The 144,179-nt window shown below is 36.1% G+C and overlaps 1 protein-coding gene across 1 annotated transcript; it reads right to left on the bottom strand.

Annotated features, from left to right (window-relative positions):
- Nucleotides 1-61,073: 61,073 nt before the first annotated feature.
- On the bottom strand, nt 61,074-133,215 carry TBC1D32 (TBC1 domain family member 32). The gene is made up of 34 exons (XM_030447684.1): nt 133,135-133,215; nt 130,545-130,699; nt 126,760-126,921; nt 124,814-124,991; nt 124,091-124,162; nt 122,778-122,903; nt 121,858-121,936; nt 121,627-121,727; nt 121,483-121,544; nt 120,847-120,991; nt 120,062-120,121; nt 118,560-118,659; nt 118,165-118,302; nt 116,199-116,291; nt 115,795-115,937; nt 111,598-111,725; nt 110,339-110,540; nt 107,469-107,551; nt 105,598-105,748; nt 104,839-104,917; nt 103,581-103,699; nt 102,861-102,977; nt 100,584-100,672; nt 93,404-93,526; nt 92,156-92,264; nt 91,244-91,337; nt 84,290-84,415; nt 74,671-74,754; nt 68,077-68,146; nt 67,286-67,401; nt 66,194-66,348; nt 64,273-64,413; nt 62,315-62,503; nt 61,074-61,280 (listed from the first exon to the last, which is right to left on the bottom strand). The coding sequence occupies exons 2-34, from the start codon at nt 130,697-130,699 to the stop codon at nt 61,161-61,163; spliced, it is 3,909 nt and encodes a 1,302-aa protein (XP_030303544.1). The 5' UTR covers nt 133,135-133,215; the 3' UTR covers nt 61,074-61,160.
- Between the last annotated feature and the right edge of the window lie 10,964 nt (nt 133,216-144,179).

The raw sequence follows: 144,179 nt of genomic DNA, 5'->3' as shown, positions 1-144,179 counted from the left end.
AACCTGTAGCAGGGATTCATATTTGATGCTTGCAAATCTGGACAACTAAAAAAAGGATGCAAACAAATACTCCAAATGTATGGAATAAATTATCCAATACAAAGATATATTGCTTCTTTCTAGGCCTTAGACAGCCATAGTAGTTTGGATTCACAACCCTGCAGGTTTAAGTCCTTCTGCCACTGAAGTAGGCTACATCTTTTTAGATTCAGGTCCCTAGGCTGAAATGTCTTTCTTATTCCTCTCCTTGTCTGCAGGGACAAAAAATATTCAGGCACAGTGGATTTGTTTAAATAGGTAGGACTGAGTTCATCATACTATAGAAAACCTTATTCCTTGCCTTTAGTACACCTTATAGGAGAGGCAGAAATTGACAATAACCTATGATCGTAGGATCCTCTGTGTTCTTGATGATTGTTTTTATCTCTAAGCTCTGGGAAACCAGAGGAGCAGAGCTGGTGCTTGAGCAGGCACAGCAGCAACCTCTGGGTGGGCATGGAGAACTGGTGGAACTGAACATCTGTTTGGGATACGTCTTACTATTGAAGCACTTTCTGCTTATGCACTACGTACCAAATTGCTTTGCCTCTGTCAAAGATGCAAATATAAGTATTAAGTCTTGCAAGTGTTTATTACAAGTCCTTCAAAAGCAGCTATTTCACCTGAGAGGTCTCTGAATGCAAAAGCAAACTGTGAGCTTCCTGGGATAAATTGTACTGGTTCCTGTGGAATATCTGTGGCCTGTCAGAATTGCTAGGTTTCAAGATTTCTAATTGCAAAGCAGGTAAAGCAAAGTGCTTCTGCCAAGTCATCTGGACAACCTACATAATGTAGCAGATGTAAAAATGTATGGTAAAGAAGATCCTTTCCCTTTTTCTGTGGCTGCCTATTGGGGAATTTGTTTAGTTGCTGTTGACAGTGTGGTTGCTCGTTCTGGCACCCTATATGACAAGGAGGGTGGGAGTACAGGGACAGAACACTGAGGAAGCTCAGGTTCCATTACTGATATGAGTAATGACACCACAGCAACTTCTGTTTTCTGTTTCAGTGCCTCATATACAGAATAAATACAAGGAATGCATATTCAGAGTGTGGGGATTTAATGTTTCTAATGATACAAAAATGTATAGATGACATTCACTTCAGCTTTACAGTATGGTCTTTTTTCTTCTTCCCTTACCAAAAAACAAGCCAAATGAAGGCCCTATTTTCTTTGCCTCCGTTTTTTGCCAGTAAAAATAATTATTTTTATAATATTTTGTTTTCTTCTTTTTTGTCTAATCAGAATTGGTTCTGAAACAAAGAATACAATCTTATTCGGACTTTTTGTTGCTGGCCCAGTAGCAAATGCTGAACATCTTTTTGCTAAATTGGGGAAGAAGGTGAGATCACTCTGGCACTGAAATAAATATTACAGCCCTTGACCAACAAAGCTCTTTTCCCCTACCCACTCTTGGATGCATTCCATGCCTTCATCCAGCAAACGTGTCAGAACACTGGTATTCAGACCCCATGGAGTCACCATGTTCAGACACCACTGTTCTTCAGGAACCTCCTGGGATCAGAGCAACGGAGCTCAATAGTTGACTCCATATAGAAATATCCCTGGCTTTTGCCCTTGCAGTCAGTGTGTGAACATGTGAGAATGTCAATTAAGATGTCATGGGCGTTTTGACTGAGGGGATTTCGGAGGAGAATTGGGTCAAATATAGCTTTGAAGTTATATAATCACATTTCTTATTAACTTCTGAAATTCAGAGATATGGTACCACTCTTTCCTCACCTTCCTCCCACCAAGGTATTTTTATTCATACTTGAAAGATGTGTTCTTTTTTGCAAAAGCAGATCAGCAGCAGCTGCTTTCAAATCCATCAGTGGAATTCTTAATCTCCTGGAAGATTTGCCTCTGTAACTAAAAAAAAAAAATAATAATAAAAAAAAAAGTGGAAATGAGGGTGTTTCTGCCTTCTTCTGCCTTCCTTTGTCCCCTCCTCTCAGGTAGGGAAGAAAAATGGGAAGATGTTTAAGAGTGAAATCAACACCTGCTCACAGTTCTGTTTAATTCAGATGCTTCTTTAATGTGAGCGTACCTTCTGAATTGCAGCTGTTCAATTTTGTAAATTAAGTGGGAAAATCACAGCTGTATCAATCAGGAAAGCACAGCAACAGGTGCTGAACTGGGTGAGAAAATGGCCAAGGAAATGAGAGAGGAGAGCTCCCCATCTATAAACCACACCACCTGCACAAGCCTGTGCTCTATAGAGTAACTCCTCTATAAGGACAATGGATTTTCACAGAGTGCCTGCTGTCATCCACAAAGGCCAGCAGCAAAACAGCTGTAGTGTTTTCAATTTCATTTGCTGAAGCTTAGTCAGCTTTGCCCTAGGAGTCTGAGGACTCATCCATTTCCATTCCTCATTATTTTGTGATGCATTGCTTCCAGTTTTAAATTATACAGGAGTAAAATCACGTTGCTTTCTTGTGTTGCTGATGTGATGGGGGTTTTCCTGGTAAAATGGAAAGTAAAGTAGTTACTGAAGAAATGAATGTGACCTCTGGCTTTCACTCTCTTGTGTTATGAATATGATGTGCAGAGAGGGGAAGAGAAGGCAAAAATTTCATTAGTAATTATAGGAGACGAAGGGTACGGTAAACAACAAATTAATGAAAATGGAATAGTTGAACTAATTCATCAAAAAGTAACTCAGACAAAAAAGTCTGCTGAAATATTCATGAGGAGAAGTCTCCAAAAAGAGCATGCTGTGAGGAATTAAGGGAGCAGAGAGATGTGTGAGAAGAATTCAGAGGATATGCACCAGCTGGTACAGAACACAGACAAGACTTCATTAGAAGGAAACAAGTAAGAAAATGGAAATGAAAGGTGAGAGAAGAGAGCCTTTTTATGAAAAGGTGATATGAATCCTTACCAGCTAGAGGGAGCTGATTTTATGTGAACCCTTTACAGTAGCTGCAGAAACTCACGCATGCCCATTGTTGGAGACTAGGGTAAAGGTGAGGGAGGCCAGGGAGAAGTCTACTTTTCTACTTTTGAGATGAGAAAAGCTTACTAATGGTGAATGAAATTAAGGCATCCCACAGAGATGTGATTCTTTGAACTGGGCTGAAGATACGTGTTGGCATCTGTTAGGGCTTTTGGTGATAACTCAGCCTTGGTTATAGGCTGCTTGTGCTTCACAGTTCAGAAAGAGGGTATTTCCATTGCATGGTTTCCACCATATACTACTCTGTGAAAACTTGCATTATGAAGGATTTTTCAAATGAATAAGGAATTGACTTTGATAATGTATCATTTTGCTCATGCTATGAGAGAAGCTTCTGAAAGAACGCAGTAATGCTTAGCTTGCCAGGAAAAGCTATTTTGTTAATTGAGAAATCTCATTTGAGAGGTAACTTCATGCCAGGCCACTGCTGCAGAATTATACACAGAGCACGCATGGAAGTGATTATATTTTAATCTTTGGCCTTGACGGGGGTCTGCTTCCTACAGCCTTTCAATTTAAATTCTAGCTTGGAAAACATACAGGCTCCCTATAGTGTGACATCTATGTTCTTGTTTAACTTCTTGTCCTTGAGGCTGGCAGCTTGGGTAACACTGCTTCTGGAAACCTGACATCACACAGAGAAAAATCTGACTCTTGCCCTGGGAGCAGAGAAGAAACGTGATGCTCTGTACACAACAGTGTTCTGACTGCTGGTGCAGTTACAAATGAGAGGGGCAGCAAACCCTGCATTATCTATGCTTCAGTGATTTGTTTAATTTTTCTTTCCCATATGGGGTCCTGTTAGTTATACCTGCTTTTATAATTTATAAGCATTATGGCCACTACGTAGCCATATAATTTTTAGGCTGTGCCTTTGGGAAATGGACCCAGTGATTTAAGGGGAGGTTTGGCAAACAAGGACTGAAGCACAGCTCTCATTTATTTTGCTTACAGCACTTTCTCCTCTGTATGGATGCTGAGGTACAGAATGCTTAAATGACTTATCCAAGATAATCCTTGTATTTTCAAGCATACAGCCAGAACTGACTTCTAAAAAATAGCATTTTAAAAGTTATATTGACCTCCGCACTGATAATAGCAAGTGCCTAGACATGACTTTTTGAATTTTCTTAGGAGAGCTCACAGGATGTAACTGATACCTCCTTATGAGAAACCAGAGTAAAACACAAGGATGCAAGTGTGTCAGGTTTAGGGCTTGTACTGGTATTCAATACTACAATTTTTGTTTTTCACCTGATATGGAATAGACAGTGTTTGATGAAAAAAAAACACCAAACAGCCTATGCATTAGCATCTACAGAAGCAACATAAGTGACAGCAGCAGGAAAAGAGTGAATACTTCAGCTCTTGGTTTACAAGGAATTAATTAATGGTGGAAACAAGAACAGTGTCCTTTTCTGTTCATCATATTTTCTTTGCTTTTTAGTAGGAAATACAGTTGTACTCTTCCTTTTGGATTAGATGATGTTTGGACCACACAGACTTTATAATTATGTAGGACTAGATGATCACTGTAGATCCCTTTCCACTGAGCTATCCTACCCTACAGATAGAACATCTCACTGTTCATTGCCACACAAGTGTGTATGCTCAGCAACTCCTCATGTTTATCCTGTCACTGGTTATCATATCTCTTTGTTTGAAATCTGAAGAGCAACGTATTAGCCTTGATTCTTCACAGGTATTTTTTTGATCTTTTCCTGTCCACTGCTTGTGAATATCTGTAAATAATAAAATGGTTCTGAGATATTCACCAAGCCAATCTAGGAATTAGGACTGAAAACCTAGATTCTATCCCATCTCCAGGTGGATAGACAAGTTAAGCCAGTAACGTGTGGGTTTGAGTTGAAATGATCTTACTTCCTTTGTGGGAAACAGTGTGCATAATCCTAAAATGTGGAAAAGAACAGGTAGTTCCTGCCATCTTGGGAACCAAGTGGTGAATAGTTAATGACAGCTTGGAAGGGTAGAGTTGGTTTGAAGTTTCAGGCAGCTTACCTTCTTCTTAACTGGTTTTCTTATGAAAAAGAAGGTCAAAAAAAAAGGAGAAAAGGAATACCTGTCAGAGAACAAGAAGAAAAAAAGAAGTGCAGTAATAAGTAGGTAGGTAGCTTTGTGACACAGAAATGCTCCAAATGGTAATCTGAGGACAAACATAAAACAATACTCTTACATTTGTTTGTAGACTTTGATGTTCTAATGCAATTTTTTTCTTTCTTCCTTTCTTTTTTTTTTTGTTTTGTTTTGTTTTTTGTTTTGTTTTTGTTTTTTTTTCCCCAAAGGAGTATTCTGTCTGTTATTCAAAAATCTAGCAAACAATTTATGAGAAGAATTTTAAGAGGCAAAAATTCATACCTGAATTAAATCAGTGCTTGACCAGGAACAATATTTGGTTTTCCTTCTTTTCCATTTGGTCTATTTTCAGAAAATCATTAACAGAAATATTTCTGGTACTGAAGAAAGACAGGTTGACTGAGGTCTCTTTGTCTTTTATCTAATTCTGTTTGATCAGCGTAGTATAATTGAATACATGTATTAAAGAGCCATCCAGCTCCATAATCAAGCTTTTCCAATGCCTCTTGATGATAAGAAGCAGTTCCTTGCATTGCTGACTGTGATTCCCTGCAGTGAGATAGGACAGGATGTTGAGTAAAAGCAACGCATGTGAATGCTGATGCTGGTGATGCTGAGAGCAATGGAATCACACCCCAGCTGGGCCATTCAATAAGGCTGTGACACAGGGGCCCTCTCTCTTCTTGGGAAAGTTGTAGGGAGATCTACTGCTGCTGTGAGTGCACACCAGAAAGTCTTCCTTTTTTTTTTTTTTTTTTTTATTTTTCTCATTCCTCCAGCCTCTTTTGCAGTGGTGGTTTGAAAAGAAGGTGCTTAATGTGCCTGCCAATCTGTTTGAAATAAAAGGAAGCATTGCTTCTGAGCACTATTCGGTCATTCAGTAGTTGATTGAAGACTAATTATGGTGAACCATAGTAATGCCAAAGTCATTGGATTTCACTTCTTGCACCACTGCTGTGAAACTGAGGGCTGTGTGCAGAAGGCTTCCTCGGAGAGAGAGGATTTAATTTAATTTATTCCATGAATGAAAAGAAAACTTGGTGGCAAATCTGTTGTTAAACATTACTTCAATAGCAATATAATTTAGTATCTTTCACCATAGTTCTCCAGGTACTTTATGAAGCCATTAAGCATTTGATTATTCATTAAGAAATTGTACTGTAGAACTAGGAAGGGGCAAGTTCAGTAACTGAATTAAGAGGTGAGTTCTTTTAGGGACTTTTTTTCTTCAGATTTTATTTTAGCCAGAATTTATCTAAGAACAACAGTGGCAGTTTATCTAAAAAAAAAATTAAATTTTAATTTAAAAAAAAATAAAAAAATAAAACCCCCAGTTTTCCTTTCAGCAAACACTGGAAGAAAAGTTCACACACATATTCATACAGAATGGATTTATGTTTCCTGAGGAGACTCAGTTTTCCTGTCACTCTTAAAGAAATTACTTACAGAATCTCACCTTACATGTCATAACCTTCATGAACATTTCATACACAACAGACATACTAAGTTGTCCTTCACTGAAGTGTTAATTTTATTTAAAGATTCCATCCAGAGGCAAAATTCCTTGTTTTGTAGAGGTAAACAATTGCTGACATTGTTTGTGGTGTTGATAATTATAGCAGTGACCCATAAAGTATATGTTGCAGTATAATTATAGGTCTCGTGGAAAGGTAGGTAGCAGGGAGATTATAAGGGAGTTTGAGGGAGGGGATTTGCCCTGTCTGCTCTACTCAGGTGAGACACTCTGCAGTTCTGGTCTCCAACACAAGCAGGACATGGAGCTCTTGGAGTGAGTCCAGAGATGCCTACAAAGATGATCCCAGGGCTGGAGCAGCTCTGCTCTGGAGACAGGCTGAGAGAGTTGCAGTTTTTCAGCCTGGAGAAGAGAAGGCTCTGGGGAGACCTTGTAGAGGTCTTCCAGTACCTGGAGGGGCTGGGAAAGCTGGGGAAAGACTTTTTAAAAGGGCATGGAGTGATAGGACAAGCTTCTTTTCAAGCTGAAAGAAGAAAGATTTAGATTAGCTATTAAGAATAACTTCTTCACTATGATGGTGGTGAGACACTGGACCAGGTTACTCAGGGAAGTTGTGGCTGCCCCCTCCCTGGAAGTGTTCAAGGCCAGGCTGGATGGGGCTTGGAGCAACCTGGCCTCATGGCAGTTATCCCTCCCCATGCAGCAGGAGTGGAACTAGGTGATATTTAAGGTCCCTTCTGACCCAGAACATTCTATGATTCTAAGAAAATTTAAAATGAAGCCACAATATACCTTTTAGATAAGTGCAAGTTTCCTTTGAGAAAAAGTCAGTTGCCTTGGAGTTAGGATTTGTAACTACTAGGTGATTATTATCTTTTATATGACTATTAAATAGGAGATTACAGGTTCCTATTGTTCAGACTTGTTCTTATTTAAAAGACAGGGTTAAAATAAATTGGAGTTTTTAATGTAGTGTTAAATGTAAGGACATTTATGTTATGTTTATGAAAGGACAAGAGAGAAAGTAAATGCACAAATAGGTTAGTGTGTATAACATATGCACTTAAAGGCATATTGGAGTTGATATCTTAAAAATGTAGTAAGTTCTCTTCTTGTTTGTATATGCTGAGAGCAACAATGGAAATAATATATCTTGTTTCTTTCCTGTGCTTTGGTTTTGACATAAACACCTTTTCTGTGTTTAAATAGTGCTCAGTTTATTTGAATTCCTTATGACTGAGGAAAACAAGGCTGCCTTACAAAACATAGGGGTTATTCTGCTCAAAGTTATTAGCTATATCATTACTGCTTATTTCAAATCTCAGTGTTTGTCCTCCTGTTAGACTGACAGGAAGAAAAACTTTCATCTTAAAAGACAGAAAAGAATACCTGGAAGTGCTAGTTTTTGAGAAGCCCCTGTCCGTCTCTCACAGACATTAAACTAAGATAAACTCTACTTGTAGCTGAGCAAATGCATGTGTGGAAATAATTGACATGGGTTTTTTGCTTTAACATCCCATTGACTATGAATTTTCCAAGAAGACACTTTCGCCAGCTGAAGAGCTAGAGCAGGGCTGTGTCAGCACATGGATGAGTAGGCATCTGACTAGATTTCTGTCTATATTCATGTTGTCTCTGCTACATATTTCATTACATGTAGTGGGCTGTGATTTCCAGCGGCAGCAGTTGACCCTGAGTGAAAGGAGATCAGAATCTCTCTTAAATCCCTGGTTCAGTGGGAACCCAAGGAAGATTCCATCTTTTCTTCAGTAACTCATTCAAACCTTGCTGACTGGTAGGTGCTAATTTAGCTATTTCCATGCAGCTGAAATTTGAATAGATAAACAAAAGTGAACAAAGTAAACGTAGCTAGGGGAAGAAAGCAAAACAAGGACTTTATTTCATAGGACTAATATCTGGAAGCTCACATACCAGTCCTCTACATTAGCTTTTCCCTATTTTACTGGTTTGCTGTTATTCACAAATGAGTGCATTCGGTTGTCATTACACATACAGATACAACTTTGACTTAGAGTGAAATCAAGAGAACAACCTGGTGGGAAATGCTTGTACAAACTATGCCAGAGAAAGTTGATAATGTGGGTCTAAAATAGCCTCAAACTACCACAGTTTAAATTAAGTGCCCTAGAAACTTTCTGACTTCACTTGAGTGACCAGCCTGAAGGAAGGTCACATCATGCTGGGAGGTGATCTCGCCTGACACACTGGAGCCCTTTTCAGACTGAAAAATAAAGTGATGCTAAGCAACTAAACACAGAATGTAGTCTATTTTAATTTTATTTGGTTTGTTCTCAGTGGTAGGCTTGCTTTCCTAGAACAATCTGTCCTCGATCTGAAACCTGAAAATTCCTTGCCTTTGCCAAGGATCTGCAGTTCTTAGCCTCATGGTATTCTTCCTCATCAATTACCCTTATTTTCTACAGAGGTACAGATATGTGTATATGTGCATATATATATGAGTGTGTGTGCATTTATGTACAAAAAAATTAAAAGTGGTGTGCTGATACAGACTGCTTTGTAGGGAGGCTTAATTTCCATTTTTAGGAAATTTGAGTGCTAGACTTCATTAATTTTAAATTTTTTTACCTCTTAGATCAGTAAGTGCAGCATGTGAATAGAGGACCACAGATTAGAAAACAACATTAAGAATAGAAAAAAGGAAGCTAATTGTGTAATAGCAACACAGTAAAAGAGTCCAGTTTATTTTCTACCTGGCCAAAAATAACTGGAATATTTCTCTCAACAAATCTTAGGGCATGTGCTGAATATCCTTCAGCACTGGTTTATGTTTTGGCCTTGTAGGGATAGCTGTATCCAGCAGTCTGAAAGAACCAAGGCTGTCCCACCTTCATGTACCAGGTCTAGTTAGTAGCGAGGCACACACACAACATAATATATACACACATACACATAGTCAGCTGCACAGATGGACACAGGCAGACACACTTAGCATTCACACAAACCCAAGCAGTGTTGATGGCTTCACCCTTTTCCTCTCTCTGGCTGACCAGGATAAAGGTTCATTAGTGGGAAATACAGGCATAAATTAATTTATACATGGTATGGATTGCTTCAGTATCTGACACCCTTAACACCCATCAGCTCACACACACACATGCTAACATATCTACACATATACAGTCACTGAATCCCTCCAGTCCATCCAGGAGATGTCTTTGCTCCTTGCATGCCCAGGTACCTCCCTTCCCTGTGTAATCCTGCCCCTAAACATCCCGTATTAAATTTTGCTCTTCCCCCCGTAAGGAGCCAGCATCCCCCAGCACTGACCCCTCAGTCCGTAGGTAATCTCAAGACAGAGTTTCCTGGTGACTGTCAGCCTGTGGGGCTGACTCCCTCCTGGCATTGCCCTAAGGGAGCCAGGGCAGGGATTCCTATCCTTTACTGGGTGATTGGGGTTCCCTCCAAACTCTGGGCTGCTCTACTTGATGCCTGGGGAAACCATCTTATCACACATCCCAGCCGTGCTACTGCTGAGGTGTTGATTCGCTGCCTGCAGGACTCCTAAGGTTACTCTTCATAGTTTCCTATTTTATTATTTTAATTCAACTCTTTCATGGCCTAGGCAAATATATTGAGATGCAACGTACTATTAACTAATTGATTTACTGCCTCCAAGATGCAGCTGTATATTTGTGGTAGTGTAATAATTTGGATGTCTCTATAAAATATTTTGGTACTCTAGAAGTGCTGCACCATTCTCCCCTACACTTTCTCTTCCTCAGGTGTTCAGAACTGACTACCTGAACATACCAAAAAAATTATCAGCTACTATTTTGTGCTCAAATTCAGTAAGAAACATGAGGAATTTCATGGTCACGTGCTTCAAGTCGAATTCTTGAAGATGTCAAGAACAGCATTATGGAAATGAAATGAGACTGCAGTAATTAGCACTGAGGGAAACCTTTCCCTAACTCCTAGCTTTCAGTTTTTTCACAGACATTCTTGTTCCAGTATAACAATCTTTCTTAAATAACTCCAAGAATTTTCCTTTTTCTAGATTGTGTTCTGATAAGCATTTAATTGCACTAAAAAAAATTTTAAAAAAGCAGCAAAACACTGTGATTTCCACTTTAAATTTGTGCTTATTTCATAATCAGTGCAGTGTAGCTTAAGCACAGGTGTAGAGCACAGAGTTTCTTTTAACTAAAAGTATTTCCTTTCTTTTGACTATATAAAACAGGTGCATTTCAGGGCTCCTGAGTTTAAGAAGATCATACTTTATGACTTGAGAGTGAGTGTGCATATTTATAATTGCTATGGGCAATGTTTTGATGCCATTTTTCTTCAAAAATGTCTTGGTTAAATGTTTCTTTGCTGGAAATGCCCATCTTGCTCTGCTGATTTTGCAGCTCATTTAAAGAATCCTGGAATTCAAAGTTCTGGTTATAATCAAGTTTGCTCTTTAAAATTAAGGCAGCACATAAATAATCTTGCAGCATTAATTCAAAGTAGTTGTCATACTTGTCAAATGTCTGTAGTCTGCACAATTAAAAGCCCTTTGAGGGAAGCGGTCTGGGGGGAGTACTGTTTGAAAGAGAATTTACAATGAAAAAGAATCTCTTAAACAATTGACAGGATGCTAATGAGGTCAAGAGAAGCAGAACAGAGTGGGTATTTTTGCTTGGTGGTTAGTGCAGGAAAGCTTGAACTTTATCATGAAGAAAAGGAGAACTTTAAAAATCTATTTGTTTAATACACAGAGAGAGAAGTCTCTGTGGTACTCTGTCACACTTTCCCCAGGGTAGCTGTTAGAAAGCAGCCTGTCCCTAGAGTTCATCATTAGTCCTCATAACCTTAATCTGAAATGTAAATTTAGATTCCTTATAACTTTTGAGGGGAAGGAATGGGAAGGGGAAGGGATTGCATTTTTGTTCTTCGATGACTTCATTTTTTAGAAAGTTTAACTCTGTAGCTGATTTTCAGTAATCATCACAAATAAAGATGTATTTGATTTTATTGATGAAAAGCAGGAGAAATTAAAGCATGGTTTTACTTGAAAAGTCATGTCTCTACTGGAAAAAAAGAGGGTTTTCTTAGCATGGAAATCCATTTTTCAGTATATAGAAGGAGCAATGAATATTTGCTATTCTCATTTTTCTTGCCTCAAGGATGCTGGATGATAATATATTGAGAAGCTGTTTTATGATCTTCTAATGTGTTCAGGGACAAGTACACATTTAATCATGCAGTTTTCTGAGTAGACATGGCAGAATAAAATGCATTCATAGAAGATATGCCTTCAAATATTTACTGAGTGTTAGGATATTCTGAAGAGGAGATGGCCACTTTATTCTTAAATAACATCTTAAGCAGATCACCTCCCTTTCATAGGATTTATTTTTATTATGTTCACTATGCATTCTATGCTCTTTCACCCCCTCCCTCAGGGTTCTGACACTATTTGAAATGGCAAAATTGGAAAACCGTATCTTCCATTCAGATTTCATTCTGCTGCTAGGCTGTTTCTTTAAAAGTTCTTTTCTTCTTGAGATTTTATGAGGCAGGAATTTCAAAGTACTTCATGAATGAGAAAGATGAAGAGAAACACAGTATTTGTGGAAGAAAATGGATCATGTTAAAACAGAATAGAAGTTTGTATGCATGGGTCTCAATGTGAGCTTTTAGGATTTTCAAAGCACACTGCATGAGGTTGTTGTCACACAGGCTCTGTGAGTAACACTCCATATGATTGATAAAAAATGCTGAGCTGCTACTGAATGATGTATCACCTTTCATGTTTTTGCCTTGTTTCCTCAAGAGATCATGCTTCATCTAAACATCCAGAAGATGCATAAAAGAGGAACATCCTGTCTGAAGTTTCTTACTTGTCTTGCTGAACTAAAACTAGGTTTCTTAAAAATGGTCCATGCATTTTAAATTCCCTAGTGGCTTACTAGAACCATAAATATTAACACTTCTTTCCTGAAGAAATTACACTGCAGTAGACCAGACAGTAATGTTGCCTGAAGCATAGCCTTGTTCAGCATTCTTTGACCCAAACACTTCTCAGAAGTTTGCTTACTGATGGAGCAAGTGGGATTACTCTTACCAGCTAAGCCTAGTCCTCTGTGTGGTAAGGCAATTCAGATTACAAACTTAAGTGATCTGGTCAAGCATAACATAGAAAACTCATTATTTTTCCTATCTGATCAGTAATGAAAAAAACGTGTTGAAATCCATGGGGCTCTTTGAGAATCTACACCATATATTTAAAGAAGCACGAGGGCCTGTAATGCTGCCAAATCATTACAGCAATAAATTGCTCCAGCTACCAAAAGATTTTTCAGAGGCACGTTCTACCCCTGCCTATAAAAGCAAGTGTTACTGCTACTTCATTTGGTATGGAAGACTTTGATTTAATTGATCTTATTCTGAGTGAACATGAAAAGAGAAATTAGATTATCAAGCACTCTGAAAAGAAGACATGCTAGAAGTATTACTTCACAGGCTTCATTTATTTTACTGTTATTTTACAATTCTTCCAAGCAACTTTATTAAGAAAGTTGAAACACAGAGCATGCAGACCTCTCTGGGACTCCTGTTTGTAAGATAAACATTTGTTCAAACCCTCCTCAGCAGTCCATTGAGAAAAGGGAGTAAGACTGTCTGTGAGTTAATTTCAGGACAATTTCTGCTTTAAAACGATTGTGTATTCTGTTGCCATGTTGGATAAAACAGTTGGTGGTATAGTTTCTTTGACCTAACATTAGTCTTTCATCTAAAAAATCTTGAAGCAGTTTAGTTTGGCAACATGTTCCTCATTAACTGATCATTTCTTGTAATTGTCATCCAAAATTTCTTAGCTTCAGAACAATACAGTTGTTTGCAGAAGAGCACCCTGGGCAGTAACACATTGAAAATGCAAACAAATGTGTTTTCAGCCAGAAAAAAGAATAACAAAGCCTATATTGAGAAACAGCTGGTTATGTTTAAGGCTAAATTTAGTAAGTTATTTGCTAATGTATTTAACACACCAGACTGGGGAGACCACAATGTACTACTGCTCTTTGTGGGATTCATAAACTTTCAGGACACTGGTTAACTGCAGAGTCAAGTCCAAGCAAATATGTCCAGTTGTACTTATTTACTTGTTCAAACTCTAAAAGATTATTCTGGTTCAGTAGCACATCTTTCTTGATTACTGTCTCCCTAGCAGTATATTGAACAGCTTTTGTGTGCACTGATAATAATTTTTTGGTTTTTTGTTTAAATGTTATGTGGCTTCTTCAAAGAGTAACACACAGTTCAGAGCAGTTTGGTCACTTGGTTACACCTGAATGGTGGAGAACTCTCTCTTGCAAATCTGTTCTTGACTAGAGTAGAATCAAGGCTAATTCTTATAAACTGTTGCTGTGCCAATTTATGAAATAATGTATTTTTGTTGTTATTTGCTTGTTTTCATACACATAAGATTTTGGTGAGTTTACAGTAAGAGGGGGATGCAGTGCTAGAGGTGTGAATGCTGCAGTGGGAAATGATCTTCAGAGAATGCAATGTAAATAAAGTGGTGTGTTTTGGTTCAGAGATGAAGAGTGGAACTCATTGCCATAGCTGCTAATTACAAAACCACCTGAAAACTGACTTTAGGTTACATGCTAAAGGCAAAGTTCTGAGAGGTATGCCATCTTGCTTTTTTTCCTTTTCTACTCTGAAGTCTCCTGTTTATTTTATCATTTGCCATGTATTTATATTTGGTCCCTAGGAGATTGTCTTTACTAGAAGAGAAGTGCCAGATTGGTGTGGTGTCGCCAAAATGGAAAAGGTATTGTTGTTTAAGAAACTCACTTGTAAGCACAGAGAAGAAGCATACATATTTTTATCTTAAAACAAATTAAAACAGATCACAATATCTAAAACCTTCTAAAACCTGACTTTTTTCCTGTTAGCAGTGTTTTCACATAGGAAAACAATTTTTTCCTGATAATGCTTTTTCCTGAGTTATATAACCTCATAAAGAGCCTTTGGTCATCCAGAAACCTTGGAAAAAAAGTTGATTTTTTTTTTTCTAATAGTGATTCAAATAAACTTGGTCAATCAAATTTTTATATTATGTGTTCTAAAAATACATTTATCACACACAGATATTTAGAATTGTAGAAACTATGCCATTTTATTAATAGGATGAATGTTATCATTGTTCTGAGGACTTTTTGAGCTTTCTGAACTGAATTGTGATGCATTTAAAGCTGTTGCAATTATAGTGTACATGCATTTTACGTACAATTTAATGTTGCCTACTTTTAAATGTTTGTATTTATATATGTATATGTACAACACATAAAACATCTACCTATTTATACACACACACATATATATGTGAAGAAAGAAACTTACCCTTTCCATTGTGATTCTACAAGCAAATCTGTTATTGTAAGTACACATGCCAGCAAATTGCCAAATTAGTAGGAAGAAAATAAGGAAGAAATTAGTAGGAAGAAATTAGGAAGGCTATACCATTTATCACAGCTTAGGTACTCTACATTTTGAGAATATACCAATTTCTATGGGGTTTTTTGGCATTAAAATATGTCCTGCAGCTTAGTGATTCGAATATTTAGAGTACTTACAAATGCATTTCAAGAACTGTTTTTATCTGATTATTAGCCAGTTAGCTCTTTGAATGGCACTGAAATATGAAAAATCAGAAGACATAACTAGTTGCTTAAGAATAGCTAAGCATGTTTTAAAAAAATAAACAAAACACAAAAGCTTGTTGTATCAGATGAAATCTTTATTGAATAACTGAAACTAGATGAAGAGAGGGAGGATGCAAATGTGGTAGGGGAGAGAGACAATAGTGGCAACATTGACATTTTTGTTTTGAGAATATATGAACATTGCTTATAGTCTTAATAAAATAACATATTCCAGAAGGGAACACGAACTGTGGGGGTTTTTATGATGTTTGATGCACAAATAAGTATGGTTTTGCTTTTCTGATTTCTAATTTGGGCTAACCAGTCATCTTCTGTCAAAACTGATTGTAATGAAAAATAGGGCTTTGACCAAATGAAGAATTTCATGCCTGTTGTCTTCTGTCTATGAGAATGTCCAGAATTCTTAATATAATAACTAAAGTGATGAAAATTGGCTTCATCTCCCAATGATGTATTCCACTGCATTGCATCTTGTTACCAAGGAATGCATCTGGGGAGACCTGATTGAGCTGAGAGGGGGGAATGGAAGCATATGAATCACAGCATCCATTCTGCATCAGCGTTTTAATTTTGATTAGTTTCCTTTTTAAAATACATCTTTTCCAAAGAAAATGTCCTTCCCTATGGTCACAATACAAACGGACTTCTTAGGAAAAAGGTCAGGTATTTTGGAAACTTCCATATTTCAAACATATGAAATGATTTCTGGTTATCTGTCTAAAATACCACAAGGCAAAAGGGCTTAAAAAGCTAAATTTGTGAATTATCAGCATTTTGAATTCATGGGTCTTCTTTCTCAGTCATTTGCAAGGCCTCTGATCATTTTATATCAGCTTCTCCTTCAACACTCTCTAATGCCCTTGGCTCTCTGTTTTTATTTGTTTATTTATTCCTTCCACAAGCGATCATCTTCTTACGTATTTACAAGGTCTGAAAAAGGGGCACAACTTTTCTCTGAGGCTTTTATAGGTTGAAAATACTGTCTTAGGAGAAATTCCAGAGGCTGCTATTTTCATTGTATATATGATTTCAGCTAGGTTTGTCAGTGTGTTTGAGTATGATTCTGAACACTCAAATTGGTGATCGATGGGCTTGTTATATGGATAGCTGGCACAGAGAAGCATAATCTTGTCTTAGACAAATTGAGCAATCATGTTCTTAATTAATGCCATTTTTTAGAAGGTGGACAAGCCCATTGAGGATATTCAACAGTATGAGATCTGTACTCTTAAATCCTGGTCTCAGCTGCATTTGTCCCTCTTCTATGACAGATGGACAAGAGAACAGGTGCAAAGAAGCAAAAAATAGATTACATGCTCTGTGCTCATAAATGAGTAGATGTGTTTCATCCTTGTTTTGATTGATGGAAGCTTTGTTCCAGGAAAGGTTATTCTCAATTTGTTATTCACACCTTGTGGATGATCAGAGTAGCCTAGAAAATGCCTTTCCAAATGAGCTTACTCTACTAGCAGAGCCTAGCAGTAGGAATGAACTTGCAGGCTTTAAAAGAAGAAGAGGGAGGTAAGTGTCCAACACAAAAGATGTTCTCATCAGTGTGTATTTAACCAGGGGCCATTTAAGGAGGAGCCAGCTAAAAAACCTGAGAAATACATCTAGATGTCTGCTTCTGAGTGGGAAAGGATGTTGTGTTTATGGTCCCTTCTTCAAAGATTTTGAGGGTAATATTTTCGTAAATTATGATGCTGTTCTCCAGGGAGTTTAAATAGTTTTTTATTATTCACAGCAAGGAGGCTCTTGTCCTTTAAACAGGATTTGTAGGATATGAAGTGGTTTTTGTCACACCTCCTGCTCAGCATATCTCAAAGCTAGAAGCTGAGTTAGCCATGGCCAAGCTTGCGGACTGGAGTTTAGCCCGAGTGGTCTGACCCAGGACTGTCATTCCTGTGCTTTAATTGCCCTTAGAGAATATTCCCTAAGACTTTTCAGCACCTGATTTGGGCTGGCTGTGGAGGGAAATGGGGTTGTGAACATCACAGAAAACATTTTGAGAATGATGGGGTTGAGCCACACAGTCTAATGGAAGCTGTCCCTGCCCAGGGCAGCAGGGTTGGAACTAGAGGATCTCTAGGAAGCTCCCCTCCAATCCAAACCATCTGAGATTATGTTACATGGAAAAGCAGAGGGAAGTGGTTGAAGGGATAACTAATACAGAAGCCATAGAAACTACCACTTAGAGGGTTTGGAGTTCAAAGGTAACTTTGAAAAACATGAAACCTAAAATGTCTTCTCATGGTATAGTCTTCTATGAGAGCTCTTGAAGGATTTCTCTGTGTTCCTCTTTTGCCCCTATCTAGAGTATCAGCTGTTCAGTTGCTCAGTTTCAAGCCAGGTTCTTGAGCTGGCATTTTCCCTCTTCCTGTTTGTCAGTGTGAATGGCTGAAGTTTGTGTTTTGAATGTGATGTTCCCAGCAGAAACAATCTCACAGCCTGGAATTCTGGTTTATGCCTGGCTGGCTGCTGTACCAGCTGTAGTCGGATAGTTACTGCAATTAATTTACACATAAAATAGAGGCCTCACTGCACACTGCTGGGATATTTTACACCTATCTGGCAGAACAAGCCCCTTTCTAATAACAGTGCTATTCTTCTACTGCTGTGTCTGACCCTGCTGACCCTGCTGATAAATCTGAGCCAGACAAGAGTACAGGAACCCGTAATTCAGAAATTGTCACCATTCCCAAAACACTGAAATGATAATCAAAACCTTCACTGATTTGAAAGAGGATTTCTTCTTAATGACTGAAATATAGCCATTTGTCAGAAAGAAAAGAATACCACGGGGAAAAATCAGCATTTAAAGACACAGTTTAATGTTCTAACTATTGGTATTGGTTTAGCTAATGATACATTTATAAATAATGGCTTGATTTGAATTCAGACACATATCCTTATAAACTACCATCGACAAACTCATATTTAAAGCAACTTGCTATTCTGTGATGCTAACTTGCTGTCCTGTGATGTAAATATTCTGTATTTGGAAAGAAAAAAGTGTTACATATCATCATCTTGGTGTCCTATAAGAAATACATTTAGCCTGGTTTCAAGGAGAAACTTTTGTGTGATTATATGAAATTGTAGGTACTTGGTTAAGATAAAAGGTCAGCAGAAGTATTATAATCAGGTTGCCAAAACATTTGGATAAGATATAGAACTGTATTTGCCATCACTTGACCACTATAGTGCAAAAAAAGTGCAGATTCTGGTAGTAAAGAAGCAGCAACAGCTGGATGGATGAATCTTGTCTGCTTGATAGGACACTTGCTTAACTGTGCTTACTTAACTTGCTTTTTGAAGAAAAAAGTATTGAGAATATCCTATACTTATTCCTCAGGGTAAGCCTATTGGGTGTCCCTCATAGATCAGGATGCTGAGTTTCTGAATCTCAAATGGCTTGGTTATGGCATGAGGGCTGTTCCAATACCTTGGCTGAGCAGAGGATATGTAATATTGAAACTCAGGGTGTGTGCCTCTGAACTTTTTGGGCATTTAACTGAGACTGTTAAGTCAAGATCATTAATTACATCTGGCCGTCTGCTTCAAGATGAAAATTATAGTAATCTTGGGAGGGTGATTTGGCACACGTGATCCGCATTGCTGTCTAGATCCAACTTCTTACTGATGTGAAAGACACTGATCTTCTCCTTTTCTTAAATCTTTAACATCTATGAAATCCCTCTGTGTTCACTTTTAACCTTTCATTCGGCTTTCTACATGATAGCCTGACAGAAACCTTGGCAGCCTAAGCTGTTCAAGCATCAAACTGACATTACTGAAAGACAAGTTAAGTCTGAACAGCTAGAACTAGATTTTCCTAGATTTTAAATTCTTTCAGGAAATAACTCTTCGTGTAGCTACTTGAATGTTACCTAGCAGAAGGCTTGGCCTTTGCAGGGGTTTCTAGGTCACTTATAGGACACCAAATATTACTAAAACTAAAAAATACATCACTAAATGGAGATTCATAATTCTGTTCTCACAATAAAAATCCTGGAAAAGAACTTGTCTGGCTTTCACATATTGTGAGTCACATAGCTTTGCTATGTTGAATCTTTAATAGCTGACTTCAAAACAAAAGATATGTATTGATGTAAATTGTGAATAGTTGCCAAAAATGAAAAAAAAAACCCACAAAAAAGTTGCATTACTGCATGCATACTAATTTAAAACAACATTAAGTTTTCAACATGTTTCTGATGGGAAATTGTCCCAGTTTATCCCAATAAACTTCTGAAATAAATTTTATTTTTAAAATCATAATATGAGGAGGAGAGCTATTCTTGGTATTGCTAATATTTTAGAAATGTTACAGACTTCTGAATCCTCTATAGAATATACAGAGAGATTATTTTCTGTTAACTTCTACTGGGTATGGTTTTTCTCTCTCATGCACAGCTTCCTTGACTCATGGTTTTTATTAATAATTGTAGAGCTTACTTCAGTATTTGCTAAAGGAAAGCTTTTACTTTTGCTCTTACATCTTATCAGTGCATTGACTGCCATATAAATTTCCCATGCTATATAGTAAGGATGCAAATTATATTTCCTGGGCTCAGACTGCCCATTCAAATTAAGTTGTACTCCTCAGCCACCAAGTATTTATTTATCTTTTCATAGATCCCATAAGATCCCATCACCTCCTCCAATTTGTTTTACAAAGCTATGGATGAACAATCAGATACAGAAATGTGGTTTTTTGCTGCCTCCATTGTTTTGACTTCAACTAGTAATGAGATTGGTGTACTTGAAAGCACAACATCTCTTCTACCAGAGTATTTAAAAGAGCTCCAAGTGCAGCAAAGAACTCTCAGACTTCAGTAATGTAGCTATCAAGTATCTATTGGGTGGTATAAACGGTAATTTAACCAATCTGATCTCCAAGTTCCCATTGGGTGGTATAAATGTGTTTAACCAACCTGATCTCTTTCTATGAGCATGTGACCTTCTGAATGAGGGGAAGACTGTGGATGTTGTCTACCTGGACTTTGGTAAGGGTTTTGACACTGTCTGCCACAGCATTCTCCTGGAGAAGCTGGTGAATCGTGGCATAGAGTGGTGTACTCTTCACTGGGTAAAAAACTGGCTGGATGGCTGTGCCCAGAGAGTTGTGATTAATAGGGTCAGATCTACTTGGCAGCTGGTCACTAGTGGTGTCCCACACGGCTCAGTTTTGGAGCCAGTCTTGTTTAATATCTTTCTCAATGATCTGGACGAGGGGATTGAGAGCACCCTTATTAAATTTGCAGATGACACCAAATTGAGTGGGAGTGTTGATCTGTTTGAGGGTAGAAGGGTTCTACAGAGGGACCTGGACAGGCTGTATCAATGGTCCGAGACTAAACGTGTGATGTTCAATAAGGCCAACTGCCAGGTCCTGCATTTTGGTCACAGCATACTCAGGGAATGCTACAGACATGAGGAAGGGTGGCTGAAAAAGGACCCAGGGGTGCTTGCTTAATATGAGGCACCACTGTGCCCAGGTGGCCAAGAAGGCCAACAGCATCCTGGCTTGTATCTGGAAGAGCGTGGCCAGCAGGAGTAGGGAAGTGATTGTGTCTTTAGCTCTGGGCCCATCACTACAAGAGGGACATTGGGGTGGTGGAACATGTCCAGAGGAGAACTACCAAGCTGGTGAGGGGCTAGAGAGCAAGTCATATGAGGAGCAGCTGAGGGAACTAGGAATGTTTAGTTTGGAGAATAGGAGGCTCTAGTGAAAGGAGGTTGTAGGGAGGTGGGTGTTGGCCTTTTGTCCCAAGTGAATTATGACAGGACCAGAAGAAATGGTCAGAAGTTGCAGTAGAGGAGGTTTAGAATAGATATTAGGAAGAATTTCTTTACAGAAAGAGTGGTCAGGCATTGAAACAGGCTGCTCAGGGAGGTGTTTAAGTCACCATCCCTGAAGGTAGTTAAGATATGTGTAGATGTGGCACACAAACTCTAGTGGCTGAGGGTCTAAGGGTTTTGTTTTGGTTATTTGGGTTTTTTGCTTGGTTGGTTGGGGGAATTTTTGTGTGTATGGTTGGACTCTGCGATCTCAGAGGTCCTTTCCAACCATGATTATTCTGTGATTTACTAGGGAAAAGAAGTTTCTTTCCTAGTTTTATTTCCTTGTTGTATTTCTTTTCAGTGCTTTTGGCCTAAATAAAGTCAGTAGGTGATGGCTTTCTGATCAACTTTTGCCACTCTTCCCAAGGCAGGAACATCTATTGAAACCTGATAAACTGCTCCTCACTGCTTTCTAATATGATGAGAAAGGAATATACATTTCTTTATAAAAATGGTGAGGGAACCATTCTGACCCACTTTGTGTTCCCAGTGAGTTGTGTATACTCTCAGTGTGATGGTGCTTAGACACACAGTTGTGACATTCAAGATAGATATATAGATTAATATTGCTTGGTTCTGCACCTAGATTGAGGCAACTCCTAGTATCGATACAGGCTCAGGACTGAAGGTATTGAGAGCATCCCTGAGAGAAGGACTTGTGGATACTGGTGGATGAAAAGCTGGGCATAAGCCAGCAATGTGCACTTCCAGCCCAGAAGACCAACTGTATCCTGGGCTATAATAAAAAAAAATGTGGCCAGAAGGTCAAAGTAAGTGATTCTTCCCCTCTAACCCACTCTCATGAGACCTCACGTGGAGTAGTGCATCCAGCTCTGGATTCACAGAAAAGTCGTGGATGTGTGGCTTAAGCATAAGTCCAGAGGAGGGCCCCAAAAGTGATCAGAAGGATGGAACATCTCTTCTATGAGGACAGCCTGAGAGAGCTGTGACCCTTGAGCCTTGAGAAGAGAATCCTTTCAATGCTCAAAGCAGGCCTAAAACTTTTTAGTAGGGGCTCCTATCTTGACATAAAATCAGGTAGGACGGGGCTCTGAGCAACCTGGTCTGGTTGAAGACACCTGTGCTCATTGCAGGGGAGGTTTGACTAGATGACCTTTCTATCCAAATTATTCTATGGTTCTGGCATAGTTGCCAAATACTTTCACAGAACTCTTCTTTGTTATGTTGACTTTATTAGCTTTTTGTCACTTCTGGAAATAAGGCAACTTCCAGTAAGAACTTAAACATAAAATTTCTACTTGTAAAGCCAGAACTTAATGTTAAATCTAAGTGTTAATTATATATCCACAAACTTGAAAGTATTAAAGATTTTTTTCTATATCAAATCTACTTTCATTTTTGGACCCTCTTGCATTGACCCTGTACTTGACAGTCTCCAGTTCTGAACAGATTTGTGCAATATCAGCTGTATTGGAAAGCAGGAAGATGGCCTTTCTCATCCTTGCAAACCATTCAGCTTCACAAATGACTGTCTGCAATAGAATAATTCAACTCTTTAGAGTGCTTCAGGTGGAGATATGAGGTGCTGACCTTCTTACCATCAAATCTACAGTTTTAATATGCAGTATGTGGAGATGTATTCCCTTGAGAAGTGCTAAAATGGCTACATTAGGATTGCACCAACTTTTCTGCTTAATTCATACCTCTAGAAAAGATAGAAAGGACAAATTGGACAGTCTTAAGTGTACAGATTTTAATTATGAACATCTTAATAGGAACTCCATTAATTTATCTCTGGCCTTACCATCTAATTCTCATAGATAGCTTCTCATAGCATATGTGAAATATGCAAGATGAAAAGATTTTCTGCAGATGTTTGCAGATGTATCATGAGGTAAGTCTGCTGTAAAGGTTGTATTAAGCTTTTTAATTAAAGTAGACATTAGATTTCTCTGTTTCACACTTTAATGATCAAATGTTTTTGTCAAAGTTTCTAATAGCTGTTAAGTTTTTCTAGAATGATTATAAGCTAAACCAAACTGTTCCATGAGTAGCAGAACCAATAAAACTTGCTTCTCTATTGTCATCAGTCCTTGCACATGAGCCCACATTTGTATAGTCTGTCATGCAGCCACCACAGCAGGCAATGTAGTTTGTTTGGAACTTTGCATCTGCTTAATGGATAAAAGAGGCTTATTTCTATTAATTTTTTTCTGTACCTTGGGTGCTGTCTCTTGGAACAGATTTAGACTGAGCTCTTCCTGATTTTCCATTACTAAGCAGAGAAATAGAATCTTTCTTTTCTCCATCAAAGTAAATTTCTACAAGGAAAAAAACCAAAAACAACAAACAACAAAAAACCTTTAATACACATAAAACTTTATCCCTTCAAATGTGAATGAAGTCAATGTATTGAGGGGACAGTGACAGTATAATTACTTGAGGTTTATTTTGTAAGAAAACTCACTAGTATTTGGTATGATCTATAAAATAAACTAATTGAGAAGTTTATTAGCTTGAAATGTTTTCCTGGTTTGGAAATGCAGCACTGAGGGCATCACTTTACTTTTTATATAAGCTAAGAATTTCTAAGATAAGATCCTAGTTGTATGGAAATTGGTGTCATTTTTCTAGTCATTATCAAGTGGAAAAGTTGAGTGCATTAGGAGGAAGTTTAATTAATCTCTTTTAACCTTGTGGAATATATGCTTTGGGAGGAACTTACTCTCTCCTGACTGAAAAGGGGGTCTGTGTTAAATTATTTAGATACTGACATTTCGTCAAACAAATCCATCCACAGCCATCTGTCATTGCCTGTTGGTTTTATATAAAAAGTATAAATTTCCACTCAACCTTCTCTCTAAAGAGATGCATCCTAATCCAGAAAGCTCTGTGTTAGAAATTTATTGTGGTTAAGGCCAAATACCAGCTCTGAATTTGAGAGATATCATTGGGGTGATGTTTGAGAATGCATCTGTGAGTGGTTTTGTCCCTGTTTAAGAGGATGCAATTTTACTGCAGATGTGTTTGAAGGAAGGAATTAATGTGGAATGGGTAGTGCAACTGTCTGAGCTCCCTGACTGTGTTAGGGTTTTTAGGTAGAAACTCAAAAAATCCTTTTGCTGTATATCCTATAGTAATGTTTCTTCTCTAACTGTACAATTCAGTGTTCTTTCAAAACACTGTGAAGGGTGTGGAGACTTTACAGTGTCTGTTGTCCCTTGTTTCCTGCTGCTTAGAGAGTTCACACTGAACTATCAAAATTAAGGAAACGTGTCAGTCTGAAATTTCCACTTGACTGATTAGGTCTGTGTTTTTAGAAAATGAAATTATAGGAGAGAACCAGTTGTTAAAAAAAAAAAAAAAAAAAAAATAATTTTCTATGGTATTTGAGGCAAAATAGAGATGTCTCTGACCTGAGGGAATTACTTTTAATTCACACTTTAGTCCTAGTTTCTTAATTTGACAATACAGAATTTTAAATTAGACAGGTTATAAAATTACAGTGGTTTTAAAATTTTTATAGGGGTAGTTATTAAATTACAACTGTAACAATATTTGCCAATATGAGAGATGCTAACGCACTGCCTTTCTGTGAATAAGTGCCATCTCCTAGAACTGTAACTGGTTTTTTTGTTTGTTTGGGTTTTTTTCAGTCCTCTACTATCCCCTGTAACGTTATGTCCCACCTACTTCTCCCCCACATGCACCCTGCCCCCTGGATTTGATCATAACTGAACAGAAGTTACAGACAGCTGAGGGGCTGTGATTTTCACTAAAGGACAGGAGGGGTCCTGCCACATCTGGTGCTTGGCAGCACACACAGCACCGAGCCACAGCTCTGCAGATGCTGTTGGATCTTTGATTTCCACATGAAAATTATTTTTCTGCCTGAAACTGTAACTCTGCAAATTCAGGTAACAGTTTGTGCTGCAGTAGCTACTCAGAAGCAACAGTCACTACATGCAAAGTAAACTGATAAGAAAACCAAAATTCAAATGCCAGAAATATCAAGGAATTAGTTTTTCCTTAGGCCTGTGCACTGTGGAATATGAGGGCTGGAACAATTGTCTCATGCTTGTTGCAATTGGCTTCCATCAATTTCTAGATACACAATATTATGTAGGCACTCATTTTTTTTTGCAAGTTTTTGTTTCTTGAAACAATACCATAATCAGCACTGGTATTGCTGTGGGCTTTGTGTTTCTGTTTAACAAAAAACCATCCTCTATTACTCTGACAGGTGTCTGAGCCATTTTGCAAAAAAGATTACTTTGAAAAGAATAAGTGTGTTCTGCTGCTTTGCAGAAAACAACTATGATTTGGAAGATAAAACCAGTTACAAATAAAAGTCCCTAATTTGCATTCAGGCATCATACCACAAGTATGTGAAAGAAATTCTCTTTTTAATATATATTTCAAAACTGAGGGAAGAAAAGCAACCCTAGCCGTGGATTTAAAACATGCTCTTTTAGTGTTGAAGAAGGGAGTAATTTAAAATACCATGAAGCTTTAAATTCTCTAAATAGCACATTTACTGCTGCAATCTCTGATGGCAATCCTCAGATGGTAGGTTGAGATTTTCAAAGTGCAAGGCCAGCTGAACATGAAATCTTGTGCTTCTGACTGACTCCTGCTGGTTCCAAGAGATGCAACTGAGACTGGAAATTTAGGTCTTGGAAGTAAAAAAAAAAATGCTTGAATGATTCCAGACTCTGAAAGGGGCTAGAGATAGGAAGCAAATTTGACTTAGACACCACTTGGAGAAAAAATATACAATGCAGTTTTTTAGATTTAGGATTGTGTGTGGTTTAAGAATTTTAACAAAAATATTTTATTAAACTGTATTTTCCTTTCAGCACCTATGAGAAAGAATAGGTTTTGAAATTAGGTGGTGACTGGTTTTTGTTTTGGTATGGTTATGGTGTTCTGAGGTGGTAGTGAATTTAAATACCTTGTTTTTTTCCTTGTCAGAGAGGTTCAGGGGGAAGTCAAAAATATGACACAGCTGGTGATTATACTACCCCTCAAGCTGTTGACACACCAATTTCAAATACTTATTTTTAAATAAAAGTTTCCTATGCTTATTAATAGTCTAATAAGATGGTTGAAAGGTCTTTCAATGTTAGAAACTAATATCAATGTAGTTTAAAAATTTTTTAAAAACCACCCTGTTGCATTTTAAATATTCTATCAGCACTGTTGAAAGTGGCAATAATCTTTGCATTTCTTAGACTCTCATTAAAGAACATATTGTGAATTCCTGAGCTAAGAAGTTGGAAAAGGTGCCTATTTCCTTTTAATTTCAAGAAGGATCCAAGATGCCCAGGTGGCCAAGAAGGCCAATGGCATCCTGGCCTGTATCCGGAACAACGTGGCCAGCAGGTCCAAGGAAGTGATCCTGCCCCTGTACTCAGCGCTGGTGAGGCCACACCTCGAGTCCTGTGTCCAGTTCTGGGCCCCTCAGCTCAGGAAGGAGATTGAGGTGCTGGAGCAGGTCCAGAGAAGAGCAAGGAGGCTGTGAAGGGATCCAGCAGAATTGCTGTGAGGAAGGGCTGAGGGAGCTGGGGGTGTTGAGGCTGGAGAAGAGGAGGCTCAGGGGAGCCTCATCACTCTCTACAACTCCCTGAAAGGAGGGTGCAGCCAGGTGGGGGTTGGTCTCTTTTGCCAGACGACTTTCAACAAGACAAGAGGGCATGGTCTTAAGTTGTGCCAGGGGAAGTTTAGGTTAGATATTAGAAAGAATTTCTTTACGGAGAGAGTGATCAGGCATTGGAATGGGCTGCCCAGGGAAGTAGTGGATTCTCCATCCCTGGAGATATTTAAAAAGAGACTGGATGTGGCACTCAGTGCCATGGTCTAGCAACCGCAACGGTGGTTCAAGCGTTGGACTTGATGATCTCTGAGGTCCCTTCCAACCCAGCCAATTCTATGATTCTATGAAGATTCATTTTTATCTGGTTTTCTCCTTTAGAGAGACTTTTACGACATTGTGGTTTAAGTTGTCTTATCCATGCTGTTATGTTGGAATTAGAGATTAAAAACCTTGCAATAACTAGGAAAATAACACATTCTTCTAAAAACACTTCTTCAGCCCTGTTGTTTCTTTCTTAATTCCTGGGTTTTTGGTTGGAAGTAGCTACTGCCACTTTAGACTGGCCTGTAATTCAAGGATCTCTTTAGCCTTCTTATGCTTCCATGAATATATCCAATGTTACAACAATAACTGTAAGCCAAACTGCAAAATGAGTTGTTAATTCTCAGCTTCTCCTTGGAGTCAATGTGAGTTTCAATATTTACCTCTGAGGTAATTGTGATCAGGTGACTTGTGAGGCAAATTGCAGCTCTGTCCAGACAATATTATCAGATGACTGGATCTTTTTAACTGTTTATTTTACATAAGCCTAATAAATCTAGCTTTTGCAGAAAACACCTGTGTTTGTAAAGCTAATTTTTTGATCCTAGTTTCCTCTTTCCATATTTGAGGAGTACAAGGTATCTCATAACAAATCCCTGTGACATCTAAAAATTTAGATAATAAAATGGAGGCTTTAAAATGTGTAAGCATAGATATTCAGTATGTCTTTATGATTCTTAATATATTTCTACTGAAGTAATGGAAAAAGAATATATCTCCCTAGAGAAAACTTAATATCTGTGAGCTGCTATGACTATGAACTGATGGAAAAGTACTTCACTGGCTAATGAAACACTACTGTATTTTTATACAGCTGTGATTTCAAATTCTATTGTGATTGGCTTAACTTAAAATAATTAAATTATTATTTTGTCACAGATTTCGCAACCAGTTTATATGTGTGAAATACTTTTTCTTGCAAAGGATATTTGCATCTTAAGTACTGCAACAATTCATTATGATACAGAATCAACTCTCCCCTATTTTATTTTTGTTTGACAAATATACCTCTTGGTCAAAATAAGTTTAAGTAGTTTTTCTTCCTTTGAAAAAGGAAGAGGAAATTCTCTGCAGTGGTCTGCTCTTTGCCTAGAATGGATCAGAGTTTTTGAGTTTCTTGATTCATGGTTCTCTTAGTGGAAGGTGTACTGTGACTCGTTAGGTGTAAATAAATATTACTTTTCTGCTTCAAAGACATTTCAAAAGTGCTTTTGTTGTACATGAATGTTGCATTCTTCATTTGTAGTGTGAAGACATGATAAATAATCTAAACAATTACAACTGCATGTTGTAATTAAGGTAACGTATTTCCTTTAATTAATACCCAAAATTTCTCCTGTGGTACCTAATATATTAGATATAAAGAAATTTCGTTTTTCTCTCCAATATTTAAAAAAGGTTCATTTGGCAGTCTGGCAGAGATATCTGTACTTTCTGTGTACAGATACTGCAGAGTATTGTCTCCAAATGTATAATTTGTTTGAGCCTTCTGTATAATAATTCACAAACTTCTGTATATTCTCATCCTGTCTTCAAATAAGTTGCATCCTTGGAAAGATTTGATACCTGGAGCCAACTTTTCTCCATTCCAGAACCTCAACAGAATAACAAATATCTTTAAAGCTTTTTATGTCAAAAAATGTTCACAGAAGGATTTCAGTCCGTGTTTGAAGAATGAACTTTTGATACTTATTTAGTATCATCTTACAGAATGCGTTGTAGTTAACTAAAATATTTAATTACTTCTACCTAACAAATGTGAGCATGTCTCCTACATGGACCCCAAGCATATAGGACTATATTAATTGAAAAGACACTACAAGATGGGATAAGAAAGCTGATCACCATCATCACCAGAGGCTGGGTTTACATGTCTTGAACCAGGACTAATATATTAACAGTTCCCATCCAGAATTTGGGAATAAAAACTTACGTACCTGGCAAATTCATATAACCAAGCAAGGGGTCTGCTCATGACCTTGCTTCAATGTCACACCTGAAATTTCAGTGAACTTGGTGAATTTCACTGCAGGATACAGTGTGCAGGCCAGGTTTAAACAACCCAGATACTGAAACCAAGTGTCCAAATTGCCTCCAGTGGTGATGGAATACAGCTATTTTTTGTACAAGGATGGATTGCTAAATGCTGTGCTGCATTACACATTGACCAATAGATGGAGTTTCTTCTGTGTGTGTCAAGTCAGCCAAATTAAATATGACAAATGGAAACATCTAGAAAACTAAATGAGAATGGAAAAATTAAGCTGTTTAGATGATAGCAATAAACACACAATTACTGCTGAGTTAATCCTCTTTTCTTATGACTGGCTCAGAAATCTAAATCGTGTAACTGAGTGGCAGGGGAGAATTTCCTATACTTGAAAAACATTGTAACAAATTACTATATGACCAAGCAAAACGCTATTTTGGTTATGTTTAGATGTTCAAGGGAATGTCATGGTTTGCCACCTTTGCCAGAGGTAATAAGACAGTGTAATAATTTTTAAATAACTTCTGTCCTGCTGTAATTTTTCTTCTTAGCAAACTATAAATTGCATATCTTATTATGGCAGCAGTTTTGTTGGAGAGCTGGAGCATCTTGATGATGCTTGAGATTTTTTTTTTAACTTTGAAAGAGTTGGATTTAGTTTTAGATTCTTTTCAATCTACAGAAAACAAGAGGAGTTGAACATTTTCATGATTTCTGTAAGACATTGGTGCCTTTTATGTATAAATTTAGTTTAGATGCAATTTCCAAATATATGAGTAAGTGATCAGAGACTTTCTTAAACCTGTAATTTGTCACTGAGGGATTCTCTTTAATTTCTCTGGCTTTTTGCCCTCCTTATATCTGCAGTACACAGGGCAGATATCTTTGGGTTTGTATGTATCAAAGCTTCTATCTGGTAAGGAAACAACACATTTTAGAATTGTTTCTCTTCAGTCAAAAATAAAACAAGCAAATGAAACAAAAGTTATTCAGCAGTACATTACTTTATGTAAGCACATAACAGATAGAATATATAATTCTTTGGTGTTTATAGTGTAGTGACATTTTTCCAAACATACTTAACTTCTTGACCTGCTCACTGAGTAGCCAAGTAGTAAAAAATGTCAGTTATATGTAATCATTATTGCATCTGTCATCCATTACCAGTAGAACAGAGTAATCAAGATTCTGTTTTTATATGTTACAGATGAAAAAACCCTACTGTTTCTGAGGGATTTTAACAATAAACAACTCTGTCTGAAGCATAGAATACACTGGCATGCTCATTTTATTGGTATTGCATGTTCATTAATCTTATTGCTTTCGCATTGGCCTTTCGAAGTCTTACTTAATTTAACATTGAGAATGTAAAGTCAACATATTATATGAGAAAGACAATTTATCTAACAGAAAAACCAAACCAAACCAAATCCCACAATGTATTTGGACTTTTATAAAGCAAATATAAGTAAGTATGGCTTTTGTAGATTTTTTTGTAATATAAAGCAGATTTTAACACATAGAAGAGTACATTTCCAACTTTTCTAAGCATTGTTAATGTGCTATCAGATTTGTGACTACAGTCATTTTGGGGGGAACGTTTCTAGAACACATACATTGTTGATCTTCTAAAAGATCCATATCATAAAATGGTGTAGTGGACTTGGTACACGAGTTCTTTTACAGTGAGCCTCCACAGAATTAAAATATGGCTTCACTAGTCCATTGGTTCAGAAAAAACAAATATTCTCTATGGACACACAGCCTATTAGCTAAGCAGATAAATATTTTTCCATAGCCAGCTTGATTTTTGCTTATTTAATTCTCAGTATTGTCAAACTGTTGAAAATACCTTGAAGCACACAGCACCCCCAACTGTTCTGATGAATTTTGCTTGAACGAGTGATCTCCAGACTCTGAGGCAGGATACATAGCTTCATGTATGAAGAAAACTTTATGTACATCTATATTTCTAAAAGACTGAAGAGGCTTTTTCATCTCAAGAAGAACCAAGTGATATTACACTTGGTTGTAATATCAGCTGATATTATAGGGCAGGGTGTTTTCTCTCTCTCTTTTCATGTCCCCATCTTAATGTCACAAGAGGATTTGGATTAAGCTCCTGGAATTCCACTCTTGCTAAATGTTTCTCTTCGTGTAAACTTAATTTTGTTCAATCTGAAAGTGTATGTTTGCTCTCTGAACATGTGGAAATTAAACCACTTCTGCAAGTGAGTACTACAAATCCAATGTCTGTCAAACGAGCCATGTTCCATTCTCTGAAAGCTGCTGTCACATATTTATGAGATCAAGAGCTGTGTCTCTACCTTCATCAAATAGATGGTAATGTTCAGCAGTTGCTAAAGTTAAATAAGTTAAATTAGGTGCAGCAGTGTGAGTGACAGGCACATAGGACAGATGAAGAGCACAGAGGATTTGGACAACTGCACAGAGAAAAGTAATTTTGCACAACATTTTGAATCTCTGCGTGGAAACATACAGCACTAATAACAAGTGGAAGGAAGACAGTGCTAGTAGGTCTGAGATCAGGTCCTTGGTCAAATCTGTTGCCCTTGAGCAAACTGGAACATCAGTTATTTTGGTTTCATTTCTCAAACATTTTACTAGTCAGGGGTTGGACAGACATACAAAAATTGTTTATGTGCCATAGGGCACTTTCAGTAATTTTAATAAAATGCCTCATGTTGTAGAAAACTCTGTTGCCATTATAGATAGATAAAGCATTGTAGATAAAGCTTACAGTGAAACTGACTCTTTGTAAAATTTATTTTAACAAAAGTAAACTTTGCCGTTTTTTCTTAATATTTGGAGTAGACTGAATCAAATAGTGTTTTTTAAATAATTTTCCAGGAAATTGTAATATATATGGAATTTTACAGATTGGAGTTATGTGAATCTAAACCTGTGAATATTCAAACCTTCGCTCTCCTCAAGTATAATAGGCTTGAACTTACGCAATTACAGCATCTGGTGCAAAACTGTATTGTTCCCAGATGACTTTCTAATTGGCTTCAAATCTCTGTTTTTTCTAAACTTCAGTGCTTCACTGTTAATAATGAAAAGTAAGATAGACTTATAGCAAGAGTAAGAGTAACTGAATTCAGTTGAAATACCTGTATATAGAAAAAAGATTCAAACATGGACCCTGAAGGTAAGCGTTAGATCTTTTTTTTTTTCTTTTCTTAACATCTAAAGTTATAGCTTCAAACATAAGTAATAATGAGATTCATGGTGTGCAACATCAGATGATAAGGACCCTGTCTGTTCATTCATCTGTGACAGGTGACTGACTGACAGAAATTCACTAAACTCAGTACCCAGGATTTGGTAGGCATGTCTGATCAAAAAGGCAGAAACTATTGATCTGAAGATGCTACAAATCAACATTTACTGCTTCTTTAGTTTGCTTGTCTCAACCTCTAATCATATTCTGGTTTAAAATATGCTTAGTTTTTAATTGGAATAGTCTGGTATGTTCTTCCAGACTATAGCAATGGATTTGTAATCTATTGGAGATATGAGATTACCCTTCACGATAAAATTAAAATCTATTCTTTTACTTTATGAACAGTTAAATATGGATTATTACAAGGTGTTTTATATAATTAATGTTTAGACATATATAACTTTGTTAATAGAGGAGTCATGATCATGAAAAACATTCCATTGCTCATTTTCTATGGTATATACTTCCAGGTCTAGATTTTCTGCCCCCTGCATGCAAGCACAGACAAATTTGTGTATCATAAATATATAGCCTGGTACAAGTTTTGTTTGAAGCTGTGGGATTTTATTGTGTTGGATTTGTTAAAAATTGAGTATCACAATTGGCAATGAGCTAGTACTTCAAAGAAAGCTAATTAGATAATTAATAATGTACTTGGGAAATACGAGAAGTTAGATATTTCAAAATAGTATTTATTTACAGTATCACTGGAAAGGTCCCTTGTTATATTGCCTTACCTTCTTTTTTGGGCTGGTGAACAGTACACTGAAATTTTATTGTGAAATAACAGACCAGATAATTAATCAACTCTTCATAACTTCTTTTTTTTTCCACTAATATGAAAGTGAATATATGTGCTTCCAGGAAAGTTTTTTTTTGCAGCATCCTAAATGGCTCTTTTAATGCAGTGAAACAGGTAACTTTTACAAAATGTTCTTTCTCCATTTTTAGAAGTCTGAGCATTCAGCCCCCTTGGAGAAGTATATAAATGGTGTTCATGTAGAGCTTCTCTTGTTTCCTAAAGGACTATGATCCAGAAAAGCTAATGGAAGTTGTATACATCATCTTTATACTTGGATAATGTACCCTGGAATTCCTTGTAGTGTCATACTCCTGTATTCCCACCACACTACTTAAGACTCCCAAAAGGACAGTGCAGGCATAGAAGGGTTAATTCATTATGCTAACTCTGGTAGAGTTTTGTTTTTTTTTTTCTAAATCCAGTATTGAAAAGGAAATGTGCCTCTCCTATCTGAAAATCCAGGTGCTTGTTTCCACCAAGATGAGTGGTCTTTGAAAGAAGACTGAAGTGAGTCTTGTGATGGTGTTTCCAGATAAATGCATGCAGCCTATTACTATCAACACTTGCTTTTTCACCAAAAATGCTGTGTTGCTAAGCTCTTGGTGGGTAAAGATATTAGGGCAGCCGTTCTGCAAAGCTGGGATTGTATCTCAAAATTTCTGCTTGCATTTTTAATAGTCCCTCTTAAGAATGAATGATGGATATTTACCATCTATGAGGTGTATGCGAATGAGGGGAGGGATTTACACCTGGACCTCCAGAAGGAAGCTGTTCCCTGCAGAAGTGCAGTTCCTGGGCTTGTGGGCTGCAATGTATCTGCAAATAAGCAGTTAAACCACAACTGGAAAGTAAAACCATGTAATTCCTGATGGATGCAGCTGCAAAGCTGGGCAGCATTGTATTCCTCAGGTATTCCTCAGCAGCAATGCATCTGCCCGCCTTCTTTTGTGTGACCCTAGGCTAATGATTTTACCTTTCTGTCACTGCTTCTTTGCTTAGAGTGAGAATAATAGATGATGTGCCTCTTTTTGTAATATTGTTGCTTGGAGAAATAATTAGCCAGAGTGTACCCTGGGTTCTGAAAACGAAAAATTCTTTGTGAATCCACAGATGGCATTTTATTTCTAATCTAGAGAGACAGCTGTGTTTCTTAATATGCTGCTTTGTTAATTATTATCAACAGTTTGACAACACAAGTAATACATTGGTAAAATGTTTAGGTAATTCTGAAGGGACTGCTATAAGGGGAAAGGCAGAAATGACCATGAGATCACTAGTTGGAAAGGGCTTGATAATTTCTTGCAAATAATAGGAAAGGCTAATCTACAAATTACAAAAAATAAAGTGTACTACACTTTAGTACACTGTAGGTGTACTACATTTTTTTATTTCTCCTAATTTATTGACAGATTTTTGAGTCTGAGTTGTTAAACAGCTACATCTCCTGCTTTCACTACTATGAAACAGAATGTTCTTCTCTAAAATTGCCCTTTGTATAGCATAGATTAAGCAGTTTCATGGTCTTGAGGGTTCCATAAATCATATAAGCCGAGGTGTTGATGAGTCACTGTCCTTACACTGTTTTAAAACCACTGCCTGCTGCTCACTGTAGTTCTTCCATTACACTGAGAATTAAAGATTAAGGAAGCTTGTTTACGGAATGCTTACTGCTGTCCTTTAGTGCAGACAGTACTAATTTGCTATTGTAAAAAGGTTTTAAAGGAGATTCTTTGGCATCTTGGGCTCCACAGTGAAATTAACTCTTGTGAAAAGGGAAAGACATCTGGGGACAGTTCTGGAAGAGATGGAAAAGTATTAAATGTGTGATAAAGCAATCAAGAGTGGCAGCTATATTGGTCACTATATCAAAGAGGGTGAGAATAACCTGTTATTTTCACGTGTTGCATCAGGAGTTACTAATAATAATGAAGTGGTGCCTTAACGTCCCAAAGATGAGTCAATGAAAGAAAATATCTGGAAAAGAAGCCTGGGACATCTTACTAGCTGGAGGTGTAAGAGACATCCTTTTTTAAGGAAATTGTGTTTTTTCACAAGCTAATTTCATACAGAGGAGCAATATGTGCCCTCACACTACATTCCTTGCCTGGCTTCAGCTTTGCTGAGAGATTACAGAGGGACCCTTGTCAGCTTTCTGTCTAGACTTCTTTCCCTGGCTCTGCTCCTTGTTAGAGGCTTAGAGCTGAGAAGATTCCTATTCTCAGGTTCTGTAGTTCTCATTTACCAACTCAAGAGGGAGTTTAAAGTTTTGTATTACTCTTCAAAAAAGTCAAGTAAAACTTAATCTACACTTGGATCATGATGGTTTTCTAGTTTAAACCAAAGGCAGCAAGCAAGATGCCTTTAGAACCATTTCATAAATTTTAAAATATTAGTCTTGCATTTCCTTTCCTTTAACCTTTACTGACAATGGGATTTTGTCTCTTATCTGCCTTCACCAATAAAACTAGTCAAGCACAGAGGAGGTTGTCATGTTACTTAGATAACTGATTCCTTAGATCAGGGCAGTTAAACAGTGGAGATTTTTGGCTCCTCTTTACTTTTTTTTTTTTTTTTTTCTGCTGGAATTTTCTGCTTTTCTTCTGGAATAGTTTAGTTGCTATTAAATTAAACACAGTTCTAATCCTTTTTTGTCTCTTTATTTTTTTTCTCTCAGTATTCATCATCTGTTGATGATGACTATGTTCATCAGCTTCATCAGGTGTTCTAAGAAACTTGTGCTTCTTTTGCTTCTTTTTAAGGTTTCCTGAGACACTTGCAAGTTAATTAGGCAGTGCAATTTCTGCTTTTGTATCCCAATTCCTGATGCTTATTTTTACAATTTTTTACAGCTTCTATGTTGAAAAGAAAAGCATACAAAAATTTTATTTTTAGGCATATCAAGACAGGTTCTCTAAAACACATGAAATAAGGCTTATGGGCATCTTGCCTGTCTTTTTTTTTTTTTTTTCCCAGAAGGCTTTTCTTTTTGATTTAGCCCTAAAATGTGATTTAAGCTGGACAGCTAAAATGCTTTAAATCAGTTGTCTCATTTAAATGTTATACTCTGGAAATTCTGACAGCATCCAAAAGATGGAGCCTTTTTGGCCTGAAAGCCAGTGCATGATATTTCATTTGTTGGCCCAGTAAAAGGTATTGCATTATCTACCTTGTCAGTACATCCTGACATTCATAGTGCTTGGCCCTTACCCTGGGACTCATAAAATACTCCTGATAAATTACTTATGAAAAGGTTGGGTAGACAACAGGCACAATGACAGTAGCATATCTCTCCTCCCTACCTCATCTGAACAAGAGAGACAGGGTGTTTAGTTTTTTCCAGCATGAGATGTTTCAGAACAATTATAGTAATTGGATCTGGCAATAGACACTTTACTGGCTTTGCAGAACTATAGCAATGTTGTAAAAAAGCATTCATAGTTTTCTATCTTTAGTCTCCTGCAATGACCTCTTCCTCCTCCTTCCACAGAGAAGAACACAAACTGAGGTAATAGCTTTCATATCTGTTAAGGATTTAGCCTTTAACGTGCACATCAGATTAGATTTTTATGTGCCTGTTGGCTTGCCTCAAAATTTTAAGATGAAGTCAGGGATTCAGCTTCATGCAGGCTGTTTTCAAAGCCGTTCTTTGACACTTAAGGGTTTCAAGATGGAAATCTTGTCCTGAAAGCTGGTTCAAGTGAAACCAGTTTCTGAAGAAGAGCAGAGCTTGACCATGAGGAAGAGTTCATTGTCTGCTGGGCTAGTGCAGGGCAGGAACATTCTGAACTGATGACTTTTCAAAGGACCTCTGCTCTAATTCAGCTTTATGGGTTGTAAAGTGATACTCCTTTAAAGGGGAGCCTTTAACCTATGATGGAATCTATTTGAGTACAAAAGGTTGCATTTAGATTGTAACTTTCCTTTTATCTTTCTGTTCTTTCAGGCTTTGCCCAATAACTGGGCAAGGGTGCAGAATGAATCAGAATATAGTCATATCTATTTCATTTGAATGCTGGTACTATATTTTGTGCTAAAGCCTTGGACTTAATCTTACACCAGAAAGTAACTTTGGGAGACCATGCAGAAAGTCTAAGCCTGTAATAGTAAAAGATTATAAAATAATTTTCTTCTTGTTTCTTATTTCAGCAGTCCAACTATCTGTCCATCTGTTCTCTACTTCTTGCAGAGGGAGGAGACACACTTAGCTGATCTCTGAGGGAAGCTATTCTTAGCTTTATTCCTCTTTGCTTGGTACAAGAAAAGTTCTAGGGAGAATTCCTATATGTTGTTTCATAGACCAAAATGTGAGGGAAGAATGTTTCTTGTAGAAAGTTTTGACAGAAAAAAAGCCCTTACCTATACTACACTGTTGGGAAATTGTAATAATAATAATAATAATAATAATAATAATAATAATAATAATATGCTGTCATCTGCAATATTACATTGGGTTTTTTTGTTTTGGTTTGGCTTGGCTTTTTTGTTTTGTTTTGTTTTTCAGAGCTTTCTAATACCTCATTTCTTTCCTGGAAATAATACTTTTGCACTTATCTGAAAGGCCTTCACATTAATTTGTTCTCATAATTCTCATAACTCTCTAACAAGACAGGAAAGTATTAACCTGTCATGGATAGTAGAGGCATAAAATGTCTTTTAAGTAACTTCTATCAGGTATATGGAGTCACTGCAGAGACACCATGACGCAAGATTGCTGAACATACTCTTTTCATTTATTGTGCTTATTCTCACCTAACAGACCATATTGCTTCTCAGGAGCATGGAGACAGCTATATCAGCAGGAAGATTTTTCATGTAATAAGTGCTAGACAGAACTTTGAAAAATTTGTATTTAATGGAGCAATTTGCTTCACCATGTAGGATGAAAGGGAGAGGATGATATATCTGCCCTTTAGAGCATCCAGACGAAACATTTGGCATATAAGAATCCTATGAATAAACAGAATCACTGATTATGTAAGACAGTTTTCTTTTCATAAAAAATAGCAAAAGAATGGGAGGATTGAAGGACAAACTTAGGAGGGTAATCCAAACTTTCTGATACCTGAGCTAGGAATAAGAATAGGATATGAGCAGAATGAGTGGTCTTCACATAAGAATTTCTCTTAGTGTTTAGGATACAAGATGGGCTGTGGTTTGGGCCATGATTGCCATTTTATGCTATTACATTGAACTGGTTTAGTAGTTGTGTGTTGAATCTCTCCTCTTGCAAGTCCAGGTTATCTATAAATAAATTTTTTAAAAACATGTTATGGCTGCATGAGGCTGAGGCTGGGAATGATGGTAGGTTATCAGGTTACTGTGAACCAGGGGCTCCTTCCTGTGCTGTCACAGGCATAGTCAGTGGATACAAGAGCAGGAATCTGTCAATGAAGAAAGTGAGATGTCCACAATGGAGAACACTGAAAACTTTGAAAGGGCTTAATAAAAAAATCAGGCTAGCTAACTTGCAGAGAAAGAAAAAAAAAAGAAAGGGGTTGGGGGAGAAGGAGAAGAAAAACCAAGCAACAATAAAACAAACACAAAAACAAACAAACAAACAAAAAAAATCCAGTCAATTTAGTGTTTAATTTAAAGTAACTTAAAAGGTGAATTGAAATGATTACAGTGCAGAGGTGCCTAGCTACTGAGATTTCTGAAAGTAAGAAACATTAACTAGAAAAATGCAAAACATTAAAGACAAGCTGAGTTCAAAAAAATAAGCTTCCATAAGACAGAACATACTGTTATTTTTGACTGTTCCTAAAGGTAGAAATTAAATACAGCACCATGAAAATACCTTAATACTTGAGCCTTATGTCTAGACCTTGATGAAATAGAAGTAATTGGTTGGGTAAGTTGTGTGACATATGCTATAGAAGAAGTCAGTAGCTGATCATAAATTATTTGTTTGGGCTGAAGATTTGTGACTTTTCTGTAAAAGCAGTTTTCTTATTACTGCTTTAATCCATATTTCCAAGGAAAAGAGCTTTTTTCTTTAGTCCTCAATTTACCTGCAGCTACATTTGTTCAGAACATTTGTGTTGCCCTTTTTATATGCTCCCAACTGGATGCTTATTTTCTAATTCCCTCAAAATTATCCATCCTTCCATCTCATTACCACTTTTACAAGTAAGAGCATGTTCTGGGTATCACTAGATGGATTGGGCTGGCTGGCACTTGGTGTTCTTTGGTGTAGAGATAAGGAAAGATCCCCACAGAGCAATGAAGACACAAACAAGCCGTTACCTCAGTGTCCAGAACCCCAGTGTATTTTCCTGGACCAGACATTTGCAGTCAGGGTATTTGATGTCACATTTACTGCTTTGATCTTGGGTAGCAGTAAGCAGAACTTCTCTTACTGTGCATAATAACTTTGTTGGCCAGATGTAAAAGTAAAAGTATCATAGTCCACTTCTAAGCTATCATCATGAAACAGAAGGGGAATATAGTTGATGGTGGGACGGTGTGACCACCACCCAGAGCATATGGACTGACACATCTTATCCAGACAGATACAGATATAGATATCTGGATATCTATATCTGATATATCTGGATATAGATATCTCTTTGTCAGTGACTAAGAAGGACAAGACCATATCCTTTGATTGATGAATTTATTATCCCGCTGCAACAGCCAAAATAGTGACCAGGCAGACAGAAATTTTCTGTTGGATTAGGTTGGTGAAATGCTCAGTATATAGTGTTTCATCTTGGCAAGAACATTGAAACATTTCTGTACAGAGCCAGCATGTGTTTTTGTGTCAATGGAGTGAGTGAGGGCCTGGCAGTTCACAGATTAAGTGACAGCTAAAACCCATGATCTCTATCATCATTTAATTTACCTCCTGACTGATGAGATTTGGCTGGTTTTCCTAACCATTCAAGATGAAAATCTTTTAACCTCACTTCAGATAGAAGCAAGATACTTAGTTTCTGACAGACAACCCAGCAGGGAAGAATAGTTTTCAAAGCAGCAAGAACAAGGAGTCTGCACAATCTTTACTCACCCTAATAAGATTAATTTCTAGCAGATCTATGTATTGCACCTCCAAAGGCTGAGCATCAGTTAAAAAGAAAACCAGAAGCAGTACATAAGTCTGCTTTACTTCTCTACAATAAATTTCATCTGGATTTACAGTGCTCTCGTTAATCAAATTAGAAACACCATATAATTTTAAAGTTATGTTATTTCTTCCCTAAAAAGCAGGGGGATATCACTTGCTTTTATAGTAAAATATCATTTGCCACATGGGATGGGCTTTCTAGATGTGTCCTTAAACAATTTCATACTGGTTTAAATCTTCTGTGTTTATCAAGTGTAAGAGAACTAGAGGCCAAAAGCAGTACATCTTTTCAGCTGCATTCAATTTGTTTTTCCAGAATGGAGACTAGGCATTTACTAATAAAGATTGTAGTGGGGCTAAGAACATAAAAGAGAAGCCCTTTGCTCTTTTTACTATTAATTTTGGGGACCAAAATGTGAAGTTTGAACTTTTGTAAAAGTGCAAAACAGCACTTTAAGATCTCTTGAATAGCCTGTTCTTCTTAATGGCCTTTTAAAGATCCTGTTTTGAGCATTTTTCAAACAGTAGTCTATTTTAGCCTTTATCATAGAATCATAGAATCTAGCACTTCTACCTCTGCTCCACACTCTCACTGTCATAGCCAGAGACTGTCTGCATTATATATCTGTATTTCATGGAATCATTCTCTTTTGCTGTGATTTTCATCTAAAGCTTCTCATCTTGTGTTGGAATACTGAGGCATTTACTGGTTTATGTATGTTTATGTTGCTTATTGCTAAAAGCAGCATTCAAGTGTAATCCTTATTGCAGTTCTAAGAGAAGATCCTCATCTGGTTTGATTTTTTTTGAAGCCACAGAAATTTTGATGTATCACTGACCACTTTATGTCAACAGAGCATTGTCTCTGCTCAGATTTAATGTTCTATACATCTTGCTGGGGATTTTCTCATCTGTTCTTGAAGGAGAAATGGAGTTATAGGAAAGAGACAATATCCTCTGTAGCTGTAAATCTCTCTAGGATTGATTTTGGAGGGAGGAGGAGATGTGGAGATGAAGGTATAATGGCTCGTAAGAGTTCAGATATCTGGCCATAATAGGCAGATGAAATAGGAATTCATTGTGATGCAGTACATTCCTTCCTTTAGGAAAGAACTTTCTTACACAAAGCTAGCATCTATGGTAGTTTTTAATGTGTCCAGACTGCATGTACTGCAATGGGTGACAGAACTGTGGAGAGAACTTGCACTTAGCCCTACACCCCTCCTTGTGTCCTGCCCATAGATTTGGCCCTGTGAAGAGGTGAGAGCTCAATGCACTAAAGAATGCCAGTGAGCTGAATTAAAGTCAGTAAAGGGTAATTTCCTAATCAAAAGTTTGCTGACCTGAACAGAAAGAGATCAGTATTCAGTATGAACTAACAACAGGTTAAAAAGATGTATAATAACCACCACTGCCAGGAGATGGCATAGGCAAATCATTCCTTGTCTGCCTCTGTAGAATAGAAATTACAGTGTCCCAAAAGGCTCTCTTGAAATAGAACTCTGTGCTTTGTGCTTAATAAAAAGTTGTGATTTTTTTTTTTTCAGTACCTATCTGAGAAAGTGGGAAAGTGGGAGAAGTTTTAGGAAAGTGATACTAACAGGTGCTGTTGAGAGGGACAGCTTCCTGCAGTGCCTGGAACAGAAGGCAGCAATTTAAACAGCCTCAAGAATAATCTTTCAATGGGCTCCAGGATAACCAGTAGGGTCTGTTTTGAGGGTTGCTCTTGATTTTACGGGAGTCACAGAAAGAAAAGAATGAAAGGAGGTATTTTCCCAGCAAAGATCTTTCTGAGCTGACCTTACAGACAACATCTTCTCCAGTCTCTGTTGAATGAACAGCAAGGGGATCAGCACGGTCGGTTGTGATGCATGCAGAAATAAATAACAAAATGTAACACAGTTTTATTTGGTTTAGCTGAGAATCATGAAAGTCACAGAATTGTTTGAGGCTTATAGAGAGTTTAGAAAGTTGCACAGTTTCTTGAAAAGAGAAGCATAGGTTGGGAGCCTCTTTCATTAGATCTGGTTTTACCTCTGACTAGCTTCTATGAGTACATCAGTCTAGCATTTGAAACCCACAGGCACCTCACTATGCTGTGCTCCTGTGATATGTCACTTGCACAGGTGGTGCATACTGAGGTGAGCACTGCTCAGGGGCAAAGATTGGGAAAGGTCTCAGCTATGAAAAATTTGGATACTGAAATGGCAATTCATAGGGTTTTTAAATGTCTGAGTCTCTATTTTTTCATAGAATCAGTTCTTATAATGACAGAAAAGGGGATTATTTAACATCACTGTTATTACAGAAATAAATTATCATTTACTTGATAATGAAAAAAGGCATGATTTCTTCCTAAGAAGCTAAAACTGCATCAGAAAGTTCCACACTTAACCTGAGCTAGAATTGAGGAGGAAGGGAAATTTTAAAATTTTTGAGACTTTTATCCATTTATTGTAGAGCTTTCCACATGCGCTGACGATGTTAAGAATAGTAAATTTGATTTACATAAATGCAATTTTTCTATATATTTGGTAAAGACTAATTTGATTCTGAGTGAGGATCTAATTAGAGCCAGTTCTGTTTACAGCAAATAATAGACAGCTTAGCAATGAAAGCTCCCTGGGGGGTGGCATCAGTTATTACATGAACTGGGGAAGCAATATGAATAGTTTCTTATTTTCCTTGTCTGTTTTTTGGACCACCTGTGTTAGTTTTGTAAGACCAACTCATCAGCAGTGGCATCCTGTAAGAAGAGTCCCGTTGCCTACCAGTCATACATTAGACCTACTACTGTTCAGGACCACAGTGTCAGGCAAAGTGGACATATGCTATTTTAATCCTATCTCAAAGCTTGTGCTTCTGGTGATGGCTGTTACTTTCTACAAAGGGAGTATGTTTCAGACACTCCTGAAAGCACAGAAAATGATCCTAAGTACCTCAAAGAGGCTAAGGCAGCAAGTCAGTCTCTGTCAGCTGAAGAATGATCAATTCTTGTCATCAACAGGAACCCAATGTCAATTTTCCCTGACACCCTGCACATCCAACATTTATTTATTGCTTATGATGTCCATCTTCTTTCTGACTGCTGCTATCAGATTACCAGGCATCCTCACAGAAGAGCAGCCCATTTTATACCACATCATGGCGGGTAGTAAACTCAGGCAAAATGACATTAAAATGCCAGGGGTGAAGTAACCATCTGGGAAGTTCAGAAATCTAACTCTTGGCAGAGCTGACCTTGGTCTGGGTGCATGTAGGACATGCCAATGTCTGACTCAGAGTTTAGGACTGAATTAGAGCTGATCATTGTAAGCAGCAATGCAGGGCAAAGCGAGCACACAGTGACATTCAAATAAAGCAAAATAAATTTGGGTTAAATGAGGGAGGATTGAATGAGTGACTGGCTTTTTATTCTTTTGTAATGAAAAATTTCATATTCTTACTGACCTGTTGCTAAAGCCACCACCATTGAAGTGGAGCTGGAATGTGTAAAAGCCTAAGTATTTCTTGCTGATGATTCAGGCTTAACGCACCTTTAAATAAATTTATTGGAACAAGTGCTTTGCTTTCCTTGGAAAGGGGAAAAAATCTTGATAATGATCCATTGTTAATTTAGGGATTGCATTTTTGTAACAATCAGCCTAATTAGTGAAGGTTGCTTGGATAGTTTGAAACAAAAGGTAATGTTACAGCTTTGAAATGTTTTCTTTAATCTTTTTACATGTGTAACTCTTAGCAGGCTGCTGAAATGGGAAGGGTAGTGATAACAATAAGATGATTATTTCTTTTTTTTTATTTTCCTCAGTGCTTTCCCTGCAGCTGCTACTGCCAGTAGTATTTTTTTTTAAATGACAAAGAGAAACCAAAAGCATCTTGCATCTTTATTTTTTCCACTTTATTGCTGAGCAAGTGAATGACATGCCACTAAATCTTGCCTTTTACATACAAATAAAAGTGGAAAAACAAAAAGTGAATTATTAATGCTGTTGAAGTTGATGAGAAAACCACCCTGACTTTATCAGAGGCCAGTGTGAACTCAGAATGAACTCTAAATTGCTGAAAATTCAGTGCTGGCAGTAGACACAAAGTATGGCTGGCTGCCTGATATACTGCAGCATCTCACTAGTGCCTCTCCACTTGCACGTAACCTTAGTGTCACAGCTTAGACAACAACAGTGGTAGGGTAATAAGCTTGGACAGGATGTGCTCCAGAGGAGGTATATTCCCCTCATTTGCTGTTTATGTGGGAACAGTGGGGAAGGGGATGAAGAAAAAAAGGGAAGAATTGAAAGCTGCTTCTAATTTTTTTTTTTTTCCTCTAAGTGGGAAGAATTTCTGTAGTGCTTAGTGGGTGATAGTAGGCTCCTTATGGGGTCTAACAGCAGAGCCTATTCAAGAATACAATTGGGGAAGTTTTTCCACTGCTCTGATAACTGTGGGAAAAGAAACAATATTGCTAACACAAAAGAGCTGCTCTTCTCATTAAAGTCTTCCCCATGCTGGCAAATAGTGTAATTTGCTGCTACTCAGTGTTATTTCAATAGCTGACATGATAAATCAACAGGGAGAGAGAATCCTCCTCAACTGTGATCCCTGGGCTAAGGCAAGGAATGGTGATAATGATTGCTCTGGGGCTGTGTTTGTAGACAGCATCAAGGTATGCTGTGGTGTACCCAGTATTGCTTTTCTTAAGAGAGAAGAGTTTGTACCCTTAAGATCCCTTTAAAGAAGGAGAACTGGTATCCAATAAGGTACCATTTGTAAGTTACTTTTGTAAGTTGCTTGTGTAAGTTGCTTCTGTTTTTTCCAGACCAGATGTTATTGCCAACCAGTCTCAGTGACAGGGTGCACCCACCTCTGAAATACCTATTTGGTTAAAACTAAACCTTGTTGCTTGCTAAGTCTTTTGTGAAAAGGAAATACCAGTGCCACATCTGCTTTTCAGATACTCTTTTGTCAGGCAAACGGAACATTGATGAATGTCATTAACTGCTCATGAACTGGAAAAGTTTTCGGCTTTGGGAATCTGTATGATTATATATGAAAATATAAATCATCACAAAGGAATGCCTAGCACTGGTAGATATTATAGTTAGCTATTAATATATTTTTTAAATGTGTAATGATACCCTATAAGTTCCTGTTTACAGCCATGCTTGGTGAGAAGGAAAGGGCTTGGGCTAGAGGCAGAAGTACACTGAAGTGTTTTCTGCTGTGTTTTCTGTTGATGTACTAACAAACATTGCAAACCAAAAATTCTCAAACCCAGTTTTACTTTACAAACAGTACAGTATACATGTATGCACAACCATTTCAGGAAGAGAGGAATGCTATAGCCTAAACAGAAAAACAAAAAAACCAAACCAACCAACAATTCAAAGACATACTAATGAAGTTGACATAGATATTTATAATTATTAGTTGAAAAGGTTATGTATAAATATTCTTTTCAATGAATCACTGCTATAAAGAACAAATTTTCAGCTGCTCTGTAACAAGCATGTGTACCAGTAATCAATAAAATGTGTAGAAGCTGCCATAAACCACCTCAGAGGAAACATAATTTGAAATCGTTAAGGTTGTCAAATGACAATCCTGGGATGATAACAAAAGCTTTGAAAGTATAGGCACAGGAACACACTGAGGCCCTTAGACTATAAACACAGGTGACTACTTATTGATTAGTCTGGGTGCAACCTGGAGAGAAACTTATTTTAGAGCACAACATAAAGCATATTGTTTGGCTTACCTGTAATGATTGAAGGCACAAGTGATGCCAATATGTGTATCCTGAAGAGTGCTGAAAAGAGGAATCTCCTGCTGGAAGAAACTACATATTGTGAAAAATGGTAAGGCTAAGCAGCATATTTCTGTTAAATCTTTTGCTAAGCACTGTATAAGAGGGTTCAGGTTGCTTAATCATTAATAGAATTGTGTATCAACCTGTGAAAATTGCCTATAACTCATTACATAGGTGGAGGTGTCTTTCGATTGTTTTTGCAAGACTGCAAGACAAATCACTGTTACCACACAGAAATGAACATGCAGAATGGATCAGTCTGATGCCCTCTAGTGTACTAATGTATGTGCAAGTAAAATTCTATGTAGGTATTCCATTAAGATTTGGTTGGGTATATTTTGAACTATTAGTTTGGTTATATGTCTTTGAGGACTGGGTATTAAATCTGAATGGAACAGGACTTTGGGAAGGGCTTAAGGGTTCAATATTTAAGTCCATATACAGTCAGAGAAATATTTTTCTCTCTAGCATTGGAAATATTGTCTTCTTTACATATCCACTGTGACAAAACCTGACAGCTAACTGTTCAGCTGATCATGTATTACAGTTTGGTTTATCCTTTCAAGTGGGATAGAATAAATGGGATTTTCCACTGCTGAGTTCTTAAATTGTTGTAAGCTGAACATGTCTATGGTTTGTCTTTTGATGATGCCAAAAAATGGTGAAAGTTTCATTGCACCATTCATCAGTATACTGGGAAAGTAACTACGTGAAAGGATGAGAATGAGGTTAATGTTTTTTGGTTTGTTTTTCTTAACTGTAACCATTATTTACTTCATTGTTTGAAAAATGCAGAAAAAACAATAGTTGTTCATTTTCTTGGGCAGAAGAAAATCAAAGAAGCTGTAACAAAGTTAGCATTCAATTTCCTCCTAAATGATGGAGAAAAGGTGATTAGCAATACCAGAAAAAAAGACACTGTGGTGGGTTGATTTTGGCTAGCTGTCAGACCCCTTGCAAGCCACTCTCTCACTCTCCCTTCTCAGTAGCACAGCGGGAGAAAATACAATTTCAAAACTTATGGGTGGAGCTAAAGGCTGGGAGGTCCTTCTTCATTTACTATCATGGGCAAAACATATAAAAAGAAGATTCATTTAATTTACTGCCTGTCAAAAATGGAGTATGATAGCGAGAAGCAAAGAAAAAATTAAAACACACTCCCTCCTGCCCCTCTTCTTCCCCAGCTCATCTTCAGTCTTTCATTCTTGACTCCTTTCCCTCCTCACACCATGAATGATGATTTTTACCTCACCCTTCAATGCTGGGCAGTGTTTTGCTTCTCCTATCATAGGCTTTCCTGGAGCTACCTCCATTTTGTCTGTGAGACCCAACCATTCCACTTGTTGGGTCAGCTGGAACCGGCTGTGTCTGGCATGGGGCAGCCCCATGGTGGTTCCCCATGAGCTCCTGGGTACCTCCACTCAGTACAGACACTACGGGGATGTTGGAAGGGCCAAAAAAGAGAAAAGCAAGAAGTTTCAGTATATGTTGTGGAAGAGGGGAGGAAAAAGCAGGCAGAGGGAAACTAGTATTTATTTATACAGATATCTGGAAAGGATGGCCAAAATATTCTCACTGCTTTGCTCTTGGTGTGGTTTCCATGGCAGGCTGCTGGAGTGCGGCCTTTGCTGCTTTCCAGTTCTTAAAATATTCATTTTGAACAATGAGTTCATTTTTGGCAAGGGTTTGGAAAGACGTTTTATAAAAAACTAAGGGCTTTTATGTTTCAAATGATCTGCTTGAAACCCAGCAAAGCTGATCCCATATTGATGGCATATGCCATCATGGAGCCCCTTAAGGAATTGTGGTCTCATGCAGCCTGCAGATCTGTGTGCTTCTTCCTGGATCCTGGAGACGAAGCAGAAAAAGAATAAGTAGAAATTCAACTCAGATAAGTGTTTATCTATGTGTTAACCATTGTGGTTTAACCCCAGCTGGCAATTAAGGACCACAGAGCCACACACTCATTCCCTCCCCCCCCCTACTGAGATTGGGGAGAGACTGGAAAAGTGAGAAAACTCACGGACAGCTTACCAGGTAAAGCAAAAGCCACACAAGCAGAGCAAAACAAGGAATTAATTCCATGCTTCCCATAGGCAGGCAAGTGCTAAGCCCTCCCCAGGACAGCAGGGATCCATCAGGCCTAAGGGTTATTTGGGAAGACAACTGCTGTTATTCCAAACAACCCTCTCTTTCTTCTTTTTCCCCAGCTTTATATGCTGAGCCTGATGTCACTTGGTATGGAATATCCTTTTGATCAGCTGGGGTCAGCTGTCCTGGCTGTGCTCCCTCCCAGCTCCTTGTGCACTTGCACACTTGCACAGCATGGGAAGTTGAGAAGTTCTTGATTTTTTAGCAACAGCTAAAACCACTGGTGTATTATCAACATCCTGCTCATACCAAACCCCATCCTAAATCCAGACCAGGACACTAATATAATTCTGTATGGATCAGTAGTTGTAAAACTTATGTCAGAGAGCTCTGGCCTGTAATGAATTAATCTCTGCTGCTTTAGGCTAGAGGTATTCTTGAGCCTCCTGTAGCCCTGGGGGTGTGTGCCAACTGAGCTTGAGGGAAACTGAAGCAATACAAGTGATGTTCAGTACCATAGGTACAAGCAGTACAGAAAATGAGGTAAAGCTGAAAAAGTAATCATAGTAAACACAGGAAGAGTGTTATCAGTTATCAGTTAAAATAAAAAAAGTACTTAAGAGTTTCTTTACAAATGTTATACTTACAGTGGTAATAGCTGGCATAAATTTCTTTTACAGGCTATTATTATCACAGGCAGGCTGGGAGTACGCCCAAGACTTAAGTGTTATATGCTACAGATTTAGGCATTATGGAAGAGTCTTGTAAATTTAAAAGTTTTAGTAAATCTAAAAGGGTTGGTTTTAGTTTGGAGATCTACCTATCTTAGATCAGCAATGTTTTTGCAAAATCCAAAGCAGATTAACCAGAAGATTCAGAGGTAGCTGGGTCTTAATTATTTTGGTATTGTGGAAAATGGCCTTTATTATAATATCGTCACAGTCAAAAAGTAGAAATATCTTTCTCTTGGCATTAAACTGAGGTGCAAAACAGAAAATTAAAGTGTCCCAAGAGGAGAAAAAAATCACTACGTATCCCCATTTTTATTTATTCCTGGTGGTTTGAGAACTTTACTTGTTTGTTTACTGGGAAATTTGAGAAACCAAGATAATTTGTAACTAATTCCTCTGTAATTCCTTTTTGGCAAACTTTTCATCGATATCAGTATCCTGCTTTCAAACAACCAATCAACAAAGAGAATGTTCCCCATCAAACTGGGCATGGGTGAACCCTACTTTTTTATGGGTGAAGTGGGTTAATTTTTTTCCAGTCTGAAGTCCTTGTCTTTGACAAATGGCCTATGCAGCTTAAGAGCTTTTGTAGTTTTCATCTCTAGATTTAGGTGGAGTGCACTGCTGCATTTCAGAACAGATTTTTTCTAAGTGCATTTCCTATTCACAAAGAAATAAATGGTTCTTGCAGAGTCACAAGAAAGCAAAGTGGGGAGATGGAGTTGGTCACAATCTGAAAGTAGAATGAAAGTAGTCTCCTGAATGAGCACTTTTATACTGCATGTGGTTAATTAAAATCAATTACTGCCTCTGCTTTGCAAAAAGCAGTTGAGATAGATTAGTAGTGGCTTGTGGATAAAACCTGAAAAAACACAGAAAAGCAGTGAACTATTTGCAGGTAGATATTGGATGGTAACCTGATGGTAATATTGATGTATACCTGAGACTGATGGTGAATGGTCAAATAATTGAAAAAAACTGCACAAATTCTTAGGACAAACACCCAGGGGTGGCAGTGGAACATCTAAGCACCAGTGGTAAAGCCTTATATCCTTCTAAAGATGTTTTTCCCATCTTTAGGTGGCTTTAAATACATATGGCTATATGAATACCTATACAAAGAATTGGATGGCAAGTATTAAGTGCTCCGAACTTTGAAACAATTATCTTGCCCTAAGGTAGTTTTCAGGATTTATTATCTGTTGTAGTGCCATTGGAATATCTTTACATAAACAAATGTGTAGAGCTGGGACTTCTAGTTGATATTTTGTAATTGCTTTTTGATTCAAAAACCTGGAACATCTAAGAACTTCCATGTAATAGCAAGGTGTTCAGAGCAGTTTCTCAGTGAATTGGAACTGGCAAGGGTGACATGGAGATGTGTAATTTAGTGCTAAACTCAAAGCTGATCACTCTTGCCTGCCTGTTGTATGAGCATGCATGAGCACCTGAGCATTCGTGTCTCCAAAGGTCTTACAAGATGACTATTTTCTTATTTGCTTCTGATGAGTTTGCCTGCGCTCCTAAAGCAGCCAAGTCTGAAGTAAGCCAAGTAGGGTTTTAAAAATACCAGGAAAACTCTTCACTGCAAGATGTTTCAAAAGAGCTGCCTGAGGCCAATACACTGGAATTTTTAACAAAATGGTGCTGTCAAGAAATTGTCAGCTGTGTAAATACAGGACAGCATTACACAGAGGACACTGCTCTGCAGTAGGGTGAAAGCTCTGTTAATTTCATATGCCCCTTGAGGCTGATTTTTGTTGCAAGCGGATGATACTTTCATATCCATTGGAACTGCAATTTTAAATTCAGATGGTCTCTGCTGTGCTCTGATTATTTTTAAGAAGTACTTTTCTTTCCAGCTCCATGCAGGCATCCTAATTCGATAGTTATTTCTTTTCTAATTTCTTAGTCTCAGACCTAATGTTTATACTCCCTCTAATTGTTTTTCATTATTACATTTACTGTTTTAAATTCTAGTTTCTCTCTGTACAGTAGCTTGCTGCCAGTGCAGCATCTTTGCTACACCAATGTGCACACCCTGTTCACTGTCTGCATTTGCATAATGAGCTTATCTTTGTTGGCTGATTACTCTGTTGAAAGAATTGAATATTTAACTGATAATAATTGCAATCTATGAAACTGCACAGTCACCTCAAAAATGATAACAGTATTTTTGCTAAAATTTCTGCTGAATTTTATGATCCCTTGCTCTCCATATTAACACCTGACTAGAAACTTTGCCAAACATTCAGCTCTATCAGAAGAAAGCCTAGCATCTTACTAAGGGCAGTTGCTCTGGAATTAATAAAAGAAAGAGATTTCTTAAAAAAAACAAAAACAAAAAAAAATCCACTAAAAAAGAAACAACCCTGTTCTTTGTTAAAGATGTGTTTTATATTATATTATTAGTTGGAGGCCAACAGAGAAAAATATCTACATTTCCATGCTGCCTTTTAATTTGACTGTTATGCTTTGTTATTCTCCAAATTTATACTTCTAAGGTTTTGTTTGCAACCAGAACAACTAAAATTTAGTTTCTTTGCACAGATCAAATAAATCTTAAGTTACATATTAAATTAGCCATCACATCTAGCCTAAATTCCTCAGTCTACCTTTTTGTAGAAAACATGGATTTAATGTACTCATAGATGAAACTTTTGAAGTTGAATTTACAGACTGATATAATCTCGGTGAAAATATCACTGGGATTAAATAAAACAAAGAGTCATCTACATTGGCCCCTACTATATGGTACTCATGTTTTTCTACAGTGTTAAAGCTTTTTAAATAGTACATATGTTTGGTGACTTTGTTCTCTTCATAAACATAAACCATGAGAACTGCCTAAGCTGTAACTCAAGGAGTTCTTCATACTTTCCTGTCTTGTGTCCTGAGATGTCTTGAAATTGCAAAAACCACAACTTTTAGTCCATTTAGTAAATTGCAAAAAGAAACTTTTAGTACAAATACTAAGGTAGAGGCTCTTTCCTGAAGATCTTGTAGGAGGTAAGGTGAGAGGGAGCCAGTATTATTTTCCATGTTGTACAGTTCTAGATGTGCAGTATGGAGAACCTGTGATTTGCAAACCAATGCCCAGGAGGAAGGATGCATAGTCAGGAACTAAATATTCTTTCTCTTGAGTAATTGTTGTCAAAACACCTTTGAAGGTATATGTGTGGAATTTCCCATATTTCTTGCTTTAAGTAACACTCAGAGACCATATTTAGAGCATTCACTTTGGGCCAAGCTTTTCCAAAATTTCTGTTATGAACTGTAACAACCTTTAAGCAGCAGCAGGCTGAGCAAAGCCTCATGCAAGGCAGCTGCAGTCAGAGAAACTGGAGAAAGGCTAAACCTGGCTGATCACCTTGCAAGACCCCCAAACCATCATGAGTTGACAGTATTGACATCAGCCAGGAATTTGGGAGTAATGGTTCACGTATCCTTTGCCATTACTGACACAAGGGCATCCTTCTACTTGAAGATCCCGCATGAATCCTTCTGCAATGCAGAAGGATAATTTCACTAGCAGCTTTTTAAGAAGTGTAAGTGGTGGGTATGAATAACCATAGGGATACCACTGGCAGCTGTGGTAGATAGTGGAGGAAAAGTTCAGTCAGTATGCTGAGATAAAAGCTATGTGCCAAAGAAAATTTACTGTGGGTCTCAGTAGGGATTTTCCAAAACGAAAACATTTGCTGTGTTGAAGATGCCACACTTGTTTTCTTGGTTAGAATAGGAGAGAACGTTTGACCTTTTCTAGTTTATTGTCCATTCATATCTTCTGAAAGGTTCATATGGAAGACCAGGCTCTGACATTCACCTCTCAGCTCTTTGAAGTCAAGTCAAACTGTCTGCTTACAATCCAGACCATTCTATACCATAAAGTATGGCAATATATTTCTATAAATCTTTCAAACTTCTTCAATAACTGAAATTTATAGCAGGAATATATTCCTGTGGGAGGAAACACTATTCTTACTCTGGAGTTTTGGCAGTTTCATCTTCTCTGCTGTAACAAATGGCAGTTTAACTGCGTGACACAAGTGGAGGAGAGATTTTTCCATGTGTGCACTATTACTCATATTACAGGTTCAGTTTGCAACTCTGATCTGAGCATCTAGAAAAAACAAAACAAAGCAAACTACAAAATAAGATTATTTCCTTCTGTTATAAATGATATATATGATATAAACTAGGTAATGGGAGGATCTGCTAAGAGTCAGAGTAGTGCAGTAGGTGGGACTATTTAGCATGGGAGCAGGGATTATAGAAGGTAGCAAGTTGTTAGGTTGTTTTAGCTGCATATCCTGGGAGTTCTTTGCTCCGCTCTTTTGTCTAAAGAGTATTGTAATTTAATCAATTCATTGTTATTTGGGTGCTGTTATTCATTGTTACTCGGTGCTGATGGAGAGGGGTACTGTTTTATGGAAGACATATAAGAGGCCCTGTAAGTACCACTGTGGTGTCGGAAAAAAATTGATGAAATCTGATGTCAAAAATCTGTTGTGGCAAACAATTCCATCCTAATTCACATCAGAGAACTCACATGGGCTAGCAGCTTCCATATGGAAGATGCTTCTGTTAACCTCAGCATAGCACGTTGGTATTGAATGATGGTGTCTATAGCAGCAGTTTGAAACTCTGACCTCCCAGATGAAAAGAAGCTGGCACAAAGAATAGCCCCAGTGGTGGTCTGTAGCAGCACTGCAGACTAAATCCAGAACAGATTTTGCTAAACACTGCATTGAGATTTTCCCATGCATTGAGATTTTCCCATGCATTGAGATTTTTTGGAAGATACAGGTCTACTGCATGTTGAAGGTGAAGGAAATGATAAAGGAGATATATATATATATATATATATATATATATGAAAGATATAAAGCTAGTTTCTCTAAGGGAGCTTCTCTAACAGAAAGTTATTTGGTTCCAAGTGATTTGGCTGAAAATTCATCAGATTTAATTTTAATGGAAATCTGAAAGGGTTGAAGTATCTAGGGGCCATGTTTTCCCCTCACCTCCAGTATCTGTACAAAATGAATTTCCTGTGAGCATCTAAAATGAATCCAAAGTGATTTAGACAGATGGTCTAACTGGCTTCATGGGTTTATAATTTCCCTCAGAAGGAATTCCTTGCCAAAATTGTGTTTGTTCCAAACTTTGGTTTCCTATTTTCTAGCAGGAGGCTTTTTTTTTTTTATTGTTTTTTATTTAGAGTTGGAGAAAAAAACATTATAACTAAAACCAATCCTGCATCAAACTGGGGAATAAATTCTTTCGGCCCTGAAAGTTTCATCTGAATGTCCATGAAAGAAATTCTGAGGGTATTTGGCATTGTTCAACAGTAGGTTTTATGAACTGATACAATGTTGATCTGAAAAACATATTTGCAGTTTGCCTTCTGAGTGAGAATTTTGCTGCAGGGGGTAGTCTAGATAACATCAAAAATGTACCTTATCTAAAGAAGAGAGGAAAATTCAAATAGATGAATGAAAATATGAAAAAATGGGTACAGTTTTTTTTTTTTTTCATCATTTTTGCCGCTTCGTTTGAAATTTCACCTTCTACTCTAGAGAATAGCTGACAAATGGATTTTGTTATTAGGGTCCTTCCCCTTTAAATTCATGTTCATTTTATCAACTTGGTGAGCCCCTCAGCCTCCTGTTTTTATTAGGAATATTGCTTTCTTTCAGCAGTGACCTTTCTGGCAGCTGTGATGCAAAGGAATGCTGCAGTGCAAATGGATTGTTGTGTTGGTTTATTAATGTCTCTATTAATTTGAAATAATATTTGAAAAGTTGAGTCCATTTTAAAAGCAACTATTTCCTACATCATGAGTTAATCTGATACCATAATAGGCTTTGTATTACAGCACAGGAACTACCACTGATCCATTTCAAATGGCTAATGTCCCCTGGAGTTCTTAGTTTTTGTGTGTTTGTTTCTTTAAAAATCTACCACAGAGAAAGACTGCTTTCCCCATTCACCATTCTAAGTGAATTTCACATATTCTTGTCTCATTTAATTCCTGAGCAGGACACTGACTTAATGAAATATTGTCAAGTATCAGTTTCAAATTTAACCCCATCTAAACTAATTTTTCAAACGATGTTGATACCTCTCTATGCACCACTGCAGTGGTATGTTACACTTTAAGACTTAGTGTGTGTGTGTGCTGAAATAGAATCAAGCAGCATTATGCTCTGGAACTGCAGGGAGTTTTAATTTACTTGTGGTTTGCTATCAGAGGAACAGGGAAGGTGGTTGTTTTTTTTCCTGTTACTCTGCTGAGTATACAAAACTTTTAGAACCAGTTCTTCTTAGATGAAGAACTACAACGGGTACCCCATTAATGATTTGAAATGAACATGTTCTTCTGCTTCAGCCTAGATTCTGGAAAAAAGTGAAATCTGAAAGGACATGGTCTGTGGATCTGGAAACAGTATTTTATATGACTGGAAGCTAGATTGATTGATCTAGCTTTGAAGTAAGTCATTACTCTTCCTATTAATGTGTGAGCAGTTAATAAGCAAAATGCCAGAAGAGGTGTAATATATGTATTCAACTGATTTACAGAAAGGGTAGAAACACTGCAGCTCCCCAGATTACTTCCTTGTAGGAGGTAAATGCTAGTTAGTTCTGCTGACAGAAATAAAATGTGTCAAAAACCTGTTTCAACCAAGTTTTGTTTTTTTATCTGCTCAAACTACTTAAAATTGTATCTTCAATTTTAGTCCAATGTGGCACATAGTTATTATTTGAAACTGAAAAGGTGTGCTGTCAATACCATCTAGTCTTAAATTTTTTATACGTTTCTTTTCTGCTCCATCTCAGATTTGTCCATCTCTATCTCCTTGTGTTAGTGTAGTTTGGAGTTTTTTGTTAAGATTTGCCTAAAATGCATTGGAGAGAACTGGAAGAGATAATGTCCCACTGATACTAAGTGAATTTTCATTTTTTAAAAATATATTTTAGGGACAAAAATGTCAGATATAGCGAAGTTCACTCACTGTATAGTTTTAGGTATAGAACTTGGAATGTCATATATTTTAGAATGGCATATGTTTTAGAATAATGTATCTCAACAAATCAGATGATGACTGAAATTGTCAGGTGAGTCGGATGGTGACAATCTGATGATTTTTTATTTAAAAAGTAACTTTGTTCTACCAGATAGTTGTCTTGACTGTAAAATGACAACTTCTTCCAGTCTGTTTCCATGGCTCTTGATTCCTAGATCTTGTTGGACTAGGCACTGTTGTTTGTGGTATGGAAGACGTTTGGCTGGATTAAAAAGATATTATCAGAAATCTCTCCTCCAAATGGGCAATCAGTGAGCAAATCATCTTCCAGCATTCTAACCCAACAATCTTATAATGAATAGACTAATTAGACTATGCCTCATCGGTCCTTAACTGTACAACATTTATTTAGTATGGCACTTTATCGTAGCTCTTTTCTCAGCTGTCTAATTTTCACACATGCTCCCAGGAAGTGCTGGGAATGAACAAGATATTATTTCTTTAAAAGTCTCTGATACTATAAACAGAGGAAGACAGTCTCTTCATTTTAAAGTTAGGATTTTTTTCTTAGCCAAAACTCATAAACTCCTCTGTTGCAACACCATGGGATTCTTTTGGCTAGCATGTCACTATCCTTTCAGAACAAAATCCTTCGTGTTGCAAACATGATGTTTGGCCCCTGTTGAGATTTCTGACCTGGCCTATGGCTATAGAAAATGCACACAGGCTAACTAGCCTGCTGAACAGCTAGCTAGCCTGAAAGATAGGGCAGCAAAACCAGATGAAGGAGCAGGGGTAATCTAGCATGTGAGCATGTCTTCAAATACCTGTTGCTACAATGGTTGTTTTTTTTAAAACTGTCCTTGATCCTTGATGACATTGCTTTCCCTGACTACAGTCACTTCAAGATCCATTTCTGCTTGTAACATATCATTGTCCTGTTTCTGTCATGAGACATGATGAAATTTTATATTATCATTAGGTATTTTTACCATTTACCTAGGATTTTCATGCACTAAAAGTTTTGCAAATATTCTCTATAAATATTCTCATCACCTGCACAGCAGCTGTTTTGCAAACGGGGAAAGTGCAGCTGACTGAATTGCTGGAGGCACTGCAGAAAGTGCCTTTGTCAGTCACAGCATTTGGTAGTTAGGCTGTTTGCTTTGTATTTGTATTTGACTCATCTTCCTGATTGCTGTGTGTGTACCTCTTTGCCTTGATTTGACTCAACTCTGATGAAAGTCATTCATATGGAAGGTCAGCTCTGTGCTGCCTCACTCTTCTCTGTTGGGGGATGAGGAATGCAAAGCGGCAGCTATTTGGTTGGCAAGAGGCCCTGGGTTAGCAAAATGCCTAGCACAAGAGGTAATTTTCCTGACAAATTTCTGCCACGGATAAAGGAACTGGTAGCTTCATAATTCATAGCTTAATAAACCATGTTCTCTTTAAAAATGTATAGAACTTCTAGAAACATAAATATTAGTGTCCTAGTGTTACTCACCATCTGGATGTTTGAAATCAGTTGGAGACTCAAGCCAAAATAAGTTATTTTTTAAAAAGAGACTACTATTAAGGGTAAAAGAACACATTTTATGGGAGTCTTAGCATTCCTTGACCCTGGTGTCATGCAACTACTTGGTTCCATCAGTTGTCATAATTCTTTCCTTATACTATCCAGCCTCTTTTATTAATGAAGTTGAGCCAACACAGTTCACAGAAGTCCAAATTTTTATTTTATTTTATTTTTGTTTCTACACAGAAAAAAGGCTGAACCCATGAACTTATGAAATGCACAGCCAGGAAAAGAAAAATTAGTGTCAAAACCTTTCACAGTACTCATTCTTAGGCTGCACATAATTATAGAAAATTCACTGCGGGTTCTAATGTATTTTATAATTACAACTTCTGTATGTGCTCACACATTCATTTTATCTAGTGAAGTTGTTTTTCAAGAAGTTTGCAGTAATGTTAAGTTTGTCTCATGGGGATGTGGCAATGATATTGGGCAAGTCTAAATTCAATACCTGTGGTTTGTGATGAACTTCTAATCCGTTTATTATACTGCAAACTCTAATCCAAGTATTTTGAGATTCCGGATGTTCTGTAAAGAAAAAAGTTACTGCAGATGTTGATAAAAAATATTTTCCCTACTTCTTTAAACAAATAAACTACTTAATGCTTACCTTTTACTATGTAACAGTCTGGTAACCTTGGGGTTACCCATTTGGGGAATTTATACTGCTACTTTCACACTGCTAAACTTGCTACAGCAGGGACTTGATCAATTCTGCTGGCTACCTACATTTTACAGCATAAAGACTTCTTCCTATAAGAATACAGATGGTACACAATTTCTTGCTAAAGAAACTAAATCTATTTTAATTTGATAAAGAAGTTATGTCACTGGAATCATAAAGGTAATAAGGATCTGTTATTACAGGGTAATTTACCAACTTTGTATTCAAAGTAATGGCCAAGATCAAAAATCTTTTCAAAGGGAACTGCAGGAACAGGGGGGGGAGGTATTTGACTCTGAAATGAAGTAGTGCAACTAATACTTTGCAGCTTGAATCCTATGAAAGGATAGATCTCCTAACAAGAAGATACCTTCAGTATTTGCCTTTTAGAAACCCTGGGTGGTTGAAGGAGGAAGCACAGGTTTCAAGAAACTTATTATTACTGGAATTATTATTATTACTGAAACTTATTATTATTACTGAAAATTATTATTACTGAAACATTATTATTATTGCTGAAACATTATTATTGGAATTACTAATGCAAATCTATTCAGGCAAAATTAGTATCTCAGGGTGAGAATAGGTTTATTATCCAAAACTGAACCAAAAATTGTTTTCAAAAAACTATTTAGGAACTTGATAGTGATGACGCCAGTGAATCTCTTATGCTCTCAAACTTAGTATTTGTTGTTTTCTCTGAAGTAGAACTTTTACTTCATCCAATTGCAAAGCCAATTTAGATGCCACCACTGAACATGCCATTAGTGAGTGACACTGTGTCCCAACACAGGATTTTAAGACCTTAAATGGAAGTTAAGGCAGTTTTGTAGAAAGACTTTGTAAATCCAGGTGCTGGAGAGGTCTTAGTCAGAACTGGGCTAGATGAAAGCACAGCTGTGTTACAACTGAGGTTTTGAAATATTTTCTTTTTTCAAAGCACACAGTTTGAAAAAATGCATTAGTAAAGGGTACGTGTAGAAGAAAGAAGGGGGAAGCATGTCTAGAGATGAAGCCTTCTAAGCAAAATTTTTGCCAAAGCCATTAATTCCTTTCCTCCATAAAGTCAACTTTCACCTAGGATTTGCCTACTTATTGCAATACTCCTGATACAAGACTGCCTCCAACTTTTAAAAGAAGAAGAGAAAATGACAGTCACTACCTACCCAGCTGCTAGGGAACCAGCTCGTAATACATGAGTAGGATTCTTTGGCAAATTTCTTCACAGTGCCCAAAGGAGCAGCGCCCCAGTTTTAGAACCTACCCAGAAGTCCATTGGGCCTTCTAATGTAAAACTTTACCATGCACCATAAAATTCTTAATAATCTAGAAAAAGACATCTTTCAACCTTCTCAACACTCAGACAATGAACTTCAGCAACTCATGATACAGAGTTTCAAACTGGTGACTTCTACTGGTGAGGTAGTAAGACACAGATGAAAGTCCACATCTTGTAGCAGAGGACCAAAAAAATAGGGTAGACCAGAGGTTATGAGAAATGGGAATTAGTGCATCTACTGAGAGAATACTATTAAGCACAGATGAAAAGCCCTGAACAAAAGAGGCCAACAAAATACAGCAGTGAGGAAAAAAAAAAAAAAAAATCTTGGAAAATTAATACTATGGGGGGGAACCTGAGGGAGCCAGGAGAGGAAGTTTGGTTGGTGACATGTAGGATGTACCAAAAAGACCACACTTTTTCTCCTCATCCATTTCAAGACACTGGTATAAAAAACTTGAGAACACATCTTAATAAGTATTCTAATTTGAAATTTGCTTTCCTTGTGACTGAATTTCTGTTGTGAGAAAGCTATCATCCTAAATGTCCACTTTTAATTTAACCTTATGTGGGCACTGTAAATGTTACATTTCTACTTGGTATTTTCTTTTCTGAAAATTTTGATGTAGGTCTGATTGACTGTATAAAAAATATTAAATGACCAGAAAATCTCATAATTTTCCATCTACATTCTTTGATTCCTTGCAAGCACTGAAGAAAGCCAAGCCAAACTAACATTTGTGTTTAATTGAAATTATGGCAAATAAAAGGCATTTCTTAATTCTTGAGTGGGTAGAAAAGCCAGTGAAAAGTATTATTTATTGACTAACTCCACAGTGCCTTGAAATTTGGATTCAAAAGACAAATAGTAATTGGTGAAAATATGTATATTGACTCCTTAAATGGTATTTAACACTGATATGATATAATATAAATGGAAAAGAAAGATGTTAGAATGCTCCTTCAGCTGCCCACTACCTAAAACCTGTCCTTGCAGCAAATGGGATGTAGCACTCCTCAAGAAAACCAGGTTCCTTTTGAGACTGGGAATTTTAGCCATTTTCAACAATTTTGAAGTATTGCCTACACTGCACTGGTGTTAGATAATATCTAGCAGCCTTAATTCTTTTTATTTTCATGAATGATCAAAGTCAAGCAGAGATAAATCTTATTAGTTTTCCTGTCTGAATGAAACCAAAATTTTTAAAAATTAATGTTTTCAAGAGATATGAAGGGCAAGCCGCTCAAGGATTTCTCATTCACTTATACTGGAAAAAAAGTATATGTGACAAATACATATTTTATGACATAAAATTATTTATTTTCTTTTAAAAATAGACAGGAATATCAATCTTTTTTTCATTGCATATACTGGAACACCCCATTTTTTCAACATTATCCACAAGTCAAAACAGCTGTGTACAGGGAATCTGGCTTTCATTTGTAGACTTATCATGCATATGAATGTACACTTAAGAATTCTTTTCTTCAAAAAAATCATTTCCTCAGATCCTAGGAAATTTGAAGTTTGCAGAGCTGTGCTACAAAGAGATGACAATGATGCAGTGAGTTGAGAACAGTTTCAAGGCTTTATAAGGATGAATTACATTCTAAGTAAGACACTTTTGAAACCTAAAGGTGAGTTCTGAAGCTGCCTTTTGCTAGCTGAAAATGAGGCTGCACATATAGTCTGGGAAAATGTGGTATTTCAGGTCATTAAACTTAGAAAAAAAATTTTGCAAAAACTGTATTCTGAAAACCCTATTTATTTTACACTATGTACACATTTACACAGGCTGACATTTTAGGTGAGACTGATAAATCAATCAATCAGCATTCTTTTAAAGGATCTAACCCAAGATAGAAAATAAAGTGCTTTTTTACTTAATCTATGTATTCTGCACTTTTATGTTCATCATGTCTTTCAGCAGCATAGGTCTGTAGATTGCCTCCAAGCTTTCCATGTATTCTAAATAATCACTCACTCGAAATCCGTGGAGTGCTTCTTCCTGCACAAATAAACAATGAAGATGTTTACTGGCTGGAAATAAAAAATGCACAACTCTATTTTAATTAATTACAAGCTTCTGAATACAGTTCATTTGTTTGCTTGTCACAGCTGTAGTGTTTAAAAATAGACATAATTTATTACATTTAATTTAGAAATAAAGAATTAGGAGTATCTGCTTACAGTATTTCTCTTAACAGTACCCCATCAAATTAGGCTGTTTATTTTATAGGTGACAACATACAAATTCTTTCTTCTGTATATTTCTAAACTATCCCAATGATCACATCAAAACGAAGTAGTTTTTCAGCTACACTGACCAAACCAGGTCAAACAAAACTGCACACAAAACATTTACAGGAAAAATGACTGAGTTGATGTAGTATTCACATTTAAGAATATGTAAGTTGAAAGCAATCTAATCAGTAAACTACTGTTATAAGACAGACTAAGATGCAGATAATAGCTCTCAAAAGATTTCTGACTGGAGAGAAAAAAATAGGAGGAAAAAAGCAAAATATCTCTGGGATAAAGAGACAAATGTTTGTATCTATTCATGACTGCATGTGTGGCTAAGCAGCACCCTTCAGAAAGAACCCAATAACCGAATATAATTTATAATATGTTAGAGAATATGAAATTGTGAGGCTGGTTGTACAGTAATTGGTGCCTGTTCAAAATAAAAAGTCGCTGAGCTTTGTGCCACATCTCTTTAAGCTTTAGTAGGAGAGCACTGGATACAATTGTCTTTCTGGAGAACATCTAGTTTAATGAGATTGGGGTCACATAGAGAGAACTGACTTGAATGCCCTAATAACTTGCTATGTGTATTTACTTTGCACACAAAGGGATATGATCAGGACAAACTACTGAAAAGCTATTCTCTGGAAAATATTATAGCAGAACTTCCTGTCAGGAAGTAAAGAAAATTAAAGCATTATTTCAGTAAGAGCTTTAAATTAAGTAACGTATTCTTTCTGTATTGAGAGCTTTGCTTCCCTTCAGCAATTGAAATATTAAGAAAGAAACCCCTACTTTAAGGAAAACCTGGAGATCTTGGGCTTCCTTGTGCTGCAGTATGTCTTGCTGTAGGTGTCTGAACACAGAAATACACATATATATTTGATAATCAGGACCAAGGAAAATACAGATTGCAATGTAGTGACAGATCTCACTCCAGTCCATATAATTCCAGAAACACTGAGTTATCCATTGCAGACAAATCTACATGAGAGAATGAAATTATATACAATTAAATTGCTGTAAACACTCAAAATTGATCAGCTTTACATCTGAACTTTTCTATACTACCCACAATTTTTCCCATAACACTATCGTACTTATAAAAATAAGAGATAAAGTACAAAAGTTCAGCCTAGAATGACTATTTTTATGTCCCTGCCTCTGAACAGTCTTCCAGTCAATTCTGCTAAACATCACACCTGTGCCCATGCTTTTCACTTTTGCGAGTATATTCTGGCATCTCCTAAGGTTGAGACACAAAACTCAGTTTCTTTTTCAAGATTTTGTTAAAATGTTGCCTAAAGGGTAATGAGGGAGATGAAGGTGTGTTTAATGTGGATTTTTATTTAAAATAAAGTAATTCCTTGCATTATAAATCTGTGTTCGGCCCATCCCTAAGACAGGTCTTCATTTAATAGACACAGTATGGAACACAATGATTCTTTTCTCCAGTTCTAAATCACAATGTAGAAAAATGTGTATAGCACATTTTATTTAGTTTTAGACCACAAATCTCTCCCTAATCAGCCCTTAAAGTGTTTAAAATTATGCAGCAGCAGGAATACCAAGATTTTAATTAGATGACAGCAGCCATACTCTGGCATTAAATCTGTTTTCAGGTATTTATTGATGAACACAAGCACTTAAATACATCAGAGTTGTTTTCACAGTTCAGGGTTTGTTTGTTTTTAATCCTGCAGTGAAACTGCAAAAACACATGGAAGATACAGTGGTACCCACTGTATTTCTATAACATGGTAAATAAAAAAAAAAAAATAAAAAATCTCCAGACAAAAAACTTAATCATGAATTTAGAACAGTAACTACTATTGAGTACAAACAATAAGGAAGCTTGCAGTTTAACTCATACATGAGTAGTTGAGGAAGGAGTAACTGTCCCTGTGTGTTCTCTCACCTAAAACCAGGCACCATATTATAAGCACTTCATTCCTATGCTGAGATAAAATCCCACATCTGTCAGCCTTCTGTTCTCCAAGACCAAATCCCAAGCTGACTGCTTTAAGCATGCTGTACTACACTGGCATCTGCCCCCATTTAGAAGGCATTTAAGCTGCAAACATTATAGGGGCAAATAAATTTTGAATGAGTAAGAAAAAATAAGTATTTCTCTTGCCTTCAAAGAGCAACAATATTTCCTCTTGTGGTGAGAGGTTCTTTGCTCTGGCAATCTAACTCATTGCATGAAGCTCTTTCATGCCTCATCATGACTAGTCTTTACAAGTAATGAGCCATACACAGCATTCCATGTTACCAAAGAACTGTAGTAAACAGGTTAAAATGAAAGCTAACATTATGATTACATATTATTTAGTAACATCTCTTTAATACAGAAAAATAGTTACAGTATCTCAAAATAATTATGCTTAGTAGCACCTGAACTTCTTCCTATTACATGCCTATCCCAAAATACTCATTTCTCTCCTATGGAAAATTTAGAAAATTATTCCAGGGAATAAGCTATTTATTTATTTATAATGATAAATCTGAGGGTTTAGTATGTATTTTTTTAATCAGGCTTTCTGCATGACTATGTAATGGAAAGTTATTTTACCAAAGTCAGTTGCTTTCCATTTTCAAATTCTCTAAGTCCCTGTGTAGCCAATATTACCTCTTACCTCTGTTTCATAACCACCACACAAGTGCTTTATAGAAAAACCACTGTAACTCCTTGATTTAGCGTATTTAAGTCAAAAAGTTGATGATAATCTTGATACACTTTCATCAGTTACCTGGGATGGACTGAAACCAGACATTTGGAAGGCTGAAAAGACAAGTGGCAACTCAGCTTTCAGCAACATTTCAATGTAGTGAGCACTGCAAAAATAGACTGGATGGATGCCAGATTCCACTGTTGTAACAGGCAGGTGCACCTGAATAACAATAATATCATCATCAACAACAAAATCAAGAATTACAGACTGCAAAAATATGTTATTTAAAAATACCTTGCTAAGAACACTATATAAAAATATACAGAATTACAGTTATATTAGAGACAGGAAATTAAACAAAAACTCTGGTTCTACCATCAGGAAAAACATGTAGTTAAACTGAAGAAAATTAAACACTAGATGCTGTTACTAAATATGCTATAGAATCATAGAATGATAGAATGGTTTAGGTTAGAAGGGACCTTAAAGATCACATAGTTCCAACCCCCTGCATGGGCAGGGACACCTCTCACTAGAACAGGTTGCTCAAAGCCCCATCCAACCTGGCCTTGAATCCTGACTATTCCTTTGCCTTAGCAGTCTAGTTCTTTATTGCTTGTAGTTTAAACTGCCAAAGCAGGGATGGAGATACCATTGCCACACTATAAACAAAAGAAAATAGGGAATTTTAAAAAAAAAAGACTAATTTTTGTGTTCTCTTTTTTTTTGTTGTTCCTCATTTAGTGGTGGACAGAGTAGAACATCTATAGTGTTTGAAATTGTTTTCTGTGTTCATGTTTTTTTGCAGTACACATGGCTGGTACAAGTAAAATTCTATATTGTGCAGCAAAAGGAAAAGAGGTTTTATCAACATGGAAAGATCCCGATATCAGCGCCTGTTTCTACATAATGAATCCTTGGCTTCATTCTAGAAAACCAAGGTATATTCTTTAAACTTTTCCTTCTTCCAAAGATATGCAGCATCATAATCCAACGACTATGAGGATAATTCCTCATTCATCTTTTGACATTTTATTTTAGTTCATATTGTGGTAGTTATGCAAGTAGGTTAACTCTTGAATTTTCTGACATTTTTTCAAGACATATTTTGAAAAATAATTTAGGTATTGAGGATGATTGTTAGCACTGCAGCAATCCACCTGCAATGCTGGCAAGTACTTGTACAGAAGATGGCACTGAAGTTCTCAGCACTGTTACTATTCACACAATTGAGAAAAATTTTGTTGTGCTGGGACAATCTCAGGGCAGGACTCAGTGCTGTTAGTGGACCAATAATGTCACTTCTGGTGACAAGACAAACCAATTCATATTAATACAGAAGCTTGCATGCAGAATCTAATCCACGCTTCTTATACCCAAGAGTTCTTTAGAAAAGACTGCAGCTGGTTTAGATTTAAAATATTCAAGACAATGTGACAAAAGTACCAAGCCAACCTAGAGGGGTTTTAAACTATCCCTAATGAAAGATGGAAATGATGATGTTTTCTATACTACAATCTTCATAATAAAGCTTAATAATTTAAAACTTAATAATTTAAAACTGTAGAGCATTCAGTATTTGAGCAGTAATAACTTTAAAAGGGATAGTTTTACTAAACAAATAAAATAAGAAAAAAAAAATCAGGATGGACTTCCACACTGTAATAATAAAAAAAGGTCATGCAACAATATTGCAGCCTTGACAATGAATTTAATGCCATTAACAAAGTTTATTTTACTGACAGCTTTAAAATTCAGTAACATTGCCTTTACTATCTGTCCACCTGTTATTTCACTGCTTTTAACCAACCAGTTGAGCAAACATCAAATCTATACTTTTCTAAGAGACTTTTTCAGGGTTATGTATTCAGTTAGAGGGCTTTAATGACAACTTGATGCTACAAAAAAAAACAGCACCCAAAACTAAGGAAATTTTTTAAGTCTCCTTGAGAACCTTTCAGACTTTCCTTTCAGAAAGAAACAGCTTTTTAATTCTTACAGATACATGCAGTCTTGGTAGCCAGAGAAATGCTGAAACAAGAAGACTTGAGAATTGCTGGAGAAATATCAGTGTCTTCTCCTGATCCCCCGACATCATGAGGAAGACAGAGGATGCAAACCAGTCATAGGCAGCACAGGGCTCCTGCAAGCAGCCTGGATGGGAAGGTTAAGGAAGTGGGGAACAGAGGGGGCAGAGATCTCCTCCTCACCATCCCACAAGAACCCCACAGCCCTCCTTCTCCCCAGGCCCATGCACATGGAGGCAAGAGCTGGTTTGTTAGAGAAGGGACAAGGGGAATATATCCTCACAGAAGGCTGCTCCTTGAGGCATAGCTGCCTCTCAAACTGAATTAAGAGAAACTATCTACTTGTCCTATACACTGCTTCTTTTTCTAGTCCATAAGTAGCCAAGCCAAATCAATTAAATTAAAAAAAAACAACAAGTAAATATAAAAAACCCTGCACCAAAACAAATCTGCTTTTAGTACAAGAAAGGAGAATGATGAGGAAAACAGGACTTGTGAAGAAAAGCACAGTAAAACATTAGAAGATAGATGATGCATATTTTGACTACACTACCTGAAGTATAGTTTAATAGTGATATATGTTTAATGCCTGAAGAATACAGCAAAGCCTGTTGGAAAAGGGAATCTTTTTTTGTTTTAAAAAGCAAGCTAGTAGATTTAAAAGAGTCAGGAGTCAAAATATTCCTATATTCCTACTGATCAGATTACAGCCACATATCAGCACATGGACAATACCACTACTGGGAATACCAAAAATAATCCTTAATGCTCAGTGGTGCATTGCTGCAAATTCTTTATCAAATGGAGAAAGATGTGATCCTACCCCAAAGTAGTTTACAGGAAAAATGAAAGAGACTTCCAATTTTAACAGTCTGGAACTAAAGTGAAGATTTTCTTGAGTGCACTGTGAATTTTAGCTTTACAAAATTTCAAAGTGAAAGTATATTTTTTTTTGCCCCCAGTGTATACTACACATCTACAGCACCATCAAAAAGACTTAATTAAGAGTTAAAATTCCACTGGCATTTTTACACAATATAATTTATGCCTTCAAGAAAGGATACAAAGTGAGGATACCACAGTTCTTTGCTGTTCTTTCAGAAATTTCTCACAATTCAGTAACACGAAGCACAGCCCATTCTCAGCATGTTCTTTTAGTAAGTTTAGATATTTTCCATATCTAGCACAACAAGTTGAAAATGAGAAGTGTTTAAAGGTTAAATATTTTCTTAGTTCCTAAAAAGTTAGGACTTGCTTAATGTGAAAGTAAAGTAGTCACAGCATTATTCATCACAAACACTATGTTTCAGATATACATTCAAATGATTTAATAACATGTATTATGCCTTATATAGCAAGGATACACACATTTACTGGAATTACATCACATATACTATAGGAGTAATTAGTAGCATCAGAATTAAAATATTAATGCTAAAGATAACAGACACACAAGCTTTCCCTTCATCATGGTTCTGCAAATTACCAGACAAATGAAATATTTAAATGGCATATAACTAATCTTAGCTAAACTGAACCATTTAGAGAAGTAATGTGAAGAAAAAAACAAAGAGACATAACTCAGGATAATGTAATTTTATGGTCAATCTTACTAACAAGTTAAAATTAGCTTTTACAGCAATTAAGGATAATAACCTAAATAATCTGTAAAGATAATTTAATTATGTACTAATACATTTTTCATTTTCAATTTAGAATTAATTTTCTTAAAGATCATCTTTAGAGTTAAATGGTATAAAGCACTGAGTTGATGGATTAAGTATCATTAAAGTCATTCCATGAAAATCAAACAAATTTTAGAAATACACTAGGGAAATATTTTAATACCATGTACCTGACTGTCATTTCAACACCAAGCTGCTGCACAGATGAAAGGCTTTCTTTCTTCACATCTGCATTCATGGCTAAAACAAAAAAATAAAAATGTAATAAAGTTTTATGATAAAGATGATTTTAACTGCATGTTAATGTAAAGCTTCTTTTATGCATGAATATAAATTCTGGAGAACTGTTTATTTTATTTGAAATTAGCTTTGTTTGCAAAGAAACATGAAGAACCTGCATCACTCATACACATTTTAAATTAAAATAGCTTTCTGTAAAAGAAAGCCTTCACTTTTAGTGTGGTTATCATCAGCTTTACAGAAAGATGTAAACAATCAACATCCTTCTCATTTCTTAGTAGAGCTTCATCCCTTCTTCCCTTCTGACCAAGAAGTGAAACAAACCAGAACTTTTACATCTACTTCCATTCCATTCATTCCAGCAATGGCCTTAAAATCACCTAGCTGTAAAATCAATCCTATTAAAAAAATTTCTATTTTCAGAACTTTACAATTGATGGATTTGAAAAATCTTGTATTTCTATGCATTGTTCTTTCAAACATTAATATATACTCAATTTTCTGCATTTGTTTGAATTAAAAATCCAAGTTAAATTAATAAACCATGAATTAAAGCAATGCTTGCTGCAATATTTTCTCAGATTTTTAACTTCTAAATGCAATTAATATTTGGGCATTGTTTCTCTCCTGTACCTATATCAATTAATACTGCAGTCTGACAATACTGAGCTATAAAGCCGAAGGTTTAAACCTTTAATAACACCACTTACAGATAAAGTGCTAATTAAAAAAAAGCCCAACTAACAGAGTAATTAAATAAATAATAATAATTAAAAAAACTAGCAACCAATGTACTTTGTTAAAAATGTAAATAATACATATGGGAGCAGAATGCAAAATACATTCATATAAGTCATAGATATATAAATCTGCTTAAGCAGATTACAAATTAACATGGGGTTTTTTTGTTTTTTTTTTTACTTTTCTCATGTGGATAGAAAAATTAAGGATTCCCAAGCTATTCATCCTGGAAAACACTAGATATTCCTGGTAAGGCAACAGGGACTAAGGTATTAAAATTGAAATATTTACAGGTTAAGAGAGGAAATGCCTCTACTGTAGGAAGAAAATTGAAGGAAGAAATTTTGAAAAGCACTCTGCTCAGATGAGATGAAGTAGGTTGAAATTTTCTTGAACAATTCAGAAGAATTATACTCAACAATGAAACAATAAAATTCAGAAGAGGAAGTACATTAAGAAAAAAAACCCAACACTGTATTATAATTGTACTAGAGGACAATTATCTAAGGTTTTGGATCACGAGAAATTAACCTTGGGCTTTTGACAAATACATTCATACATAAGAAAAATCAAGTGGTCTTTGGGTAGAATAAATTTATTCAAGAGTTTGATGGGACCAAAATCTCAATCCCACATCTGAGTGTTCTACCAAAGAACACTCATTCAAATATCTTTCACATCATATACCAGCCACATAGTATCTGGAAGAATAAATACAAACCCACAGGGAATTTCAGTTAAAATTCATGGAGATGAGTGAAAAGAGTTCATATATTTTTTACAGCTTCTGTTTCAAGTTAACTGTTTACTCAAGCTGCAATTACCATACCAACAATATATTAATTTTCAGGTTTCTGTTTGCAATTGTGAAGGCAAGAGGCATATTTAGAGTCTAGAAACCTTGATGGAAGAAAAACCAGGGGGAATTTGTACCTGTTGGCTGTGATTAATGTCAGAGTCATGCTTAATGGCATGAAGTAAAACAACCTCTAAGCCACAAGGAAGCCCTGCCTCTATTTTGAGGTGGATCCTCCTGTGGGGAGCAATGAAGGAGCTGATAGCCTAGTCCAGCAAGGGTGTACTGAGTTAAAGTCATTCCAAGAAAATCAAACAAATTTTAGAAATATACTAGGGAAATATAGCAGGTTTATCCCAAAGCAGACTCTGAACCCAGCTTCCATTCTGTAACAGTTTACAGCAGGTACTGAGTGCTCATTTGCCATTAGCATTAGAAGAACACAACTCTCTTCATTGATTCTCACTGCATTTGCTTCTCCATTACAATAATTTCTTAGTTGCTGAAAAGGATTTTCTCCTTACTCATTTTCCTTTTGATAGTTCCCCCTGTATTGTGAAAGATGATAAAATAAACAGAGTTTGGACCAAATAATAATTCCATATTAAACTGTACCTCATAAAGGCAAAACTCTTGCTGTTGTACACCACTGGTTTTGATCTAATCATGGCTCCATATACTAGGCAGTCAAATTCAGGAAAACAAAGTGTGGTTCTTTGTCTTGGATCTAAAGCCTTGATTTGTCATTTTGTTTACCAATAGGCTGGGAAAACTTTAGGCTTTAGACGAGTAATTCCCACTGATTAAAAACTGGACCTAGAAAGCTTAGAAGCTCAATAAAGCTTAAAAAATTGCTATTAATAGTAAGAGGAATACTGAAATGTTGCATATTGCAACCCATGGATAAATGTCAACTCATAAGCTTCAAGAATTATGTTAACTGCACTTTTGCAATGATTCTCGTACCTCTCTGATTTAATACACAGATTTTAATTTTCTACAAAACTCATTTGACAGATATCTATCAATGCACCTGATATACCTAACCAAAATGCACTTTCATAACAAAAGGCAACAACAGTTCAATTTTCTAAATAAGAATGTCATTTATCCTCCAACAAAGGACAGAACACCTCTCGAACTATGAATTAGATAACATGATACAGCCCTGTAGCTACTATTAAAGGGAATAAAAAAACTGAGTTGGCAGCTTCCTTTGTATTCAACTAATAAAACAAAAATTCTATGTTGGACAGGTATTTTATATTTTGGAAAGGTAAAACATTGTAAAATAGAAATTAAGTCAAATTTATACTAGTGACTTGGAGGATACTGGGATTCATTAGGAGCTGATTTACAATTTAAAAAGATAAATATTATAATAGAAAGTTTATATCTCATTCTAAAATTTATTAAAAGCTCACAGCACTAAGTATTGAAATTTTTTAAGATAAATGATACATTTTCTTTTAGCCTTTTTAGCCATACAGCTGCTCTTTATTTTAGCAACCTACCATAAACTCTTCAGATAAGCTAATCATTGATCAGGGGAAGCAGTGATGCTGGGAAGCAGGACAAAAAAAGGCAAGGAGAGCATTTGGAGCAGCCTGTCCCACCTGGTTAATTTAGCCTAGATCTGGGATTCCTACTCTTCAAAGGGTACCTAAACACTGACATTGTGAGTGGGCAGGTGCCCAGGCAGGCAGTACAGAACTTAATGTTTTATCAGTACCTATCCTCTCTCTTTCTGATATCCTTATGAAAATTTTCTATTGAAAAACATTATTTGGAGTTGGGACATAGCAGAACTCATGTTCCTCACTACGTTCTCTTCTGCAATTTTGCTACCATTTTTTGATGGTGTAATCTTCTCTACAAAGCTATTCATCTAGAGCCCTTCTGACAGTCTGAATCTCCTGTTCACTATCAGAACTGTTTATAAAAAATCCTATTTCAAAGAAAAGTATTATTAATAATTAAATGGATTTAATTGTGAGGGGAGACAATGTAAAGAAGATCCAAGAGCAATTGCTGGAGAATGTTGTTGGCCTCTCAATACAGCAAGGCAATCTCATGTGCACTTGCACCTTGACTACTGGAAGTATCTCATGTCATCAGTGTGGTTGTCATAATAATACAGGATCAGAATACTCACATCTAGAATTTCTTTATATATTGGTCATCACAAATACTCAAACTATTTTTGGCAGCCACATCATTAATAATGAAACAGTTACATATAAACTGGCCAAGTTTTTTGCTAACAGAATCTTTAAAGAGGCTGCCCACCTTTACAGAACTGCATTCATCAAATGATGGAGAAAGAAGAATGCTCATCCTTTTCTTTCCCTTTCAGCCCAGTTTGATGATATTTTCCTGTATTTTTCATTTGCTACCCCTTCTTATCAGCTCTATTCTGATAGTTTCCCATTGCTGTTTTTAAAATTTCTCAGTTCATGACCTGATCTTCCTGACCCTGAGAAGATTGAAAACTCAATATCCTAATGATAGAAAGTTCCCATGAGATTTTGTTCAGCTGGAGAAGTAATTTGCATCTAGGGAAAGAACATAGCAAGACCTTGGATTTTTACAGTCAGGACCTGAAATCCCTCAGGTTCCATCCCTTTAGTAGTCCAGGGCAGAGCTGTTTCAGAGACAGTCCAGTGGAAACAAAAGTACTTAACTGCAACACCACCTACACAACTAGAGCTACCAATAAAAACAGGTGATCCTGAAAGGTTGTAACATTCCCAAATTAGGGCAGCCTGCAACAGATGGTGATTAATTAAAAAGTCAGTATTAGTCCACGAACATTAGATCACACTGCAAGTGGAGCCCTTTGAGAAATGGGTTTGTTGGAACCTTGAGAAAACAAACACATTTCCACAAAGCATTTCTGCTGCAATAAACTGGAACTGGCTAAGAGAAAGAGCAGGTGGCTATTTTAGGAACTTAATATCCCTAATGTGTAATGCCTATTTTACTACTAGAGCAGATTTGAGTTTCTGACACCCTATTGCCTATTATAGCTAGGCCATAATAGCTACATCAATTTGATTTTATTTTTATTTTTTTTAAGATGAAATTAAAATCAGAGCAAACTAGAAAACATTAATTCTAGGAGAGAGGATAGACAGAGTTCATTAAGGTTTAATATACCTACTGTATGTTATTTTATTCATCTGAATCCACATCACAGCAGTATTATTGCTGATAAGTAAACTTCAAGTAAGATTTGTGTTACTGTTTATAATTAAACAGTGCAATTGCATGGTGGTTTATCGGATATTTTTTCTTCTCTCATATTGAAAATGACAACTCAAACTAATTTGACTTTTCCATATTTGCAAATTTTATAGTAGACTAAAATCCTGAGGGATTCCACAGCAGATGTATGACCATGTTACTCTAATTACAATTACCTATGGGTTTAGGAAGCTGTCATTTTTTAAGAAATTCCATTTCACATTTCAAGACACACGATAAACACTGAATATCTATGCATTGTACTCAAACCACTTTTATGAAAATTGTGGGTTCTCTTCACTAAAATGAAATAATTGTTAGAAACTGTTTTTCAGTTCCTCAGACACAAATTTAATAAAGAGAAAGGTGAATATACAAAACTGCCAAGTGCATATTTGGCTTACTTAGATGTGCAGCTAGAAAGAAGCATCTTCAATATAGCTTACCTTCTAAAAACTTATTAGCTTTTATTAATTCAAGAAAATGTCTCTACTGTAACAGCAGTTTCAGGATTTAGCTTACAAATACGTATATGGCAAATATACTGTGAAACAAGGCATTCAGTAATTAATTGTTCTCCTTAGAGAAATTCCAGTCTTTCATACATAACAGCAGAAATCCCTAGGATGTGTTTACAAATCTGATCAATCATTAGTCCATCAGTGAGAAGCCTGATTTTAGGTAACTGAGGTCTAATAAAGATTTAAGTGTGTTTTGTTTGTCTCTTCTGTACAAACATAGAAAGAGTAACATAGACTTGGGTTCTCAAAGTGCATTCCTTATCTTTGTAGGAATTCCACATTATGTATTTCATGATTTAAAAGAGAAAAAAACCTGAAAATTAAGCTGTGCAACTGACTATTACAATCAAGCCCTTCTACCATTTCATAGTGTAGTATGATAACAGATCCAATTACAGAGCCAGATTTTTGATTCATCATCTCAATCAACATGAATTTATTGGTCTAAACTAGTTTCTCGTTGCTAAACCTGACTGAAAAAGGTCCTGTGACATTTTAGTAAGTACTTAGGAGATATTTAACTGCCAAGTAAAATTACTAGAAAGAAAATTGGTTCAATCCTGCCTCAAACCAAGACACTTACAAATCTTCAAAGAAGACCTTCACAAAACACATGTGGTTTTGTGAGCAGCACTCTTTTCTTGACTGGAAAACTCTTCCCAAGAGTGTCTGGGATAATGGTGTTGCAAACAGAGGAAGAATGCATTTCTACAACACCAGCCCTTTGCCTATTTTCACACAGGTTTCCTACCATCAGACTACTGACTATCCTTGAGAAGACCCTCCTCCATTTCCAAGCTTGTATTCATTAAAGAACAACAGAATCAAAAGCATTTGCAAATGAAAATAAATTGCATATCTTTTGGTCGACTACCTGCTATGAGGCTTTCAAAAGGTGAGTCAGATTACTTACACCATCCTAAATGTTTATGCTTCCAGCTTTGCAAATCTTTCTAGAAAAGAAGTCAACAAATACTTTGAATCATACCTTCACCTGTTCTGCATCTTCAGCAATGTGAAAACCTATCACTAGTAATTATCTGTACTATTTACTCCAGTGCATCATCTCCAACATGAGTTATTTCTCACTGGTTAGGCAATGAATTTCAAAGCTCTTAAAGAACATTTTAGACAACCTCCAAAATTCTACAGACACATTTAGAAGTAAAATAATTTAAATATGAAGAGGCTGCATGGCAACAAATTATTAGGAAACTGACCTTTATAGTTTCCTGGGCTGAAATAACAATCCAAGCGGCTTTCAGAAAGATGTGACACAAACTTTTCAATTAACTCTGCCAATACTGCAAAAAGTAAAAAAAAAAAACCATTAAAACAGTAGACACAATGAAAAAAAGGTAGAACTACAGAATCAAATAAAATGTGAAATTATATTACTTAACAAAATGACAATATGTGAGAAACTGCAGTTACTTGAATTCCTGCACATTTATTCAGGTTTTTATGGAGTAACAATTCAAAGCATTCATTGTGTTTTTGCATTCCTTACACCGTTCCATAACTTAAATTAAATTTTAATAGCTTTACTGAGAATACATTCCCTGTAAACAGAAAGAAAATCACATATTATCTTTATAACCTCCAAGGATTACTTCAGAATTGGTTACACAGTTTCAATATGAGATTAAAATTAATTATAATTAAACCACGTTATCTAACCATATTTGGCTGTGTAGATAGAAAATTAAAACACAAACACAAAAAAGGAAACAATTAACCCAACCAACCAAAACAAAACAGCAAATACATAGCAAAGAATCTACACCACACCACCCCAAAATAATGCTAACCAGTTTGAGACTCCTGCAGCTCAGCACACTACCAGCTTACAGAATTGAACAAAGGATACAAGGAAGCCTTTACACATGTTGCACGGAGGAACCCCATATTGAGATAACCCACATTAAGAATCAAGATGAACATTTTTAATAAGTAAATGTTATCCAAAACCAGCTGCTCTTTTCATGATAAACAGGATTTGAGGAGTAGTGACATAATCTTTCCACAATACTGCAAAGCAAGGAAGTGTATTTAGAGAGGAACAAGTGCTGCTACCCATGGGATTTGCTGCTTTAAGTCTGAATGTTACCATTCAAGGCCCTGGCAGCACCACAATTTAAAAGCACTGAAGCTTCAGCCTCTGGTCCCCCGTTCCTTGCAGATAACTCCATACACCCCCAGGTGGCTTTGCTAGTTTTAGACTGAATAATTCCACTACACCATCCTTGCAGATAGCCATATGAACAGCTGTAGCAGCACACGTAAGGCATAACAATCTGTGATGGAGGTGAAGTGTTAAAATTTCACCACTGGTGAAAGCCAGAAAACTCTTGACCTGGCCTTGCTGACAGGAAAACTAACACAGGAGACTGCAGCGCAAGCTCTTTGTGAGTGAGGAGAAGGAAGAACCTCCCAGAGTCTCATGCTTGGTATCCTGGAAAACTAACATTTAAAAGGGTATCATAAAAACTATTCTCTCTTCTTCCATTTTAAGCTAAAATATCTACATTAAATCATGATTTTTTTTTCCTGATTACTTGTCTAAAACATTTAAAGAAATTGATTTACTTTGAATTAGTCCAAAGAAGAGTTTTTACAAGGCCGAGATTTGTTAACACAATGTTAGTGGGTAGGGAAAAGGGGGAAAGAAATTTCACTATAACAGCTGAATACAGATTCACAGTTAGAGTAGCCTGCTCCAACAGTTGTGTAATTTTTAAGTTGTGTAACTCCAACAATGTGTAATTTATATCCTTATGCATTTTTATGGAGAGAAGAAAATGTTAATTACACATAACATAGCTATGTTTAATCATGGTTAATAAACCACATGGGGCCAGCAGAAAGCCATTTATTTTACAGAAGAATAACAGTTTATTCTTTTTGTGAGGAAAAAAAATGAATAAATGATCTCACTTATCTTCACTAATTTGCTTAGTAGAATTTGTTCCACAAACAATATTACAAATATTTGTGTAAAATGAGCAAAGGTTTCTATATGTGGATCTCTCTAGATAGTTGCAAATTTTAATCTTTGCTTTTTGCTATCTAGATGTTTACTAGTAATATTATTACTGGAAAATAACAAACAGAAACTATGATAAAAAGACACAAATACCATGTAATTTAGAAAATTTAAAACGAAGTCAGAAGACTGTGCATTTCTTCTTTTTTTTGTTGGAAGGCATACACACACTTGACCTAACAGACAAATATTTTAGCTCAGTGCTTAAGTCAATGGGAGAAGTGACAGCTCAGCTGCTAAGCAATTTTTGAAAATCAAGCACTAAATTGATTTCTGCCATTTGAAAGTATTTATCAAAGCGTCTATCAGGATCTTAAAAAAGCTTTTAATCAAGTTTGAGAGAGGAAGATGCACAAAAGAGTTGATCGAAACAAATTTGGTTAATACACAAATAGAGGGTTATCACATGGAGTTGTTTCTTCCAAAAGAAAGCCCATGCCAATTGACAAATCAGTGTTTTAATTTATGTCTTTCAATACCAAATCATTTAGCTGCCATTTGGACTCTCCCTGAAAATCTTGATAAGGGTGGAAACTGGGTCAACATTTTTCTATTTAACTAGAAAAGCAGACAAAATGAATTTAGGAAGGTTCACTGTATTGTACAGCTGGTATTATTGTAAAAGCCCACATTCTCATACAGAGGTTGTGTTCAGAGACATAGATTAATGTTGTGGCCTACTAACTAAATGAAAATGCTGATTTTCTTAAATTATGATAGCTCAGCTGTATTAACATTGAAAATTTTAAGAGACTGGGCATTACCTTATGCAAATTTAATAAACATATCCCACATAACGAGAATTTAAATTTAGGAGTCTGTAATCATATACAAAATAAATGTAAGGGTTTTAAAATTACCTAAACTATTGCAGTATGCTCATGAAAGAGCTGAATTCCTGCAGGGTGTATTCTCCTTGAAGAGCTAATGTACAAAAGGAAGGTAACTGAAATGGCTTCTAAACTGTTTAAGAACACTGATGAAAATAAATTAATCTGATTAAAGCTGTTTCAATAGGTGACTGCTATGAGAGGTTCCTACTTTGACATGTGTAAGCTAAAAAAAAGTCAAAAACTGTTAAAAGCATCAGATCTCTTTTTAGATCCTCCAATGTAACTAATGTCACTAGATCAGATCCTGTATCAGCAACAACAGATACTTCAGAGGAGTTTAAAAGAAGAACTAGTTAACACTAGTCTGGCTTAACTTGTGTAGGAGGTTAAAAATTCAATTGTGAAAACTTTGGACAGCTGATGTCTTTGTAAGAGTAGTGTCAGAAACATTCAACTCCATTAACCATATTTGAGTTTAATAAATCTAGGAAAATCACATTGGGAAATTGCATCCTTTATGGCAACAATAGGAATTCCAAAAAACCCTCCTTAAGACAATGGGAGAGACTTTCAAATATTGTACACTGAAATGGCAAAGGAACAACCTTCATTTTCTTTGAAAAGAAGAAAATAAGATAATAAAAAACTGCCAAAATTTCCATTAGAGATGAGTGTTCCTTATATCAATATGGAGGTATCTCCTACATTAATGCCTTCAAATCTGAATCAAATGCCATAATCTTCACACACATGCATGCACATTTCCATGCACTAGCTTTGTTTACAGGAACTTGCTTTGGAAGTTGTTCCAAACAGGTTTGAGGGACAAAAGAAAGAAGTTTTGCTCCACAATTGTTCTTTCTGCATAACATAAAAGACCCATTGTTCCATTCTAATTCTGAAACAAGTCTCCTTGGAAAACCAAGTAAGGACATAAAAAGGTAAACATCTTTTTTTGTATTCTTCTAAAAAAGCTACTAGAAAAACCCCAACACCTAACTTCTAAAAAAATACTGTGAAAGCAGTATTTTGAAATTGGTCTTATTAAAAAATGAGAGCATACCACAGGTATAATATAGATCTACTTACAGAATTGTCATGGTTGGAAAAGACCTCTAAGATCACAATGTCCAAACATCATCCCAAAAAATCTAATTGAGTAATCTTCAAGGTCATTTGGCCCAAATTTAAGAAAGTCAAGTTGGCCTTAGAGAGCTTAGCTTCTTTTCTAGCACAGAACAGGCTCTGAGGATCAGTTCACCACAGCTACTCTGATTTGCCTTGTTGAAATCACAGCCTAGAGAATTCTCTCTGATACACTCAACAACAAAAGTCTATGGAATAGAACTTTGCAAGACTGAAGTTAGCAGTCAAATCATCTTGAGCTTGACCTAGTGAAGACTGTAATTTAAATAATTTTCTTCTCAAGAAGAAGGAACATTATCTTAGTAATGGCTTAAAAATGTAGCACTTCATAGTCTTCGAGTCCAGAAAGTTCTTTTAATAAAAAATAAATTCTCTGTTATCTTTACTTCTATCTTTAGGCAGAGTGGTGTCAACTGAGATACTGGAATCTCAACAAGGAGGGTAGCTGTAAAGTATACCTTGAGATAAGCCACATTTGCAATGCTTGTTCAGGCTATTTTGATAAAGCTGTCAAAGTTTATAATTTTGTTTGTTAAAAAAACCTACAACCACACACAAGTGTCATACCTACAGGACATATCCATCTTTTTTGTTCTTAATCCCATGGGCAAAGTTGAGCTGTTAGTTTCAACTTTTTGCAGCAATTGCTAAAGGCTGCAGCACAGAAATGTCACAATGACACTGGCTCAAAGGATCAGAGTATTTTTTGTCAGCATGTTTTGACAGAGTTAGCTCAGATGGTGCACAGATCACAAAGCATTAATGGACTGGAGAATACTGTGTTAATCATAACCACTCTTCTTCACCTATCTTGTAAAAAATGAAGAAAAATTCTATGTTTTCCAGTAAGAGCTCAAATGCAATTTCAAGAGCTAATGTTTTCCGTATCTTTAAAGTCATCAGTAGTTGTTGGGACTAAAGGAATAACTGCCTGAAGATAAAAATTACCTGAAAAAAGAAGTATGTCTTCCACATGTCTTTGATAGTATGTTTGCTTGTTTATGAGAGAACAATTTGGAGGTAAATTAATAGGCCCTAAAGAATATTGGTAATCTAAGTCCAGATTCCTGAGGGAGATATGCCTTGGAAACTCTGAATGATTCCATGGGGCAACTCACTTTAGCTGAGTTTAGAATCACTAGCTTTATCCAGATATGGAGATACAGCTTTGGGGTTATTGATTAGGATTTGGGGTCTGATTGCATCTCAATTATGCAGGGAAGAACGATAGTGTATAATTACATGATCTCTGCAAAACCTTTAAGTTCTGTTACTTACCACTTAAAGTCTCCTAAGAGAGGATTATAGTTGTTGAATCTGCCCAGACAGGAAAGTGATTAGATGCTGAAATGATGCTAATTAGGAACAGATTAAAAAGGAGTTGATGTGCATAAGAACAACAGAAATGCCTCCTGCAAAACCTGGATGAGAAGGGGAAGACAACTGAAAAAGGCATGGATGAAGCAGTCAAGCCAAGATTACTGGTTCAAAAAACCATCTTGAATTCATGTGAATGAATTTACAGAAAGGGTGATCAGACATTGGAATGGGCTGCCCAGGGAAGTAGTGGATTCTCCGTCCCTGGAGATATTTAAAAAGAGACTGGATGTGGCACTCAGTGCCATGGTCTAGCAACCGCAACGGTGGTTCAAGGGTTGGACTCGATGATCTGAGGTCCCTTCCAACCCAGCCAATTCTATGATTCTATGATTTAAATGTACTAAACCTAGAGTCACAAAGGCCTCTAATTTTCTACAAAAATCTAAGCTATTTCTCAGAGGACTTGATTTGCTCGTTTCTCTTCCTAGCAAAGTCCATATGCTGGTACACAGAAAGCTCCTATCTAAATGAACTAAAGATGGCTTCAGAGAGGCCACTTGCATTGCAAAGAGTAGTCCAAAGGAGGACAAGACTTAACCTGCCCAAGGGCTTTATCTGTGGTTCTCCAGTTGATTCAAGTGAACCAAAAACACAGCAAGCAGCTATATCCCAAGTATTCTCAATTCTGTGGCACCTATATAAAAGGAATGACTAGAAGAACACCTTTGTCTTAGCTGATTGTTCTTAGAACAATAAAATATAGAAGCTGATTGTCTACAATATTATTTGCTTTCAGATAACCAAGAAAAATCCCACACTGTCAGTCTTGTCAAGCTAAGATAAACAAGGAAGGTTTGCATTCCCTTTTAGTGGTTCAAAAGTCAGTCAAAACTGGATCTTGATGTTTGATCATAGAAATGACTTAAAAGAGTTGTCAACGAGGGCAGGAGAGAAAATGCCAATGTAGGGATGAAGATGGACACTCCCAAAAGCAATGCAACATGATAGTACTTAAGACAAAAACATTGCCCAACTGATAGTAATAAACACTAGAAGACTGAATTAGAGATACTGATACTATACAATTTGCTCAAGAATTTTCCAATAGATTTCAAGCAGGTTCTATAGGTTTGGCACCTGATCATCCTGACAACAGATAATTAAGTACCTTTTTGTGATCAATTAGTATCTGCTACACCATACAGTCATCAAATCCAACCCTTTCCTTACTGCCTAAGTTCTGGTTCAACTGCTGTTAGTGTTGGTCTCACTTCAATAGGGCCCAACATAAGATTGCATTTTCATTTTGGAATCCTTGGTGTTTGCTCAACCAGTAAGTAAAGAGAAAGTTTTGATACCTTGGGATCTGGACTGAAGCCTCTCAGTGCTCTGAAATTTGGGAGAACTTCACATTCTGTAGAAGATACATAGCAGCACAGTTTTCCCTCATAAAATAGTTTTGATGAACATGATGTTGTCTCAAACACAGTTAGCAGATATTTTTCTGATTCTGAAATACCTCCAAAAAGATATGTAACATTTGACAGATTTGCATCCACGTTATATTTTTGGTACCTGCAGGTAGTTTATAATATTATTACTCTTGTATAAGGCGTATTTATTAATTTGTGTTTCATTATGTTACTGTTTCTATTTTAATACTTTTTTGTGTTGTTTGAAAAAGCACTTGTAGAAGTCCCTGTGAGGCTTAACAATTAAGCCTCAGAGAGCTGCTCACTGACTTTTAGTCCCAGTTCCATCTCAGGTCAAAACATTATTCAGAAGGAAGCATAATTTTTTGCTTTGTGTTAACACATTTTGATGACTCTAATTTCTCATTTTAGCTTCTGGTACACCCAACAGGGTTAAAGAAAACAACCTACACAAGATTTAAGACTGCACATGGATAACTACAAGGAACAAAAGGAAAGGCTTTTCTTTTTCTTTGTAAGCCAGCTACTTTAAATATATGTTCTGTTTTTTGTAAAAATATGTATTTTCAACAAATGATTCCTTCTAGATGCAGGAAGATAGACTCAGAATTTTCAACAAAAGTTTCATATAATGCAAGAAGAGATCAGTCTAGAAAACATGCTGTATTCAAATAAAGTTAATATTACCAAGACTAAATTATTTATGCTTCATAATATACAATACCAAAAAAACCCTCACTGATCTACTAAATCAGAGTATATAAGAATAGCATACATATAATTTTGATAGAAAAATATAGTTTTTAAATTGGTACACTTCAATTTATTTTTCCTACACTAGCAGAAGCTCATGTAAAATACATTGTTGTTTCTGAAAGGTTATGAATCTCTATTTGTTTACCTGTTTCACAAAGCTGTCTGAATAAATGCATTTGTAGGTGTGTACAATGTACACTTTAAGTGCATTATATACAAATACATATGCATTCCATCTACCCACACAGTCTTCAAAACAAGGTGAAAGCTCTAATTTATAATCACCCTAGACTACAGACTCATGATTGAAGCTCATTTTAAGCACATAATGTGATGGGTGATGTGATGGGTGACCAATTGGCTGATGGGTCAAGCTCAAAGGGTCAAAGTAAATGTAAATGGGGTCACATCAAGCTGGCAACTGGTCACTAGCTGGGTTCCACAGGGATCTATTTTAGAGACAGTTCTTTTTAATATATTCATAAATTGCTTAGACACTGGACTTGAAGGATTACTAATTAAGTTTGCAGATGACACCAAATTACACAAATTACAGGGGAGGGGTTGGCACTCTTGAGGGCAAGGGGCCCTGCAGTGGGGTCCAGACAGATGAGAGTGCTGGGCAGTTGCCAATCATGTGAAGTTTAACAAGGTGAAATGCTGGATCTTGCTCCTGGGACACAACAACCCTGGATATTCATACATCCTGGGGAGCGAGAAGCTGGAGAGCAGCCCTGTGGAAATGGATCTGGGGGTTCTGGTCAATGACAAGTTGAACATGAGCCAACAGTGTGTCCTACCAGCCAGGAGGGACAACTGAGTCTAGGGTGCATCAAACACAGCACTGCTGCCCCATCAAGGGAGGTGCCTGTCTTGCTGTGCTCTGCACTGCTGCAGCCCCATTATGAGTACTGTGTGCAGGTTTGGGTGCTACAGTACAGAAAGGACATAGAGCTACTTGAGAGTGTCCAGAGGAAGGCTATGAGGTTGTGAAGGGTTTAGAGGGAAAGCCTTATGAGGAACAGCTAAAGGCACTTGGTCTGTTCAGCCTGCAGAAGAAAACACTGATGGGAGACCTCATGGCAGGCAGCTCACTGCTTCCTCACTAGGAAAGGAGGAGCAGGCACTGACCTCTTCTCTCTGGTGACTGATGAGAGGACCCAAGGGAAGGGAAAGATGTGCTGAGGGAAGTTTAGGTTAGATATAAGGAAAAAGTTTTTCACCCAGAGGGTGGTTGAGCAGTGGAACAGGTTCCCCAGGGAAGTAGTTATGGCACTAAGCCTGCCTGAGCTGAAGAAGCATTTGCACGATGCTCTCAGGCACAGGTGTGATTCTTGGGGTGCCCTACACAGGGACACGAGTTGGACTCGATGATCCTTATGGGTTCCTTCCAACTCAGCAGATTCTATCATTCTATGATTCTATGAAGCAAGCAATATGAACAGAAACTTCTGAGAATTTAGAAACGTTCAATAATTATACACTTTAACCACATTATACAAAAGGCATAATTTTATTAACTATTTTTACATTAAATCAGTTCCTATAAAAGTTACTTCCTTAAGGAAGTAATTTTCCTTGTGAAAGCACATTATAGCTCTTATATTGCTATATAATTTATCATGAAGTTCAATCTCTTATGTAAAACACACATGCTGGCTTACTTTGATCCCATATGAAAGATACTTCATCTGTCTTCATTTTCATTTGTATTAATTGCTTATCTAAAAAATTTAAAGGGAAAACTTTGGCATCTGTAAATAGTTAGACTATACAGTAACCATCTGACCACAATCAGAATTCTTAGAGGAATGGAAGCCAGCAATTTCTGAAAACACCTAGCTTCTTCATTGCTGTATAGGCTTAGATGATATTACAAGTGAGTTATTATGCCTGATTTCTGATGACTTACAACATATGGGTGATCCCTCTTTGTTCTGGCTGGCTTATTATTTTAACTGATCTAACCCTATTCCTGCATGAACGCATTCTTCATTAGAAAATGAAGAAGACCCATGGAAATGAAAAAGACCCATCAGAGATCTGAAACAAAGAGATTTTTGAGCCCTCTTTTTCTGCCAAACTTCACAGAAAACAGCCAACATAGGGATGAGATGTAAAGAGAGAACAAAAGGCATAAGTCTTGTCTTCTCAGGAAAATCCCATTAAAATAGTTTTCATAATCAACATAAAATCATTGACTACTTTTATAGATGATGTAATCCTCAATTAAACTTTGAATAACAGTTGTTTACTAGTGACCTTCTGTTTGCTTGCTTTGTTTAACTCAGTGAGCCATACTCACTTGTTCCACTAATGACATCTGGTCTGGCTTTCATGACTTTGCAGAACTGCTTCCTACAGATTTCTGTCCACCCAGTTTGCTTCTCTGGAGTTTTTATGAGTGATAAGAGCTTGTCAAGATCTTTATCTGGAAGAAATGAAAAATTAGTGTTAGTCTGTAATGATTATCTTGTTACTTCTATTTTTTTCTTTAAACTGGTAAGTTGTTAGTTACAGCGTACCACAGAGACAAGTAAATGCATTCAGAAACTGTATACCAATGCAGTTCAGAATGGCAAAGCCAGATGCAGCTTAGAGCCCTGTCATTGTCTGGTATTTCTGGATGATTTTGTTCCTTAGGAAAAAAAAGACTAAGTAAATACCCATTATTCTATGGCAATTAAACTGGAGAAGCAGTCCTAAAGCTGATAACATTCTGTTTTATACAGAACAGAAATATTCATTCTACTTAGTGTTGGGTTTTGAGCATTTAAGGTATTACTGAGGTACCTTTTATAACTCTCTTAAAGTTATTACTCCCCTGTTCTGAAATGATAAGAATTGGAAAGACATTTTAAGGAAAGTAGCTTTGTATTCCCATGTAATTTTGATACTCTGAGAATTTAAAATAGAAGAGACAGGCAGAGATCCTCCTCCACTGAATATCACTGGATAACACTGTGAGGCAGCAGGGCTGTTTTGTAGAACATGAAATGAAGCATAATACAGCAACATAACTGTTCTACAAAAGTTCTGCTTCTTTCTGTAAGCAGATTTCCTTCAGGTGCTTCTACTTTGGCCATATATGATAGCATATATGTGTATGTCTTCAGGTTGCCAGGGATACCCACTGAGTAAATTGTGCAAAGCTACATCTGGCTGCCCACACAACGAGACTTCTTACAATACCTTTGCTGATAATGTCCAGCAATTCCCAACTTTAGCACAAGGACTTAAAATTGGGATGAAAGACTACACTGAAAGTATACTTATGTTGTTGATGAAATGTCACCATGTAAGTTTTCATGTTTAGAAAACCCTTTTTTTAAACGAAGCTTTCTGAAGTATACTCAACATGTTTCACCCCAGGGCCACAGGCTCTTTGTTGGTGACGACAGAGGCATCAAGGATGTAATTCAGGCATTTTCTAAGTTCTGGACACTTGACATTTTACCTGAGCACTATTAAAATACCGTATTTTGGTACAACTGTTATCTATGAGGCACAAATGTACCATATAATGCTTTTCATTTTATGTTCAGCTTGCTTATCAAATAAATTTGCAAAGCAGTTTAAAAAAAGATCTTTATAAAGAACATTCCTTTTAAATGCAAAAAAAGAATTTCAAAGATTGCTCCTTTCTATTACTTTTACCTTGTTACTAAAGAAGCCTTTTCATTACAATAGGAAGACAAGCCCTGAAAATTAAAAAATGCAATGAAAAAAGGACAGTAAGTATGTTCTCTTCTCCTTAGATAAAAGTGATTTCCCCACCCCCAACCCCTTGATTTTCTACTAAGTCATAGGAAATTACACATACTTTCAGTTTTCTGTAGTAAAAAATCACAGGCTGAGGCAGTAAATTTAACAACTAGCTGAGTGTCAGAGGTTTGGACCGTAGCAACCAATGTAGCATGTTTAGCCATTCATGAAAATGTTGTCTTTCAACAAATGATGTCTTTACTTAAAGCCTCAAGATTTTTTTCTTTAAATCTTCTGCAAACAAAATGTCTGTCTTGGAATTCACACTGAACATTGACTATAAGCAAGCTACCATACCTATGATGACAAAGCACAATAAATAATATATGCGTGGTAGCAATTAAAATAATGCATGCACATGCTTTGGCAAATCAAAAAGGAAATAATTTCTTCCTATATACAAGATTTGTTACGAAATGCTAACATATTAGGAAGGATTAACTGTTAGGGAGGGTTAACTGTTCAAATTCTGCTTTTCTGAAGGAAGGGCAGATTTTGAGTTCAAATACCAAGTCATTTTAGGAAGTAATTTTATGTAAGAGAAAACTGAATAAACACAGTTTTCTAAAAGAAAATCCTGACAACATAAAATGAAAACAATCAATTAGACTGTCTGTCCTCAGGCAACGTGGTTCCCAGAGTACTTCATGTTTCTATGAAATATTTTGTGGTCAACTTCAGGAGAAAAATAAAAGTGGCATCTGCAATAAGGTGCACATGCACTCACTCCAGCTGGGTGTAATCTCTTTGCTGTGGGACCAAGCAGTTCCCATTAATATAAAAGGATTGTAGCCCATACTGCTACTGCTAACTATTCACTAAGCTGATAAAGGTTCTTCATACCTTGCAAACTTTCCTTTGTTCTGTTCATATATTTTGGAAAAAAACCACAATGGAACACCACAGAAGTGAATTCTGTCATGGAAAGAGATTCCTGATTCAAGTTTCAACAATTGTTTTAGCCAGCTTATATCTCTTTTCCATTAAAACTTAATAGTATTTGTTTCTGGAAACAACTTTCAAATTATCTCATTCTTTTAAGATGATTAGAAAAGTTTCAAAAGAATAATGATACTTCATCAAGTTTATTTTAAGCTGGTCTAAAGACCTTAATGATTTATAATCAGTAAGTTGCATCTCTGTCACTGCAATTTATTATACGATACACAGATTTTTTAAAAAGCTGATTATAGCAACTTAATTATAATTAAAAATTATTCCAAATTAATTAACATTAAAATCCTTTATCATCCTCAAATACCTAAATCCTCCGTTTCTATCTTTACAAATAACACGCACTAATGCTTCAAACAGCTTATGTGAGTATGAAAATGTGTGAAGGATTTACTCTCAATAGTATTATCAGAAGGATTTCTAGTTCTTTCTTTGACCTTTGCTGCTATTTATGTAACAGGTGAAGGTTGAAGAAAATCTTAGAACTGCACAGCAACACTCTTATGCAAGTTAAATAGCTATTTCACTTCCTAAATGATTGCAGTAATTCAGTTTGGCAGATGAGGATTGGCAGAGACTACAAACTGAGATTTAATCAGTCAAATTCACTACACAGAGACAAAGGTGAAAATTTGATTCCTTTGAAGGTAATAAAGTACTTAAAAAAAATCCTCAATAATTTCAAAAATTCAAGACTACAGCATATCCATCTCTGCTGCTTCCCCCCTAGATTTTGTATTTGATGCCTATTTTATTTTGATGTTTGTCTAATATTCTTGCTTCCCTACAGATTTTACAAAATTAAATACTTATTTTATGGTTGCTGAAATGTGCACATTCTATTATCTAGCAGCATCAATGAATCCAAAATTATATTGCTTAAGCATGTAACCTTTTAAAAGGTTAATTTATGATCCCAAAATAGCATACGGAGATAAAGATTACAGTACTACAGTTTTCTCTGAAATTTTGCTAAAGACCATGGACCACTCTATTTGTTTTCAGGTTCCTCTGGGAAGGAAATCTTTAACAAAAAAGGAACTTAAGTAATTTCAAATATGTACCAAGTATGACTAACACAGATATATGTATGCAAGTCTGCAAAAAGTCTAGAGAAACAAAATCCAAGAGTAAATACTGTCACTAAAATGTGAACTACCCACTTTTCACAACTGCCACGCCAAAACCTAATCTCCATTTTGGTCACCATCATTATTCAGAGACAGGAAAGCAAACTGAAAATGAGAGCTTGCTTTCATATGACCAACTGATTTTTTTTTTCACAGTTGAAGGTGACAAAAGAATTTGGATCCTCAGAGAGCTCAGAGGAATTTTCAACCTCCAGTTACCAGAATACAAGCTTAAGATCCATGCAGCTAAGATACTACAGCATAACCACAATATAGAGATTACATACTGTAACTGGTACCATATTGTGGCAACACAGAGTATCTACTTTTTTTCCACCTAAACTATTTGCTTCTCTCAACAACTTGTCATTAAGCATAGACTATCACTTCCTCCACCAGATCATCACTGTACAAATAGAAGAACCCTGGGTGATTTTCTAAATGAAAATTGCTTCCAAAAACCTCATGATAATAAATAAATGCCAGCTTACTTTCACAAGTTAGTAGGCAACTATCACTTGTCCAACACTACAACCATGTAGTTGAACTCCAAATACCACACCATCCTGGGCCATGCATATTTCTTTTCATTATGGGTGATCTATCACACTATCATTAGAGGTATTCTAAACACACGCCAATGCCAAAATAAAGGTCTTGCTCTTCTTTCTTCTCTTTTCTGGTACATCACATAATGGTTTCTTTACTTATTCTAGATTAATGACATGAATGCTTCTTTTTTTGGAAGAAATGCCAGAACTACTGAAAGAGGTGAAGGACAAGTGAGGGAGCAGAGTATTAGTAAAAAAGCAACAAAACCCAACCAACCAACTGAAAAAAACAAACAAAAAACCCAAGCAAGCAAGCAAACAAACAAAAGAAAAAGGCTATAGAAAGACAAGTGAGGAAGGAAATGAGCAAGACCTTCCTCTTCTGATGATAATGAGCTTTTAATTATACTCAGTCATAACAAGAAATCATGCCCTAGAAGTGTTATTGAAGAGAAGTTTATGTCAGCTTAATTGATCTGCTGTATTTCTGCCTTCTTCCTAATATGTGGTTACATTTTGCTATCCTATCCTTATGGATTATCACTTGAAGTGATAGATCTTCATTGCTTTGTGTTACCTTGTCAAAAAAAAAAAAAAAAAAAAAACAAACAGAGAAAGTTTAAAAAAAATTACAAAAGAGAGACTTTGCTAGATTCTGGATGATACAAAAAAAACACATGGCTAAAAGGAAAATTAATTGAAAGGAAAAAAAAAAAAGCAAACTGCAAAACAGAAACATGGCAGCATGTTCCCATTCAAATTAGACCATAAAGCAAAGAACTCGGCACAGTGGATGAGATAAAACATCAAAAGACTTTAACAAAATTATTACAGAAGGTTTTTGGTAGCAATTTTGAACTGTATGAGTCAGGAAGAGAGTAATTAATGAATGATGAGCTGTCTATGTAAATGGGAATGCTGAGCAGTGAATGCATTATTGCAGGACAATTACAGACACTATTTTTCAGTCAAACTTATCACCAACTGTCACAACCAAAGAGCTAGAAAAGGAAAATAGATCTTCTGTGCAAATAGAAGAGAGAAAATTACAGTTTATTAAAGTTCTAAAAAGTTTAACTTTTAATAACCTATAGCATAGTTAAAATTCCAAGTAAATAACCCATTCTTTTAGTAGTTGAGCACTGAATAGCAAAGGACTACACCACCCTTTCATCACCATTAAACAGTTCTTCCTCAAATTATCTTACTTAAATAATATCTGAACAACTAGGACAAAAAAAGAAAAGCAACAGGATATCTTGATGCACTATAAGCAGGGGGAAATTGTGTAACTAATTTCCACATGTAAATAACGATCCTTGTAGATTATATGAAGCTTCACCATAAATTTTTTTTGAGAGAAGTGAATCATTGATATATGGCTATCCAATAGTTTTCTAACTATAAACATTGTCTGAAGTAATTAATGTGTCTTAATAGACAAGTTTATTTTTCCATATAACCTTCCTACAAACACATACACCATTCCAAATTGATGGAATAATGTTTTTTTTAAATGAGAACTGAAATTCAACTTTTCCATGGTTTTTTCTTTTTTTTTTCATGCAGCAAATACAAAACATTTTGTTTCACTAGTAAAAAGAATGTTCTGTTGATTTTTCAGTTACATATATATATATATATATAACTTCAGTTACCTTTAATATCAAAAATGCCATTTCAAGGAAAAAATATTTCAATACTCCACCAAACACACTTACAAACTTTGAAATTTAATTTCAGTAAATTTACTGTTAGTCAATAAATTCTTCCCTAGCTTTCCTAGCTTTTTTTTCATCCACAAAAGTGACAACTACAATCTTCATCCCATTATTCCATTTGCTCATGATGAGCAACAGAACTGCTCTGAATGAGAGATCAGAGAGGCTCTGAGGGATACAATAAAATATGCTTTTCCAATCCAAGAGCAATACTACCTGCCTCCTTGAAAAAAATATTTAAAAGAATTGGGCACCCACTTTAAGGTGATTTGATTGTTGTCTTATGAAAACTGCCTTCAGAAGCCTGAGCAGTATTATCAGAGTTAAGATAAAAAAAAACCTCCACTAATAGCTAAATGGTCTTTCCACTTGCCAAAGAATAGAATTGCTTTTCTATAAAAATATAGGGTCTTTTTAATATTTACGAGTAGATTATGTATTCCACAGTTAATGCAGAATTTCTATCACTTTTGAAAATCTGTATCTGCTAAGGAAACTCACACTTTCTAATAGGTACACATCAAGTATACAGTAAACATGAACAAATACAAGGAACGATATATTTATCATGGATCATTTATCATATTCTTTTGCACTGCCTGTGCAAACTCAAACCTTAAAACAATTTCTCTGTATGAATTAAACTGCTTTGCCTTGATCTTCACAGGATTCTTGAGTCTGCCCACATTACATACAAATTGATGTTCACTGCGGAAACCAACTATCCTAAACGCTGTCTATTTCACACACCACCAAGCTCTGTAAACACAGGGATCTGAATCTGGAAAGCAGCATACAAAAATCTGTAGCTTAACCATACTGTCTTGCTTCACTAACTAGAGAGATGATATAAATACATCTCATGAGTCACCCACCTGACACAAGCCAAAAGGTTAATCTTGAAGTTTGCATAAGAATTAGATTACTAAACAGAGCTTTCCAGATTGACAGTTGCATAAAACCAGACAAGCACAACCCAACGAACTTATTTAGCTACAAATGCAGCCAACAAGGAAATATCCTGAAATATTTATAAGATTATAATCTCGGGGATGGGAAGTGGAGGTGAAGAGGATGATAAAACAAAAAATGAACAGAGACATTTGTTTGACATCGACTCTGCTTGTTTTCCATGTACCTTGTCTGAATTCAGTTTTCCTAGGAATTTCTGCAAGATAGCACTTTGGCAAAGGGAACGATGAAAACATAGGCCATGGATATGGATTACTGCCCTAGAAACAAGACCAGAAAGAAATTAATTTGGTCAATTTAACACACAGGTAAAGCTACCAGAATTATTTTCTATGCCCCAATATTATACTCAGTAATAAAATTTGCAATGTGATGCTCTATAACTAAGAAAAAAAAATTAAAGGATACCAAAAAGCATTTGAGCCAGATTTTTTTTCTAGTGTGTACCACTCAGTTTCGATCTACAATTCTTTTTGCCAACAAAAAATGAAATTGTTATTTTCATAAAAATAAAAAACATCACAAAAATTATTTCCAATTTTATACATTGATCTAGCTGTCTTTGCTGTGCTGACAGTTATCTACTTGTCATCTTCATGAGACTGACAGGTAGTACGAAGCAGAACAGCTAGGGAGCTTCTTAACAAACACTGCATTGATTCAATGAAACCTCCAGGTATTAGATACTGCAGATGAAAATGCTAGCACAGAAAAAAATATCACATACAAGCAAGATATAACAAATGTAAAGCTAATAAAAAAACATGGGGTTACATGAGTAAAAAAATGATGAAATGCACTCACTTTTTTATCAGCAAAAGTAACATTAAAATAGAGCAATATAAACATTTCATCTGATTATGATATGTCCTGGGCACATGCAAATTTCCCAAATGGTGGGGAAAATCTATTTTTTTCACTGTATAGCTTCTTAAAATTTAATCCCTTTATAAAGGTAAAGGTGGACTGGTATTTCTTAATGCTAAAGTATTTCCACATGCTGAATGATCAGCAAAAATGTTCAACTAATGAACACAGGAGTTATGGAAGCAGAAACTGTTAAACTTTAAATTCTAACCTTATCTAGTCCTCTCAAAGGCAAAATCCTTTCCTGTGGTCCTCCAATCAGATTTATCCTTACAAGAACATGGTTTCTCTCCACTGATAGACCATCGATTATAAAATCTCTGGGGAAACAAATAAACAAAACCTAAAAACTCCAAGAATCAGAACCACTTTGATTACTGACTCTTTAATTCAGAAAACTTTAATAAGCAAGGATACCTTAAGAGATAAACCAGACTTAAAACATAACCTGGACAAAGGCATAAATAAATAAACTGAAACATAAAGTACTTTGAGATGTCTGCAAGCATTATCCTAACTTACTACTTTCCTACTTACTGATTGAAAACATCTGAGCAACTACTGGACATAAAACAGTCGAATACTTCATAAACTTTGTTATGTCCACAGGCCCAGTAATTAGGGCAACCACAGTTGAAAGACCATCAAAATTTGTTCCTTATTTGGCCCACCAGAAAATTCATGCTGTTAAAAATATATTATTCGTAACAACACACAGCTGTCTGAAGTCACTGTGTAGCTGAAGGTATAAAATTTTTAAAAAAATAAAACCTGCTTTTATAAATTATTTCTTACAACCTTTTCCTAGTAAGAAATTAGTAGGTTGCATCCTCAAATGGCATATAATCATCTGCTGAGTTTACACTCTGCACTGGTCCCATATAGCAAACAGTAAGAGGAAAGTTCTTAAAATTCAGCATGCTGAGAGGAAGGACAAAGTGTCTGTGACTGAGGTACTGTTTACTTCCCAAAATAAAAGGATATATTGCACAATTTTATTCAGAAAAGTCACAGAAGCTGGAGAGTTAACTAAATCATATTTTAAAAAAACAAAAAATCAAATTACTGATGGTGCTTTTAAATCATAAACATTTTAAAATAACTGTCTATTATTTACATAACATTACAAATAATATAAAATAGAAATAGACATTTAGATCACACATTTTCCACTCTTTTTAAAAAAAAGAAAAAATAACTTAAGAGAACCAGAAATAAAAATAGAAAATATACTTTTTTTTTAGTAGTTCACACTTTTGAGGTAGACATGTGAGAAAGAGCAAGGCCTGGGTCTATTCATACTTTAAGATTTATGACAAATCTGCATGTATTTGTGACAAATCTTCACTCTGACTTGAGTGGACCGTTTGTATGTTTAAAGTGACTAAGGTATTCAGGTATTTGTTCTGAGGAGATACATTTGATAGGTAAAACAATATTAACATCAGTCACTTCTTACCCTGGCCCTTCTGAAGTTTCTGTGACATTTTCCTTCTGAGCTGTTAGTAAAACTTGTGACACCTTATACTGAGTCTCCAAAAGTAAGAGGGTATTGAGGTCAGAGCACAGCACATTTAGCAACCTGGAGATGGACACATTGAAATGATAGCACATCAGTCAGGAATCCAATAATAGAGAGTAAGACAAAGGTGAACATATTTATGAGCTCTCAAAATGGGAAGGAAAAAAAAAATTAACCCCAACAACTTGAAGTCTGAAAAACACCCAGACAGAAATAGGTCGGTCAGAAGCACTTCTATCCCTTTTAGCCACTCATGTGGCACAGCCTTGAGCAAATAGGGAATGGTTCCCAACAGATTTTTTCATGTGCAATCAAAACTCAAGAGAAAATACAGGTAAACTCAGTCTGGTTTTGAGTTTATATCACAAAACAACAAAAGTGGCACAGGCTTAATAAGACATTCCATGTGAAACGTGAAGAAATTATACAATAATAGGACTGGTAATGCAACTCTGATTGTCTGAAGTGGCAGGAAAGAATGGAGATAAACATTTTTTTTTCCCTTTAGAAAACAGGCTTTTAAGCACTTCTGTACAAACACATTTAACATTGTCCAGAAACAACAAAAGATTTAACATATAATTAAACTAGAAAAACCTAGTATGGTTTATTTATTTATTTCAGAGAAACACAAACAATGCTAAATGAAGTTAATAATCACAAGAACACATGGCAGAACATTACATACAATTGTCTTTTATAACTTCAGGGCAAATTAACCCTGAAAGTACTCCAATATGTATTATATAAATCTAGCAGAGGTCAGTCCAAATCATATTACTTTCTGTTGTTGTTGTTCAAACTACTCTATTCACTCAAACATGGCAAAAGAATAATTTAATTGCAAATTTCCTGGCCCTGGAAAATAATGACTGAACATTCTTATTGCAATTTTTATTTTTTCTTATTATCACATTCATACAACACAAAATAGATTAAGTCTGATGAGAATTATATTTTTTGTTCACATAAGACTTGATATGAACTAGAGAATATGTATTGTTTCAAATCTACAGTCTGTTAGTCAATATTAACATATTAACTAATATAATACTAACATACTAACTAACAGTTGTGTGGCCAAACTGACTATCTCCTTGATTTTGGTAAGTGGAATCACACGGCTTCTTTAATTATGGCAGAACAGAAGGTCCTTCATGGGATATAAAACAGCTAGCAAATAATTCTAGCTGCTAAAAAAAAACACATTCTTTTTTATGTTGCATCTCTAAATCTGTTCAACTGAAAATAATATAATTAAACCACCTATGAATTTTCCAAGTTGCTGAAATCACCCATTATGAGAATAGATTATTATAATGTTTTTCAGTTATTTCCTTTTAAGACCACAAAATAATATGACTTTGGTTGGAATCAATATTAAAAATGTAAGTAGGCAAAAAACTGTTCCAGTTAGAATATCTTTACAGTAGCAGGACCTCGTTCTTGCTTAAGTGACATAACCTTATCACAGGATCTCCTGTGATAAGTAGTATAAATTTCTTAAAGTAATAAATAAATTATAGAATAAATTACTTGAAAGTATAAATTACTTGAAAGTATAAATTACTTGAAATGAATAAACCTATAATAATTATATATAAATCTATATAAATATATAAACCTATGAGAAACATATAATTGAAGTTACTTTACAACTACAGAATGTGGAAGCATGCTGACATTATCCTGTTGCAAGTCCCCACCACTACTAATGTAGACTCTGTCTTCTTTTAACTTTGGATTATTAAACAGTGGTCAAAGATTCACAGGACATGTGTATGCTCCAGTGATCACAACTGCAGAAGTCTTTTCCCTCAAACACATTCAGCATTCCTTCCACTTGGAAGGAAGAGATTTGTTTGCAAAGAACTGTCTATCACTAAACAGAAACTAGCTAAATAGAAAACACACTTAAAATGACATAAAATGCATCTCTTACTACTTTTGTAAACCATCACACATAGATACATTATTATCATCTTCTGCAGTCATTCAGCAAGTAAGAAAATGAGTATTATAAGAAAAAAAAATTCACCACGTATTTTAAATGACAAAATATTTACCATACATATCTGAAAATAATAAGCCAATATTCTGTAGCAGGCTTCTCTGTAGCTCTACAATCCCCAGGCTGATATTGATGAACATGTGACTAAGAGTAATATTTACAATTTTCTGTAATTTCATAGCAACAGAAACGTTTTTAAAAGATTCATGCAGAGCATTGTAATAAATACTCTTTTTCAGCCTTACCTTACACAGGCCTAAAATAAATCTATTTTTTATTGCTGCTCAAATTATGACTCTACAAAATAGGTTACCTTCAGATACCTTGTCCAGGAACAAGAACAGCATATGGTTCAAGAATTTGTCTTTAAACAGCCCCAATTTGCTTAGCTGAATGAAAAGTATTTTACTCTCACAGTTTTCCAGCTATTTTCTTGCAGAAAGACAAACTCTTGAACAATGTGCTGCCCTGGTTGCTTGACACCCACCAGTGTGAGGTGTTTCAGTGAATAAGCATGAGGCTAATAAAAATTCTTCTGATTCTGAATGTACATACAAGAGACCTTTTGATCTTACAATATTTATGAGTTTTATGGACTTACAGGCAAAATAAGGCACTGGGGGGGTTAAGGGGAAGGGTAGGAAACAAAAAAAGAACAAAAAAGTGGCATATGTGTGTAAGATCCATACCCAAAGAATGAAAAGGTTTTTTTTCCTCTTTATTCAGATGCCTATTAATGCCATATTATCAATATCATCATAGAGGGAAAAAAAAACCAAAAGAAGAAAAAGAAAAAAACAATATTGAAAACAAAGAATCAGGAACAGTATGTTATAGATTTACTTTGTTAAATGAAGGGAATATTTTGAAAGGTAACTCTGATCCCCTCCCACTGCCAACAGCCTATGCCTGTTCCCAGTAATGTAGTTTTCCTGTTGTTTTTAAGCAAGCCAGCACTGACTGAGTATCTTTGAATTTATTTTGGAGTACTGATGCTTTTGGGAAAAAGAGGTTGATTATCGAAGGTAAAAAATTGGGTTTTTTACAGTCTTTAATCCAGTTAACAATACAGTGTCACTAATATTCACAGAAAACTCAGAGAACAGCAATATATAAACACTAGAATAATGCTTTAGGCAGAGGCTTTGAAAATATAATATATGCATATATTTTCTTGACAGGTTGTAAAGCTTCAGAACTCATAGATGAATTCACTGTACTGAAATACAGATATATTGCCTTGATGCCATATAACTCAGTCTGAAAGAAAAAGTATATAACTGCTGTTTACGTAATTCCTTTGTTTATATAAGTTATAGAGATTCAATGGGATTGGCCTTGAGAGAGAGAGGTGGTTAAGACCTCCAGTGTCAAACTTTATGAAAACCTGTCTTTCTCACAGCCATTAAATTGTATGATATCAGGTACACCTGTATTAGAGACATGTAGATAATCATTAAATTTATAGAATCATAGAATCATAGAATTAGCCGGGTTGGAAGGGACCTCAGAGATCATCTAGTCCAACCCTTGACCCACCGGAGCAGTTGCTAGACCATGGCACTGAGTGCCACATCCAGTCTTTTTTTAAATGTCTCCAGGGACGGAGAATCTACCACCTCACCGGGCAGTCCATTCCATAGCCTAATCACCCTCTCCGTGAAGAAATTCTTTCTAATATCTAACCTAAACCTCCCCTGGCACAACTTAAGACTGTGTCCTCTTGTCTTGTTGAAGGTCGTCTGTGAAAAGAGTCCAGTTCCCACCTCGCTACAGCCTCCTTTCAGGTAGTTGTAGACAGCAATGAGGTCTTCCTTGAGCCTCCTCTTCTTCAGGCTGAACAGCCCCAGCTCCCTCAGCCTCTCCTCATAGGGTCTGTGCTCGAGTCCCTTCACCAGCCTGGTTGCCCTCCTTTGGACCTGTTCCAGGACCTCTACATCCTTCTTAAACTGAGGGGCCCAGAACTGGACACAGTACTCGAGGTGTGGCCTCACCAGCGCTGAGTACAGGGGAAGAATCACCTCCATGGACCTGCTGGTGATGCTGTTTCTGATACAGGCCAGGATGCCATTGGCCTTCTTGGCCACCTGGGCACACTGCTGGCTCATGTTCAGTTTCTTGTCAATGCAGACTCCCAGGTCCCTTTCTGCCTGGCTGCTCTCCACCCACTCTGTGCCCAGCCTGTAGCGCTGCATGGGGTTGTTGTGGCCAAAGTGCAGGACCCGGCACTTGGCCTTGTTGAACCTCATCCCGTTGGAATCGGCCCAGCTCTCTAGTCTGTCCAGGTCCCTCTGCAGAGCCCTCCTGCCTTCCAGTTGGTCCACACTTCCTCCCAGCTTGGTGTCATCTGCGAATTTGCTGATGATGGACTCAATCCCTTTGTCTAAGTCGTCGATAAAGATATTAAACAGAACTGGGCCCAATACTGATCCCTGGGGGACACCACTAGTGACCGGCCGCCAACTGGATGCAGCCCCATTCAGCACCACTCTCTGGGCCCGGCCCTCCAGCCAGTTCCTAACCCAGCACAGGGTGCTCCTGTCCAAGCTGTGGGCTGAAATTTTCTGTCTTTAGTATGTTAATTTATTACTTTGATTATTGCTGTGAATTTCTTCTCTCTAGGATTTGAGCATTTAAATTCAGAATACTTCTTAACAGAAAGACTTGAGAACTTTTGCATTAGTTCCTATACACCCAGATTTTCAGCCTGTACAAGAGTGCCTGAAACAGCCTTCAGTGTTATTTTACCAATGAATATTGGCCAACTGATAGAATTTCTGCTTATAAATAAGTACAAATCTGCTTTGAAGTGGAACATTGAAGTGGAAGTTTTAAAATCAGAGGGAAACTGTTTATATACTTCCACTTTTCTCATCTCCAATGTCTTGCTTAAAGTTTCCCCTTAATAATTAATACTGTTTGTTTCAAAAAAGACGTCTGAGAGACATCCTTGCCCATGGCAGGGAGGCTGGAGTAGATGATCTCTAAGGTCCCTACCAACCTAAGACATCTTATGATTCTTTAATTTCTGAATTTTCTGATCTGTTGAGCAGCTGATACTATGTGATCTCACTGCTGCTTGATTTGGTATTCTTGATGAACTCAATCATGGGAAAAACAACTGCACAAGACATGATTCAGTTTACAGAGCACACATCTGCAATCAGCAGCACTCACAGAAAAGCTCACAGAACTTGATGACAAAAGGTGTTTAAAATAAACTGTATATTTATGATATTCAGATAATATATCCTAGGGTTTCTTATAAGCCTTAATAATGTGAATAACACATGTGAGTAAGCATGACAAATTACAGAAACATCCAGAATTCTGATACCTTTCTAACAGAGAACTTTGAATATCTATGTAACAATAAAAATTCTTTGTCCAGGCAGTTGAATTAGTCAAAATAAAAGGCTTATATGTACCAATTTTCTACTATTTGCAAAAATCTTTTGTACACCACACCCCATATTATCATGAAAAGCCATTTAAAAAAATAAAATACCACAGTTTGTGCTATTCACATGCCCATATTAAAATTCCCAGGCAAAGGGGAAGGGAATAGGGAACGGGGTAAAAAAATAAAATAAAAAAAAGACTGAACGAAATGAAGTTGAATATGAAGTTCTTAATACCACTGAGATTCCTGGAGTCCCTGCAGAACACAAAGCTTCTATTGAAAATTATATTTTTTAAAAAATAAATGCCTTTACATGATATCCAACATTGTTATGAGTAGTGTTGAAAGCCTGCAATGAAACTGCTACTTGATCTTTTCTTGAAATCTGACAGCATTCAGTTCAACTTCAACACATGATCCCTATATTTGTGTACCAGTCTCTGTCTCACAGCATGGGAGTCAACCTCTTACACAATCAGGTTGAATACTTCAATTTTTTTGGTACCTTACAAGAGTTCCTAACTTCATTGTAGGAGAATTCTGGTTTTTAATCTTACAAAGGCAGAACACAATCTTAAAGTAAACTATTCCTTTAAACTGTGAAACATCTCACTTTCCTTTATCCCTAATTAAATCAATGGCAGTTATGACAAGCTTTTTATGGAGTCAGTGTAATCTTAAATGAAGAATAGTGTCTTATTTTTGAAATTTCATCTCAGGACTTCTTATTCCTATTCAACTGGTGATTTCCTCCCAAAGAGCAATTATATGGCACAATCACCTATCTATCAACTCCAAATTCTACCAACTATCAACTCCAAATTCTACCACTGTTCATCTCCTCCATGCTCAGGCTTATCAGCAAATTATAATGCATGGTATGGTTAATCATAGTAGTATGAAATAATTTTAATGTATTCTCAAAGTACAAATACAGTTGTAGAAAGCTAACATTGCAGTACTTAACCAATTGGGCTATATCTCTTGCCAAGCAAGGTTTTCAATTTTCCATACCATGAAGTACAATCCAGCAGATATTTTATATCAAATGCACAAAACATATTCATAACAAAAATATGAATTCAAGGATTTACATAATCAACTTTGGAATACAGAAAATTAAAAGACAGAAAATAATTTCTATGTTAAAAATTTGCAAAGCACTTAATATTACTTAGCACGAGCATGACATTGCGAGCATATTTTAAGTGCTTCTTCATGTTCTAGAAATATTTCACATCAAATGGTACTGTCCTTCTCAAAATAAGTTTCGGTGAAAATTGGTAATTAATACATTAAAAAAAAACTAAAAAGAAAAAAAAAACAAACACAGGGAAACTAGACAAACCAAATTGATATAAACATGGCAAAAATTACTGATTATTTCAGTATTTCAGTACTATTTATTCATGCATGTACCACATATTCTTTTCAATCAACTAGACAAAATAACAACATGCAATTTCTATTACTGCTTATCATATTACAATATATCCATTTACAGGTAATAAGATTAGACTCATTGCTATTCTCATTTCATAGGTCATTTTTCATTTAATCTTCTTATGTTTTTTTAAAAGGGAAGAATTTCATCTTCTTGCATAATAAAATCCAAACAACATTATCTTAGCAGAAGCAACACATCCAAGCATGATATATCCTATTACCTAATGTGACCAGAGAAGAAAAAATTAGCATCTTACCTCAGACCAAAGACATGTGATTGTTCATAATTGAATAACGAACGAATTTTAGCTTCTGAATTCAAAATTATAAGCCTGTCAATGATATCCTGCCAAAGGAAGAAAAATGTAAATATCTCCTGTATGAGTCTCCTGTATTATTTTATATTTTGTGCATGTAATAGCTTTATAGCTATGAGTATTCTAAAATTAAACGTAGAAAAGAATAGTAGAGACAGGTAAAAGGACCCTGTTCCATTTTCTAAAACACTTTCCATGGGAAACAGAGTTAAAAATAATCTGACACGTATTAAAAAAGATTTTTCTAAAGGAACAAAATAAAAACCTGATTACTGAACAGTTATAGACAGTAAAAACCCAACTGATAATCTTTTCAGTCAATAATGCAGCTTGTTAGCCAGAGATACAAAGGAGAAAAAAATGTTTAAATACTGTGCATTTAAGAAATATAGGGCAAACAGAGATAATTAAGTTTTGTGCATTATCAAATATAGTACAGTATAAATATTAAAAGTTTGCAACATGACATGATTTGAAAATACAGAAAACAAAGCACACAAAGCAATTAAGTGTTCTAACACAATCTTCTAGTGGCACTGAAATTGCTTTTACTTTGCTTTCTAACCATTGCCATCTGGTCAAACATTTTATCTTTAGCTCTCTGCAATCACTGCCCAAAAATGTGTCTATAACAAATCTAGACGTATGCTTAATTCCAGAAGTTTTCTGAGGGTGTAGACTTAGTCATTACATTTTATACTAACATTAAATGAACTGACAATTTCCCTTCTGTTAACTACATAGAATCATAACATGGTTTGAGTTGGAAGGAGCTCTAAAGATCACCTAGTTTCAACCCCTCTGCCATGGGCAGGGACACCTCCCACTAGACCACATTGCTCCAAGCCTCATGCAACCTGGCCTTGAACACTTCCATGGAGGGGCATCCACAACTTCCCTGGGCAACCTGTGCCAGTGTCTTGCTGCCCTCATGGTGAAGAATTTCTTATTAATGTCTAATCCAGATCTACCCTCTTACAGTGTAAAACTATCTTCTCTTTTCCCCTGACTACATACCCATGCAAAAAGTTTTCAAGCCCTCTTCAGGGACTGGAGGCACTAGAGATCTATAATCTTGGATTTCTAGTTTAGGATTGCAAAATCCACTTTTCACACATGGATTCATGTAGTTAAATGAGAAAAATCCCATGCAAAACATCACGTAACTGTTCAAGAGAACTTTGAACAATTGTATCAGTATTACTATTTCTGTAATTACAGAATTCCAGAAAGTGCCTCTAAAGCCAAAAGAACACAGGCTTTCTAAAATTACAAAAATCATTACTTAAGATCTATCCCAATCTGAAAACTCTCAAATATGTACCACCTTCAACATAAATCTGTCTCTGCCAGTGCCCCAGAAAACTTGATGCCTAAACAGAGCTATTCACTAGTGGGCACACCAACACTGGGTGGACTGGAAAAATTAAAGCATCCCATTTCTTCCTAAAATCAAAGCAATACTATGAAAAAGAACTACAAAGAAACCTCAAAACATGACATACACTATTGTGATAGACTCTGTTTAAGACAAGCAACTTAAAATTCCAGCAATAGAGAACTTGTGCTAAACACACTTTAACACAACAGCAATTCCACATGCTGGCTCCCTAGAAAAAGTCTGATTTTGTTACTCAGGGTCACAGTCTACATTAGCCCGTGGCTTCTGGATGAGAAGAAAACCTAATGGACTGCAGTTGCAGAAACAAAGATGAAATAATACTAAATACAGAAATGGCAATAAGATCCTTCATAGGACTGAAATACGCCCCAAACAATAACTTTCCAATAACTTTTCCAATCAGCTTTTCTTATTTTTTTTTAAATTCACAGATACCTGTGATAGAGCAGTATCACATAAAATACAAGTATAGATATTTTCTAGCATTTTCCCAGCATGTAAATGCATGCACATACAAAGGTGTTTATCCATCACTTTTTTCCCCATGTAAAAACACAGTTCTAACATAAGCCAGGAAAGATGATCTCTAAATTAGGTATTAAATTTGATATTACCTTTAGGATTTCAAAATTAAAATTTAGGTTAATATGAAGTGATATGTGCATATACTGCCCTCATGCTGTATATAATACAAAATGCAAAAAAATTTCAAAATCTAGAAAAAGTTGACTCTATTTTTACAGTAACATTTTATCAGGAGAGATGCCCTCACAGAAGTATTTATTTTTCATTCAAAATAAAAAAATTACACTTACAATAATATCTGTAGGTACTTCACGGAGTGAGTATGTTGGTTTATTTGGTATATTTTGTTTATTCAGGAGCTCAAAAACTGCAGGGTAAGTGAGTAAGTTTACTAGAGAAAGAAAAGACTAGAAAAAGACAAAAGTAGGAGACAAAAGGTAATGTTAAGTATAACAAAATAAATATTAGCAATTATTTGCCATTTAAGTTTTTTCTTATCCTTATTTGTAGACCAAACTTGACATAAACAGAGCTGCCCAAAACAAGACTGCAAAACCTGGAAGGTGCCTATATAATCTAAGAAGGCAACAGTGTCTGTGAAACACATATTGTCTACCAAATTGTACAAGAAATTTCAAGAATTACAATATTTTCACTATCAAATAACTTTAAAATCTAGAGACACAGCATACTCTAAAATGCATCACTCTCCCCGATTATACTCCAGTAATCAGGGAATAGAACTAATGGCCCGTATTTTAAGACTTTCACTTTTGCCATTATTTTATTTATTATTTTATATTGAAATTAATGGATCGTTGGCATTGTAACCTGCCATGCAACAGATTAATCCTTTCAACCAGTCACCATTTGACTAGCATATTATAATAATTTTACCCCACATGCCAAGAAGCAAGTAGAGTCACAATAAAAATTCTCTGAAAAGTATCTGGCATTCAATACCATACATTTTCCTCTATGCTAATACATAAGATAAAGTAATTTCTCACCTTCTGACAGCTTTGGTCAATGGGGTCCACTGGAGTAGATTTGGGTTGGGTTATCCTAACATCATCTTTTCCACACTCCAAGAGAGCCCATAGTTCAGTTACAAGTGCCTTTACAAAACCTAAACCAAATTTTTTTTCTAATTGTGAGAATGGTAAAAATACCAAAAAAACTATTTTCATATAAAAAACCACTTTACACCAAAATTCTAAAACAGATTCTTAAAATTCTCTACATTGTGGACTAAAATTTCACCAGACAGATTGCCTGAGGATTATTCTCTCTTCTATTCCAAGTCCTTTAGTCAAACTGCCTTTCGGCAGCAGTTTGCTAATATTCAATCTAAAATCTATAGCAACAGTTTGAAAGACTGCTATACTAGAGTAGGATGATATTTATACAACTTCCATGTGAATGATCTGACCTTTTTTAACAAATTATCTGCTACATATCCAGGCTTAGATACTATTGGGTTTGTGGTTTTTAAAAATACAGATTGACTATAACTCATTAAGAAATGTAGACATACTATAGTGAAAAGCTTAGAACTGAAAAAAATCTTTAGAAGTACTACTAGCTGAATTTAAAAGATTGAATATTAAAGTAGAAGAGGGAAAGATAACCATATAACTCTGAAATCTTCAAATATAAGTTACAGGATTAGTATAAACTTCACATAAACTACACAACCTCCTCTCAGTGTTGAAAAATTCAGTGCTCCTTACTTTTGGTCTACTATTTGTTTTTGACACAAGGGGGAATTCAAACAATCTCAGTTCCATTTCCTTATTGTATAAGAGCACCAGAGACATTTAGGTCTTTGCAGTTTCTCACTCTTCAGTAACCATGGAAAAGTACATACAAATTACAGAAATCAACAGTTACTAACTCTGATCTGTAGGACACCAAGAAACACTCGCAAATTGCCAACAACTTATTTGCAATTTGTTCTTTAACAGATAAAGAAGTCTTCATAAACATGCAAGAAATTTATGGAAACTCAAACAAATAAAGTAAAAATTTTGCATAACTGAATTAAAAACCAAAAACAAAGCACTGCATCTGTGGGAGTGGATGGCTTAAAAAATGGTAAGAATAAATTTTCATCAAGAAGAAATCAATAGATGTTTAAGCAGCCTTTGCTAATGCTGTTTAGTCATCCCACTTGGTTGACCTTTTTAATGTCTTTCTCACCTTCTTTTTCTCGTATGCAAGACTACAGCATTTAAGTATTTGTAACATCAGCAATCTTCCATTTACCTGATCTCTGTAGAGCTACTGCACCTGTTGGTGTTGAAGCCATTTGTGAAACCATCACTCTGGTACCAAATTCTTCATACTGGTTTGTCTCCTAGTAACAAATATGAAAGCACAGTGTTAGTTACTCAGTGGGCATAAAACTCACAAATGATCTCTTAAATATGGATCTCTCCTAGAGCTGTTTACAGAATTTAATCCAGAATTTAAACCTGAATGGTTCATAGACATTACCCTCTGGAGACTTACCAGGGTCAGATTCCAAAATACTTTATCAGGTATCTAAATTTAAATGCAAAATATCATGGTTTAGACATGCAATACCAGCAAATAACAGAAACATTGTAATACTAATTCTTTTTGCACACATCCTGTGGTATGTCTGTAGCATGTTTTTTATTTCTCCTAAAATGCATACTATTGATTTTTTCTTACATCTCAAGTATTGTCTAGTATATCTAGTTTTCAACATCACCTACCAACTTGGTATAGAAAAATTTGCACTTAGAAAAAAACACAAAACATTTCTTAGCATTTCAAACTTGGCAGAAGTCAGAAAAGCTATATATATGCCTGACATTCTGAAGATAAGTAACATCCAATAAACTTAAATCAGTGTGGAACCAGTATCAAAGATCTTAAGCCACATTTTAAATCCATTTTTGCAAAAATTGACAGAATGGTTTCTGGATGTATTTTCTTATTATTTTATTTTGTCTCTCTTTTATTATAGTTGTTAAAAGAAAGAAAAAATGTATAGACTCTAATGCTCACCTGAAGGTTTTTTGATAAACGGCTGAACAAGAAGTTTACACAATCATTTGTGGCACCTGTACTATGAAGCAGAAACAGTCCTTTGGGTGTGGCAGAAAAATTTAGCAAGGAATCTAACAAAGCCTCTTCCCATAACAAACTGCAAAGGTAGAAAGATACCCATTGAAATGATACATAAAAAGGCAAGGGAAAAAAAAAACAAACTATGATTTCTAGCCTTGAAAAAAAAACCCAAACCAAAACAGCACTTCATTCACTGGACTCTATGTTTACTCTACCTTCTTTTTTCCACATTAGTTTAAAAAAAAGCATTTGGGAAAGTGGTAATACATATTAGTATGCATTTTGTAGAAACATTCAAATTCAGGCTGGCAAAATTAAGGCTAGATATATGATGTATACAATAAATAGATGATGTATAATGGGGAACTCAAAAGACCCATGCCATCCTTAAGACTACTAATGACAGCATCTGGCTCTAGAAAAATCTTTTCAGGTATTAATGTGGCAGTTACAAATAGGCAAAGCAGGCACAGAATTCTCCACCAATTCAATTGTACATTACACTATGAGAAACTAATAAAACCTCATGGTTGAGGAGAAAAAGTGTCTTGCTAGAAATTAGTATAGAATTATGAAAATAAGGTGTTATACACAATAGCTTCATGTACTAACAGCAGTACATGGAAAATATTATCTACAGACACTGCAGGAAGAGCAGCAATTGCAAGAATAAAGTATGATAATACTCTCTGCCTTATAAAATATGCTATGCCCTAAAAATAAAGTAGAAGCCATTACATCACCTTTGAGTAGGTACCACCCCTGCAGGTATCACCTTGTGATTCTGTTTCTCTGAAAATATTTGCTTGCTGGATTCTCATCTCTTTATCTCTCTCTCATTTCTCATTCCCATTTTTGACTCCTATCACTAGCAAGCAGCATGCAGCTTTTCTTGCAGCAGTGTACTGTTACCCCAAACTTAAATTACATCTCCTGCAGAATCTCTGCCATGTCATGTTCAGAAGCAAAAATGTCACCCTGAAATACGTCTGTCTGTCTTGTTCCATAGTCAAATGAAAAAAATCTAGATGCTAGGAAGAAATTATAGCTTCTGTCCATGGCTGTGATTAGTTAAGCCCCCTCACTCAGAGAGCATTGCATCCCTAGGTTTCTTTTTAGTAATAGATTTGAACTGCTATCACCACTTCACACGACACCACAAGCTAGACTAGTAACTGCTACTTTTGCAAATTATAAATGAGATTTATGGTAAAGTATAAACAAGAATTTACTTAATTAAATTGGTTCTGCACTAACAACATGGTTCTGAATTTTAAGGCTTGTAAACATTTGTATATTTTTCACCTTAATGCATTCAAACATCCATAAAGGGACATAAATTTTTAGTATAAAAGGAAGGATGGTGTTCAGTTAATACCTACTTACTTCAGGTAAGTAAGTAAGGCTTTCAGCCAAATTCTGCCCATCTTACTATAGAGTGTTTTTAAGATGTAGGTACCTCAGAACAGCATTTTAAATTAAAGACACATCAAAGCCATAAGATAGCCTCTGACAGTTATTTTGTTTTATGCTTTCTAATTCACATTTTCCTCAAACCAATTTCTATAGTTAAAGAAAACCGTAAGTCAGTTTTACACATATTAAACACTCTCTGTAAAAAAAGAAAATCCTTAAAGGGCAAGACAGTTTTGTAACTCTACTGAGACCTATGCTATCTCTCTACTTATCCCTATGCTTTTCACAAAAAACTCTCAGGGTTATAAGATGCCTCCACCGTGGATAAAGTAGCAGTGTGTGTTCACCTGTGCATGTGCATAAACCAAGCACCAACTTACATGTCTTTTGACTCCAGACTTATTGATGAAGTTGAGTCTGCACCAGTTACAGGAGTGGGAACTCTTTCTGAAAGCAAACTCATCTGTCAAAATAAAAACAAATTTCTCCTTACATTTTATTTACACATTTTTTTAAACTCCAGATCTTGCTCGTTCTCATTAAACAAATAACTGTTCTAGCTGTGGACTAGTCTCTGACTAGTCTAGTCAGAGTACACTAATTGCACTACCTTTTTATTCTAGAAAAGTTTTTTTTTCTTGAGCATAAACCACTTTAAAGATAGAACAATTTTTAATTTTTTTAAATTAACTTTTTAGAAGTTAAAAAACCCTTTCTTTTACTTTTTAACTAGAGAGTCCAAAAGTAAAAGATGTCCAATTAAAATAAAAAAATAAAATAAAAATAAAAAAATAAAGTAAGTGTATCTATATTATACTATATATAATTAGAGCTAACAACATAAATCTAAATACATAATTATATATCTGATGGAGGTGTGAATTGATAGGCATGAAAAACACTGAATATTTAAACTGAGTGATTAAGCTGCTTAATGTTTATAGGAATAAGAAGCATATTGCATGACTCAAATGAAAGTAAGCAGTCACCAATTTACTCTCTTATGAATGTTATCTAATGAATATACTAAAGATTCTTCCATCAAACTTGTCAGTTGTCCTGGATCTGTTTAGTTCCCTTTTATTATCACCTGTATGAATTCTGTCTCGGAATTCCAGCAGAATCCATCAGAAAAAGAAAAGAACAACAACAACAAAAAGTGTTGTCCCATCAGTCTTAGAACTCCAGCATGGGTGTAAAATAGGAGGAAATAAACTACCAGGCTGAAAAATTGTCACTACTGGCTGGAGAGAGTCCACCAAAGTCTACTATTTCATTACACTATATATGGTAGAGTATTTTATAAATTGCAGACATCTTAAAATTGAACAATGACAAAAAATAATTTGAAAAGTAATCAAGATGACAGAGTTGAAAATGTGACTTTCCTGTAGTAACTTGTCAGTTCCTGAAGTCATTAAGACTTCTCCAGTCTCAGATTGACCTCCAAAGTGATGGGAAGAAATGGCACTTTGTCAGTTAAACATTTCATGATTTTTTTTTTAATTCAACACATTAGCCTACGTAGATTGTATGTGTCAAAACAAATTGTCTAAATGATGTCCTATACCATAATAAAGGATTGTAATGTGCAAAGAAGTCTTTTGTGCATGTGCAAATGCTGTGGTGCTTTAGAGGAAATAGCAAAATGGCCACCAAAAAAGCATACAGCAGTCAGCATCTGTTAAACATTAAATGGAGTAACAGCTTAGTCCAAGCAAAACTAACTAGTTACACAATAGGAAATCACAAAAAGACAGATTGTTATGAAAATTACAGCATGATTCAAGTGAATTAAACTCCTCAATTCCATAAATCAAGTTCTCAATACTACGAAGAGCATAATTTTCAAAAAGAACATTTTTGATGAGACAGTTTACTGTGATATAATTATGATTGCAGGCAATAACATATTTTTAATCAAACTATGTTTTCCCATAATATTCACATATAAATCAATGAGAAGTATGCACAAGCTGGTGATTTAAGTCTCCTATTCATGTTCTATCTTTCTGATATTTTCTGCCTCAGTTTACATTGTTCCTGTATTATTTTCTTTTCTAAAACTAGGAAAAGCATAGAGCATTTGACAGGATGAATAGCTCTTACATTATCTTTCCCTTGCATTCAGTCTCCCTATTGCTTCCTCAACCCCATAAAGAATCTATAGTTTTTTAGCCAATTTTTATTTTCCAGCTTGGTCTGATCCTGCTCCAAGAAAATATTTTACAATCACTAGATAAAAAAAAAAAAAGAGATTGTTCCATTTTTTAATATAAAGTGAAACAACACACCTAAATTTTGGTTTTCCATGGAGAGCTCTAATACCTATAGTTTAATTATGTATTTAGGTTAGCTGAAAGCTAAACTTGAATCTCTGTATGCTTCCTATGGTATTCTAATGATTCAACCATTTATTTGAATATTACTTCACAGTAAATTATTGAAAACTGCTCTTGCAGCATCTACAGTCATTTTCCCATCCTATGTTTTATAGTAATAGGCAAGAATTTTTTGCTCTGCGTAGTGCAAATAGAACAATGAAAACAGAGAAGTTTAGTGAAAAAATGCAGACATCCATATATCTTGTTCAGTACATTTTTAACAGAAATCAGAATACACAGAACTGTTGCACCCAAACTCTTTCAAGCAGAAAAAGCATTATACTAGCAATCAAAGTCAAGTTGAAGTCCAGACTGCACTTCATAAGATATAAAAGTATACAGGTAAGACAAGAAACTCCCATTTCTCACTTCTTATTATGGTCACTTTGGCATCAATTTACTCTAACTATTTAAGTCAAATATTTGGAATCTTTTTTTTTGTCTTCCACATCTCCCACTGAAACTAACTAGTTTAACCTAAAAAATATCAAGACCCCACCCCACAAGTTTTTTTTCTTTCAGAATATCCCCCACTATTGCAGACCAGAGCTGTGGTAGACCCTGGCTGTCATGACATTAGATGATCCCTAGCACCAAGGACAATGTTTAGAAGGGAGCTGATCTAAGACTGATAGGTCTATCAGTGCATCTTGAGAGTTCCTGGTTACAGCATAGAGCCCTCTAACTATGCTTCTGCTACGTTCACACACAGAAGGAAAATTTGAAAGGTAGAACTTCATTTTTAGAACAGTTCCATGCATTCACTCACTACTTAAATATAAGCAACCTGAAACAAAGAACTATTACATAAACTGAAACTTAGAGTAACAGAGCTTCCAATGTTCCATATTCAAAACAAGATTTACCTTTTTCCAGGCCTCTCCTATAGATTCATGCAAACCATAAGGAATTAGCCTTTGCAGGCCTTCACAAGTTCTGTACATCTGACGACATACAAAAATGAAAGCTCCTTTAACAGCTGGCAAACTCTTGGATCCAGATAAAAGAGAAATGTTGTCATGAAGAAGTTTCTTTGTAAACTGAACAATAACATGAACAGCTGCAGGACTAAAAATAAAATAACACTTTTAAAATTTTGTTTCATTTGTTTCATTGTTTCACCACTAACAAATCCTCAGAGTAAACTTTATTTAAATTTTTCTAGAAGAAAAGATCTATGGAAAAAAACTATGTCGCATTATGGAGGGGCCAACTGTATTGTAACTTGTAACACAAGTCAGAAGAAAAATGTCCAGCAAGTGGGTTTTCTTTAGCTGCAGTTCAACATAAATCAAAAATGCATCCTTATTCTTCCATCCAGCCCACACAGCCATGAATTACACAGACTGTGTGTTTTATTAGGAGTCCAGTTGGGAATAGGAGCAAGAAGTCATTTTAGCTTCTGCTTAGTCAGCTTTAAGGACATTGTACAAGATAAAATTTGTCCTTCTTCCTTTTTCCTATCTAAGATCTCCTTCTGAACATTTCTAGGCTTGCAATGTGAATAGCAATTCTTCCTCCAAAATATTTTAACTTCCAACATTCCTTAAAAACATAGGCAACTTCTGAGATCCCTCCACTTACAAGACATACATTCCATATATTTTTATGACCTATATCTTTTATATTTTTAAATGCTAGCCTCAACTTTGCTGCCCAGTTTCAAGTTTTAGCATTGGAAAACAACAGAATACCCACAGGATCACAGAGATCCTAAGTTAGACTCCGTGTTATGTCAGCTTCTGTCTCTACTAGATGTTTTGAATAGTGAATGTTACATTAAACATATTATTTCAATAAATTAGGTTGATTTTAAATGTTGATTCAAAAACCATTTAATATATTCAGAAAAATGAAAGATCTCACATAAATAAGAAAAACAAGTAAACAATGGAAATCTTCCTTAAAAAAAATATATAAATTTTCATTTCACCAGTGTCACATACCCTTAAATGTCTCCTTATACCTTCTCTAAACACTTACCACTTTACTTCATAATCAGATACTTTACTCCAAACATAAAACAAACACATTAAAGATAAATGAAAAAAGAGAAAATAAGTTTCAGAAGGCTAATGTAATTCATTCGAGTACTCACTAAAGTTATTTGTTAATGCACTCTTACCGATCTTCTTCAACATTTTTTTCACTTTCTTCATACAGAAGAAAAGAAAGACCATCTTCTACAGCAGCAATCCTTGCCAAAATATCAGCTACATCAATTAAAGCAGTTTCAAGACAATTTACATACACCTGTTTGGAAGAAAGTAAAACAAAACAAAACAAGTTTTGATTCAATGGTTTTATGCAAGCTGTTTACTCATGTCTGGCTTATATATGCAGACCACAAAAAAAATCACCTTTCTAAGTAAAAAGCCTCTGCCCAAATGCCATCACATAGAAATCTTCATCACAAATAGCAATAATTGTAACTTTTCATTATTATTGCATTAGTTCAGTGACTGCACAGATACAAAAGAACAAACACTTCTGAACTCCTTTTTTTCTTTATCATCATGAACATGGAGAGGGTCTTAAGAGGCCCTCTATGAATGTAAGAGCACTACCTGAATCAAGGTGAGGAACACGGTAACTCCTTCATTGCTGTATAAGCATTGGCAACTCTTTGGGTAGAAATGAAATTATAGTTCCAAAGATCTTCTGATTCCACCTAACTTCTAAGGTGCAGTAGGGCCCTAACAGCTTTATTATGAGGAACCCTGCTGCAAAGAAAAAGTTGTCTGCCAATTCTTATTCACTTTAGAGTACTATATAGGCCCACCTAGGCTGTAAACAAGCAGAATTGAACATTTAGCATAGGAATTCAGATTATTTGATCTGATACCATCACTAACGAATACTCTACCCAAATTAACGCTAAACTGACCATTGGTCATTAATAAGTGAAGTCAGTATATTCCAATAATAAGCAGAACATGGATGGTCCATGAAGAACCTGTCTGGAATCAGCAAAGGTGAGAAGCCAGGAACTGAGCATGATATAAAGGTTGGCAAGCTGCTACCTCTGCCTTCGGGTGTGGGGGCATTCCCACCATACCCAAGCAAAATGAGCAAAGTCCAGTGATGGTAATTCACTCCAGAGGGCTGTACTGCCACCCAGTGTGACCTGGACAGGCTGGAGAACAGGGCAGAGAACTTCATAATATCCAACAAGAGCAAATGTAGGGTCCTGCACATGGGAAGGAAGAACCCCAAGCAGCAATATAGGGTAGGGGTGGCCCTGCAGGAAAGCAGTTCAGTGAAGGATCTGGGGGTCCTGATAGATACTAAATTATCCAAGAGGCAGAATCGTGCTCTTGCCAGGAAAGCCAGCAGAATCCCAGGCTGAATAAAGAAGAGTGTGGCCTGTAGGTCTAGGGAGGTCATGATCGAATAAGAGCTCTCAAACTTCTCTCTTCAAGGATGGACCCCCACCCTATTACCTATGCTGCCCCTGAGCCCAAGCTGCTGAGCCCACGTTGCCAGCCCTAGGAGAGGAAGCAGTAGGGGAGATACGCTGAGGGTCCCACAGTAGATAGCAGCTGTAATTCTGCAGGACTTAAGTGTCCTAAACGTGCTCAGCAAAACTCTGTTGCTGTCCATGTGCCTCAATAATTTGGTCATGATATAATCAGAGCGTACCTTCTCCCCTAGAGACTGAGAAACACTCCAAATTCCTTGGACTTATACACAAGTGTATAAGAAGCAGATCAGTTTTCAAAGCAAGAGGTCCCACTAACCACACTCGGGACAACAGAGTGGAGTTAACAGCTAGATGAGCTAGGGACAAGTACTGTCCACAGTGACAGTGACACTTGCTAAATATCTAGTATGGCAGAATAGGGAATAAAGCAGCACTCTTCTGAAGTTGAAGTCCACTACTTAAATCTTTTCCACTCTTCCTTAATACACCAAGGACAGCTGCACTCACAAGAGAAATTATTTTTAAAATGCCATGCAATCCATCTCTAGCTTCTTCTCTTACAGGTAGCTCTATATTTTATATAGTGCACAGGGGAATAAGAAATAGTCTTCCTACTTTAAAATTTAAGGAATTTACTGTTGATGCTACTGGTCAAAGTAACCCCAGAGAAAATGCCATTTTGACTTTGGATTTTAAGTGGAAGTTTCAATGATACAGAGGATTAAAAATATCCCTCATCTTTTATTTTTAGGTTATCATTGTTTAGGATCCAAAGAAAGGAACATACTATGCTGTCACTGTTTCAAGATTGTTATTATTTTGCTTCCCTTGTGCAACACCAAAATAAAACTAAAACCCAAGTAGTCTATTTAAAATGTGAATGCAATGTTCTGCACCAGCTATTCTTCAGCATCTACTCAGAGGCTGCAGAGCCCAAAAAGGTCAATAGTGCTGCCCACAAACTGATTCTTCTGACAGCTCCTGCTTATAGCCACCACACTTCTCCCTTTTCTCCTACAGATACACAATACTACTCTGTTTAAAAGGCAGTAAGGTTTACACGTAACTAAGTGAATTCTGAGCTCACATGTAAAAACTAACAGCATTGTGTTTGTTCATTAGTCCACTTCATACAACCATGGAGCCCCATACACAGCTCCAGGGCTACCCACTTTCCAACCCCAGATGAAGAAAGACGCATGCCTGGCACAGCCTTCCTTTTGAGATAGGCATGGTCCAGTTTTAGAGTCCAAAATGAGTATTCCTGTATGTTTCAGAAGTGCCAAATGTTTGACTGGGAAGGAAAACCAGCTTAAAATCTTGTAAAAGAGGGTCACTCTGATAAGGTCTACCCTTTCTAGCTACAGTTTGCCAGATGCAATACAAAACAATATGCACCTCTGCTAGGACACATACGACAAATTCCAGACTCACAATGCATAACCAACCTACTGCAGCTCCTCTGCAATTAAATATTCCTGAACATGACTCTTCTCTTAAGCAGACCAGTTACTAAATCACAGGAGGATTTAAAATTTAAGAGTTCAGCTAACTATAGGAAATAGATGACCATAGCAGAAACACAAATTGAAAGGGAAGGACTGTTAAACATTGAGATTTCTCTTTTTATTTAATAATGTATAATAAAAGATGCAGTTGCATATGCTTTAGAGTACCATGTGACTGTAAATTTTGCCTGGGGAATTACACCAGCCTCTATCACAGTAAATCAATGAAGTATTGCCTCAGTACTGTTTTTAAAGCTGAACAGCAGTGTTCAAAGTATATGCAGGCTCACTCATTTTTTGTATGATAAAAATTTGCACTGAATTTTTGCAATGTAAAAACAATACATCTTAAGTGTTCACCTTGCAAAACCATTCATAGATAGCCTTATAATAAAATGTAGAACTAATGCTACCGTATTCAGAAGAGCTAAATTATTGACATAATAAAGTTTTTTCAAGATTATGGTTTTAAGGTTTACAAAAATACACTCTAAAAATATTTACTTGGAGACTGGAAACTTGTTTACATTTTTAAAATATCACTGGAATATTTTTGTATAGGTAAAAATATCTTCAGGGATGAAGAGTCTTTTCTGAAAACAAACTGCACTGAGAAAATAATCAGACAGATACTGATAAAATTCAGCTTTAAGAACATGATATATTTAAGTAAGGAACCCAGATTGTCTTTCAAGCATGAGTCTCAGGAAGCAAGTTCAAAACTCTTCAGCCATTAACATCTCTCTTTTTATGTAAGACAGCAAAGGTTCATCCATGGACTCACAGACCACCATCCCCTTTCAACTAAATAATTTCAGTCCAAACAAGAACAGGACAGGCTGTAATTGCAACTAGAGCTTCAAGTACCTAGAGGCAGATAATGTTTCCCAAGACTTTTTCTGTAAAAACATTTACACTAAATGCCCCTAAAACAAACAAAACTACTCTTCCTTTTACTAACTAAGAAAATTGCTATATTCTATAAAGAATTACATATTTTACCTATACTGATGAACTGATGACTGAGAAACCTTAACTTCAAGTTGTTCTTTTAGAAAGAAACAAAAGTAGGTTGTCTTTAGAATAGCTGGTAGAGCACATAAGCATTCAAAAGTCACACAAAAACATTGGAAGAAAAAAAAAAAGTGCTCTGACTTTTCCAAAGGAACCGTCTCACTACACCAGAGTTTTTCCAACTGTTCACAAGATGTCAAGAAAACAAGTTTGTAAGACCTGTCATAATGAGAGCCGCTGCTACTTAGGTCACACTTTAATAAAGCAGAAAATACTAAGGAAGCTACCATTTCCTAAACGGATGTTCTACATAGAAAATACAGAAAAATTATGATATTCTACAGATTTAAAAATTATTTGGAAGATTACTACACACCTCTGTGCCATTCAGTAAGCTTCGAACAGGATGAAGTAGGGCATCTATCACTGCATCTGTATATAAACATTCAGCAGCACATCCTGTTTGTTCACAAAAAACTTGTAGAATCTCCATAACAAGACTTGCTGGAGAATAATTGTCTGGTGAACACAAGAAGTATTTGTTTATATTTTAACTTACAGAAACATACCTATTTAGCTTATGTATATACTTCCAAATTATGATTTTATTAAGTATTGATTTAACACAGTAAATGGGAAGAGGGTAAGGAAGGAAGGGAAGAGAAAAATCTGCACAAAGAGCAGGCCCAAATTAAAAAAAATTAAAAATTGCAAAAGAAGTTACCACTTGTCTCATTGTAATTCTATATACATTAGCATTTATTAAAACTAAACATTTACCTGTATGTGCTGCCAAAGCTGTCTTTGGATAACTTGGAGAGTAATAAATAAGTTGTGTAAATAATACCAACAAATCAGTTACGGATATGGTATCTATTAAAAAAAATGAGAGAGAAGAAGAAAATACTCTGTAAATAGAACTGCAACTCTAATTTTACCAATAAAATGGATATTGAATACATATGTAATCAATGCTTTGCTTTATCGATGAAAACAATATATGTAGAACTGATAAAATAAAGGATATGCATGTACCTGGGACTCTACCAAGGTATTTCATGATCAACTTATAAGGCTTGATCTTGCTCTCAATTTAGCCAATTTCAGTTTTACCGTGTCTTCTTTTAATTCTATTAATTACATTAATAAATACTACAATTTATCAAGGGTTGCTCTCTATGAAGCTGAAAAAGACACTGTTTAGAAGACAGATGGTGAGACTGTTATTTTTGTAGAGGAGACAAAAAGCAATCATCACCAACAGAATGGTAGTATACAGATAACCCATAAATTACAAAAGCACTCAATTTGTAGATGTTTCTTCCTCAAAACTGCTCTACACTGCACTAAGTCCAGACCCCAAACTAGAGGTACAAAATATCTTTTCAAGAGAAGTCTCAGAATCAGTATCCAGAAATGTTTTTAGTTCTACTTTGAATCAATAATTCTCATCCACTTGTATTTGCCAACTCTGCACAATGTATCACCATATGCAGAGTCCTCTAGATGTCCATGGGCTTTTCCATCTCATATTTTCTGTCCTTATTAACAGCTCCCTTCTACAGGTACCAACCGTTTCCTTTACCATTGGTTTTACCTTAATTATATTAATAGGTTCTGCTCAGAGCAATTGCTTTGAATTTGCAGTTAGATTGAAATACTGATTTTGTTTCACACCTGAAAAACAGTGCCTGGACATGTCCCTCTTCCAACCAGTTATGCCAATTGGTTTCACAAAAAGACACTAGTCATAGCTAGAAACACCGATTTATTTACATACTGATCCAACTTTCCTTCAACATTATATTAATATATTAAGCATAAGGATAAAAGGAATCTATTCAAAGATGAAAAAACTGTTTATGCCCAAAATTACCTATGCCATCTGTCACGGTTTAACACTGGCCCGGCAATTAAACCGAATAACAGACGATCTCTATTAATGTCTCTCTCCTCCTTGATAAAGAAAGGAGAGAGAATAAGGGAGAGAGACTTATGGGTTGGAAACTAAACTACACAATTTTAATGAACAGTAATGATAAATAGGAAAAATTACTAAATATATACAAATATACAAGAAAATGGAAACCACATTCCTCCCTCCTTTCCCCCAACAACTCTCACGTCAACCGAGGCTGCAGGGCAGCCCTGGGAAAGTCCAGGCTGGACTCCTGGAGTTGGTAGCAGTCGGGAGCTGGAGGCAGGGAAAGAAGCAGGACGAGAGGCAAGAAGGGAAGCAACTAGCTGAAGCAGGAAGAGGCGCCGGAAGGAGAGAGCAAAATTTGGAAAATCCCTCAAATTTATACTGAGTGTGACGTCTATGGGATGGAATACTCCGTTTGGTCAGTTCTAACATCTATCTTGTCAGTTCCTCCCCAAAGGAGGGCTCCTGGATGGTAAAATGCTTTCCTCAGAGCTGAGCAGTGTCCTTGGCTCTGCATACCAGTCCCTGGCAGTACCTATAAACATCAAGCGTTATCAGCCCCAAAAGCAGACATTGTCTGAGGGACTCGCTGCCAATCTCAGCAACTACTTAAAGAGGCTCAGCTGAAAGCAAAAGCACAAGACAGAGAATCACCTTGATCCTGGCCCAAACCAGGACACCATCTTTTCAGAAAGTTTTCGAGCACAGAGCCACTAAAGACAGTATTGTCCCATATTCTCCACAATATTGCAGAAGAAACTTGCATCAAGTATGGATGAAGTTTTGCTCAACAGATGCCATTTTACTTCACCCTCTCCTTACCTTTTTTATTTTTCAGCTGTACTGGAAAGAGATTTCGACCTTGCTTATAGATCAACAATCTTCCTAAAAGGCACAGTGAATGAACAAAGCAGACGTACTGCAGTTGTGGTCCAGTGTAATAATAGTTCTGCTTATCACCTTTAACAACAAAACCAACACATTAGAACTTGACTCTTTAAGCTACTACTTGCAACATAAGTGGGTCATTTTGTAAATAGAGACAGACAACTTAAGCAACTAACCACTGCTATAAGTGCTCTATCAAAAGACAGGCATACAGTATTTTGGGAAGAAAAACAAAAATTGGATGCCTTCCTCTTGGGGTAGCATGGTCAAAGACCTAGAGACTGTGGATGCATATATGCCTATTTTTCAAGACATGCAAAGATACTCACTACAATGATGCTGGGAGACGTCATTGACTCTGGAATTTTTATTAGCTTCTGCCTTGCAAAATTCAAAATAATCAAGACATTGCTGGACAGCTGAATTAATCTACAGAAAAAAAGGCACAAAATAATAATATACCAGGTATTTTACAATAAAGTCATTCTCTCTTGTCTCCAAGTACAGCCTTTAACAAAAAGCACATAAATATCCACTGCAATCCTCTCATGTTTCAGTGCTTGGGGTGTGTTAACCAATCTGAAGAAAAATTTTACAAAGCTATTAATTGCATTGCCATCATTATTACACTACCAGCTCTGGAAGCATTAAGACTATATATTAAAAAAGAGTACAGAGAACACGCAAGCATTTTGACATCTGTGACATACTGTCATTACTATGGAAGATTTTAATTTCCCAGGTGTGAAGAACTTGGTCTTGAATACACTTAATAAAGTAACTTTGGTTGTTTGGTGAAGTCAGTGCTACTACTGTTCTTTCCAGGTATGTTGTATCATCATCAAAACATGATCACCTAATCAATGTATACTAAAATTTAAAAATTACCAGCATAGATTTAGAAATGAATCCTAATTATAGCATAAGAAAAAAGAATAACATGTAGATTTATTAAAGTTAGGAGCTGCTGAGATTTATTCATAACTGTAAGTAAAATATAGACATATATAATGAGAAAAAGACTTAACTGGATGTTTACTTTATGCTTATAAAGTAGATTTCACTACTGAGCTCATGGACTTTCTATTTTTTGTTGCATGGAGCATGCTTTATTCTACAATCTACAATACAGGCAATTCTACAATACAGGCAAATAAGACAAATGTCTGTATCCTTGTCTGTCATCTGAAGTTTTTATCAATTAAATATATTCTGCATTATATTTCATTTACATTACAAGATTTTAAAAAACATAGCCAAAGATATTTCTATATGAAGGGATCTCACATCTCTATTGGTTTTACTAAAAATAATTAAATTTGCATCCCAGTGATCTGCTCATACAGAATATATGATAGGATAAACACCTGTGAAGATGTTTTTCCAGTTTACTTCCCTTTGCTGGTACTAAAGTACTCCTTACTGCTTTGTATCACAACTTAAAGAAAACAATGGGGCTTTTTTAGTCTCCATCAAAAATCAGAATTCAGCACAAAGTCTTAACATTTGTCATGCATAATTTGCTATTTTTTATGAACTGCCATAAATAAATCTAAATGCATGTGCAACATAAAGAATTAATAAATAATTCTAATTAAACATCTGCTTTAAAACATTCAAATTTCCCCTTACTCAAAGATGCTCACAGACCCTTCTTTGCATTTAACAATGACTCATTTGAGCTAAGATAAATTTAAGTAAAACTTTAAATACAAAAGCCTCATCTAGCTAAGAAACATGAAACAGCTCTGATAAAAGGGCAAAATTTCCCAAACAACAATGTACCAAGTAGGAACAAGTTCCAAGTCAATTTGCCTAGAAAAATACTTACCACAGACCTGTATTTCTTTTCCAAAAGCCTAAGTACCACTGTTCTGCTGTAATATGCATGCTAAAATGAGAAAGAAGATCCAACATCAACTTCAAACAAGTAAGTTTTATTTTCTAAGTAAAAAAACAGACATTATCTCCGATTGTGTTCTATTAGAGATCCTGGGCACAAGATCAATGAATATTCAATATACAACTTGTGTAAATCAGTATTATACACAAATGAGGTTTTTATTTACAGTACATTTAAGATGACAAAAACTCATGTCATTGGGAAAATGTGAAGCAGAACATGCAATATACAGAAAAAACAAATATGCTGAAATATTACTGTCTGGGTTTTGGCATTGCATTGCCATGTAAATCCTAAATTATAAGTTTACACACGGTAGGCTGCAAAAAACTCTAATATCCACTGGAGGTTAGCAAGCTGTGTGCAGCATATCCTATAGGTAATTGTACTTCCATGCTCATCACTGCCAGAGAAAGATCTGCATTTTTTAATAGCTGTCAGTCAATACGAGAAAGGGACTGAAATCCCAAAGTGCAGTAAATTCTCAGAAATTCTATGAAAACTAATAACTGAACAGAAACAGATTAGTGTTACAGGGCAAAGGATGTAAATGCCTAAAGAAAATCCCCAGACTTTCTAATTACATTGCTCATTATAGGTCGTTATCAAGTCACCAATAGGTCGGTAATAATAATAGTCATAAATCAAGCTTTTCAAAATAGATGTCAGACATTAAAAAGTTAAGGGTGGTTGAACTGAGTATTTTTGCTTACCATCCACTTTTTAAACCACACTGCTTTGATATCTAGCAGAGCCAAGAAGTAGAGTGGACTCAAAAAATCTGGAGAGGCAGGATGGTTAGTCTCGTGTTTTACTGACAAAAGTGACAAGGTACTCTCCACTACTTCTTCCATGTACCTTAAGATACAAATAGGAAAAAATTAACAGAAAACAAAAATCACTTAAATATTTCCACCAATAGTACTCAGATGCAAATTTCTGGAAAAACCTCACTGTTCCAATAAATATCAACAGCATTATCTTAAACTTGATCTTGTAAGGATTTTAATTCTTTGTATTACCTTGATTAAAATTAATAAAATACATGAGTATTCTCCTACATGAGTACATACTTTATTACAATTGTTACTTTGTAAAACATCCACAATGTTTTTGTTGAAAAGCACTTAGAACACTTCAAAAGCTAAGCAAGTAGCTTAATATGACCTGTGATTACTCCTATGCAACTTCCCTACTTCAGTTTTCCCACTGTTTATATTTCCACCCTTATCACTGACCAGTCATTTGTGTATCCTGTAATCAACTTTATGCTAAAATTATATGTATCCAATTATAAACCCAAAATTACTAAATTAAGAAACAATGACAGGTTTTTGAAGGTAACATACTTTTCTGGATGACGAATCCAGGAAGAGGGAGCTTCCTTTTGGTACTCATTTAAAAGGCGGACCTGAAAACACAATTATTAAAAATAAAATAATAAATAATGCACTTCAGTAATGACAAAAAAGGTATGGAAGGTTCATTTATACCTTTTTAAGTAAATGATTTATATCTGTGTTAGATACATCCAGACCAGATGAAATACGAAGAGAAAATTCTCCAGAAAGAAAGTACAACTCCAGGTGACTTGCTAAAAAAAAGAGATAAAAAACAACTTCAACACCATGATAACAGTGGCAAAACAGATTAATTATAAAAGTTAGCTGCTTTTTCAGAAGTAAATGACTCATGAAGTCTTAAAAGTAATAAAATGCACATACCTAAACTTGTATAGACTTCTCTTGTCATGTTAAATGGAGAAGAAGAAAAACTTTTTGCATAGAACCTAAGAATTTTCTCCTAAGAGAGAAAAAGCAAGCAATGTATTAAAGAGCCATGTAACTGTGTATTAATACTGTCAATAATCAATACATAGTGGCATTATTCTTAATCTTACATATTGCTCAGAATTCTCTTCAAATATGAAGCATAATTTTAGGAAAATACACATTTTGGGACTACAGAACTAGGACTGCTACATTTGAGTAAAATGCTTTTAATCTAATACTTTAGCTGACACCAAGACTGAGAAACTGAGAAACAAAGAAGCAGATCAGGGAATATTACTGTACTTTTCCATTAACATTAATGTTTTTATGTTATTAAATGTACTAATGACTTGTAACTAGCACTTTTCCAAAAGATAATGTACAACTTCTAAGCAGCTGAGGCAACTCTCATATTTACTTAATAATCACTTTAAGGGGAAAAAAGGCTTAATTGATATAACAAATAATCTAAACACAGTTTAAGGAGCTGCCTTTTTTTTCTTCTTTATCAAGGCCTGTGGAATGTTACTCTGTAGCATTGACAATATAAAATATTAACATGACATATTTCACATAAGTTTTGTCAACTTTTTTTTATGTCTACTTGCTAGAAGACAAACCTCTTCATTCCCTTCAAAAGATATGTAAATGAGAACTTAAGTCTCTAAAAATGTTACTTAAATCCTGCTGTAGCCCTTCAAATCCAGACCTACTGCAATCGCATGACTCTCCAAGAAAAATTTATCCAATACATACACAAATAATAAAATGTCTTGGGAACCTGCTGGACTACATACGTAACATCTTATTCCTCTTCAGTACACTTTAATAAGGCTACACATTTGTTAACTAAACACAGAACATTGGCTTACACTGAATGTTGCATCAGGATCTGACAGAGATGCTGTTAGATGCTTACGCAGATTTGGCCAAACCTCAGAGTTCAGTATATCAGAGGGAGAGGCAAAACACAGGGTCTGCAATGCTTCCTGGCGAACCTGAAGTGGCCAAAAGACAAGCAATATAAATCCATTCACAGCAACCTCTCAAATATGTAATTTTCAATATAATTTGGAGAGAGGAAGGAACAGGATCTGGACAAGGAATATAACAGGTAAGGACTTCCAAACTACTTATCTTCTGATATATTTTTATGATGATTTAGGCTAAACACTACATCACTGAGGAAAAAATAAAACATATCTGAAAAAGCAAAAAACCATTCTACACGATTTTTCAATTCTGGATGTGAGGATGGTATTATACTTCCTGCCTCTAATATATTTTTTTTTAATCTGAAAATATAGGGAATAACCAACAAATACAATAATGTGCCTAGCAGTTCTCTGATAAGTCAGCAAGGGAAAGTGGAAACAAAGTTAGCAGACTCTACATTCTACTGATTTTTATCAGCTTTGTAAGCAAAATGATTTCAAATAACATTTTTCTGTTCTATTTATAGAAAACCGTCATCTCTAGTAAATTATTTCATATTACTGAAATAAACAATAGGAAACTGCAATAATAGTTAATGGCATCAGATTTTTTACCTGGTATCTAAGAAAACTTGATCAAAATGCTTATTCTAGTTCTCATCTACCAAGCCTTTTTCAACTGCCAGACAATCCCATCAAATCTTTCTGAGACAGCACTCACAAAATTACCTTTCTCTGAGCTACAAAAATATCAGCAGCTGGTGCTGACTGGTGGTTAGAGACCCAAATTAGCACTGTTAATGACATGATGACAAACATAACTTGCACTTTATATATTCCATTTGGTAGAAACTTTCTGGCAAATCAGCAGTCATTTCTCTCTTTTGATAGGAGTAATACGACAACACACCAGTTATGAAGGGTGTACATGAAAATAAGCTTCAGTAACTTTATTTCTCACAGAACAAATTTTTCCAAATTAAAGGATCCAAACTACAGTATATAAACTCCTAATGAAAAAAAAAAATAAAACCAAAAACAATACATGCTGCAACACAAGCTTTTGGACCAGGTGGTTATGAGAAATGAAATACTGTATTACAGAGCAGTTGCTGTACTGAAGCCAACCTATATGAACCAACGTAGACAAATTCCCTCTTAGGTACATATAAACTCTCATATTTTCTTTTTTTCCAATATGCCACAGTTATTCATTTGTATTAATATCTTGTTTCTTCTTTGAAACTTACTTCCTTAGGCTGTAAGGGATCCAGCCTTTCTACAAGCAGTTGCAGCTGTTCTTGACTCATGAATGTGTAACTCTGTAATACACATTATAATATGATCACTAGAACATTTTATTAAACTGAACAGCAGAAGACTAAAACCATCAGTCTCTCTGATATCTAATTTACTTTTAATAATTAGGACTTTAATATTTATACTAATTCAACATTAGAGTCAACATTCTAAATGTTTTCTGCCATTTGCCCAAAGTTAAATCTACAGCAAGAAAATTCTCGTTTCATATTTCGCCTTTCTTTACTTAAAAGTTTTCTGTATCTTTAGAAAATACTTTATAATAATTCATTCAGTAAATAAGATAGACTAGTGCAGTAGTCTGGAAATGAACTGCACATTACTTGGCTCCTAAAGTAAAACCACAAAAAATGGATGAGGCATTACTTTTACCATTATTTTCTTTTTTCTATACGGTATTTCCACAGGTACTTGGGCTTAGCCTATAAGGGCATCATATTAATCTCATCTAGTGTATGCTGTCTAATTGGTTAGACATCAAGTAGAAGCTTAGTACTTAATAGTGAAAGAAAAGTTAATTTGCTTTAGGATGCATCAAAAATAGGAAGGATGAATTACTTTCCTAAACTGCTTCTCAGTCTCCACTGACAGAAACGTAACAATTCTGCAGTTTCTAAGCTTATTTCATAACACAGACACAAAACACATTGTACTTGGTTGAACGAGGAGTCACTGTCAGAACAGTTGTCTGTATAATAGCCACTCTGACGTTCTTTCTTTGTTTTATTATCCAACTCCTTATTAAGCATCCGATCTTCTTCAAACTTGTTAATCAAAGATTCTACCACAACCATCATGACATTCTTCAAGGCATGCATCATTTCCCTGTACCTTCAAATAAAGATGATTTCAATATTAAAGATCACAAACATCACTAATTACAAAAAACAAAAAAAAAAAGTTTAAATCAGTAAATCATGAATAACTGAGTATGACACCATGCTACTTAGACCCAAACTCACTGACTTTGCACAAATGAATGAAAACCAAATGCAAATCCAAAATAAGAAACAAAAGATCTCCTTAAATAAGAAACAAAAGACACCTTAAATGTGTCAGAAAACTGTTTTTTAATCATACTATAATTCCTTCTGACCTTCTAAAACCATTCAAGGAAATACCACTAACATAATCCTGTTCTGGGAAGTTCTTAAACCGAACAGGAATCTACCAAAAGGGAGAATATGTCCCTGAAGAAACACACCAGTTCTCATCCTAATTACTGTTTAGGTTACTTCAAGTTCAACATCCAATTTTAATTCTGCTATAAGCCTCAAGGAGAACCAAAGAGCCTGACTCAAGATCCTGAGTACAAGTCACACACACAAAATGATTTTTCTTAGACAAACTCAGGGTTTTTCTAAGTTACATAAATTGAATAATAATAATATCCACAAGGAAGAAATTAAAAATAAAAGCTGCTTCAGAAAAGAATCCTATTGTAAAATGTTGCTATTTTATTTCAAAAATATTTTTTATTTTAAGGCTACTATTACTTATTTTACAGTCACCAAAGACATAAATTACCATATTGTTCTTCAATAGCTTTCTACTTCTCAAATTAAAAATAAAAGATACAGACATAGTAAATTCATAGCTTTATATGTTTTATAGAAATAACAACTGTACATACTAAAATGCATTTTACAAGTACCACAGACCACCGCTTTTAAGAATCATGGCAATTATCTGCCTATGCAAATTCTAAATCCAAAGCATGAAAAGTCAGTGAGAGAGCTACCAGCCTAAATAATCCAAGGAAAAGTTATTTAACCTCTATAGGAAGGTTAAATAAATGGGGAAGAGATGGCTAAGAAAAGAATTTAACTAGTAGTCACAGAGGTTTTTCTATTTAAGGCTTTTTTTACTAAATACAGTGTTCTGAGCCAATTAATCTGGACCACAGACAATTTCCGGCCATCTGAAAGTCTGAGTCAAAAAATCTTGGGCAATCATACACAGTTGGTCTGCATACCAATCCTACATTATACTGACAGCATTACAGAATTATCTTGCCATGCACACAAAGCAAGATAACACACACTTCAATTTTTAAACTTGTCACTGAAAGCAGATCTGACTAAACATACTGCTCTCATGGGACACCAAGCTAAACTCCAAGGAAGCAACCTTAAAAACATAGATACATGCATTTTAATAATTCTTTTTTAAGTTTTTTTAAAAAACAACATTGTCATGCAGACTCTTTATTCAAACTGCAATACCTTATAAAACAAATTTTTCCTTTAGGCCAACTTCCATAACACAACAGAATTTACAGCTAATAAAATAGTAAGCATCAGATTTTTCTCTCAAATGTTACCACTGCCCAACTCCAGTCCTCAAAAACTTCATAGATTTGTTAGCAATCTTCTTATGCAATAGTTCATAACCTTAATTCCAGAATGAGACAAAGCATGACAAATTGCAGTGTAGGTGGGAATATCTGAATTGCTAACCACTGATTTTTGACAGCAAAGAATCACTTTTGTTACTCATTGGTTCAGAGCTGACTTTTTTTCAGAACTCCTTCTGCAAAGGAGAAAGGAAAACAAAGACCAAGAAGAAACAAAATTGTGATGTATACGTATATACTCACTCTTTTGATTCACGGGTCTTTTTAGCAACACGTTGGACAAGTGTGTCATAGCCAGATACTTCACCCTGATTTTGAGCAGAAGTACATTTTTCTGTTTCTTCTTCAATCACAGATCCCACAGTGTTATTTATATATTGTCTAAGGTATTTCACAAATTCATAGCTGCACCAAAAATACAAAATTAAAATGTAACATATTTCCTTGAGCTCACCATCAAACATGTTCAATATTATATTAACATTAGCTATCTTTTATCCCAGAAAAGCTTTTACTTTAGATAAAGGTTTATGACTTGTAGAGAAATAAACTTCAGCGGTGTAAAGAAACCACAATAAAGTTGTTGTTTTTTTTCAATATGGTAATTATTAGCATATTTCAAGAAGAAACAATAAAAACAGTTTTAATTTCTCTTTCTTCTAAATGTAAAAAACTACTCAGACAAAAGGTTAAAGTTTTGTAGACAAAAAAATGGAGAAAATAAAAAATTCTCAAATTTAAAATTTCAAAAGAAACATTACTTGGAGTATCCCAGACACAGTTCTGTCTTATGGTACATTCATCTGCTATTACTATTTATGCAGTGTACATAGAAAATGAGAACACAGAAAGCTCAGTTTATAAATCCTAGCATGAGTATATCTCATGCTTATGGAAGCCTGTGTGTCATGAAAGCATGTAGAAGTTTTCACCCAGTCAAACTGACAAACTAGCTGCCTGTGGTAAAACACACATGTAAAATGTAAGGAAATTGGCACTTTTTACTCTTTTTATTAGATCTTAAACAAAAGACTAATCAGAGGGGAAAGGGTAATAAAAGACCCTTGCTATGTCGTCAGGCTCTGTCAGCTAAAGGAATTGCTAAAAAAGTAGAGCTCAATATATATAAACATTTTTTGTTAGTTTTCTCATCTGTATAAAGGACAAGGCAAACAGAAACACAAAAGAAGTAATTACATATAAAGAGTAGATGCATCATTAAATTTTGATTTTCATTAAATCAAATACAGATTCAACTACTTTGTGCTAATTCAGGTTAATACATAGTGAGAAAAATTGAAATTAAAAAGTCAGCTCACTATGTAGGTAGAGTCCAAAGCTTTAAAATGCAAATAAAAGCAGCTTTAACAACAGGCCACAGCTTTGGCTTTTTGGATATTATAAATAAACAGGACTACTCACAGGATTATTTTTAAAAAAAGCAAAGAAAATTGTGTCTTGTATCACGATACATACTTCCTTACTCTATTGAATTTTTGAAGTTTCATCAGGTGTAGCAGTAATTTTATTTAATTTTTTTGCCCTAATTTATTATATATATATTTATTAGTTATTTATTATATATATATTCCCTCATATATTATTTTCCTATAATACTTTTCCTCTCAATGCAAGGAAGAGAAATGCATGTCAAGAAAGATTCCAATATGTCTACTTGCGTTTTCATTTGTCTTCAAGGCTAGGTTTTTACTTCTGCAATAAGGAAATGGCCCACAACACAACACTGAATGAAAGCTTTCATGAAACTTCCTTTCAGTTTTTTTATGACAGTAACATTTCCAGCTATGCATTTTTGTTGGGGCTGTTTCACTGAAATATAGCAACCACACCATTACTCATCCCCTACATTTAGGTGTACTTGAAGTCCCAGCCTTGATCTTCTGCAACATTCTTTCACCTTAAAAACATTTTGTAACAAATATATGTTTCAGGAATTATAGAACTACTCCCTCACATGAGGAATACCAAGTCGGACTGATCTGGTTGGGCTTACAAAGGAAGCACCAGGAAAATCAAAGTGTTAAAAAACACTCTGGACTTTAATGAAAAAATACAACAGAAAGCATGCTACTTATACTGTAAAAAAACCCCTGATTTCTACTCCTCCTCATACATTTTGAACTTGATTAAATTTTCCTTTTTATTAGCTTTCTCATGATTCTTTATTTTTGCCTGTTTTACATCAAAGTGTGAACAAAAGCCTCAAAACCTGGTAAAATTACTGAGGCAAAATAACCATGAGGCACAAACAACTCTGATCAAAATGCTGAGCTGAACTAGTGTATCAGACAAACCAAAAGCACACACTAATAAAGGAGTTTAAAGTCTGGATGGGTAGGTTAAGGGTCAAGGAGAAGTTTCTTGATGGTCTCACTAATAAATCACTGTATGACCTCCCTGACATTCCATGAAAAACAATTTATACTGCATGGGTCATGAACAAGACTTGAATACCTCCAGAAATGTTCCAGTGCTGTAGAATAATGATTATATTCTGTATTTAAAGCAACACTTGATTTGCAATTAAATGTTATTTTCAAACTTTTCTCATTGAAATAAAGTATAGTATCACCAATTTTTTAACATCCTAGACAAATAACGAAAGGCATGGTTTCACTGTTCTAAAGGGGAAAGCTGTGTATGCAATGTTTCCACCAGTTGTAGACTTTACTCCCTCCTCCTGGCTACTATCCTCAGAAGAAATATTGACCCCAGTAATTTCATAGGTTTTGAATTGTTTGGGTTTGGTTGTGTTTTTTTACTATACATGTAAACGTTAAATAAACAATGGTTTTCTTTCAAAAATAGATAAATTTTTTTATTTGCTATGTCTATAACTAGCTTTTTTACTCCAGTGCTTTTTATTTGGTAAGCTGCTGTTAAAAATTCACAAGGTTGCCAACAAAAATGCTATGTGATAGAATATGTACTACAAACCAAAACTGAGTTAAAACCTATTTTAAAGCATTCAGAAGATACAAAAGCATTAAAGTTTTAAAACTATAGTAAAATTTTAGATAAACCCTTGTTCTAGTTCACTTACATCCACCTAACTTCTACCACTGACAAAGGAATGCTAATAACTAGGCAAATTTAAAATCATGCAGATAGTGCTTCCAAAAAATCTAGCAGGGAACCAGCTTGCTCAGATCTTTATTTAAAAGTATTCAAGGTAATTTCATCTTGCTATTCTCTTGACTTGTCATAAATCCATGCTGAAAACCTCACATGCAGTAAAAATCCCAAACAACTTAGTATACCAGAAGGAAGGAAAAAAGAAGGAAGAAAGAAGGAAAGAAGGAAAAAAGAAGGAAGAAAGAAGGAAAGAAGGAAAAAAGAAGGAAGAAAGAAGGAAAGAAGGAAAAAAGAAGCATGGGGTCCTGAAATTTTGAGTGGATCCAAGTGAGGTCACACTGTCAAGTCTGATTTTAAATAAGTGTGATGGGGATAAATTTCTGCTTTATTCAAAACACAAATAAAAAGAACAACTACCTGATAAGATATATAAAGGTTCACTAATATAAGCCAGACAGATCACTAAATATGGAAGCCAACTAATCTACTGACAATCTACCTTACTTTGAAAAATAAAATTATATTGTCTAGCAGGTGGCAAAAACACAGCCTGACAGCCTTCAGTGAGGATTTCTTCTAGCTTCTGTTTGCACTTGAATTTAGTACATTACATGTACACAGGCATCAGTGTTCACTAAGTTAGGTAGTTTTGTACGTTAATCTCTAACAAACAGCTCATCAGTTACTACTATAGTAAAAAGTAATATATTGCCAGGAGTAGAGGAAAAAAAATAGACAGAAAAAATTATTCTCTAAATTAGTATCCAAATTGATTGGTGACAGTGATATAAATATAAATATGAATAAATAAATACACATTCACAAGCAATTTAAATTGCAAACATTTCTCAGGAACAATATAGTATAAACATTATATGTATAACATTTCACCTCTTTCAAAGTATTAGAAGTAGCAAAAAAAAAATATTTACTTGTGAAAATTCTCATCTGTTTCCTCCAAATGCAAGAGAATTTCTTCTGCACATTCTACTGATGGGGCTCCAGTGATCTTCTCCTTCACACTCTGCAGCAATTGCCTAAGCATAGACTGCAAGTGAGCTTCATCTTCACTGGTTAAGTGAGACATCTGTATAATGCAAACATACTAGATCATTTTTAAGGTCCCCTCCAATTCACACCATCCTACAAATCTATGGTAAGACTAACATGCTTCCTTAGTTTTGGGCTTTTCCTCCCCTCAGGATGGCAAGAAAAGCATAAACCCCTTAAATTACCACTTTTTTCATGTTATCTACATGGTGTTATTCTATCAAAAGAAATGACTGTAGATAGGAAACACTATATAGGACTTATCTTCAGACAAACTGGAAATAAAATAATCAAATCATTTTCAACATATCTCCTATTATCTGGGTACAACAATCTAAAATGACATATTGCATTAAGAAAATTCTAATTATCCCTGTTTAATGCTGCTTGAGGACCTGCCCATCAAAGAAGCACAAGACTACATCACTATTAAAAAATGTTGTGGTTTTGTTTGGTTGGTTTGCCTTGTTTTGTTGCACAAATGTAATTTGTATTACAAATGCAATTACTAATTATTCATTACTCATTAGTAATTGCTAATTACTCATTATTAATGAGAAACCTCTCAGCTTCTTCTCATCCACATTACTACCGAGTTTTGGGTTTTGGATTCTTCTGCTCAGAGCTGTTGTAGTGTCTAAGACTGAAAGTGTAGGCAATTTTTGCAAGCAACAGGGGCCAGATGCAATTGTCAGACTGTTTAATTTCCCTTGGGTAATCAACCTGGGGTGACCTAACAGGGTCTTCCAAAGTCCTACAGCTACTGGAAAAAACTGGCAGCAGTACCAGTGAGAAACTGGAAATATGTGTAAAGTCCAGAGGAGAGCGTTCTCCTAGTTTAGTTTTCAAGGGCTGCAAAAAACCTCAAATGTCCATTTCTATCTTGATTAAATAATAAACCACAATTCATGGTTTAAACTTCTTTATATGCCAAGGAATACTTCCAACCCCCAGTGGCAATTCTAGCTTACATATTGCTAGTCTACTTGAAGAAGAATGATTTAGAGACCTTTAAATATTTTTTTTAAGTCACTCAAATATTTTCTAGGCACCTGTGAATAAACAATATGCACAGCTGCATATTGTTAATATTATTAAATAATATCAACTGATATTTTATTAACTGTTATTATTATTAAATAATATTAACTGGGGAAAAAAAATTAAAAACAGGGAGTACCAGTTGGAGAAGTTCTGCTTTAGGAAAGCTCCTTGAGCCAGCAGTTCTCTGTGGTAAGCAGCACAGTTGCTGGTTATTTTATTTTTATCAAACAGTTCAAAATTAACTCAATGATCTTGTGAGAAAAAGCATCTTTATGTAAAAAAAAAGCATATTTATGTAAAAAAAAAGAAAAAACAAAAAACAAAAAACAAATCCCAAAACAACCAATACTTGTAATAATATCAAGTCCTTGATTTGCAGTCCTCTTTCATATAAATTATAGTCTCAAGACATCTAATTGAAGTCAATGCATTTTTAGGTCTACACAAACCACTCTCATTAATCTTGTATTTTGAGTTCGCCATTGTATTACCCTAATCCCCTGCAAAAAGTTTTACTTAGCATTGTGGTATAACTAGGTGTTTTTAAACAGTGTATCTGGGTACTGGTTGGCTACCAGTGCAAAGCCCCCACTCAGTTACGCATACAGATAATTTATGAGAATAATGCAGTTGCACCTCCAGTTTGTTTCAGAAAGTCTTATTTGACTTACAGTCACTAACAAGAGATACTTATACTAAAAATTATGTATAAACGTCTGCAGTTTATCGTGTTTGAGTTTTTGGTGGGGTTTTGGTTGTTTTCTTCCTAACACCTGAATCCCCCAGTCAATTTCTATGACGATTTAAAATGATCGTTTCCTCCCTACAAAACCTTTCCCCAAGCCTTTCCAAGTTCATTTTCCCGGGACTTTCCCGCAATCCAAAATCCTGCCTCATAGCCGGTGGGATGGTTCCAGGAGGGGGCTGGTGGGAGCCAGCATTCACCCTTACACAATCCTTGGCTTCAGCAAGGTTTTTGAATCAATTAAGCGATCATTTTAGCAACGAGAGCAGTTAACAGAGAGAGGAGTAGCGCGGTGATTTCTATCCTCTCGATTTTTATCAACTGCGTACCAGTTTCTGCCAGATTTCTAATGACAGACACTTGTCTTTCTCACAGCCTCAGAACAAGACGCCAAATCCGACCAACACCTTCCCTCATGCTGTGATTAAAATCACAAAAGGGCTCCGCCAGGGCACACTGCCCGCCCTCTCCTCAGGCTCCGGTTCCGCACAGCGCCTGCCCCCGCCGCTCTCCCCTCCCCGGACGTCTCCGCGGAACCCTTCGCCCAGCCCGGCCCAGCCTTGCTCGGGGCCTCGCACTCCCAGTTCCACCCAGTTACGGACTCCGAGGGCCCAGCTGGTTGTGGAGAAGAAAGACACTGATCGACTCTCTGTTCTCACCCCGCCGAGCTCCCCGGGAATCACCTTAAGGCAGCGGCTGCCCTCCCGGTGCTGGCGGCCGCGGGTCTCTTCCGGCGGCGGCCCTTAGCAACCGGCGGCGGCCCTTAGCAACCGCGCCGAGTCTCGCAGGGCCCATAGCAACATCGCGAGAGCCGGGCTGCCTCAGCCCGCAGCCTGGTTCCTGCTTTCCGGGCAGAAAAGCCGATACCGATCTCTCAACCCGCTCCGGGGAAGGTGTCACGGCCCTCTGTGCCCTGGTACACCCCCAACACCACCCGCCGCCCTCCGTCGCCGCAGGGCTCCCCTGCCACGGCGGCGCCAGTGCCGATGCCGGAAAGGCGGCAGCCCCCGGGATTCACTGGGAAGGTTTTCAGCCCTCCCCATTTACCGGAGCGAGGCTGTCCGGCTGTCCTTTATCGGCCGAATTATTTGAAGTGAAGGTGCGGCGGGACAGCAGTGACCTAGGAAAAGACTGATCTGCACTTTCCCCACTTTATCACCCCTGTGATGAAGCACCTTGCACAACGGGAGGGAAAACCCTATGGCTTGGGTGACTGGTACAAAGTGTATTGCAAAGGGTCCCTCCAAAAACAATCCTAAAACATTCAGCCACAGGTAACTCCCTCTTCCTGTCTGCAAGTTGGTGTTTGTCAGGGCACAGCTATATTCAGCCTGTCCTGGCCCCCAGCCTGCCCTGGTGTAGAGGTTTTCCATGGAAATTAGAGGAATACACTCATGTCATTACTCTCAAAGTACATCATCAAGGGAGCAGATTCTCAATAAATAGAAATAGGACTGAGAAGATATTTTCCAATGCTCTTAAACTCTCCATTCCCTCCCGGAATGGAAGAAATATTACAAAAAGAGCAAATAGGATTCTTTTCTAGTCAACACATAAAGGCATAACACAAAACAGTGAGAGCATTTTGGTTTGCAATCACTTTACATTAGCTTAGCTATAACAAGCAGAAATGAGTTACAATAAACACTCATAATTATGTTTAACAGTGCTACCATGTAAGGTACATTGTACATTTTTATCCTTTTTATGTCAGTAACATAAATCTTCCGTGGCAAAGTGTTCACTTACGTGCATCCCTGTCCCCCTCAGTTAGCAGAGCTCTGCCTAAAGATAAGGATCCAATCATTCACAGAACTATTACCAGCACATTAGAGCCAAGCATGTGATATACAGTGTTTCTATTGAAAAATGATGATTCATGAACTGAAACAGAAATCTTGTCTTTCTGGTGGTTCCTCAGAAACAAGATTTGGATTAGTAGCAATAGATCTCTGGTACATTTAACACTGTCCTCTTCGGCAAAGTGGATAGTGATCACAAAAAAAACCAGCCTGAAACAAATGTCTGCCAACTGCTGCTTGCAAAGGTTCCAGAGTAGACTGACCAGACTTCTGCTAGCTTGGCTGTGCACTCTCCACATCTTCAATTGTGCTGTTTGGAACAAGCTACAAGTGCAGAAGCTTATTCTTGGTCAAAGCCAAGCTTGGACGTGATGAATTTAGAGGTCTTTTGCAGCCTTTACGATTCTATTGTTTCTGTGTTTCCTCTTTCACCTGCATTAGAGAGGTTTGCTTCTTTTCTGTCCCCATCCCAACTGAAAAGTGCTTCTAATTCCTCTGTCACTTCACAAGCACTGATTGAAGGGATGGTACCTCAATTTCATGGCTGGTATGAAATGAAGAAATCCAGTATACATAACATTCAGCATTCTTGGTCCTAATTTAACCCCCCTCTATTTTACATACCTTTCCTATCTTAGAAAAAATAAGTCAAATTGCAGTTTTATTGGCATCACAGGAAGATGTACTCGTGGTACCTGTGGTGCTTCTGAAATCCTTCCATTTCTTTCTACTCTTTTTCCACTTCTTCTGTTTCATTCAGCTTCTTTTGCAGCAATTGGAACCTGGAGCCCTTTCTTCTGAGCCAAGCTGGGAGATCTCAGGTACCATATGGTGTGTTCATTAGGGTGCATCCAGGCAGATACTTCCTAAAGGTGATAATCCAGAGTGAGCAACACTATTGTGAAGTGCATTATGTTTACATGGATGGTTGTCAGTGCCATGAGAAAGGTTGCAATCACTGTGAAATTGCTTATGTGTATTTCACACTGGTGAAATTCCACTGTCTCTTAGACAAAAGCATCCTTTTCAACAGCAAAGATTCCATATGTTTGTCCCAAATGTACAGACAGGAAACCCCCAGGCTCCTAACCCTAGCTCAGGAAGATGTGAAATACAAACAAGTCTTTTGACGGTTTCAACATTTGTTGAAAGCCACAGTGCTGAATTCTATAATTTTAGAAACTTAGAGGAAACAGCAAATGCATCAGTTCTTAGAATGCATAGGATGTAGGGCAAGGAAAGCTTGAAATCATTAAATGTTATAGGGATATAAATCATATAAGTATCACAGAGAAGTTTAATATTTGTACTGAATGATTAATAAAATTATCTCCCCATGCCTTGAACATGCCCCAAAATTTGAATTACTAGTTTATCCCACACAAAAGTCTGGAGAGATTTTGATTTTATTAGTAGATAAATAGCATTAATGTCTCCAAGAATGTTTAAGACTTTCAGCAACTTGGTAGGTAAGATCTTTGTTTTAGCAAACTAAAGGAGTTGGCTTTTAGTCTCTGATAGAACAACCTACCATAACCAGTATGTCTTGAAATCTCACTTCCTTGGCTGGTACAATTTTCAAAGGACTATATACCAAAGAACAAATGAGGAGGGGAAACAACACTTGAAAACCAAAAACCAACTTACCAAACGAAAAAACCTGGTCAACTTTCTACACTCCATTCCAGAGCTAAATCAAGACCAGAAGGAGCTAGAATTTCCCCACTTCAGAGTTTCTGAAACAAGGACTAAGATAGATGTCCAGAAAGGATAAGTAAGTGTGAAACTGTGAAATAAGTGGCTCTGGAGATAACACAAGCCTACCCCACCTTTCTGAATACTCTGACATCCCTTAAGCAGTTCTTGAGCCCTCACATGAAAGGTGAAGACACTTCATCAACCTTCGGATGACCACAGTGTCATTTTTTGCCCTTTCACATCCCTAGTCATGGGAGTTTGGAAGTTCCTCATTTGGAGGAACAATGAACATATTTTGGGAGTTCATTAGATCATAATCTAATCGTAAATATAAAAAAGGAAACAGCTTTAAATATTACTGCTCATGGGAAACTCTTTTGAAATATTCTGTGAAGGAAATTTTCTATTTTGGACATCATCTGTCCTTTCCTCCCTGTGCACTCGGGGGAAATACTAACCCATTACAAGATGTTTCCATTAAAACAAACAATAAGGAATTGCACAAATGGTCATGAAAGTCACAGGCAACTTCATAATATCAGTTCCACTTCAAAGGCCTGTGTCAAAACCTACCTGTGCAGAATTTGTATTGGTTCCATTAGCAAAAAAAAAAAAAAAAAGGAAATAAACTATAATGACTTTAGTCTAAAATTCCATAGCATGAGTTTGTATCTTACTAATGAGCTAAGCCAATATAAAACACATGCAAGCTCTTACAAGAATAAAAAAATAAAATGGGGTCCATTTACTTAATAATATTAAACTTCAGCTATGCTAATATTTCATAGAGATTGAAGGTATACACTGCTATTCCTGATTTCTTTTGTTTGAGTAAAAGAAGTGAGAAATTGCCAGAAAATCAGTAGGACTTCCATAACGTCGTAAAGCACTATTCTGCCCAATTACAACTGAGAATGTTACTGATTCAAAATCTAACTTAGTGAATATATGGACTCTGATTTTTCCATCTGTATTTGATGGTGCAGTTTTCAATAGACTGTCTGTGTGGGGTTGTAGAAGTAATGAGTGGAACTGACAATCAGTATGGGCGATGAAATTTGTACTACAATGCTAAATACCTGCCTCAATGAATCAAAGACAAAATAAGCTTCAATGACAATATAAATATCTAAATGCCAATAAAATGATTTTGTACTTCACAAATCTTTCTTGGTGAAACTTGAAGGAGCTAAGGACAGATGTGTCACTGACTCTGATTGGCCTTAGGCAAATCTCTTAACATTGGAATTACCCCTTTATGGGAAATCTGAGGATAATAAAATTATCTTTATCTGACATTATGAAAATTAATGTCACAGAAGAAAAATATAGAAACCAATTGGCTTCATAAATGCACAATTTATTCACCATTTCTTTAATTAATATTTTGGTCTTTTTTTTATCATGTATCCTGAAGGTGGCAGCAATATTCAAGAATTGTAGGGATGTCTGACTTTTGAACCAGTTGACCCGGAATGTGACATTTCTGTCAGTGTAAGTGTATTTGTATTTATGGCTATTTATAATATGCTAAAATAAAACTGTGATGGCTTAGATACGGTATTTATGCTTGTATAATGTACAATATCACCACAGAATATGACAAAAATATGTTGGCTCAGGTTTGCGGGATTGCTTCTTCTTTCATCTAGTAAAAATTCAGAAGCTGGAAGAATATTCCTAAAGAAATATTTTAATTATATTTTACTCTTTCTTGCTGCTAAAGTTAGCCATTTCATAGTCTTCACTGAAGTCTGGGTCATGTACATTTTCTGAAGTAAACTGTTAGCTCATTTGTGGGCACTAGATTAGCATTTCAAAACCTACAAATATTATCTGTGATTACAGAGGAATGGTTTATACCCTGACCATAGAGTTTCTTTCAGTTCCATTCCTCCATTTCATCTTAATTGTTTGTGATTGCTGCTACAGTCACTCAGGTCAGTGGTATCTCACACAAACATCACAGGGCTTTAATACAAAAAGAATCTAACACTGCTTCATTACTTCTTCTTTTGCCTTAGTCTCAATACACGTTGCATTAATAGTGAAATGTTTGTGCTGCTGCTCTAAGTAATTATGTCAACGTTGGAAACAGGAGGCAATTTAGAGAACTCTCTTCTTTCATTTTGCTAGCAGTTTCCTGGTCAGAGACATTCAGATCTCAGCTGCAGTCTGAGTTGAGGATCATGGAAGCCAGCAAAGGTATCTCTGTAGCAAGGCTCTGCTCTTCTTCATCTTTCACCCCAGGAATGCATAATATGAGGTGACACTGATGCCTTCTGTCAGCTCCAGTTTTGCTCTCACATTGCATCCAGGACAGGTGCCCAGGTTCTGGTTCTGCTGTCCCAAAAAGACAAAATCTCTTCCGAGGAAGAGATTTGCATAGCTGCCAAAGAAGGTGCAAAACAGAGGCCAGGGCTTCACTGTGAGTCTTTACTACTTCAAATGGACTCTCCAAATCCTCTTACGCTTCCAGAGCTGAATGTCTCATCCTGAGAGAAAAGTAAGGAAGAAATTGCTTTTTTTTTTAAAAATGTCGTCTCCCCACTTAACTGTGCATGGAATACAGAAGCTACAATTTTAAATTATTCTAGGAGAGTTTATTAGACTTTGCTTTTTAAAGAGTCCACTCTTTAAAACTTGGTGGCCTATTTTCAGTTGTACATGAGGATTGCTCTGCTTTAGAATTCCCTGGTTTGTCCTCCCCAATTACTGTTTGTGCTAACTTGCAAACCAGTACTTTGATGTCCTGAAGCTGAATATCTTTATAAGTGCTTGATGTTATGCTCATCTTTTGTACAGTATTGCTGAAGTAACTTTTTTCAGATATCCTCCCAAGATTAGCATTAATCCATCACTCTGACATTTCAGAATTCATTCACCAGCTCTTCTGAGCTGCTGATAAGGAATTCTGTTGCAGTCACTGACTGCTGCTCCTCTTTTTCTTAAGTGTCCCTAAAACATCATTGCTATCACTTCCTTTCTTATACGATCTGTCATATAAAGCCAGTATTGAGGCTTTATTTTGAGCCACAGCAACCTCTCTATCCTGTTTTCCATCTGTCGTCTGAAAACTGTATCTGTCCAGATAACTACAGCTCTCCTTACCTAATGGCTTATCCTGCTATAGTTCTGTATCCCACTGCCAAACACAATACAGCTTCCTCCCTGAACTGTCATATCAAGTGCTTTCTGCAATCTTAGTATTTGCAAGGAGTCAAATACTTGTGACATTTTCTATGCCAGCTGTTGTTTTATGTTCTTTTTTTTTTTAATATAAGTTACAGTCTTGTTTTTAAAAGGGTTTATTGTAGAAGTACAGATTAATCTAGCCAGATATGACACACAGAAAACTTTGTTCCCTTCATTTCTGGAATGCTGTAAAATGCTTGAGTTAATAAGCAAATCATGCTCTCTGCTGCACATCTGAAGATACACTCTTCTGTAAGACTTGCCTGGGAGGACAGAATTTGGCCCATGCTTTCCCATGCTTTTTTCCTCTGTGTACTTCAGCAACATGAGCTGTGCGCTTTGTTTTTCAAACATTTTGTGTCCTAGCAAACTGTGACCTCCTCAAACATAAAAGTGATGTTTTAAAGAAGTAGTAAAAGCATTGCTTGGTAACAACGCTGTTTATTTAAATTCCAGAAAGCACTTTTTAATATTTTCTTTTATTTTTGTTAGTTAATGTCTGGAGTCCTAACACAGTTTTACGTCTGATTTTAATTTTTCAAGTTTCTCTGAACAAATACTGTGCCTGGAGTAAAGAGAGATGGAGGAAGAAAAACACCAGTCCTGGATGTCTTCACACACAAAAAATGGTCTTTTAATGAAAACTGATTTTAAGATTGTTTTGCACAGAATCCATTCTGCAATGGAATCTTACTGTAACACACAGACATCCTTTAAGATAATGAATCTCATTTCTTTGGAGAAGTAAAACAAAATTACAGTTTTGTATTATTGAAGTCAATATGCCACCCTCATCTCTGGTATAATTCCAGTGACTTTTTATATTAAGAATTAATGTGATTCAATAAGTCTGCAAATACATTCCTCTGACATGAATAATAATATCTAAGTTACAAACAGAATACTTAATATTTTCAATGACATTTATTTCAGTGCTCTCATGGTAGAAGCAAAATTCCAAAAGAGACACATATGTTTACCAGTCAAATTCATTATAGCGAGGCATAAGACAAATACTTCTATATCTTGATACACCCTACAGTAACTGCTACAAATTTTCTAATGCAAATTTTATCCCAGACTAAATTATTGTTCCCAGAAGATAGTGGCAAATAAATAATATATTAGCCATGTATTACTGTATTTTAGTATTTTGAGGGGGAAAAAAAAAGTAATTTTCATGAAAGCCGTATGGCTTGAAGCAAAATGAAGAAATCTATCCACAGACCAGTCATAACAGAAATTATTAGGGCTCTCTGCCAGTGCTTTAGGATGCAAAAGTGCAAAGCTACATCCAGTTGGTCAGGCCTTGCCTCTCATCAATCAGGACTTTGAATGTTATAGCCTGTTTGACCTGAAATGTCCTGATTTTTTTTAATCCTCATCTGAAAACTCAGAAGAAAATTGAACAGGCTGCAAAAGACATACTCCCCCTTTTCTTCGTTTCAGAAAACTCATTTCTCTTTAAGGGAAACCCCTTCTTCATCTGGGCAATTACTGGAAAAAAACATACACTAACTCCCTGTTCTCCTGAGTCAGAAGTTTATTTAAATCCACAAGGTGGGACTTGGGTCCCTTGATTGAGAAAATACTATTTTCTAGACTTGTCAGTGCTCTTGTTTACTGCACCAGACCTGTAGCATACAAGTCAGTGCTGCTGAGGGTGAAAAGACCTGGCGATCTGTGGTGGGAGAAGTCAGCTAATGATGGGGGTCAGTACTTCATAACCTGGCTTTGCTTATCAATGGAAATGCAAGCATTTCCTCTTCTGATAAGGCTGAGTGTAATCTGCAGTCCTATCTCATAATGTAAATCTCATTTGTAAAATGGGTTTTGTAAACCTGTTATGAATTGATTGAAGACTGATTAGAATTTGGAATTCATGGGGTGCTCCTATAACATTGCACAATATGCTAATAATGTGTTAATTACTATTTTAAAGTTTTTCTTTTTTGGTACACTCTTTCTGCTTACCTCAAGTTCTGGGTCTTGCACTGGAGAATAATGAGATAGCTGAAGGGAAGAATCCATGCAGATGTAAACTCTAAGCTGGTGTATGGTGATTAACTTGATGTATGCTGATGGAGCTCTTTTAAATTTCACTGGTGGAGGATTCAACCCCAGTTTTAAGGATGATATACTCACAGCTGAGTAGTTCTTGGCAAAGTTTTCAAAAAAAAAACTTTAAAAATACATTCCTGCTTAGTTTTCAGCATAAATTTGCCAGCGACTCTGATGCTTTATAGTGTTTATAGCACTAAATAATTGTAATGTCATTGTGTTTCATACTCTTTATTTCACTGCTTATGCACCATATGGTACTGATGGTATTGTAGTGCATATAACTCAATACAATAAACATAGCATTACAAAACAGAGTTGCTGTATTTTGTTATTACAGGTAGGTTACGTATTGTGATGAAAATAGTATAAAAATATAGGGAAATTATTATTCCCTTTCTTCCTGCTTTTTATTCAAGAAATAACCCATGGTAACTTAAGTGCAATTTTAATGAAATTTTATGCAGACATAGATCTCGGTATAAAACAGTAAATAAGCTCTGCTAGAGTTTTATGGGTTTTACACCTGATTTTAAAAATAAGATTATGTTTGTAATGCTTTTCCTCAGAAGTTACTTGAAGATCAATCCTGAGGGTGCACATTCTCAGTTTTTTCTGAAGGCGATGGGTGACAAGAATCCCATTTTACAGGGCTAAACCGTTTACTCTTTCTCTTACGTAGATTTTTTTTTTTCTTGCATTTTAACCAGAACACTCCAATTCCTAACCATCAGTGACTGAAATACTTAGCTAAGCTTACTGAGATGAGCTGTCTCTTGCAGGTGACTGTAATTACTTACAGAAATATACTGCATGGCTCCCATTAGGTGAACTCAGTACCAGAATGCAACCTTAGGTGCAAAGGGACCACAGGAATAGCATTTTTTAAGCAGTGAATGGGAAGGTTCAATGTCTCACAGCCCTCACCTCATTCTTACTTTTTTTTTTTTTTACCTTTCTCCAATATACTGAACAAGGAAGATGCAGGTAGAAAATATAAAATGAGGGACTGTACCTTAAATCCTGCTCTGGAGTTCAGATGTCTTACTCAGGGCTGTAGAAAAATGCCTCTTTCTACTTTTGGCATCCAGAGTCTGGATGCTCAAAGACCATTTGAATAAGCTTAGCAAAGCTCCTGGTATCTTTTCACAGTGTGCCTTAGCTCCGTATGAGGAGGCATTAGCAATGATAGATCTGCATATGAGGCACCCTCCAGCCTGAAGGACCCCAAGCCTCAGAAAAGACCCTGTGAGCAGTCTGTAATGTGAACACCACAGGGAGGGGAAGGAAATTTTCCAAATCGATGCTAAATTCCTGTAGCTGAAAAGTGCTTACAGGGATAAAGCCTGACTCTGGTATTGTGGTTAAGTATTGATATGAGACTGTTAGTACTTTTCCTTTTATTACTCTTAAATGCAGTGATTGTTTAATATAAAATGCATGATCAGTCTTGACAGCAGAGACAACCCCATCGTTTCACTCCTACCTAAGTGTCTTAATGGCTCTGGAGAGCCCTCTTCTCTCTTTGGCAGATCCTGTCTTCCTTTGCAAATCCTCAGCAGGAGAAGTGAAAAGTCCTGCTCAGCCTGGCCTACCCCTCACCAATTGCAAAACTCTCCTGGGAGCAGATTTGTATGGAATTCCCAGTTTCTAGGGCTGAGCCAGAGAAAATCAGTGAGCAATGTAAGACTGAAACAGAAAGAGGTCTGCAGGCATTTGGCAATCTTCTGAGTCAAATAGGACTGCATTCTAATATTGAATTTGGGCTATAAATTTAACCAAGTCCTGTTTATACAAAAATCGCTTCTGAATCTCGTCCTAATTTTTTTTTTCTTTTTTCAAATGTGTTTCTTTCTCTTCTCAATTCCCTCTGTCAGTGACAGTTCTTATAGCAATTTCTGATGCCTAGGAAAAAATAATAAAGATGGGAGGTAGAAGATGCATTATATCTTTATGTAAGCATAGCATTCTGTCCTGGTTTGGGCGAGGATAGAGCTAATTTTCTCTCTTGTAATTTTGCTTTCATCTAACTCTCTTGTAAATAGCTGTACTTGCTGAAACTAACAGCAAGTTTCTCAGTCAGTGTTTGCTTCTAGGACCGATAATGCTCTCAATGTTTATAGTTACAGCCAGAGACTGGTGTGCAGAACCAAGGACACTGCTCAGTTCTGAGGAACATCTTATGCTCTTGAAAAAGAAAAGGAATAAAAGGTCACTACTGCAACCATCCTTTAAGGAGAAGCGGACAAGATAAATGACAAAAATTGACCAAACCATCCCATATACATCATACTAAGTATAAATTTAAGGGATTATCAGGATTATCCATCCTTCCTTCCCTTCACTTCCTTTCTTCTCTTTCTTCCCACCCACCCTCCCTCCCTCCCTCTCCCTTTTCCCTTCTTCACCTGTCCCTGTTTGCTTCAGCATCCTGGGAGGATTCCATCCATTCCTCTGCCTGTGGTCCTGATCTGTGCCAGCCTGAATCTGTGTGTTCCTGCCTCCAGCTCCTGACTGCTCCTGACTCTGGGAGTCCAGCCTGGACTTTCCAGGGCTGCCTTGCAGCTTTGAGGTGATGTGAGCATTACTGGAGGAAAGGAGGGAGGAACATGGTATAATTTTTTCTGTATATTTGTATATAATAAATAATTTTTCCTTTTTATCATTGCTGTTTCATTAAAGCTGTGTGGTTTAGCTTCCAACCCATAAGTCTCTCTCCCTTATTCTCTCTCCTTTCTTTATCAGGGAGGGGAGGGATTAATAGAGAACATCTGTCATTCAGCTAATTGCCAGCCCAGCATTAAACCGTGACACAATCTTTCTCAGGTTGTCACTGGCTTTGCATAAATTAAAGGCTTTTTCTCAGACAGATGTTACAGCAAATTACAACCTACATGGGGTACAGAAGGGAGTGAAAGGCAGTCTGGATCGAATATACAAGGAACTGCTTACATTTGTTGGGTTTTTTTTTA

The sequence above is a fragment of the Calypte anna genome, chromosome 3 (assembly GCF_003957555.1).
Source record: "Calypte anna isolate BGI_N300 chromosome 3, bCalAnn1_v1.p, whole genome shotgun sequence".
Classification (NCBI taxonomy): Eukaryota; Metazoa; Chordata; class Aves; order Apodiformes; family Trochilidae; genus Calypte; species Calypte anna.
This window is presented reverse-complemented; position numbering and strand designations above follow the sequence as displayed.

Coding starts and splice junctions, on each gene's coding strand:
- TBC1D32 (XM_030447684.1), bottom strand. CDS start 130,699: ATGTCTCACTTAACCAGTGAAGATGAAGCTCACTTGCAGTCTATGCTT. Junction 111,726..115,794: donor GCTTACTGAATGGCACAGAG/GTGTGTAGTAAT, acceptor TCTTCCAAACAG/GTGTATGTAAATTGTCTTGA. Junction 68,147..74,670: donor CAGCCCAGGAAACTATAAAG/GTCAGTTTCCTA, acceptor TTTTTGTTTTAG/CCATGAATGCAGATGTGAAG.